This window comes from Amblyomma americanum, chromosome 3, assembly GCF_052857255.1.
Source record: "Amblyomma americanum isolate KBUSLIRL-KWMA chromosome 3, ASM5285725v1, whole genome shotgun sequence".
NCBI lineage: Eukaryota > Metazoa > Arthropoda > Arachnida > Ixodida > Ixodidae > Amblyomma > Amblyomma americanum.
In genome coordinates, this window is record NC_135499.1 from 127,826,768 (window position 1) to 127,970,946 (window position 144,179).

Here is a 144,179-nt window from a genome sequence, read left to right on the forward strand (position 1 = left end):
CCTCCCCAAAACTATGGATCCATATTTACACGCAGCTAGGCGAAACGCCTGAGCGAAATATTGTTGCAAATGGGTTGCAAGCCACGAGGGTAGCGTTGGCCTGGCGGCCTGGGGCACAGCTGGAAACATCCGAAGGTCCCGGCAAAGGATGAGTCGACTGGCAACAGAACAACTTGTTTATTCTGGCATCGCAAAAGAGCAGCCGGTCAGGGCGACCACGTTACTCGAAGGAAGAAATCGAAGTCTCTCTTTGGCGTCCGGGGCAGCGGCTTTTATACCCTCGGAGTCGAGGGCAAGAAGGAACGGCTCTGGATGAGGCGCCCGATACGGCGACGCTCGGACATGTTCAGGCGTGACGTGCGCGTCCGCCGGGCCGGCGCCGGTCAGACCTCCTCGCCTCCCAGTTGGGGAGCTCCTCTCCCCGGCTGCCGCGCTTTGACAAGCGTGGGCACCAACATGCACACACACACACGCACACACGACGACACGTGGCATTGAAACCTGCCTGGACGCGCTTGGCGGGAGGCGTTACGGCAGCACTGAACGGGCCCAAAATGACCGCCACTTTGAACGAAGCCCCGGCGTCCGTTGCATCCGCGCCGGCTATACCGCGCGTTGTAGGCGAAACGTAACAATATGTAGAAAAATACTATGCAGTCAAGGCGAACACGGTCTACACGGACGCCGCGATGTACCCGCGGAGACGAAGAACAGCGGAGCCAAAAGTCGTCGCGTCAGTAATAGGCTCAGACTATAAGGAGATCACTTGCGCGTCGGCACGGGTCTGCACGGTAACCGAGGGAGAGGAAGCGGCTGTTGCCCTAGCGGCCGCGGAGGGTTATCGCGCGAATAAGTCCTTAACAATCCTTACAGATTCGAAAGAGGCATGCTGTAACTACATTAACGCAGGATAAGTCATAAAGCGCTCCAAAACTTCCTCCGCGCAGGCCTACCCAAAGATCACATTAGACACACCATTTTCTGAATACCGGGACACACCGAGATAGAAGGCAACGAAAGGGTCGAGAGAGTCGCTCGCGAGTACACTAACCGAGCACTCTTGAACGAAGACCCGGAGGACTTCTTGAGGGTAATCCCGACGTACTCCGACATTCTAAATTATTACAGCGGGACGAGACTAAAGTATCCTCCTCCCCACAAGAAATTAAATTAACAAGAAGCAGTTTACTGGAGGAAGCTGCAAACCGAAACCTTCCCCAATTTACACATCCTTAGCAAAATGTTCCCGAACCAATACAGGAACATCTGCCCATGGTGCGGTGCAACACACACCTTATACCATATTACTTGGGAATGTGACAGAAATAAAGCATTCCATGGCTCCGAAAATCCGAGTGTGGAGCGGTGGGAGGGTATGCGCTCCAGCGGCCCATGCCCATGCCCAGCCAGCGGCCAAACTCAGCGGTGCCCTGAAATAGGGGCGCCGACCTCTGCAAGACGGAGGGAGACATCATCTTGAAGATGAAGACCTCTGTCTGATCGAAAGACCTTGTTAGAGCTATAAAGTGTATCCTATCCTATTCCGGAGCCCTCCACAAGGGCACCTCTTCTTTTCTTCTCTCAGTCCCTCCTTTACCCCTTCCCTTACGGGGTGGTTCGGGTGTCGCCGAGATGTGGGTCAGTCACTGTGCCATTTCCTTTCCCCAACAACCAATTTAATTTAAATTTCCTCTTCCTCTCTTCTTTCTCTTTCTCCTTTATTTCTTCCCTTACGGCGTGGTTCGGGTGTCCACTGAGATATGTGAGATAGTTACTGCGCCATTTCCTTCCCCAAAAACCTAACAAAAGAGACGCCGGCGTTCATTGGGTTCTTTGGCGTTGGCAACGTTGTAGAGGCCGTTCAATTTCACGAAATGGAAGGCGCACAACTAGCTCCCTGGGTCAGTGGACACCTCAATCTCGCTTTCATGTACGTGGCTTTGGTGTCCAACTACTTTGATTGCGTTTCGCACACTGGATCGGCATCGCGCCCACCCTGCCTTCTCTTTCTTACCACCACCACGTACCTCAAAGCGCGATTGAGGCGTCCACTTGCCTAGAGACCCAGTTATGTGCCCTTTCTTTCCTCAAAATCATCGGCGTCTAAAACTTTGTCAACGCCAACGCCAATAAACGCCGACAACTTTCGCTTTGTATATCCTGGATTAGCTGAGCTAGCCGCCGCGGTGGCTCAGTGGTTAGGGCGCTCGGCTACTCATCCAGAGTACCCGGATTCGAACCTGACCGCGGCGGCCGCGTTTCGATGCAGTCGAAACGCAAAAGCCCGTGTGCTGCGCGGTGTCACTGCACGTTAACCCTTTCAGCATATATTTCTTTTCTTTGCATATTTTACACCACAAGGACTCCAGAAACATGCCTGAGCAAAAATAAGTCATTTGTGTTATTATTTGCCGATTTATAATAATGTCGTCAATACCGCACATCAGGGCTCAGTGGTTGCGAAACGCAGTGAAAAGAATTTATTCAGAAGCGGAAAACACAATCATTGCAAACACAAACTTTACTGTTCTTGTGGAAGCCTCTGAAGCAGTTTCGAGCCTTGGCAAGACACAAGGTTGACGTTGAATTTTTCGGAAATGATACTGGTTTGTCCTGTACATCCCTCGAGCTTACAACACTGTTCCCTGCTGTCGGTACGAAGAGGCCAGTGTCCCACCTTATCAAACATGACGTCTGGTACTGGCCTATTTTCAGCACATCTTGCTTTTTTCGGAGTCACCATAGCGGAGAGTGACGGCCTTCCTCGCTTTTGCATCTTTGGCAGGCTGTCGGCTTGTGCAATGAAGCAATTCATCAATGAAGCAATTCTTCGATGAAGCAAACTCTTCGCACTCAAAAGTTGTGTCCGGTTTTATGATCTTCTTCCTTGCCCATGCAGCTGTCGATGGTTGGCAATCCTCGTCTGAGCTTTCATCCTCGCTTTCCACCTGTTCTGGCTCAGGCTGCTCAAACACGTCACCGCTATCGGAAGATCCGCTGATTTCTCCCTCCACATCAGACAAGTTTACATTATCAAGTTCACAGAAAACTGCATGCGTGAATTCCTCCAGATGCCTAGAATGCAAGTTCTGGCGGGAATGGATTGAATCTGTCGGTATGCACGGTATAGGCGAGCCTGAAAAAAGAAAAAGACGCACTGAAATCGGACGCAATGGCAAGCTGACGGCACGCCATATACGACCACAAAGCCCTGCTGTCGTCAAAAACCGCACACGGAAAGAACATCTTCTTGCAATTATTTATACTATGTAATGATTCTTATACAACTACATGCGTTCTCTGCAATCTGTTTCGACACTATAAAAAAAATCGCAACGTAAACTACGCAGGGGTTGGTTGGTTGGCCTCAAACAATGCTGGCGCATACCCACTGCGGGGGAGTGGCCAAGGCACCGGAGGTTACTTGCTGGAGACAGGAACGTTTTGACAAGAGGAGTAGTAATAGTCTGTAGGCTGATAGATTGGAAGACTCAAGGACAGGGGTCCGGTTAACTTGAAGTTCGAAGATGGGACAATGGCTTAATGTGCATAATAGTGTACAATGTATGTAATGTTTCAATTTCGTACTGACTTAGAGCAGGAAAAATAAATTAGAATACACCGGCTTGACGGCCCGTCTGTTCTCCGTTAGGTAGTTACACGCAGTGACCGAACGCTCCGCGAGTTCTACCTTGAACGATTAATAACTGGACGCCCCACTTCAGTTGTAGCCAACACAGTGCTGTGCGCGTGTGTGATTTAATTCCTCTAAAATGAACTAATCACGCGCACAACTGGGACACATTTCTTATTGTGTAAATAGTTTGTACATATTACCTCTCCCCCTATCCTCTCTTCCTGTCCCCTCACCTCTTTCATTTCATTTCTGCATTCTGCCTGCTATCCTTTATTTCCGCTGCCCCAGCTCAGGTGCTTCAGTATCGATGGCAGATGCCGGGGCTAGCAAAAATCTTTTCCTTCCTTTTTACTATTATTTTAATAAACAGCCACTACCACCACCAACGGGAGTCGCTGCGTTCCTTGAAAAAAAAACATTTGCACAGCAGAGCGCACACTCGTGTCGCTTCGTCTAAGCAAACAGGCGCGAATGGAAAGAACAACCGTAGAGGACACAGACAAACCCAGTTGGTGGAACGAAATTTGCGCAAGACGCTTCCTCAAATGAGAAGAGCGGCGGCAGAACAGCAGGAAGTGATCTATTGTCTCAGGTTCGGCGCAAGAAGGGCACAATAGGGAAACCGCCTGGCCAGATCTGTGAAGGTGTAAATTTAGAAGGGGAACCCGGCAAGGCAAACGCGTGAAAGAGACCTCTAGTCTGCGCGAGCGCCAGTCTTTGCTACTCCAAGGATGAAGAAAATTCTGATATTCGGGAGATTATGTCAGATGCAGGGGTTATTCAACTATAAAAAAAGCGCACGTACCGTACGGCGTGTTTGCCGTATTGTCATTTATTCTTCCTCCTTCGACACGGCTCAATAGAGTCACGTGACTAACCATGGCGATGGCACTAGTACTTTCAATACTACGATAGGGGAAAATACAAGCAGTTTCGATTATTATTTCATGCTTAAAATTGCTATTGTAAGTCCTGTCATCCTTTGAATACGCCAGGACTGAAAGGGTTAAAGATCCCCAGGTGGTCGAAATTATTCCGGAGCCTTCCACTACGGCACCTCTTTATTGAGTTCTTCTCTCTGTCCCTCCTTTATCCCTTACGCCGCGGTTCAGTTATCCACCGAGATGTAAGGAAGATACTGCGCCATTTCCTTTCCCCAACAACCAATTTTAATTTCTTTAGCCGCCTCGTTGCCAAACCACTACCCAAGAACATGCTCACTGACCGACACGACGAGCGCCGTAAACACAAAGCTCGAGCACCGGATGATTTGTATCGTGCCGGCGAACACGCAGCATACGTGGACGCGGAAAGCCAAGATTCAACAACCTACGTGGTCTGTGCAACCACGCCGCAATCTACCCTTATATCCGCTGCCACGGTGCGAGCCCCTCCCCCACCACAGCGTAAGAGACAGCGACAGCACTGGCCATCGCTGACCGCCGGACACGCACAGACCTCAACGACTCAAAACGAGAAATCCTAAATTACTCGGCCAGCTGCATCTGTTTTCCTGCCGAACGCATCCAGCGTGGCTGCAATCCCTACCGCAAAATTAACCTAAGATGGTTACCCGCCCACGAGGGCAACTCTGGAAACGAAGGGGCCGACCGACTTGCTCGAGAATTAATGATCCTGGCGGCCAGCCCCACGGATCCAGGCGCCCTCGGTGAAGCCCCCAGATATTTGCCGACATCACCAATTTTCATAGAGAATTCCTGATCAGTACCAGAGCGCCCTAACCACTGAGCCACAGCGGCTGGTTCCAAATTGCACTGATTTCGTGGGCCCAGGACGTCGGCCCCCGCCTGGGGCCACACAGGACCCACCTGCCATAATTCCCGACACCTGCGGTTACAAAGTTGTCTCTCTTTCTGTGTCGTTTTTACGCGAAATCGTATGCAGCTCGTTCCGTCGAGAAGCCGTCGGCGTCGTAATAGTAGTAGCAGTAGGCACCGCGCGTCGGAAGTATTCGTTTCGGGTGTCCACCGAGGTATGAGAGAGAGAGGCGTCATTTCCTTCCCTTAAATTGTCCAACGGACAAGGCGTCCTGTGGACACCTGGGCAACGCTGCAACACGCTGTCACGTCCCACTCTTCAGAAGAAGTTTCAGCGTCCTCCAGTTCTTTTTATTCCCGTCACTGCGTAATTCTTACCACAGACCATAATCAGCGTCTTGCTCTGCGTCCAATGTTATTTCTCAAAACTGTCTATTTATAGATCGTTTCATACATCAGGTGCGACGCTGCGAAATATACGGAAGTAGTCCGCACGAGAAAATAAAGGGAGGTGTGTTATTCCGCGCTTGTTCTGCTGTCTAGTAGTCAAAGGCACGCGAAAGTGAGAGTGTGTCGTCAGCAATATTTATGCATTTAATCAAGCTGATGACAAATGTCTCATGCAGTAAGCCTGCAAGCTAAGCGTTTACTATGTTTCGTTCACCACAAGGAGCGCACTACTTTTGGTCGCGGATGCCGGCAGCGCCAAGAATAAAAAGTGAGGTATTCCCCGTGCGTTTTGCGGTAGCGACACAGAAGTGTCTTTAGCGGTGAGTTCGAAGCGGACGCAGCGGAGCATGGCTCAGGCAACCACGGTCTACACGCTGGTCGGCTTCGGTGATGAAGTGGACTGGAGGCCCCTGCACTTTGTGAGGCCGATTCCGAGGAATTGGTGGTGCAGTGCTTGCGGACTGGTGCGCAGGAAAACCGCCTGGCTGCCCTGCATGCACGTGCTGTGCGAATCGTGCTATGACCAGTGCGGTGACAAAGCTTTTCGCGTATGTCCTTTGGACGGCGCTGATTGTTTGGAAGACATCACGTGGATGGAGTTTCCCGCAGAAGACGTACTGAAAAGACAGGTAAGCGAACTAAGGCGCAACTAGGATTGATTTTATGCGCTATGTTTGTCTTGAAACCTGACGTGGTCTTTACGGTGCAACGTTTTCATTACATTGCTGCTTCATGCTGGTTTTTTTATGCTAGGGAAGCCTTGCATGGCTTAAAAATTTTCCAAATGTTTCCCCAAAGTTTGTCCTTAATCATCGCTAAGTAGCACTTCTTTTAGATAACGAACTAATGGACGCATTGCGGGTTGTTTTTTTTTTTTGCAGGCTAATGTTAGTTCCACCCGGGCGCGTCTGTCGAAGTTCGCATTGTACACTTCGCATTGTCCTCGTAAGGGAAGGGGCCCCGAGGCCTGCGCACATGGCTGTGAGAGCCACCCACAAATACGGTTCGGTGACTGGAGCTAGCGTTTTATCAGCAATTCTGTGATAAAACCGTCTAAATCCGGCAGTGAACACGATCACTAACGCTGAGCTAGCACGGACGCGACGCGAACAAAGCAGTCCTGGTGTCGCCTCTAACCTCGCCAAATTTTGCTGGTGGCCCCTGCGGGAGGATTTTTTTGTGGAGGGGCCTCAAGCTCAACATATAAAATGGTGCCCCTTTCGGAAGCACGGACGCATCAAGACAAGGCGCCCGAGGTGACCCGGGCAGGCAAATCAATTAAGTAAACTTATGCCGAAAAAACTGTTCTGGAAGCGAAAGGTTTTGTTATGCTTGCTTGTGCTGTGGTTTAAGCCAGGTTAGGCTCATCAAGACGAACAGGTTTGCATTGTTTAACATGATTTGTTTTTTATTCCTGATTGTTCAGTCTTACAAACGCGGCATCGCATGCACAGTGCATAACAGTGGGCTCTGCATAGAACCCAAGTGCACTTTGGTGCGTTCAACGGAACGCTGGTTGTGTTCGATGCAACGCCCGTTCGGGTGTCCAACGATATATGAAACAGATACTGCGCCATTTCCTTTCCCCAAAAATCAATAATAATATGTAACGCCCGCCGTGGAGAGCTTACTATCTGCACGTGGTAGCGATTGTGGCTCGGCTTGAGCCAGTGAGCAGGCCTGTGCACTTTCCTATTCTTTCTTCCTGGCAACAACAACAGACAACAGAGAGCTGCGGCAGATGTGCGCTCCTTCGTCGCTTTGCGGAGAGGAGGCATCCCAGATGTGCTGCCTACTCCCTCCACGATGTTGCACACCTTGACCGAGCTGAGCGGTAAAGCGTCTGCCGGCATCGCACGCGAAGGCCATGAAATTAGGAAAGGGATTTGGTCAGCTAATCCAGGGTATACTAAGCAGAACCTGTCAGCGTTCATTGTGTTCATTGGCGTTGGCAACGTTCTAGACTCCGACGATTTTGAGGAAACGAAGGGCGCATAACTGTTTCCATGGATCAGTGGACGCCTCAATTGCGCTTTGTGGTTCGTGGCCGTGGTGAGAGAGACTGGCTTATGGGGGTTTGACGTCCCAAAGCGGCTCAGGCTATGAGAGACGCCGTAGTGAAGGACTCCGGAAATTTCGACCACCTGGGGTTCTTTGACGTGCACTGACATTGCACAGTACACGGGCCTCTAGAATTTCGAATTCATCGAAATTCGACCGCTGCGGCCGGGATCGAACACGCGTCTTTCGGGCCAGCAGCCGAGCGCCGAAACCCCTCAGCCACCGCGGCGGCGGTGGTGAGAGAGAGAGAGATGTGGGCTGCATGCATTACAGCTGACAACGTTGTGGCAGACGTGCAACACTGCAAATATAGGCCGCAGCGTTCATTGGGTGTCCAACCACTCGGCTGAGACTCGGCTAGATCACGTTGTCAGGCAGCAGCCGGTCCGCGGCTGTGGAGCCCAGGCGCAGCGACGTCGGAGTCGGTGGCGCAACGAAGTCACGTGATGCGTTGCTATGGCAGCGGCGCCATGTAACTTGGAGTCACGTGGCCGTGACGACATGCTCCGGCTGTTTCAAGACTGGTTTCTCGGGGCAGAGTGCTCGCTCCCGCTAGGCCAGTAAAGCTTTCGCTTTAAAAAGCAGACCACTGAGCCGACAACGAAGGGCGAGCAAGCAACATGCAAGCACATTTCTGAACGCGCTACTATATACGCACTTTCTAGTGGCAAAACCCCAGATATGTCCAGAGACAACGCGTAACTACCTCTGTATATTTACAGGGTTTAAGATATCTCTCAAGGCTCTTGCCGGAACGCAGAATTTCTAATTTAACTAGTTCACTATTCAATTGCATGCTGATGCCAACGCCATTGACTTGTTGCTCTGTGGGAAAATTCCTTCTATGGCTTTTTTTTTGGCAAGTTAACGTTTGTACGGTAGCATTAGGCGCATTTATGGTTGGCAAGAAAGAAGTTACATTTTTGTCCCCACTCGATTCAAAATGCTACGACTGCACTACGAAGTACTGGGTTTCGCCGTCTTCAAGTGAATGGCGCTGCGGCATTGCTTCTATAGTATCGCCGAAAAATTAATGTCGACGGACGCAGTTCACTGGCAACATTGGCCGTCAGCGGTGACACCAGTACTTTTGTTTTGCTTTTGTACCCTATACATGATATGTTTTGGTGAGTGGTCTGTCATTATACCGTGCTAATGTATCGATGCTGCTTAACTTCAGTTAGTCTTCAGTGTATAAAAACAAAGACTATTATTAGCTCTTTTATTTCGTCGCGCTACTTTTGTTAGCCCTTGTTAGAATGGGTCCTTAATAGGATCAGTCAAAAGACTGGCATAAGTATATGACACTGTACAGGCTATCACGTCCCTATTGAATGTACGAAGCGCCTGAAACGCAAAACGTGTTTGGCAATCTTTGTCCTTAGGCGCCCTTGCACCATAAAAACCTAGCATCATCATCATGAAGCGCAAAGCGTCGAATAATGACGTGGTTTATATCAACTTTGTTGGGCTCTGAAAAAAAAAAAGCGCTCCCGCTAACAAATATAGAATGATTTTTGTTGCTGGTTTCTCACCATGTCAGAAAACAAGACAGCCTGAGACAGCGTACAAAGGACAAAAGACCTTTATACGAACCGAGCATTTATTTTCCGTCGCGCTGACACATATCCAACGCTGGATAACTTTTTAAGGAAAGATATAATAATATTGATGGTAATATTACATTTGTAATTAGATTATGCATGAAAAAGGTTACGACTGATAAAAAGTCATTACATGAATTCAGTTGACATCAGAATATTGTCTCAGCATCAAAGCGTGCGTTCCATGTTGTTTATTAATCGCAGGTGAAGTGCTGGAATGAGGAGCATGGCTGCCAGACTGTGATGGCTGCGTCAGCGATCTCCAAGCATTTCCAGCGAGATTGTGAACACCACACCGTTCCGTGTCCGCAGTGCTCGGCTCCTGTTCTTTGCAGCAGCATGTGCGCTCACCTGCGATCAGCCTGTACAGCACATGTGGTGACTCCTGCAATCGATACTGACCCTGAGCCCAGCATCGTGAAAGATGGAGCATTTCTAGAACCCTTCGTACAAGCCTTGGAGGGCCTGAAGAAGCAGGCAGGGGAGATGAGCGCGTCCCTGGAACAGCTGGTTACCGATGTTGGATCACAGGGGAATAGACTGAATGAAATATCCCACGGGGTAAACACTTTCGGTGATCAGCTGAAACTAGCAATGACAAACATCCAGCAGAGCGTAACGCCAAATCTGCGCGAAACCGTCAGTGAAATTGCAACAAATGTGTCTTTGACCCGCCTCGACGCATTAGAAAGCACGTTTAAAGATGAGTTGTATAATGCGACTCGACAAAGCAATGAGAACAGTTCACGCATTGCAGCCACCATTGATGAGGTCAAAGAAAATAGCCAGAAAGCCTTGGACTGCATCGGCACGATGCTTCGACGAGATGAACGACGTGTCGCACATACGGTCTTCTACGTAAATGGCATAAAATTTCTGCAAGAGAAAGCCCTGCGGGAAGGCTACGCCGTGTACGAGAGCGAGCAGGTACACCTGCGTGGCTACTGCATGGCACCTGGAGTTACACTGGAGAGCGTCGGTGATTCTGTGCGCCTGCGTGGAAAGCTCTGTCTCAAAAGATGCGACACGGACGACGACGTTCAGTGGCCGTTCGAGCACGGAATTAAACTGAGCCTGACACATCCCACAGCGGAATCTGAAATCTATATCAAAGTCGATCCATGGCGTGATTTCGGCTGGTACCGAAAGCCTTCAGAAAGTAATAACATGTCAGTTTCTTTTTCTCTTCGCTCACTTAGTCTCGACGAGCTCACGCGCGCCGGCTTCGTGTTCGAGGACCAGCTTCGGATTAAGTGCGAGGTGCTTGAGTGAGTTGCACTTGCAGGAAACATTTGATGAGGCGGCTTCTCTGACCTGAAGTATCTCTGATACAAGCCGCGTTTCTTTTTAGCTTCCGACGCATGTCGATTATTTCTTCCAGGTACGGCGTTCGCTACGTCCCTCCTGATTTATGAGAGTCAAGAAGGCAACCTCATTGCAGAATAAGGGCTTGATGCGAGGCTCTGTGTGCGAGGTTCATATAGAGCAGTATTTACGTCCAGTGTCTTTATTGCTTTGTGTGTTCAACCAATGTTGTCTTGTGTAGATGCCTCCTCAGCCATTCACACCGGTTCAAAAGCAGGAAGAGCAATGCTGAGGCTGAATATGACAATTAGCTTTGTTTCTGTTCGATTTTTTGTAAACTTGTAAAGGGTGAGACAGAAAGTATCTGATGAAATAAATGGTTTCTATGTTTCTTGAAATGTCCACCAACCTGGGCCAAGAAGTGTATAAAAAAAGCTGCTAATAAAAAGCAAAACCTCCTCGCTATCTTTCTTTGTGTCATTGACATGCCCCGGAACGTCAAAGCGCGTATCGGAAAATGAGCCCTTCCAACACGATACGGAAGATGCACGGCATTTGCAACGAATCGTTCCGCTGGTAACCGTGCACCTGCATGGTTCGTTGCCAAGACGGAAACCAAATTATAAGTCGCAAAGCATCTGGTCGATTTACTGCTAAGCAAATGTGGGTGCATTAACTTGATCCAGTGACGTAATAACCGCGGCACTTTTGTGTCTTTTTGCGAAAGAGAAATTTGAAGAGCGTTCTCTCCAACTTTACATATTTCACCACACATTAGGTTGTGCTTCGGTGAAAAAAACCTTCACAACAGGAGCCTACCGCGTTGCCCTTATAAACCCTGGTTGGTTGCAACCTGCTTGAGGGTTTTTAGGGGCTCACAATTGCAATTTTTTGAACATTTGTTTCTTTCACATTCAGAATGAGTGTTTTATTGTTATTCCTGGGTTTAACAAACTGCGCTTCATAGACAAAAGACCCCAAGACTCAGCAAAAAAAAAAAGTTCCCCTGTTGGACGGGCATGCGGTAGAACTGGTCAAGGAAAGAAACGTTTAGTAACATGCTCACTCTTGGTGTGCTCCTCAACAACGCCTCGCGGTAAGGGAACGAAATATGTGAAAGGGAGGTGGAGAAAGGAGCGCTGGCACCTGCACCGTTGAATGAAATGCGAAGGCAACGTAGACCACAAAAGGTTTAAAAAAATCAGGATTCGCGACCTGGAAGGGCAAATCAAGGGCACCAATAATCAGCCTCAATCAGCCAAGATCACGTAAGTTTGCGTTTTAATGTGGGCTTCTTCGCGTTTAGTTTGGCACTTTCTTTTTCATTCTTCCTTCACTCGCAACAGCAACAGGAGAGTCCGAGAACGATCAGAATCTGAGTGAACAACAGTGCTGATGGCCAGCAGACCTGCTCCGAGTGCAGTTGTCACGTGTTCTCTTGAGGCTAAACGACCTCCAGATGATGTCACCGCATACACAAACGAAGACCATTGCTACGTGAGGAGCACGAATCCGCCTTCAATTTCACGCAACCCATCACGCCGAAACGACATGGGTACAGGTCCTTGCACCTTTTATGGCGCGAGACAGCAACAACGTCGAAAGCGAAGCTACTGTGCATGGTCGGGGATCGATTAACGGCAGCGATTTGAAAAGTTGGGATGCCTTGTTGGCCACGTGGTATGCAATGCCTGCACAGTCGGCTTCATATTCTGCGCAGCTACGTGCAGGCGGAGCCAGACAGCAGACAGAGCAGCTGAAACACTATGTTGCGCACGTGCTCTTAGCTGCTTTCGCCGCTGTATGGGCCCATGAACGATAGTCGACGTGGTCTAGGACACGTGATCAGACGCGTGTAATTTGTGGCAACTAGTCGTTGATGCGTAGTTGGCCGGATGCGGCCTCGGATGACTACGTCCGTGCGTACGATAACATCGAATAGCCGTGCTCTGACGAAGCCGTTGTACGCAAACTACGAGCACTCCTCTACCGCTAGGTATCTGATAAATGTGGCCGGGCTGCCACCCGCCGCCGTGCGCATTTCAACTATGACTAATTTCGTTCCATCCCCAAATCAGATTGTTGGCAGCAAGGATCTCGACGAGGAGGACATGACTGTCCTGGAGAGCCTGAATAGCACAGCAGTGAGGTCTTCCACAGAGCCCCACAATCCCACATCCTCTACAGATGCAGGTTGGGGGGGGGGGGGGGGGGGGGGGGCTCAGGACGTTATCCTGTGCCAATGGCTGGACCACGCCGGCGCGGCCGTCCCGGCGCATGAGGGCTAGAGCATTCGAAACCGTTGACTGATATAAAGTTGTTCCTCTCGTCCTACTTTTGAGGCATGAGACGCTCATGACGCAATTTTTAAGGAATAAGCGCCGCTTTTGGGGGACTTATATAGTATATTTGGCTGTAATACGGGGAGTGCAATTACTATGAGCATTGGATGCAACGAATGCAATCCACGTGACCATCAGGTTTGTTATAAGTGGTCCCGACTGTAAGCCAACTAGCCTCAATTGCCGCCTTGGTCCGAAGAGGCTGTTGTGAAGGGATTTACAATCACTCCACACACTGCATTACTTCGCCGCAGGGCAAATTTATAGTTGTGAGTGTCGGCATCTAGAGGGGCACGCTATTGGAAAAAGGCGCATTAAAGAGGTGCCGCAGTGGAGTGCTTCGGAATTAATTCGAACACTAGGGGATCTTATCGCGCACTGTCATCGCACAGCATCTGGGCGAGAGGAATGAGGAGAGGTTAACCGTGACCGATATATCGTCGTCCTGTGTCCGCGCTGAGCCTACACACACTGGCTGAAAGCAAACAAAGTTTGGTTATCAGATAATGAAAAGCACGGTAATTGTTTCACACTCGGTGCACACCTCAGTCCCTCCGTTAGGGAAGGAAGGAAGGCTGGAGTGAACGAAAGAAAGAAAGAAACAAAAAGAAAGAAAGGAAGAAAAAGGAAGGAAGAAAGAAAGAGAGAAGGAAAGAAGGAAAGAGAGGCGGTGCCGTAATGGAGGGCTCCCGAATAATTTCGACCACCTGGGGATCTTTGGGATGCACTGACATCGCACAACACCCGGGCGCCTTTTACGTTTCGCCTCCATCGAATCGCGGTGTGAAACCAGCATTCACGTCGCCATAAGCGTCATTTTTTGCAGCGATAGCTACGTTACGGTAGCATTTCGAGCCTTCCGCGTGGCGGCGCGCAACCCTGTGGCTGCGCCGGCACGCTGTCACGTGGTTGGTCACGTGGTGCGGAACAACTGCCGGCGGCGCGGCGCCGTGGCTGATCACATGGTCGGTCACGTGACCAAGTACGACTGGTCCAGCTGTTGCTGTCGCGTCACTCCAGGTTTAACCAGAGCTAAACCACCGCCAATTTTTTTCCTCTTTATTACGACTAGGATGTCATTAACCCGCGGCTGTTCCTTCACTCACTCTCCCCGCTTCCGGTCCCTTAATGTTACACCTATCATTTTTCTTTCCATGGCTCATTACGTTGTCATTAACTTAAGCTGAACCCTTTTCGTTAGCCTCCACGTTTCTGTCCCGTAGGGGAGTACCGGTAACATACAGCTGTTGTACACTTTTCTCTTGAGGGATATTGGTAAATTGCCATTCATGATCTCAGAAAACCTGCCATACGCGCTCCACCTCATTCTTATTCTTCTAGTCATTTCCCTCTGATGATCCGGATCAGCTGCCATTACTTGCCCTGAGTAGAAGTATTCCTTCACCACTTCTAGCACCTCGCTGCCAATTGTGAACTCCTGTTCCCTTGCTGGACTGTTGAACATCACTTTGGTTTTCTGCATATTATTTTTGTAGCGATAGCTACATTACGGTAGCATTTCGAGCCTTCAGTGTGGCGGCACGCAAGCCTGTGGCTGCGCCGCCACGCTGTCACGTGGTGCGGAGCAGCTGCCGGCGGCGCGGCGCCGTGGCTGATCACGTGGTTGGTCACGTGATCAAGTTCCACTCAGCGAGCCGTAGCTATCGTGTCACTCCAGGTTTAACCAGAGATAAAGCACCGCAAACTTTTTTATAAAGCTGTAAAGAATCGATCTAGATATCTCACCTGACTGTCAACTGTTTTCGAGGAGTGTGTGCTAGGCACTGTGTCGTCCATTGATCAGAGCTCAGACGTTATTTTTGCCAAGCAAAAAGAAAAGGAACAAACTAGACTAAAGAATGTGGAATCGCCAGCTATCACTCTAAACACGAATACGCCTATATGGGAGTAAAGAGATTAAGCTGTCCTTTAGCGCACTCCGTTGTATAAACGGGAGTGCGCAGGGGACAGCTTACTCCCCTTTTTAATCCTTTCTGTTGAGAGTACAACAACAACACAGATGATTTGTGGCGGCGACAAAATAGAAATAGAAGTTCTTTTAGCTCAGCATGGGTCATCCATCACAAAAAATGCGAGCATTTCAAATAATATAGTTTAAAAGGAATACAGTCGAGCTTTGCGGCCGAATGGGAGCGCACCTATAGAACCATGAAAAATAGCAGGACGATAATCAATGACCACGCCTTTTCTTTGGTTCTGCGGCATTGTGTAATATGGGGCCTTCATAACAGAGAATGTGAGCGTGCTACGTTAAGGCTCCAGATCACGGAAATTGTTTACAGCACCAATGGGCGCCTCCGAGTAAGAATTAAAATGTCGGAGAAGCACCTGGCTGCTTCTCGAGACGAATGGCGAAGCCAGTCGTGTAACGTGTGTCTATAATACAAATGACCGATGTGCGCAAAACCGAAGACAATCCACGTACACGAGCGAAACACAAGGACAGGCGGATTGATCGAAGTAAGGACGTTGCGCCTATCCTTGTGTTTCTCTCGTGTACGTGGATTGTCTACTATTTTGAGCGCATGGATCATCTGTAGTATTACCATGCTCTAATTAGGCCCAACACAACTGTTATTGAAGTAGTGTGTCACAAAGATCAAAACATCGAGAAATGCACGTTTTTTTTTTTTTTTAGCGGCAGCAAAAATGCGCTTCAGCTAGGTTGTTTGGCCTTGGTATAGCTTGGCTGTTTGGATTTGAGTACTGCGCATTTTTGCGGTTGTGGCAAAGCGTCACTCGGACACGCAGCGGCCCGAGACCCTTTACTCCGCGGAACCACGTATTGCAAACACATTATGAAATTAGGTGTCCGTATGGCGCGACAAAAGAAACGAGTATTAGCGCTGATTTCACGCACCCAAATTTTCAGTCTACGTCGAATTACGGGAGTAACTTCTCTCTTCGTGCTTGTGTCATTTTTAATTGTTTTTTTTTTCATTTTTTTATTTTGGAAATTAGGAGCGAGAACTGATAATGTAAACTTAGTCCTCTCCCTTTTTTAGCAATGTTTTTCCCTCAGGGCATAAAAAGTACATGCTTATGTGAATGAAACAAGGGGGATGTTTATGTAAATGAAACAAGGAGGAGGTTTATGTAAATTAAAGGAGGCTGGTTGATCTAATGCAGTCTAGGAGAGACCCACGATACGGTTCTTGCGTCCAAATATCATAGGACGCAGAACTGTCCGGCGAAAGGCCCGCTGCGGCCGGGAGCCGGGCTCTTGTAGCTTTTAACTGTTTCGGCTCTGGATCTTTTATTATGGTCGAATTTATTTTGCTCTTCGTTATTACAGTGTCTAAGGAACCATAACCAGGCAGTAAAAGTTTAAAGCTCGCGGTGGAAGTAATATTGCGTTTAGAGGCATGGAGCCAAAATAGGACATCAAGGTTCAGTTGGTGAAAAAATGGAAAAGGACCGCTTACCGCAATTCACAATAAAGTGAACAAAATAGCGCATTATTTTGCACTGTGGAAGACTATAAAGTAGTTTATTTTTACTTGTAAGGGATAGATGGATTGTGCACTTGCCAACGATGCCGCGCTCTCCTGTCCAACTTGCGTTATGCATATTTTCTCCTCGTTCTTGACAAAGGCACGTGACTGTTCCAGCTGGTACACACACGCCAACAACACACATGTTCAAAACTTGCATAGCCACAGACAAGATGAAGGCTTTCCTTATATATGTAACGCCCTCTTCTGTAGAGCTTCATAAAGCGCTTCAGTAACACTTGGAGCAGAGCCTGGCACATCGAAGTGCTCAGCAAATAGGATGCCCAATGCATCTGACTCGCGCCTGTTTTCAAAACAGGCGTTCACAATCACAATAGACGAGTAAATTAAATGGAAGATAACCTGTAGTGTCTGCATCTGTACCAAATGCTGTTGTGTACGGGTAGGAAAAAATCCCATCCCATGAATAGCCCTATGCGGTGGTAGAAACTTTAATTGCCAGGGATATAAATGGTGGGGGCCAAGACCCCGACATGGCACTTGGGTGCTCCCTCACTATTAGGAGGCACCCTTGCAAAGCAAAGGATAGCCCTTGGAGCGCAATCCTTCCCATAGCACTGGAGGTGATCCTGCACTGGTCTTTTGACCGGACATGTGCTGGTCAGAAGAGCCTCCCGGTAAGACTCCGCCGCGGTCGGTGATGGGGGATGAGGGACGGTGGGGCATGTGAGAAGGGTGCGTAATTGGTTGTTTTTTTTTTGGGGGGGGGGAGGAAATGGCGCAGTATCTGTCTCACATATCGGCCGACGCCTGAACCGCACCGTAAGAGAAGGGATAAAGGAGGTAGTGAAAGAAAAAAAGAAGAGGTGCCGTAGTGGAGGGCTCCGGAATAATTTCGACCACCTGGGGATCTTTAACGTGCACTGACATCGCACAGCACACGGGAGCCTTAGCGTTTTGCCTTAGCGTTTTGGGGGATTCTCCATGATTACATAATTGCAACTGGTAGGTTAATTTGCTAATTCTTTTAAAATTCCTCGAGCTCTTCTTTTTTCACCAAAGTGCTGTCTGTTATTTTACTTTAAATATTTTTCCTGCCGTTTTCATTGATACATTTTTCAAAATTCACGCTTGGTGCTAAAATTTTGTCGTAATCTATGGAAATTTCCTTGTTTATGCCACCACACCTTGGCCAGTCCCCCCGCGTGGGTATGTGCCATATTTACTGAGGCAAAGAAAATGGAGAAGGAGAAGAAGAAGTAGTTCCTCCCTTGGCTGATGCGTCTTGTTTCCTAAGCCTTGCGACCTGTCGTGGACTTCTCTGATCTACCTTTCAGAAGCTGCGGCGTGCTGACATGGATAAAGCAAGCACTGTAAGAAATGCGTTTGCCATATCTGCGCGCTTGTTTGTGAGGTACAAGAAAGAGTGCCAGCGGTTGTATTCTCGTCGTGTTGCTGTACCTTCTTAGTGACATCTAACCTTTAAAATTGAAAGGCTGCGACCAGTCCAAACGTAGGTGCCTCGTGGGCGCCACTTAATAAGTATTTTTCGGTGCAGGTCCCCAAGAATGGAATGATTGCTCTGCATTTTGAGTTATCTATAAGGTGTGCCAAGTAGTATCTGCCATGGTGTGTCATGTAGTACGTAGTACCACTCAGCCAAGAGAACGGGAAGAAAACCTACACGAAAAACCTCTTCGCATCTTTCGATGGAGTGGTTCAGACTTGAGGATGCAGAATATTGTTTCGCACTTCGTGGTAGTTAATACTTAATTACGCTTTTAAAAGATTTTCCCCTTGTCCCCTGACTTCAGCACATGTGGTATCGCACCCCGTATGACGATCTGTCACGGAGAGTATAGTGCCACAGTCAACAATAAAGCATCCGCTGCGCGTGATCATTGTGCAACAAGAGGCCGCCATTCGGAGTAGGTAGGTGTGTAAGTTAGCCGACTTTTGATATTGATGCCAACATAATCTCTTCTAGCAGCAACGCTTTACAGCCGGCCAAATATTCAGCTCGCGTGCGCGACGGCCGCTTTTTCTGCGCTCCTGCGCTTTGCGACGAAGCAGACTTGCGTAGAGCTCAATATTAAGCGCGGACTTAGTACGCCTGTGCTCAGATTTGATATTTTCTCAAGTTTCTTCCGTCATAAGCTGCATGAGCACGGAAAACGCGGCCGTCGCGCACGGCAGCTAAAGATTTGGCCGGCTGTTTGACCAAATTTGTCTTGAGGTTTTTCTCTGATTCCTCTAGCTTCCCGTTTTTCTTTCCGTGTTTTTCAGGAGGAAATTTCCCAGACCGACCTAGAAGTGGTGCGGTGGCTGGAGGCCGTCGCTATCGCAGTCTGCGTGCTCGTGTTTGTCCTGGCGATCGCGCTGGTCCTTCAGCACTACTACCCGGACATTGCGCCGCGCTTCGTACGCAGGCGCCCTGTGAACATCAGCGAAGGCAACGCGAGCAACACGACGAGAGCGTCGATGCCGAGGGCTCTGCTGAGGTCGTGTGGCACGGTCGCGTGCCACCGCTACGCGAGCTTCTTCCTCGGCCAGCTCAACCGGAGCGTGGACCCGTGCGACGACCTGCGCGCCTTCTCGTGTGCTTCGAGGCCGAAGTGGCGACACTCGTTGAAGGACGAACTGGTCGAGAACGCGTCGCGCGCAGCTCTGGCCAACTTCGCTGCGACCAGACACGGCAAGCATTCGGCGGTGGCCAAGACGTCCACATTCTACCGGACGTGCGTCTCGAGCAAGACACCGCTGGATTTGCAGTCCCTGCGTGCATTTCTCGCTGATGCCGCCGCAGATGCAGAGCCGGCGGGGCCGGATAGTTCCACACCTTTCCAGGTTGGTGCCCAGCTGCTAAGAACGGCCTTATATCGTGTAGTAGCACAGCTACTACGATATAAGTAGCTGCCATCTAATAGCTGTTCTGGTGGGTGGGTATAAATACCTTGTTCCCATTATCATGTAGCAATGCCACATAATGACACAATTTTTAATTTTTTTGTTTAATTGGTTTTTGGGGAAGGAAATGGCGCAGTATCTGTCTCATATATCGTTGGACACCTGAACCGCTCCGTAAGGGAAGGGATAAAGGAGGAAGTGAAAGAAGAAAGGAAGAGAGAGGTGCCTTAGTGGAGGGCTCTGGAATAATTTCGACCACCTGGGGACCTTTAATGGGCACTGACATCGCACAGCACACGGGCGCCTTAGCGTTTTTCCTCCATAAAAACGCAGCCGCCGCGGTCGGGTTCGACCCCGGGAACTCCGGATCAGTAGACGAGCGCCCTAACCACTGAGCCAACGTGGCAGGCCCAACAGAATGACACAAAAAAGCAAGAATATCGGACTACGCGACATATCTCGCAAGCACTGCTTATGAGCGCAGACTGAATGGTAAGGTGTGTTCTTACAGATAATGTGCAGCATCAAGGTTGTTTTAATGCTAGATTTCAGGAAACGCAATTGGATCTAGTTACTATTTTATGCTCTACGACAGAGAAAACAACCGTCGCCGACAGCCATATGTCACTAAAGATGGGCTCTTACTCAATTCCTCAGTTTTACCTTAAACCATGCGGGACTTTCTCAAGCATGAAGATCCAACAAATGTCGTTTTTCTCATTCTTTTCTGATCTGAAGTTTTCTGCTCAACTCTAACCGATTCAATAAACCTGTCTCATTACGGCGCTCAAGACGTACACTTCCCTCCTACAGGAGGGACCGTCCACGCCAGTTGCTGAAGCATCTAAGCAAGTGCAAAATTATAGGCCTGCGTGACGTCGTGGCTATTATAGAGAGACTTGAGAACTTGGAAGAAGTAAAAATAGCATTAAAAACGCAGGTTTTTGCTGCCTGAGTCATCCATAAAATAGATACAAGAAGTATTCGCTATATTCACGCCAGTAACAGGCCGCACGGTTTGTCTGCTACGCATTGTGACCAATATGAGTTCCATGTCTTGCGTGCTCTTTCCTCAGGTGATGTCGAAGATGGCGGCGCGTTACGGAAATGGCATCCTGTTCCGACTGGGCACAGGATTTGTGCCAGAGAGCGGCTCCCGAATAGAAAGATCAGCTCTTGTACTTGGCCTGAATCGCGACTTCAGGGGCTGGATGCAGAAAGTGAGCCACAACACTGGAAACGACTCTGACCTAAGGAACATAAAACGCGTTCTTAGCTTGAGCATGTCTCGAGACGATTTTGTTTGGCGCAACGTGTCGGCGGACATCATGGAAGTGCTGCAGACTCTCAAGGACATCTGGAGGAGTCGCACTATTGGCAGCAGCCAAGCACCGGCTCTTACTACCGTCTCAGAAATGGGTGCAGGACTCCTGAACATCAAGCCAGCCATTCTGTTCACGCAGCTGCAGCTGAGAGGGGCAAGCTATTCCAAGGAGCACCTGGTAATGCTGGAGCAAGGTGGCCTCTTGTTCTTCCTGGACAGCGTATTGGAGCGCGTGGAGCAACGCCAGTTGGTGGAATATTTGATCTGGGAGACAGCTCGGCAGATGTCCACCTTCTTTCTGCGCACGCACGCTGCTCGCCTGGAGCACGCGTGCTACACCAGGGTCGTCAAACTCTTCGGTTCTGCAGCCGTGCTCATGCCCGTCATCTGGCACCAGGTGAGCGCCGAAGCCGTGGTCAGTGCCGAAGCTACATTCGCCAGCGTACTCAAGGCTTCCGAAGACGCCGTCCACGCTGTCGAAGCGCGCACTATCGACGAATCGAGGCGCCTAACGGCGCTAGGACATCGGCTCAGACAAGTTCGCCTCGTTATTTCGTACCCGGAGGACGTGCGGGAGCAGCAAGCATTGAACGAGAAGCTCGCGCATGTACCAGCCATGGGCGACGTCTTCTTTGACAACTTCCTGACTGCACTGGAGTCTTCGTGGAACCATAAGAAGGAACGTCCGGCCTTGCCCGCACCACTGCGGCCGAGACCCCGCTACGATGCGCTGCGAAACGAGCTGGTGCTTCCCATCGACTTCCTGGTGCCTCCGTGGTTCTCGCTCGACTCGCCCCCGTACACACGACTAGCCACAGTTGGCTTGTCTCTGTCACTAACCCTATGGCAGGCGGTGTCTTCGCGGAACGTGTACGACGTCGGCGAGTCCTCCTGGCGATTCCTGTCCCAGTTGCATGGATCCAAACTGGCATGCCTGCCTGGTACAGAGATGAACGGCCTGGAAGACGCCTTTCGTAGGGTTGCCGTCGTAGTAGTTGCAAACGCCTTGAGGCAGATTCTTACGTCAGGCAACAGCAGCAGTAATGACAGTGCCGGTTTTTCTGACCGTCCCACGGAAGATGTCAGAGAAGACCTGGAACTGCTCCTTGTTGCTTGTTGCGTGTCGACGTGCGGCCCTCGTAACCACGGAATCTGCACAGCCATCATGAAAGCGCCGCAGTTTCAGTACGTTTTTCGTTGTACACAGAAGGAAGACGTTGATCGTGAAAAGTGTTCCTCGCGCTGACGCAAGTTCTTTTTTTTTTCCTAAAGTACCATTTACACCAAGACCAATGTACTTTTTGATCACTCGGCATATGAATAGCGCGTATCGTTATTTCGAACTTAATATTTTCTTCCCACAAGAGCTGTCGCATAATCTCTGCGAATCTTAGCTGTAAATCGCCAATCCAGGTGTGAAACTCGCTTCCACCAGTGTTTAGTTATATCTACTGAATTATGACACTGTTAGACTTTGACAAGCTATCATCGTGCGCGTGACATGGTTCGCGCCGTGTTTCTTTCCTGTTATTAGGGCGTTTGTACAATAGTGATGTACAGAGTATCAACAGTGTGCTTAACTAGCAACTCACAGTGTAATGGTAACATTTTTATTACAGTTCAGCTATGAACTCGAATATTGCATTATTGCAGCATTGCTCTTAGTCACTCTGCTTATTCGCTGTCATAATATAAAGCCCATAGCAATGCCTTTAAAATCCCAATGCCTCCCAGTTTTATAACAATGTTTAATTTCTTCAACATTAAAGACGTGCGCTTGAAGAAGCGACCCACTTTTTTATTTTGATTGCGTGGACGCTGCTTCAACCTCTTGCAGCAGACTTTCGTAAAGTTTTTGCCACACTAAGTACTGAGCAAGCCTTCCAGTTTAGTGAATGTGCAACTGGTTCACATGTGTCGTCAGTTAAGCAGTATTGCTCATCACAAATATGCCGAGCTATATAGTGTGTGCGTGCGTGCGTGCGTGCGTGTGTGTGTGTGTGTGTGTGTGTGTGTGTGTGTGTGTGTGTGCGTGCGTGTGTGTGTGTGTGTGTGTGTGTGTGTGTGTGTGTGTGTGTGTGTGTGTGTGTGTGTGTGTGTGTGTGTGTGTGTGTGTGTGTGTGCGTGTGTGCGTGTGTGTGTGTGTGTGTGTGTGTGTGTGTGTGTGTGTGTGTGTGTGTGTGTGTGTGTGTGTGTGTGTGTGTGTGTGTGTGTGTGTGTGTGTGTGTGTGTCGGTTAAATTAATGATTGGTCGCGCGAGGTTGCTTGGGACAACCTGAATCAAGCAAATGCAACCAGTGTCGGCACCTGCCATCTCAGGGAAATGGCACGCCGCTTAACCGCTGCATCACTAAGCTAGGAGTGGTATAAGGATTCCCAGGGACCTGTGATTGTTAAGCAGAGAAAGACCAATTCCGCATATATGGGCGTTCCGCACATGTGGGCATCACGTCATACCGTTAAGGCGGAGCGCGGACCGTGGTACGGCGGCGACTGCCTTCACGAAGTACAGCGCGCAGATCAGAACGGGTGCGGCGGCGTCGCGGTGGCGGCAGCGTAGAGCCATGCAGAGGTAGAATTGCGAGCTGCGTGGCATCGGCTTACATCACGCCGCAGACCGCGGCGACTATGTTCACAAAGTGAGCGGGCGGGCTTACGCTTTCTCATACGTAAGCAGTCGTAAGTGCTTCTGCCGACTTTTGTAGCGACAGCAGTCTCGCCGTTTCGTTGTGGCTCTAGCTTCGCCAGTTCTGCGCATGCGCGAGGAGCCGAGTGACGTCAGAGCCACGTCGACCGCGGAGTAGACGCCGCTCGTCCCCGACTGAGGAGTTTCGCGGTCTACTGCGCATGTGCGAGGAGCCGAGGAGTCTCGCGTGCGCAAGGGGGAGGTTTCGCGGCGTCGTATAGAGCGGACCCATTCTTCAGACCCAGAAGTCGTCGCCTGGCACTTGGCCGCTCTGCAGAGAAAGAATGAACATCAGAAGGCTAAACGAGTGGCGGAGACGCCTGAGCAAAGAGAAGAACGTCTTGCCAAGCGGAGATGCCAAGAGGCGGAGCGTAACAAGCTGCGCATAGCAGCTCGCATGGTTCCTTCGCAAGAAAATCAAGATGAAGCAATGGCAACAACATCATCGTCAATCGTCAACAACAATTGAAGAGGAGGATGTAAATGCTAGTCGTATAACTGACCACGCGATCAGACCACTGGGCAACTGCAGCGCTCGCTGCCCTGGCATAGCTGAGCTAAGCCACTGCCAGTTTGTTTTTCATCGTCATTGCCAATTTATCCAAAGAACGCCGGCGGGCTATTGCTCAAGTGCTGCGTTTCTGCAACATGTTGTCAACTGCAACTCGTTTCACTCCACTGCCACGCGCATCTGCCAGCGCATGCAGCGCACATCTCTCTCACTACCGCCGCGTAATAATAATAAGCTAAAAGCGCGAATGAAGTGTCCACTGACCCAGGGGGCAAGTTTTTTTTTTTTTTTACTCAAAGTAGTGAGTGTCTCAGAGTGAGTGTCCCAAAGTGAAGTAGTGCTTTCGCACCAATAGTTCCCTACCCCGAGACCTCATAGATCCCGAATATGCTCTTTCACTTCGTTCAGCCTCCGTCACTCTCAGTTAGATCCCCGGCCATTCGAGGATTGTCGGCAATGAGCTGCCTAATCGGTTAGCCCAGCGACATTCAGAACCTGGCGCCGGCGCTCGAGGCCAGCCCACCTACCAGCGTTGTTAGCACTCCCGTTTCTTACAAGCCACGCGGACGCAACACGCCTGCGCAGCGATAACGAAGCGCTTTACACAGAGGCCGGGCAGTTTTCGCCGTCATGGCTATCCTCTTATTTCTTTCGCATTAGAAAATCACCGAACGTTTACCCTTGTCGTTATCCAGATTTCAGTGACGGCTGGGGTGGTGCGAAATTTAGATGCCTGTCGGAGTGTACGGTAACTCTGGGTAAGCAAGGGCGAGGGTTTGTATGCTCCGTTTATTCCGCTTCACTCGCATTAACGCCGTGGGTAAACTGTATAGTGAATGCCTTTAGATGAGTGTGTTGGAGTAGTCGGGTGCAGTAACCAGTCATCTGGTGTAGGGTAACCCTACACCCCTACCGCAGATGCATTGCCTCCGGCGCACGCGTGCCGGCCAAGCCAGCGCGCACAAGCGAATACTGCCGTGGCGGTCACATTTCCATTGCGTAGAAATGCAAACACGTCCGTGTGCCATGCGCTGTGGCAGGTTATTGAACCCAAAGTGACCGGTCGAAGTGCCTTCGAGTCACACACTATCCGGTATTGCAGATACGCATGAGCTCTCACATGAAACAAAATCGTTAAAGCACTAGCAAAACTCGCGGACTAAAACGAAATGGAATGTCCGGACCCCGTAGGGTATCTGTTACGGGTCCAATTGGACTTAATTTTGGAAATGTGGCGGAAGGTTTGAAGTTTGCTTCACTCCCGCCACCGGTTGGCCCGGTATTGCAGTACCTCCGGGATCGGCCTTGTCTTTAGCGCTGCTGTACTATCCTGTCTGCCTATCCCATCTTTCAACTCCTCTACTATCTGCACGTGGTAGCGATTGTGGCTCGGGTAGAGCCAGTGAGCAGGCCTGTACACTTTCCTTTTCTTTCTTCCTGGCAACAACAGACAGACAGACTAAAACGAAGTTGCCAAAGAAAGTCTTTTCTCTCTCTCTCTCTTTTTCGCTCTTGTAAAAGAAACTATGTGCGCATCGGGTAGCGCTTCCTTTTTTGACACTTTAGAAAATTGAAGATTGAAAATTGGTTTTGGGGGAAAGGAAATGGCGCTGGATCTGTCTCACATATCGGCGGACGCCTGAACCACACCGTAGGGGAAGGGATAAAGGAGGGAGTGAAACGATAAAGGAAGAAAGAGGTGCCGTAGTGGAGAGCTCCGGAATAATTTCGACCACCTGGGGATCTTTAACGTGCACTGACATCGCACAGCACACGGGTTCCTTAGCGTTTCGCCTCCGTCGAAACGCAGCCGCCGCGGTCGGAATCGAACCCGGGAAGTACGGATCAGTAGCCGAGCGCCCTAACCACTGAGCCACCGTGGCGGGCGACATATTAAGCTGCTTCGAAATTTTGTAAGATACGCGAAGGCGCACAAAAACATCAGTACGCCAAAGTACAGCGGTGAACAGACTAGCCTAAAGCTCTCGAGCCCTGCTGTGCAGAGGAAATGAAGCGCAATTATTATCAGGTATACTGACTCCCACGGAGAACACTTGCGCTCGGGCGCGGCCGAATAGACATGCAAAACGCACTTGCACAAGCGCTTTGCCCCAAGCAAAGCAGCTCTCTCCTTTTTTCATTCTTCTGCTCCACAACACACCGCTCGAGCGCTCTATAGACAAGTGCGAGTCAGTCTGGGAATTTGCACTATGAGGCTCACATATTTTACGTTTCTACATCACGACTAAACTACCGTGAACTATAAACAAAGAATACCAAGCAACGCATTTCTGGCGATGTGTCGCCCAGTGCAAGAAGTCCAGCCTGGAGACTCCAATATACGAACAAATATCCTATACGTTTCGCCGTCATTTTACTCGAGGAGTAAATTTACTCTGCCAGTAACCTCATTTCAGCAGAGGGGCTCGGGATAGCAATGCCGCAACTTTTGCGAATACTGCTCAAACTCCTTCATTCATTTGTTCGTTCGTTGGGTCATCCACGCATATGGTGTGAACAAATGTGATCTTTACAGCTGTGTCATGTGACCGTGCTCTTTTTTTTTGTGCGCGTATAGCTCTTGCCGCCGGCTTGCATGAGACGTTATCACCTTCCTCCGTTCTCTCGCAACTTGCACTACATGCCTGCGACAGCTTCAGGAACGGCCGCAATAACAGATTATCTTAATGTGCGATGGCGCCCAATAAACACGAGCAGGTTGCCAGACGGGGCTTTCACTCGACAACCACCGCCGATCATTCCTGCCGCAAGTTTGTCTCCAAGATACAGCTAAACATGTGTATTGTGTCTAGAAGTGCCCCAGTAAAGTTTACTTCGGCTTCGCGCGCATATGTTGAAGCCAAAGTTATGAACGCTTGATTATGACACCATATATACTGCACATTACTGAACTTAAGAATAATAAAACATTTCTCTCGTCCATGAAACTTATTCTGAACGTTCTTTGCAGAGGGAATGAGAGACAGTAAACTCCTGAAAAATGAATATATTAAGAAACACTGAAATTTCTGCGATGCTCCTTACAAGAATGACATTTTTTTCCGCGGTAAACATGCAAAGTCGGCGAACTCATTTCATAAACATGCTTACCCTTGCTTTTTGTTTCTGCTTTAGTTTTGCCTCCGTCGTCTCTGGGAAGCTTTTAGCCCAGAAGTAGGTGTACGCCCGACAGCAACGAAAACTGCCTTAATTAAAATAAAGTACTTGCAAGCAACGCTATAGTACCGTCTGCATCCCATCGAGTACGCGCCGTAGTTTATGTTTCATTTCGTTTTCGTTTCATTTGTTCGTGACGTCAATCGTGACAAGGCATGTCAATTTTGACGTTACAGAGGGAGGCGTCTCCATTGATTCAATATGGCGGTGTTACTGAGGGCATGCTTCCGTGGTCATTCCAGGAAGAACAGCGCTTTGTGCTAAAAATTCACAATAACTTTGCGCTTGTTTACCAATTGTGACAACCTCGTGTGAGCCAAACAGTTTTCTATGTTTTTTGTTGCTAGTACGAAACAAAACCACTTTTTTGCGTTTTTATGGAGGAAAAACGCTAAGGCGCCCGTGTGCTGTGCGATGTCAGTGCACGTTAAAGATCCCCAGGTGGTCGAAATTATTCCGGAGCCCTCCACAACGGCGCCTCTTTCCTTTCTTCTTTTGCTCCCTCCTTTATCCCTTCCCTTACGGTGCGGTTCAGGTGTCCAACGATATATGAGACAGATACTGCGCCATTTCATTTTCCCAAAAGCCAATTATGGGAAAGATGTTGACTCCCCCACATGGTCGGACGAGGCACGGGAGCGGAGAGTGAGATAATCAAACCCCTCCCCCGGCTTCTAAGTACCAAGAGAGAAATTTTCTACACTTTTTCGATGAGGGTATGCGTTAAATACATGAGATCCCTTCACCATTGAGGCTTAGTAGGCAGTCCGGCCTGCTCCTATTTGCTCAACGCATTTCTTGGACTTCCTCTGACGAGGAATCTGTAATTTTCATGGTTCGCAGCTGTCGCTGAGGGGTGCCCGTCTTGCCAACATTTAAATTTGCCGTTGTGTATGAAAGATATCTATAGTCAAATCGCTGCTTTAAAATGTGCGCTCACCAAACCAGCTTCAAGAAAATTATGGGAAGATATTCGTCAGTATAATAGGCTGCGCAATAACTTTAGCATAAAATGTGCTCATATCTGATCGGCGTTCTCAGCTTCTCTACCAGTTTCCGCGATAACATCTATCTCGGGCTTCAGCCGACTCCAAACGAATGTGCCGCGGCTAGCGCGGTGGCGTTTGGGTTTTACGCTGGCAACATGTGCTCTAGTCACATGGAGTTTTGTTATTAATTTGGACTGCCTGGCACGGATTCAGCATTCGAAGGGGATGTGTTTGCCTTCGCAGCTGCAGGTTGGAAATGATTAATGGTTGCCTGCTCAACTCCTCGCCGTTGCAAGTGAACCATCACAGCCCTCTACTGTACCATGGATTCAAAGGAAAGCATCAAGACTATTGTAGGAGATTTGGCGCTCGTCTTCACCATCGTGAACTACGCTAGCGGAGTGTAAGTGCCGGCTAGATGCGCTCTAACTTGTCATCGAAATATGTGCTGCGATCGGCATTTCGCCGCGTAGACGTGGCGCGAAACTCGCGTGCACAACGAAACTGATCGCTGTACTGTGCTGCGCGGAGGTTGCTGGCATGTGCATGACATTAATACATTTGCATTGCTCATTCCAGGCAAATGTGTAGAAAAGTGCGCGAGAAGGGTGGAACCCGTGACTTATTCCCGTAATACATTTCTATTTCTGATTCCAGGCAAATATGTAGAAAAGTGCGTGAGAAGGGTGGAACCCATGACTTATCCCCATTGCCATTTTTGGCCGGAATACTTGCGTAAGTGCATGAACATGACACTTGAAATGGTGGCTGACTGTTTACATTTTCATTTTTGTTTCGGAACGCCTCCAGCACTTTCCTCTGGCTCGAGTACGGTTTAATGAAAGAGGACCGCATACTTATATGGGTGAATGCCATTGGCCTCCTGCTGCAGGCGAGCTTCCTAGGGTATTTCTATTCGTACACGAAAATCAAAGTAAGTATATTACTCCAGCCTGCGAATGCGTTTCTTCCGTATTTTGTCAGCAATGCGACGTAGCGTTTTCTTCACCCTGCGATGGTTCTTATCTCAGCGCGATTATCTCTACGCTGGTTAATGATAGGATGTACTGCGCAGCACTGGTGGCACACATCCATCTTGTGGTTTACACACTGCTTAATTTATTTCATATCGTTTCATATATTTGTCCCTCAAAAGGCTCCTCTTATCATATCTCCACTTATTTCCACTAAATGTAGTGCCTCATGCGAATAGTTGCCAATTATAGCATAGAGTACTTACCTCCCTACCTTGCTTTTTTTCTTTGTGGGAAAAAAGGCCTTATTCTCAGTTGTATAGGACGTACACAAGACAGAGGCATGGAGGAGTAAAGTATTCCTTGTTTGTCATACATGTCACTTTAGATCTATGCGACTTGATTTTGTCATAGCTTCTCGGCCAGCATGCTAGAATTCTGCTTGGCTTCAACATTACTACATTGGTAGTGTCTTGGTGGAATTACAGTATATGCAATAAGACATTTGAATCTGACAAACATGTACAGGGTCAATCACACTTAGCTGGAACACTGCTCCGCGTGGCCGCGCACATGCAGAATGCCATTGCATCTAACGTAGTCACGAATCAATGCAGAATGGCGCACGAGAAAAGAGACCTCGACATGGTGTATCGTGTCATCTGCCCCTTTGCACGAGTTTGCTACAGGCTTGGTCGTAATGGTGCTCCGCACGCACGCAGCCACACGGGGCCGTGTTCACGCTCAGTGTGATTGACCCTGCATATGTGCTTTTTTTGCTCACTTAGTTTTAATATGCAGGAACCTTGGGCAGGGACCCCGGAACATGGGGAACAGCAAGGGGGCGGTTGCCCCCTCAATATTTCTAACGAATGCTTCAATTCTAGGTGTTGCGAATGTAAAGCATAGTGGGGCTGATCTAGTTTGCTTTGTAGCCAGTTGTAAAGCATTTCATTTCAGTAACTTAAAACAATTATGTCCCAATAGAAGTCGATTGCCTGACCCCTGTTCATGGGCATGATTAGAAGAATTGAAACAGACTATGTGCAAACTTTCTCAGTGCAGCTGATCATTGCCTGACCCCTGTTCATGGGCATGATTAGAAGAATCGAAACAGACTATGTGCAAACTTTCTCAGTGCAGCTGATCACTTCTCGTTTGTACATCTTTATAAAGCTGCCCATTTCAATTCAAGTTTTATATGCATTCACAAATAGACCTTTGAACAGTGAAAAATAAGGAAAAATATAAGCAATATAAAATTTGACATGTAAATTAAACTTGGAATAAATAATTAAATAAATAATGAAAAAAACTCAGTTTTGCTCAAAAAAATTTGAGTCCCTGACCTTTAGGTATGTTGGTGTGGCTTTTGGCATGTGCTTCACACTGTAAACTATTATGCCTTGCCGTAGTGGTTTCACATCATTATTTTGCAGCCACGGCCAGGAATCAAGGCTGTCACCAGCTTGTATAATCCAGAGTAAAGTTGAAACCTGAGAATTCAGGCAGACCAGATGCGTTCATCTTGCTCAGTCTTTTCACTGTATGCTTGTGGTTTGCTATTGTGATGAATGGCAGTTTACCTATATTCCTCAAGAGAAAAGTGCACAACAGCTATATCTTACTGGTACTCACGTACGTGTTCAGCTTAAGTTAAGGACAACGCAGCGGGCCATGGAAAGAAAAATGGTAGGTGTAACGTTAAGAGACCAGAAGTGGGCAGAGTGGGTGGGGGAACAAACACGGGTTAATGACATCCTAGTCGGAATCAAGAGGAAGAAATGGGCTTGGGCAGGGCATGTAATGCGAAGGCAAGATAACAGCTGGTCATTAAGGATAACGGAGTGGATTCCAAGAGAAAGTAAGCGTAGCAGGGGGCGGCAGAAGGTTAGGTGGGCTGATGAGATTAAGAATTTTGCAGGCAAAGCGTGGATGTAGCTGGCAAAGGACAGGGTTAATTGGAGAGACATGGGAGAGGCCTTTGCACTGCAGTGGGTGTAGTCAGGCTGATGATGATGGTGATGATGTGATTTGCATCAGAGTCAAATGAAAGAAGCCATAAAGCCTGAGTTGGAGCTTTAATTTTTTTTCTTTACCACTATGCATTGTTTCAACAGTACTTTCATTCTGCTAAAAACCACAGGAGGCAAACAATGGCTGCTGTTTATATTATCGAAGTTGTACACAGCATGTGGTTTGCTGGCCACATGCAACCTGGAAGCAGTTATCTAGACCCCTGTTGCATTGGGCATGGCTGAAGGTGCACTTATGCTTCAATTGATTTGAGAAAGAAATAAAGACGGAAGGAAACTGAATTAGGCATGAAGCTGAAAACATTCCCTTCAAGCTGGCTTTGATCTTGGAGGTCACCAGATTGTTTTTCAAGCAATAGGCTCAAGGACACTTTGCTTCAGAAGTAGTAGCAAAGCACATATTTGTTAAGAGTACCTAATGTAATACGGTTTTTTCTGTATTCACTAGAGATGCCTGCTTCTGTGTGTACAAATATTGCTGTTGTTAGTGTGGCCAGTCTTCTAAAAAATTTGCAGTTTACCTGAACGATACTCTTGTTTCACTTCAGACGTGCAGTTCAGTGGCGGAACATTATCTCTTTAGGCTGCTTTAGGAAGTGCTTTGTACTCAAATGATGGAGTTCAACATGCAGCATAGACAATCAGTTTTACAAACGATAAGTCATCAACCGCAGGGGCTGAGGCTTATAAAGCTTCAAGGGCATAAAAAAAAAATTGAGAAGAAAAAGAATGGGCAAACGTACCTCTCATAGCATGTTTAAATGCATTAAATGAACTGTGGGAATTTCGTGCTCAAAGGCATCACTGTCTTTGAGAAAAAACAGATACAAAAGCTGTAAGGCACAAGTGGTCATGGAAATTGGCTTTGTACCTTATATTAGGTCACCTGATCACTTCAAACAGATTTCTCGAAAAAAGAAGGCCATCTTGATATCTTGATTTGTGTACAGGGAGTGCCATCTTCATGTTTCAATCAAACTGTGCTTCTTTGCAACACACCTTAACTCTTGGACCATTGTGCACTCCCAAGCATTAGGAACTATTGCTGCAAGTGGAAGGCAGAGGTTGCAATGTGGGACTGATGTGAAGTGTGCTGTAAACATTGAGGCAGAGTTCTAAACAGAGGCACAAGGCACCTTAAACTGAGAAGGTTGATTGCAACTTATTGGTCATTCTCTTTGCTGTGGCAATAAGAAATGGCAATCTGATGTTGCAGTTGGAGCTAATCGACCTTTGTGTGTGCAGCAGCCTTGATAAGCACTGGAACCTTGTGGACAGTGCCTGGAAGCAGTGCCACATTTTAAGAGCAGTAGATATTCTCTTCAATGTTTCTCAGAAAGGGCGATCACCTGTCTTGCACGACATGTATGACTGAGATATGATTTAAGGCCACGTCAAGAGATAGCACCACACTCTTAGCTCGGTTATGTGCCTACTTACTGCAGGTGACAGCTAGTGGTAAAAGATGAAGGCTGACACACGCCAGCACATACGCTCGAGGATGCTGACAGGGCATAGGTTAGTCCTGTGTCATTAAGAAAGTTAGTAGTACCTTTGCACACAATGCAAATGTGATGTTGCCCTGAGGTGCAAGTCTGTATGTAGTGCCAGCATGATCTTTGGGAACCTTCATTACGATGCAAGCAAGTGTACATGCAAATAGCATGCATTAGGTCCTCTCGCACTTTGTGTGCTACCAGCTGCAGTGCTGGAGTTGCCCAAGGCTGCAGTATTGAATCACAGCCATGGTGGCTACATTTCAATGGTGTCAAAGTGCAAAAATATCCTTCTACTGTGCGATGTCAGTGCATGTTAAGCAACCCCAGGTGGTCAAAATTAGACCACAGCCGTCCCCTGTGACGTCTGTCATAGCTGATGTACACCAACTTGTGAACCTCTAGTGTACAGTTTCTCACAGCTTAGTTATTGCTCGATGTTATTGTTCGTCCTGTGGACAGCTGTGTAGTGGTTAGTAGTTAGCATGTTATGTGCACAAAAATGCTGAAGCTCCTTTGCCTTTTATATTACAGCCTTTTTGTGAATGGAGGAAGCTTCTCTATCAGAGAGTAAATGCTTGCAGAGTTGGAAGTGAGATGCTTGCTATGCAGCCTGTATAGAATTGGATGTGAACCTTGGAAAGCCTCCATTTACTAGTTTTATTTCTGTAACCGGTGCATTTTTCTAACCATAAGGGATGTGCAGTAGCCTTTACATTGGTGGCACTTACTACCTTTCTTGCTTGTAAATCTGTTTAACTTCTTTTGAAAGCATAGTACATGCGAGCATTAATTTCTCAACTTCTTTTAAGATGAGTTGGTGCATAATCAGTACATGCTGTGATTTGAAACTGTTGTCTGCACTTCTAATATTTTGGCAAAGTTGCTCATGTGCTCACAGATATATTTCTAGGCACTTACCAAGCTTGAGTTACAAGATGAATGACAAGTTTGTCATGCTGAAGTGATGTCTTGAAACAAACATTTTACTTGCTTACATAAACTCTCTTCTCACCATAAAAGAAATGCTAATTGTTTTTAGACAGTGCTCAAGTATTAAACACTTCCAGTACTTGGTGTGCCATGCAAGCATTTATGTGTGTAGTCTTCACATGGCACAAGAAGACAAGGCTGTAACACGTCTGTGCAGCCTTGCAAGTTTTTTCAATATGCATAAACTTTCTTCCAATGTACAGCCACAATTGCATGCACATTTTATGTAAGTAAGTTCATTGACGTTCACCCGAGTGCAGCCATACGGCTACAAAGAAAAGCTTTACAGCTTTCTCAGAAACTTCGTAGTTAAAGAAAAATTCGTCCTGGTCGGGGGTTCGAACCCGGGACCACCGCTTCACTGGAGCAGTCACTCTACCAACTGAGCTAACCGGGATGGCAAGCTTAAGGTAGGGCGAGAGCGAATTGATCAATAATTTCAAGTGGGAACAGTGTTAGTCAAATTTTTAGGGGAATCCCCCACGGTGGAGCAGATTTGTAATAAGTCTACCCGAGCGCAGCCATACGGCTACAAAGGAAAGCTATACAGCTTTCTCAGAAAGTTTGTAGCTAAGAAAGATTCGTCCTGGTCCGCGGTTCGAACCCGGGACCACCGCTTCAACAGAGCAGTCGCTCTACTGACGTCAGTGAGTAATTACTCCCTCATTACAAATCTACTCCACCTTGGGGTTTCCCCTAAAAATTTGACCACTATGTAAGTTAGAGTTAGGAAAATTGGTGCGCTATATTGCTAACGGCCGTGCTTATTTTTTCCCTCTACTGAAAGGGCTCCTTGAACTGGAAGATCTTTGTCCTCCTTATTGTACTGGCTGGCGTCTACTATGAAGTCACTTACTTCATCAACAACAAGGATGTTGCACTCTCTATTGTTGGCCTTATGGGCTGCATTGCAGCTTTCTTGTTCTTTGCTTCACCTCTGTCAAGCCTGGTGAGTAGACCTTGAGAAGCATTCGTCATTAAGGGAATTCGAACTATTTCTGAAATATGCTTTTGGTGCTGCAGCTTCATGTCGTCCGGACACAAAGTGTTGAAACTCTTCCATTTCCGCTGATCGTGTCCGCCTTCATTGTGTCAAGCCTGTGGACACTGTATGGTTTCATCTGTGAAGATGCATTCATTTACGTAAGTATGCTTAATTTTTCTCTTGAAGGCTCGTGTTATTGTTGCTTCTTCAGGCTTCCACTGAAGTAGCAGACACAAATATTTGAGGTTATGCCTTGACATGGTCACAGCCAAACAAAAATTCCTTGATGCGCGTCAGCCTTTCAAGCTTTAATTGCTGGTAACATAATTTCTGCACTGTATAGCGAGATCGTGAATGGCTATATCACACGTACTTGTGCATTAGTGGTGAAGGCTCCTGCTTAATTGCCAGCTTGCCTCCAGCTCTTTAGATGTACCCATCCACTCATGCAAGCTAGTGCGTCAACTACTGTGGCTCCAATAGCAGCGTGCTAACACGCTTGTATGATAAGGGCCAGAGTTTTGGCACTTCAAAAGGAAAATTAGCGTATTTGCACGAAGGTAATGTGAGCATTCCTTATATTGTCTGCTTCAGAAAGCACCTTGCACTGTGTATGGAACCAAGCTACGAATACTATGGCTAGCCTACCTCAAGAGCCAGAGTCACAATGAGTGATGATGCAGCAATTAGTTTGCAGTTTCCTTCTTGCCTGTTATGGGCTATAATGTGCCATACTCCATATCAAGAATAGTTTGCGGCTCTGTGGCGATCTGAGCCAATCAGAACGGCATGCGCTGCAAGATGCGTTCCTCTGTGCCCCTCAACCCGCAACTGGCCGGCTCTATCACTGCGAAGGAAAGAGCATCAGTGTCCAGCTGTTACATGGAGTGACCCGGCCGACTCAGCGTATTTTTAAGGCGGCATATTTAAAAATGGCGGCACACCACTTTGCAGTAGGCCTCTGCAGTGGTGTTCATGTGGACATTCTTTGCTAATTTAACCTGTGAATGAAATGCTCGCTATTCTTTCAAAACGCCATCCTGAACTACCTTTTCAGTTACTGCAATAATTGTATGAAAAAAATTGGAGGGGACACTTAAGCTTCACCTTAAAGGTATGATGCTATAGCGTTGACGGGTTAATACCCATATATGTGAAATTGGTCATTCTCTAATTTACATTCATAGATCCCTGGGAGTCCTCATACCACTCCTGGTGCAATGGTGCAACGGTTATTAAGCGATGCGATGCCCTGCGATGGCAGGTGCTGCCAACGGTGGGGCTTGTGTGACCCAGGTTACTCTTCCTGAGCAACCTTTCGCAACTAGTAATTAATTTGACTGCCACCTGCCATGGTGGGCAGTAATCCAGTGGGCTGGTTGTGATGACACCTCAAGGTCACGTGACCTAGGAGGCCTGCCTGCCACCTTGGTTGTTTCTTTGGGGATTTTTCGTAGATTTTTCGCTCACGGCCAACGACACTCACTCCGGCTTTTCTGCGACACAGGCTCCTTAACGCTGTTGCATTAAAATTTAAGGGTGATCAGTTGGAGTGATGCAGAGGAAATGCGAGAGCATTGTTCTTTCACTCGCCAATGTATTCCATTATGTTCCAGTTCCGAGTCCGTTGTCTTTCACTCCCTAGTCATTCCAATACTGATTCTGTTCCAATTCCGACTATGCAGCAATGCAAAATGTGTCGCATTGCTGTATCGTGTTGAATCCTCACACCATTACCGGCGCAGTGGTTAAGCAATGCGCCGCTGCAATGGCAGGTGGCTGTTTTGAACACAGCCACTGGTGGGGCTTGCGAGACCCAGATTGCTCTTTCTGAGTAATGTGACAGGAAATAGCTCCCACAAACCTCATTTCTGCATGGCAAGCTCTTCGGGAATCCGTATAATTTTCATGCAAGCCTGCCATTGTCCGAGTCATTATCTGATCAGTGTCCTCCTCTCCCCTACTAGTCTAGAGGGGGACGATTGACAGGTGGAAAGAGGCAAATCTCTCTAAACACTACCTGGCAAGTGGAGGCTTGATGCAGAGCTGCCTATGCCAGACAGTTTTGTCCTTCACAGCCCCACTAATGCTATCGCATTAAAATATTTACAGCACTGCTGAAATATCTGAGGCACTATTTGTTGTATTCCTTGGCCTTGATTGGACAAAAGAGATCTATCTTTCACAGTGCTGCTGCAAATGACTTGCAAGATTAAGTATAGTTAGCCCATTTACACGGCTTAGAAGCAGACGCTTGGGCTGTGTATTTTGGAAAAAGATTGTAAATATGTGTATGCATAGGAGGAACCATTATTGCATAAGGGCTGGGCATGTGAATGTGTACTATGGGGCCACGCATAAAATAGTCATATCTCAGAAACCGAAAGAACTGTAGGAAGTATTGTTTTTTGCTCAGGGAAGGAAAGTAAGCAATTATTTAATATAGGAGATAATTTCACAAGAAGATATACCACCAGTGGGAGATCAAACCTTTGCACATTGCATGTGGTGGTTTACCAAATGAACTATGGCAGCAGCTGTCTCTTCTGCTTTCCTAAACACTTATGTCCAATCAAGCAGTATTCACATGGGCAGCTGGGAATCAAAAGGGAAAATCACTGTTATTACCAGAACTGCCCTCTGAAACAGGATGTTGCCACAGGTATCACTAAGCAGTGGTGCTCCAATTGCGCCATTCTGATACATTTACATTTTGCTGCCTCAGTCTGCTCCAAAAGCGGCAAATTGATCAATATTGCGCCTTAGCTGCGCCAAAAAGAAGACGCGGTCATGGGAAAACAACTATTTTTGTAGCCGTTCAGGCTTTCAGTTGGCAACCTACTAAAACATTTCTGCAGTTGGCAACCCAGGGCGCTGGTGGGCTGGCTTGTGGTAGAATTTAGCAGCCAGCTCATTCGCGTACATGGAGGAAGGAAAGAACTCTGGAGGGGCGGTTAAAGTCTCATTGTTTGAAGCCGTCTCCCCCTACTTGATCGCCGTCTCAGCGCACTGGCACGTGCGCAGCAGGCATTGCAGTAGATGACTCCGCTGCGCCTAGTGTTACGTTGGCTGCACATTCGGCCAAAGACTCGCAGTAGTCCTTGCAAAGGCGCGTGACTTCCGGCACATTTTTTTGGCGTGCAGCTCGGATAGCGAGGGCCTTTCCCGGGTTTTCCTTCCTCCATGTTTGCGCATCATGTTGGTCAACCCTGAAGAGGGCCGAAGAAGTATTATCTGGGTTGAAGAACAAAAGATTGGAGCAGGTCCAACGAGGTCAAGCTGTGTTGGAACAAGGAAATTCTGGCATTGGTGATTTGCTTCGTGAGCTTGATGAATTTGTGAATGATTCCAAGAAGCATTGGGATAGTGCCAACACAAAAAAAAAATGGTTCTATGGTCGAATACAACTTATGTCTGCAGTGAAGCTGCGCCCACATTCAGGACTGGTGCACAGAATTCCTCCACACAAAAAATAGTCCGTTGTTAAAACTGCTCTTGTCACCTAAACTAGAAGCTAATCATGAGAAAAAAAAAGTTATGAGCTCTAGAATTTTGATACCTGGCTTGTTTAATAATGTCAAACATTAAACATCTGATTTCATTTACTTTTGTGACTGGCTAGCGGAGTGATACAGTACGCCGCGGACCGTGGCCCAGTGCTAACAACTGCCGTTTTTTTAAGTTGTATCATACTGTAGTGAACGTGTCCTTTAGACATTTAGTGAAGTACACTTGGCTGAACTTGCGTGCAGGATAGTGCCAGCACTAATAAAATGTTGACTCTGTTTTTTTGTGAACACATTTCTTCTGTTTTTTTTTCTTGCGAGCTACACATGGCTGAACCTGATCTTATTAGTAACAAACTCTTCTGGGTGACTTCTTTATTCCGTTCGTGCTGGTCCACTATTACTGTTCTGATATAAAGGTACTCCAAAATGAATATTTTTCTGCTCCAAAAAGTGCTCCAGAACTCAAGTGGCTGGACCACCACTGCCACAGTGCACGAGCTGCAAACTTGCCAGACACACAAAAGAAACAGTGCTTGATCCCTTGCGTAGGCGGGTGGGGAGACGGGACTGTTTGTACCAGCTGAGCAACAGGTTCTCTCCCTGCCACGTCTTGAAGGCGCGACGTTTCAGTTATGTGGTAAGCAGTCACACTCATCTGGGGCACGATACATTGCCCGTGTGAATTAACTGTAGCCTAACCTTGAGAACTCAACAGCGCCACAGCCAACCCTGGCGGTAGACATGGCACATGGTAGATGTTTATTGCCGTAGCTAAATTGATAGAGCACGACACACAACATGCGGCGGTCTTTTCTTCTGCCTTGTAAAATTAACTGCTATCTGTTATGATTACTCAAACACTTTCTCTCTCTAAACAAACTAATAACATTTTTGGTGCTTTCCAAAACTGCCAGGTTCTTTTGTGCACATCTTACCAAGCCTTTCGTTTCCTCTATTCTAGTCTTCTGTGGGCCATTAGGTTTAGAGCTCCCAATGAACTAAGCTGCCAGGCATGCTGTAGTGTAATTAGTGTAGAAGCTTCTGAAAAGCTCTTTATTTGCAGTCTCCCTATTATGCAACTATGCCTCACGGAAACAAATGACATCAGACACCAAATGCCTTTAATTACACCATTTCCATGGTTCTACAAGGACAAACTTAATGGAATTCATAGTTACCGTATTTACTAGCGTAATTTATACTTTTTTCTTCAAATTACAGCTTCAAAAGGGGGTGCACGAATAACGCGAAAGTTTTCCGAACACGTCCTAAAAAATCTCTACAAAGGTCATAACACGCAATATATACTTAATATTGCCACCCCAGGTGGTGGCAATTTCCAGACCCCTTCACTACAGCATCCCTCATAGCCTGAGTCGCTTTGGTACATTAAACCCCCATAAACCAAGCCTATGCGTAGAACCCCATCTTGCACCCCTCACTGGCTAAATACCCCCCCCCCCCCCCTCTTCCCCAAGCTATGTAGTAACCCACGGGATGGCATGAGGCACGTGCGCAGCTCAAAGCAATAAAGGCGCAATGATGCAATCGCGAAGCCATCAGTGGGAGGCAAAGTATATAACGGTCGATAAAACGGCGCCCTCGTGCGCATGTGGCGTGGCTGACAAGCAGCGAAACGAACAGTAAACGGTTCGGTAGTTTCGGATTCGGGCGTGCACACAACTGTTCGTCCGGGAAAGCAGCCGCCAGCACAAGCGAGCTGGGTAAACGGCGCACCTTTCGCAACAGCAAACGTTGACGCAGCCACGCCAATCTTCCCAAGCCTGCATTTAGCACACCCGTGCAGATGCGCAAATTATGCAAGTAAAGGTATCTTTTTCTACCAGAAATTGGAAGTCTGTTTAAATAGCATGAACATTCTGAGCTTGCTAGCAAACTTTGTGCTGTTGGCATTGTGGGTGTGCATTTGTGCCTGTGCATATGGCAGTATCGCCCTTCTTTTTTTGGAGGGTGAAACATGGTGTAATAATGAACTTGCCCCCCTTTTACCCCCTCTTCCACGCACAAGGTCTGCATTATTTCTTGGCAGTTATGGTTAAGGAACTGAGAGAAATGTATATTTAAATGTCATTGATTTATGCCAAGGTGGCATAGATATTACTGTTTGGTATGCTGCGAAGTCTTTCAGCGGAGCATATCATTGCACAATTTTTCACGAATAGTGCTGTGGGATACAGCATATGCATAACACCATGACCTTTGACTCAACTGCATGTGGTGTTGAGAGACAGTGTGCAGTGTGGTGTTGAGACAAAGGAAAGACCTTTTCTGTCTGCAGGCATGACAGTCTGCTCGTTTCGGTCCATCATTCTCCTGCTTATCAAAAACACTGAAAACTATCGCAGCAGTGGCAAGCATATCACCACCACCCCTTCTGTGCATTCATGGTAGGATAGCATAGATGAGGAAAGTGAAGAAGGATGGAAGGCTTGCTTTTGCAGTGCCTTTTGGCGTTTGAAGCAGAAACGAATCAAGTCATAACATTAGCAGACTGACGTGCTTGTATATAGCAAAGTTCTCCCTTTCAGCTGTCTCTAATTGCACCGGTATTACAAGTCTGAAAGTCCACTTTGGATCGCATTGGTAGTGCCACAAATGCAATTTTGTAATGCAGAAAGTTTAATAATGCATTTTTGTATTTTTGCAGACACCAAATATCATGGGCGCCCTAATCACAGCTTGCCAGCTGGCTCTCTTTGTGATCTACCCTTCAGGGAAGCATGCATGAAAAAGCAGAAAAGCAGACCACTGTGTTCAGAAGAGTACCATTGTTGCACAAGAGGAAAATATATTGTTTATTTACATTTGCATCTTGCATGTGTGGTTGCAATGGCCTTGCAGAAAAGCTGTGCATATACCTTTGCACATCATAAATGCAGTTTTAATCAACTTCATATCACAGTGCAATTTTGCCATTAAAAAGTCACGAATTTATCTGATGAATTCCTGATAATGCAGTCCAAACCAGTTGTCTTGCCAAAATTGAAGTTCTAAAAAAATTATATTCAGTATCAAAATGTGAAGGCAGTGATTCGAAAAAAAAATGGAGTAAATAGCTTTCGAACTGCATACAAGCCACAAATGGCTCAATACAGGAAATCTAATATGCTAGCATAGTCTTCATTTTCAACAATACAGCAATGTGACCTTTGTGTCAGAAAACTGACTTAAATCTTTGTACAGTACAAAAAAATCCTTCTTGCTTATTTCGCACCACTGCAGAACGACTCGTCACTGCTTGATCGCGACTTTCTTGGAGGTGTTGGCGGCACAAAGTCCATAGCTTCGTCAGCCTCGTCACTGTCGTCCCAGTCCCAGTTGTCGTCCTTTCCTGAGGTGCGAGAACATACACGACACAAATGAAAACGTGAATTTCGTTACCTTGTGAAAAAAGAAAATTTACTTGAGCCAAAACAGATTGAAAGGACACTAAGAAAAACTCCGTCCAATTTTTTCAGTTAAAATCACTTGTTTGGCCCTTTCCAGCTAAGTTAATGTTTGTTCGGCAACAAAAGACATTTATTACAGAGAAAATTAGATTTAAAAATGGAACACTGTATTTCCATTCATGCCATCCATACTCTTATCAGTAATGAAAAGGACTTCATGGTCACCATTTTGAAGTGATGTAGCTTAGCCTACGTGATGTTTTAACACCACTGCAGGTTTGCCTGTGAAAATGGCCGAAGGTGATAATGCCCATGTTTGATTTTTTTTTTAGTCTATTCAGGCTTATAACGGCACCATTACCAGTGAAAGTAACCTCTCTGCCATTAAAACATTATGGCCTACCGATATAGAACACATTCAATTTGTGCTCAGTGCTCCTTCAAGTTTAAGCATTTGTGAACAATGGTACTTTATGTACGGGCACTGTAATCCTTACTTTACTTTAGGAAACCATTACAGGGAGATTAGAGCAGACAGTTGGGTGAATTCGTTAATATGCGTGAAGATGACGACAGGACAAAGCACCACAAGGACGAGCGCTAACTGAGGAATTGTGAAAAAACTAGATACAAAAATGTGAGGCATTATTAACAAAAAACCACGATGACACATTAGTTTTTTTTCACTTTCCCAGTCTGTAATACGATTCCAGTAAGCATTCATTTAGCAAGGCCATTCCACAGATGAAGACAAGAAGAATGAAGGCCTGGAAATCATTCAGGTAAGTTCTAAAGTAGTAGAGACACCAAATTTTTGGAGGCATATTTTTTTCTTTGCAGTGATGCGCTGGACAGCGGTATACACTAATCATGACCCACAGTTCACCTATGACAGCTGAATAATTTATAACTGGATTTTTTACTCTCGTCGTTTCGGCTTCATAGGCCGAACAGTAGCTGTGACGTACAAGATGTGTTTAGGTCATATGATGTGAGGCACGCAAAAAAAAAACTACAGTTGTCACAAACGAGGTGGCTCCTGCCTTCCCTGAATTCACTTCCCGTCCCGCACAACCCGATATTGTCCACATCTCGCGCCTGAAGCTCTATCACCTGCCCTGCTCTGACAGTCTGTAATCAGCACTGCGGCAGTGCTTCTGCACCTGGGGGCTGTGCTACGAACCCAGCGAATGGCAACAAAGCAGACGAAGTTGTGTGTGCTTGCAGCGTGCTTGCTGGCTGAATCCATCATGGCGGCCTGTGCCTTGTGCTTGTGTTGTGTGGTTCTATGTGCTGCGACTGCCTTCTACCCCGTAACAATATTATCGCGGCTTGTTAAGTTTTTTGTCATTTTAACTCTTAAGCAGGCTTGCATAATAGTTGATATGAATTAAAACAAAGAAAGCAACAACCGTACCAGAGTTTAAATGCGAGAGCATTTAGGCCGTCGTCTTGAAAAACATTTCCAGCTTCTCTGTTATGAAATTCCCTGATTGGTCTAGAGGGTCATGTCGTCATCAGTAGTAGTAGTGGTTTTATTAAATAATAATAAAAATAAAAAAGGAAGGAAAAGGTTTTTGCTAGCCCTGGCATCTGCCATCGATACCGAAGCACCTGAGCTGGGGCAGCGGAAGTAAAGAATAGCAGGCAGGATGGAGAAATGAAATGAAAGAGGCGAGGGACAGAGAGAGAGGATAGGGGGAGAGGTTATATACACAAATTACGTACACAAAAAGAAATGTGTACAGGTTGTGCGCGTGGTTAGTTCATGATAGAGCAATAAAAACGTGCTCAGCACTATGTTGACTGCAACTGGAGTTGAGCGTCCAGTTGTTCATAGTCCAAGGTAGCACTCGCGGAGCGTTCGGTCGCTGCGTGTTACTACCTGGCGGAGAACAGACGGGACGTCAAGCCTGTCTGTTCAAGTCATCAGCACCGCAAAATTTGAAAATCTGAGTACTACCAAAGTTTGCAAGTTGACCCAACCCCGAGAATTTCCAAAGGACCTCCAAAATTTTGAGAGAAGGGCCACCCTAGAAAATGGATTAAGGTGGATTAATGGGGATTAGTGGGCCCAATTAGTATAGTTCCATATGATTATCCAATGGCAGGTACTGGAACATTCTAGAAAGTGATGATTCATGCATACCATATATGGGCAATGAAACTTTTTTCAGCCTGAATTTTGACAGGAAAATCTGAAGAACATCAGGCACTCATTGTAGACTCCATAGCAAGCAACCTAAATGCTATTGCATTTCCTTCTTTAACAATGTGATCAAGAAGGCCTGCAAGTCTTTTGTATGCCTCATGTGACCTGAATGCATCTTGGATGTCACAGCCATTGTTTGTCTGCTGAAACCAAAACAGCATGAAATAAAAAAATTCAATGATAAATTATTTACTGCCCGTTAGCCCAATCCACGTGGCTTTCTATGCTTTCTAATAAAACTCAAATAAAATTCAGTGCCTACTCCTTTAAAATGAGTTGACCCACCACCGAAAATTTTCAAAGGACCCCCTAAAATTTTGAGAGAAGGCCCACCCCAGAAAATGGACTGTGGAACCGTTTCATGAGGGGCTTGGAAAATGGGCGAGGAAGAGATGCAAAAAGGAACTCTGAAAATGCTGTTGCAAGGAAGCAACAAATCCCGTACACAGCCTAAAGTACAGCACTAATCCTGTGAGCACGGCATAGCAATGTATTTCATGATGTGCATTACTACGGTCCTTTACTTTTCGTGTTGTTCCTTTCGAAATTTGGAGGCACACATTCAGAATTAATGGCCCACTTAACGGGACACATCAGGACAAATAGAAATTAGCCTGTATCAACAGATTACCGCATTTCAACGACAAAAGATGCTACTTTCACTGAAAATGGAGCTTTTATAAGCTTGAGAAGGGCAAAAAATACAAGGCAGCTGTTGCCACCCCCGGCTGGTTTCACAAGTAAACTGAACATGTCAACACAGTCTTTTGGGTGCTGATTCTAAAGGCTAGGATACGCCACCATTCACTTAGAACAATGACCACGGAGTCATTTTTGGCGTGGATGTCGCAAGTTTGAATCAAGTGGCGGGAAGATTTTTTAAATGAAATTTTCTCGGCAATAAATGCAGCTTTTGCTGCCAGAAAAACATCAACATACCAAACAGCAAAAGCCACAGAAGTGAAATTTCAATAAGAACAAAAATTGGAAGAAGCTGTCCTCGCTCTTCCTTTAAAATTCAAGTACAATTCAGGTTTCTACAGAAATCATATTGTAATTGAGACTCCTTGGAGCGAGGACTTTTTAAGTGTTCAAATTGCCATGCGTGCTCGTTTTTACAGGGCATTAAGGGGAGAAGAGGGTCTTAGAAAAATTTTTGTTAATAAGTCACAATTATGAAATCTTCAGTAAACATGTATTTGTGCATGCTGATTCCAAATATTTAATTAGTTTTTTGTAACTTTTTGTGGAGAGCTTTAACGAAATTCTGCTATAGGAACCTTAATAGATTGCATTCCATTGGTTTCTCTTGACATCAAGCTGTGCAATAAAGGTAAAATTATCATACTGCCAGTCACAGAAGTTGAGTTACAGGATTTTGAAGCTGTCACTTCAGGAACAAGAATATAAATTTTTCTTCCCATTTGTGTAGTGGCAACTTCAAAACCCTGTAACTCAACTTCTATGATAGGCAGGATAACCATTTTACACCTACAGCATATGACCCTTACTTGTACATAAAATTAAATGAATATTTGGAATCAGCATGCAAAAATACTTGTTCTCTGAAGATTTTATAACTTTGCCTTCATTAATAAAATTTTGTTTTCGAAGACCAGCTTCCCCTTAAAAAAAAAAAAACTGCGTTTTCTTTCTTTCTAACAATTATCCTGCCATGTATGACATTTGAATTCATAGCAATTCTTGATTCGTGATAGACCCGCCTGTATTTGTATACACTCTGTGATACACAACACATGCATCAATATGCTTCGTAAAGACGGACAACCACTTTTTGGCGGGTTGGAAGCGCTAGAGCACTAAAGTGGGAATCAGCATGGGACAATGCTTGATAAGGTGACTGAACCTTTAGGTTGCCATCTGTGTGCTGAATACTTGGTTTATTTAGCATGGGTCCAAAAGAGGTTTACAATCATGAACACAAAGCGCCTTTCCGGAGTGGATAACTTTCCATACTGTTATGTGACAACTCTCCCCTTAACAACTTCCCTCTGCTTTCACTCGGTTATCTGTTTAAGCACATTGCATGTAAGTAAAAAAACAAAACAAAATGGCCCAAATACATACCCCACTGCATTTGCAGTTTCTTTTGAATATTACCCGTAACGCAACTGAAACAGCCTTTCCAGTCTATCTTAATCTTTGAGAAAACTTCACCTGCCATCAACAACTGACGGTCAGGCTCAAACACTGATTAACTACATGGCTATAAAATACAAGCACATAATTCTCTGAATACTGACTACAATCCAAACATAACTACCATCGATGTGTTGTTCATAAAGAAATTCATGGTGCAATCCTCTATGAACAGAGTCCTGCAAAACTTTTCGGTTCTTGGAGTGCTTTTCAGGCTCCCTGAGCACCTAAATCCATGCATGCCTAAAGTTCACCGTTTCTTTACATGCCTTTCGTAACTGTAACTGTAACTGTGTATAGCAGACTATTTCACTGTACAGCCAGTCATTATCAACTGAAATTCGCCGATTTTTGATGGGCCATGGTTGTGCATGCTCTTTTCTTTGCATGCATGTTGGCCAGAAAGAGACGGAAACCAAGAGAGGCTTTTGAAGGCCATTAGCATTCCCTAAGGCTAAAAGGATCGAGAACTCCTAAATACCAAAATGACCATATTTATCACACGTTAGATCCACACAAACCGTAATAATTTCTATGACCTCTGGTCTATGACCACTTCTATGACCTCTGGACAGTAGGAAAATCGAACATACACTGGCTAAACATGAAATAATAATAGTATAACTCTTTCATGCATAAGTATGCAACAGAAAACAGTGCAACATTTTCTCATACAAATCAAGTACTATATCTCTTTTTAAAAAATCTAACTTTGCAACCTTTGCCAGCAGACAAGCAACAATAGCTGTGAAAAAATATTAGGTTTGCATAAGAAAAATTGTCAACGATGTTACTAGCATTCATAGGCTGGACACTAATGAGTTCCAAATGGCTTACAGTCGCATGGATAGAAAATAATCCTTGCTATTTTACTAGCACACAAAAACTTCAAACCAGTTTTCTGTATCCATCACGATGGTCATGACATTTGCAAGACCATTGGACCTACATTTAGGTATTTCTCATTTCGGCTTCTGCTCTGCTCTGACCTTTCAAGTCTTCATGCAAAAACTAAGTGCAACGAAAACCTGCATGTAACGAAAAATTGCAGACTGTCTTCAATTTCGTTATATCCAGGTTTAATTAAGATTTTGCAAATACACCACTACTAGTACTCTAGCAAGGTTTGCTACTGTTTTCGGTTATCCTGAATAAGACAGCAAGTGAGGTCACTACTCAATCATTGCTTTGTGGCCCATCCAGTTTACAATTATTTGCACAGTATGAGACAATGCAGGCCCTTGAACCATGCTACGATTCATAGCATGCACCGCAGCTAGCAAATGCAGCAACAAACATCATGCTTGCGCTATTTCCACTTATTGTTCGAATTCACTTTCTAAGGCCTGCACATGTAGTCTTTGCTTATGATTCAGCACCCGAGATCAACAACTGCTACACTCGCTTCATGCTCACCTCGACATTTCACAGACTGGTTAAGAAAATTTCACTTTTATTCAGAGCGTTCACGCTGACAGAAAACTTCATCTCTTTGCACTTGTACAAGTTTCTGCTCCAAACACTGTCCAATCCGCCTTGCTAATACATGCTCTGCTAACACAAATGCATGCACGCTTTAACATTGCCTTTGTCCGTGTGCACATACACACTTAAAAGCCAAATCAAAAGCTTCAGGAGGGGATATCGTCAGCCCATTTTATCACAAACTGCCACCATTCATCAACTGTCAGGCTTCTTTCCATTCCTTTCCAAGCTTGCAACTTAGAAACCAATGAACTCTACAGCACTGCTTTCTTACTGAGTTTTGGTGCGGTCAAGACCACACCAAAGCTGCCCAGATTTGGTTTGGTTTATGGGGGTTTAACGTTTCAAAGCGACTCTGGCTATGGGGGACGCCATAGTGAAGGGCTCTGGAAATTCTGACCACCTGGGGTTCTTTAATGTGCACTGACATCGTAAAGTACACAGGCCTTTAGAATTTCGCCTCAATCGATATTCGAGTGCAGCGGCCAGGATCGAACCCGTGTCTTTCGGGTCAGCAGCCGAGCGCCGTAACCACTGAGCCAACGCGGCGGCCCAAAGCTGACCAGAGTGAGACAAAATTGTAAATTGGATGGGTTTATTGTTCCAAAGCGACACATTAGCTATGAGAGGCACCATAGTGTGGGGCTCCAGATTAATTTTGACCACCTGGAGTTCCTTAATATGCGTTGACATCGTACAGCACCTGGGACAGCACCGCACTGCACCAGAGTGAGCCAGTTACCGCATCTTTCCTTACTTTACAATTACCACCACCACCAAATGTTTAGAATTTTCAGCTGAGGGTGGCTCAAGTCATGGGAGTAAAAGCCACTCTTTAAGCTTAAACATTAAGCAAAGCTACCATAGTTTGACTAGGCTCACCGTGTGTAGCCGCGGCGACGGTGCTGTTGGAGGCTATGCAGTCCTTCTGCAGGTAAGCATCAGTTGCTTTCTTGACAGCTGTTTTTTGAAGCTCATTCTCCAACATCAGCATCTCCTTCTTCATCTCTTCAATGTCCTGCTCCAGCAGCTTCTCCTTCTGAAAAGTGAATGTTGCACTGTATTAACATGCCTTATAGGCTGCCAAAGCACGTCAATGTTGCAAAATTTGAAACAAAGAACCTAAAATATGACCTTAGGTTTTATTTCCACAGGCGAGTCCTAAATTTTGAGAAATTAGCCAACCAGGTTTTCCTATCTCTAGCCAAAATTTCTTGAAAAAAGAAAAGCCCAGCCAATGTGGTTATGCACTGCATAATGCACGTGTCAGCAATCATTAGTTTTAAAACGTCAAAGCAAACGTTGACACACTTACTGTTTCAGGATCATAACTAGGCCCCTAATTTTATGGGGTGCAAAATTTAAAATTCCACGAATTCATGACGAAAAATCTAATATTACGCTGATAATATAACTCATGTAAAATAAATATATAACTTTACTTTTGAAACAAGCTATACATGCTCCAAATATACCTTCATCAAAATTAAATATGGTTGTTGCTTGTTGTTGCTGGAGGCTGTTATTGGTTATTGGTTCACTTGAAAATGATTGTTAGACACAATGCCTCCCAAACAACTTAATCATCTCTCTGACGATGCCCTGGTGCATGATCCCACACCTGCTGTTGTGACCATGCCTGCAAGCGGGATGCAGTCCCATGAAAGTCTGGCACCGACTGCTGCTCACTTTCAAATGACTGGTACCACAATGCCCCCAGAATGGATGCTTAGCGTTATTCGAAAGTAGAAACATTTTTTGCCACTACTATTAAAATCCCTTTCAATGAATGCCAGTATCGTGGCTCTTCCCATAGAAAAGTGTAAACTTGTCGCCAGAGCACTCGAAGCACTAACTTGCATGAGTGGCTGGGGGAACAAGCATGTCAAGGCATCAGCAGAGCTTCATTCCTTACCAGATTCTAAATCAGAGAGTTCAGATGATTAAACTACTCACTTTATAAATGAAATGGCTTTGCCTGTATAGTCTCGTTTTGTGGCGAATTTAAAAACATCATCATCATCACCAGCCTGACTACACCCACTGCAGGGAAAAAGGCCTCTCCCATGTCTCTCCAATTAACCCTGTCGTTTGCCAGCTGCGCCCAGCGTATGCCCGCAAACTTCTTAATCTCATCCACCCACTTAACTTTCTGGCGGCCCCTGCTACGCTTGCCTTCTCTTGAAATCCATACTTTATTCACCTACGACCATTAAATAATTTATTTTTGAATTTCTTCTGATGTTGAGGTTGTTGCTGGATACAGATGGGTCAGCCTTGCATTATATCTGCGAGCAACTGCTCCATTGTAGCGACACATTCGGTTTCACTGACCGCACAATGCTTGATGTCAAAGGTGGCTTTAGGTCCCGTGAGGCACGAAAAAAAAATGCAATATAATTGCTGATAAGTCCTTTGTTGTCATTTCAGCTCTTGAAGCAGGCTGCCTTAAGTGTTGTGGTGAATTAAAACTACATATCAACGATTATATTGCACCTTTTTCATACCTCACGTGACCAAAAGTCACCTTTGACATCACAGCCATCGTGTGGCTGTTGAAACTGAGATAAAAAAATTCAATTATAAATTATTTAGCAATCTTAGGGGAATGCCACAAGGTGATCCATGTATACTAATGTCTAATGCATCATTTCAACGAACAAGCAAGCAAAAGTTATCTGTATATGTTTCTTTGACCCTCTAATCAACGCTTGTTTTTTTTAATGATACCAAAACAGTAATTTAGCATTGTTGCTGCCCTAAGTTGCCAAACTAAAAAAAAATACTTTGGACGAGTCCTACTCGCATTAAACCAAACACAAGAGTGCCAGAAAACGCATGACAAGCTGGACACAATATGAGCCAGAAATGATAGCTTATGGTGAGCCTGGCTTGTCCAAATCAGCTAGGGGGTTAACGAAAGGGGGCTTCTCACAATGCAGCTGAAAATCTTAGCTACCATTATTTCCTATTTCCCAATCCATACTTCTTTCACAATAGCTCAGAGATTTGCTCAGAAAGTTTGGGCCTACAGTAACCATAGTAACCATTATTTCCCATTCCATACTTTCCTCACAATAGCTCAGAGATTTGCTCAGACAGTTTGGGGCTATTGGATGTCAGGACGAGCCCTTCAGTTTGCTTTAAAATCTCACTGAGGCACGCACCTCCAGTAAAATAAAAACTTTACGCTATTCTAGTCCCTTCTCATGAGAACCAGATTTCCTGAGTAATCTGTGGCATGAAGCAGCCTTCAAGAAAACTTACCCTTTTCACATCAGAATGGCTAAGAGTGCCATATGCAACATAACCAGTTGCAACAAGATCGCTAAGTACCTTTGTTACCCTCCTAATTTAGTTCACAGAGAGTTTCACTCTCCACTGTAGCCTCACCGACTGGCCGCCCCGATGGAATGACGCGTCAACATTGGCTAAGCTTCTCATCACCATTTAAGTCTTCAAAAGCACGGCTTTGCTGTCCTAGAACATTTCCAACCGTGTGGTATACAGCCACCGTCAAAAGGTTATGAAACATGACTTTTGATTTCTTCGCACCCAGAATGCATTTCTTGAAATTTAAAAGCACCCGCCACGGTGGCTCAGTGGTTAGGACGCTCTTGATCCGGGTACCTGGGTTCAAACACGACTGCGGTGACAGCGTTTCAATGGAGGCAAAACGCAAAGGCGCCCGTGTGCTGTGCAATGTCGGTGCGCATTAAAGATCCCCAGATGGTCAAAATTATTCTGGAGCCCTCCACTACGGCACCTCTTTCCTTCTTCTTTCACTCCCTCCTTTATCCCTTCCCTTATGGCTGTGGTGCTGTTCAGGTGTCAGCCAAGATGTGAGACAGATACCGTGCCATTTCCTTTCCCCAAAAACCAACCAACCAACCAACCAAATTTAATAGCACACCGTGTGATCAGCATAGTCACAGTTGTGCTGCATATATATCTATTTCAGGCTGTGTGCAAAGGCAGGCAATGTAACACTATGTAATGTGAATTACTGCATACAGCAGCAATTGGCATGTTCTTTTCATTAGCATTTGTGCCTTCCTTCTTTTTTGTTCTCCTAATGAAAATAAAGGAAATATAGAAAGAATAAATGAATAATTTACCAGTGTTCTGTCCAACCCCTCTGAAAGTGTGCTCGACATGGTGGTGGCCATGCTGCGACCATCAGTATTATCAGAGTTGTCACCTTCGGGAGAGCGAGAAAGAGAATGTCAGTAAAAAGCTAACTTAGGGTGAACACAACAATCTGCTAAAGGGAAACGCGTTTACTTACCATCATTTATGGAGCTGTCATGCTTCTTCCAAACGCTGCTGTATTTACCTGAAAATAGAAAAAGCAACAACTACTGTGACACAGACTTAATTAGAAAAAAAAAAGTGAAACAAGTGTGAATGCAAATACAGGACCTTATGAAGAAGCATTATATGCAGATGGTTGCACTCAGTGGTCACTGGTCTTTATGGATACCACCGGCTATGTACCCATGCCATGGCAGTGAAAGCATTTTAACACTTAAAGTGCTTTATTAAACAATGTAACAAGGATGTTGAAATGCAACCTTCATTTACAAAGATCTGCTAGTTGCCAGCACAAGTTATCCATAAACCGGAAATGATAAACAAGAAATACACAAAAACGTGTTTCCATCAACATTCATTGCAGATGAATGATGCAGCACAGATTTACCGACAGTGCTAAGGAATGCAGAAGGGTCCACTGACAAGGCAACCTCACTCACCATTATATTACTAGGTAATTAAAAAAACTAACTGACCAATATGCATAATAATACATTTTACAGTGGCAGTGGAAAGATCTTGCTTCATATTTACACAATAAAGCACAACACTCCCACAACACGAAGGGAAATGTTTTTTTTTCTGAAAGATTGATAATAAATGTGCAGTTTTAACATGTTGCTATACACATGAGTACATAACTGTTGTCAAAAGCACCATGCAGTTCATTATAATAGTGACTTAGCTTTTCATGCCATTATGCTTTAGGACCTTAGATTTCCGCGAGTATGCAAAAAATTGCAGGTTTTAGCATTTTGTGCAAAATTGTGCATTAGAAGCCACATTCTTTTTTTATTACCGTGTTTGCTGACATCAGTAGAATAATAAAATAATGAGAATATGACTAATCTAATCGTCTAAATTATCTTGAAAGGTAGAACTTGGTAACAAACAAAGCTTGTTTGCTTGTCCCCCCAGTTACTCAAGCAAGCTAGCGTGTGAAATGTTGCTGCTCTGGGAGCAATGTGCTCACATGTTTAATGGGAAGACTTATGATACTGGCACCTGTCAAAAGCAGTACTGCTGTACTCGCACCAATATAACCCGAGTTACTTCTTTAAATCATATGCATCAAGTAGCGCCTCACAATATTTTTTGAAACCAAGCTACAAATATAGTGAGAATGTTTTTTTTTTTTTACTGTTTCTTGATATCCCTATATATATATTCGAAAAGGCGAGAAAAAGAAAGAAGAAGAAAATTGCCCTGCCCGCACCGCCAATATGCCTACAGTGAGCTCATCCACCAGGTTTGTGAGATGGACGAAAGAGCCAATTTCTTAACGACCTTGGGCCATTGGGGCAAAGCACGCAGCAAGCACTAGCGAGAAAGAGTAGCTACAAGCATGCAAGGAAGATGGTACGGGCCGCCGAGAAAGAAGAGATGTTAATGAAAGAACCGTGTGGAGTAGGGAAGGGAAAAAGAAAGGGCAAATGGGTACAGAACTGCGCAGCAACATCAAGTACCAAGTCAAGATGTGGCAGCACAGTGGCTGCCATGACAGGAAGGAATCCCCGCAGAATACTGTACACTTTTTGTTTTCAATTAGTGGAGTGTAATATTTTACGATGCAGAAAATTAGGGGCTTTAGGTATAGCCATTTCAAAGTGCTTTCTCATACAAAGAAAAATCATGTTGAAAAATAGTGCTGCCTTTGAATCAGTGAATGGTAGAGTGGGACAGATAGAGTAAACAGAAAAGTGACATTATGCATCATGCAGGCAATGCACTGTTTTGCAAAGGTGTTTGATAACTTTATTAAAATTAATGTGGCTGTCTCTTGGATTTTTAAGACACTGAACCAAATACCAATCATGTGGTTTAACAATAAAATTCTCATTTCGTCAGAACACAACCTTATTCATTTTTTCCATTTTGAAAGCTTTCACTAGCAAGCAAATTTTTCTCAAATATCAGTGTTTCCAATATAAACTACCTTTATGCAAGAGAGTGCAAATATCAGGATGTTCTCTTGAAAAAATATTCACGTCCCATTCAACGGAATTACAGTACAATCTTTAAATTTGGATGGTAAGCCTTCTGTTGAACTACAAAGAACAAGGTCCCCAGAAACTACCGACACCCAGCAGTCGCTACATGAAAGGCTCACCTCATTTACTGTGCAAAGACCTAATTCAAAAGGGCATTCTCTGAAATGCTGCAACAGGTGAAGATGCACAAGCACAATGACAGCAACTTCCAAGTGCACAAAGTTTAAGTGCATTATCAGACTCCTGCTCTACGACAGTCCAGCACTGCAGTCGAAAACAAAAAGCCTCAAAGGCCCACGCTATAGAGGCTGTTAAATTGTTTAGCTGTCCTGAAGTGAACTCCGAATTGTCTGCACCAGCTCGCCTGGCAGGCTTAGCCATTCCATGCTTGAAAGGGGCCCCGAAACACATTTTCAGTGCATTGTTTTGCATGCTGGTTGCATAGAATGAGTTATACTGATGCTATTAGCATCGCTCGTACCGCGTATACTGTGGTTTTTAATAATTTACTTAGCTCGCAAAAACAAATTCGTGGCGCTGACGGTGTCATCATACAGTGGTGGTTTTTAGCAGCAGATATGACATCACTTAGTGCGAGCTTGATGATTGGACAAAGAGTAAATATACTGCAAATTGTGTTAATAACTAGAGATACATTTTGTCAAGTTTTTGTGTTTTATATTACATTAACAAAACCAACTTGTTTGCCCTAGATAAAAGCACTGTAAATCAAGTAAAACAAAAACACGCCACCAGAGGCACTGGCTACTTTTTGCATCGAAGGACTTTGCGCCTCTCTGTAAACATCCTACGACCTAGCACTAAACACTCATGGCTACTCTCTATATATCTGAGAGCGGCTTTGCGGAATCGATCCAATCGAACCATTGGACTCTATAAGCGTTCGTTTCGGTCCCAAGGAAGGATGCTTTCGTTTAACATTTAGCAGGCAGTGCGGATTGTCAGCTCGTGGAGGATCACCGGGCGGCGGCGCCAGGTGGCGCCACGTTCCCGTCAACACCACGCGCTCCTTGCTCGCCGTGACCAACCAGCGCGCTAGGAGCGACGGGCGATGGTAGGCGGTAAGCATTAGCGGTACGTGCGATGCTAAATGTGTCTGATATCTTGCACAGGCTGTCACACCGTCGACGTGACAGTGAAGCATCGCTGGGTCAGCTGGACGTTCACATGGTTGTAACCATGCAAACGGCGCTGCCAGCCTTGGCATGAATGAGTTACAGAGAACAGGCAACCGTGGAATGCAACCTTCCGCCACGTGCTAAGATAGGCTGTTTTGATTGGTCGCACTGAATGTCGCCATTGGGAGAGTGAAATGGGAATGGGAAGCTGCGCGAAAATCGAGTTGAGGGCAGCATCTTGTTTGCTTGTATTTTGAAATTTCTTCATTGAATAACTCCCGTTCCTATGCATCCATTCTCGTAATTCTTTTTTAGTCAGCATCTGTGTGACATAAAGAACCCATCTGAAGCATAACCGGCATCCGTTCAAGCGGTGTTTTGTAGCCCCTTGAATAACCTGTACCACATTTCGAAAGCAAAAACTTTCCAAAGGCAGCAATGTGAGCTACAAAAAGTCTTCTAGTTTCCTACTGTGATCATATTATGAGATCTGCTTTTTCTCAATTTAAAGAATGCTTTCAGCGCCTACATAATGTAGGAGTCAAAATGTTGCTAGGGCTTTGGAGAGGAATACATTTTCTGCAGAATCTGTCACAGTATGTACTCATCTAAGTGATTTCCAAAGAGTTTTAGTCTACATACCTTGCGAAGGCATTCCTGGTTGCTGGACAGGTTGCTTGATGTTACCTATCTTTTCCGGGGCCAACCAACCAGTTGTCTTTGATGTCTGAAGCTCTGAGCCACAACGCTTTCTACTTGACTCGAGGGGTGCAACAGCTCGTTTGGCAAATATAACGGCAGGTTCTTCACTGTCGTTATCTTGTGCAGCCCGCCTCAGGAGCTCTTCGGCCTCCGATTCTGACACAGGGTCACTGTCACTGTCACTCTCGTCACGGATATTAAGCAGCCGTCTAGATGTTTTCAGCCCCGAACTAGCCTTGGACGTTGCCTTGATGACTTCACAAGATTCTGCAGCTTCTTCAGAAGCAGAGTCACTGGAACCCACAATTTTCTTAGCCCCATTTCTGGCGTGTGAAGACACCTTCCTGACCATAATAGGAGAGGACCAGGGTGAAAGCTCCCCAGAAGACAGGCCTCCATCATGATTTGAGCCATTAGCCTCAATATTGTTGACACCCGTCGGGGAGCACGCAATGTCCTCTGCAGGCGATGAACCCTCCCGTGCATCGGACTCTCGTGGTTGCTTGGCTGCCGCAAGTGAAGAAGCCTCTGAACTGTTAAAGTTGTGACCGTGACTTGCTTCCACCTCACTGGTGTTGCCAGCTGCATTCACAGGAGGAGCCCGTGAAAGCTGACAGCTGGAGTTTTCTTTTGACATGGCCTCAGCATTTCCACACTCCTCGTTATGACAGCGGCTCAGCTCATTTTCACGTGACGGCAAGTACGTCTCTTCGCTACAATTATCAATCAATGCTTCAATGCCACTACAATCAGAATTTGAGCTCATGTGCTCTTTACGTTCACGAAGCTTTCTTAGCTCATCCGAAGTCAAACTGGTCTCCGAACACTCACTTGCAAGCTTGGATTGCCCTTTTGAATTTTCACGCTTCAAAACAGCCGCATTTTGGCTTTTCAAGAGTGACTTTTCAGCTGAACACTGAAGTTCACTCAAAACATCTCTGTCTTCATCCATAACATGCTTGGACATCTTACCTAGGCTTTGGACGGGGCTAGCATTGCTCAGGTGTTGTTCAGTGTTAGTTTGCATTGCTGGTGTGGTGTCCATCTCTTCAGTGTCCTCAATTATTGTACCGAGCCCGAACTGTGATGCCCTTACATGGCTAGGTTTGTTTGTTGAAGCTGCCTGGTCCTCAGTATTTTCACACAATATTTCTGTGCCCTGAGTTTGTCTATCATCAAAGCCAAAGCCTGTGTGATTACGTATCAGTGGTCTCTTCACAAGACCACCACAGGGGGCACCTGGTGAAGAGCCCTCTATGTGAACAGTAGCCTTGGAAATGGCATCTTCCACTGCAAACTTCAGTGCTTTTCCCTCTGTGCCACTCTTATCCACTGTGGCATGTCCCTGCTTGGTGTTGGTTGCTGCCAAAAATTCCTGACATGGCAGCACGTCAGAATAGGCTTTGCCAGAACTCTCAGTGTCAGTGTCTGCGGTATCTAAGCTTTCAGTCTGTGTCACAGCCTCTCTGCAGATGATAACTTTTGTGCACGGCTTTTCAGTACACATTCCTATGTCCACAAGTACAGGCTTCTGTGGCTGGTCTTTCAGTGTTATTTTGATGACACCATTCACACAAGCCACGGAAAGATATGCTTTACATCCTGGACAAGCCACATGTGTGTTTGTAAGGTGACATGACGAACAAAGTGCATTGTTAACGCTAGGGTCGAGTGGAGGCATGGGCAATGATGAGGCAGAACTGCTAGAACTATAGGATGAGACTTCGCGGTTTTTGGTGGCGTTGCTCTTACCATCATTACAAGGACCTGCATCGCATTGATCCACAGTGTTGTTTTGGCCAGCAGCTGCCTCCGGCGCCAACAATGTAATCTGCTGCTGACTATTATCATGATGCCCTGCTATTAGCTCTTCTTCCTCATGTGATGGAACCATGTCTGGTTCACTAACCGAAACTGGCTGTTTTAGACTGTTACAAACATCAGTCATTAATTCGAGAGTGTCGACAGCTACACTGGTAAGTGATTCTAAGTCCTGTGTACTTGCGTTCAGGTCAAATGTTTTTCTGCTTGACTTCTTAAACATTCCTTCAAAATCTTTCAGAGACAGTGCGCGACCACTGCTGGATTCTTCGGACTCCTTTTCCTCTGGGAATGCTGGAGTGCGGCGACTGTTCTCGGTGCCTTTCTCCATTATGCTGCAAGGATTATTAATGACAGCAGTTTCAGTAGTGACAGCAGCAACACTCTGAATGTCACTCTGAGCGGCTGTCTCATCAGGTACTACCATAGCTGGTATGTCCTCTTCCAAAGAACCAACACAATTCTCCGCAGCTTCAACCTTGCTCTCTTCATCAGCAGAGCACAGATCAACAACATCCTTTTCTTCCATTGGTTCAACATGTGTTTCAGAGTGTAGAACTGCACTTCTTTTGCAAGAATGGCTAGCACGTTTGTCAAGTGCAGTAGGAATTTGCTGCATGCTGTTTTCTTCCTCTTGTGGAACTTTACGTGAGGATGGTGCAGTTGTGTTTTGGCCCTTACTGTCTTCCACGTGGGCCCTCAGGTTTGAGACATCTTTGAGGGCACCAGCAGTCTTAACTTGCTCACTGCGCTTGCCCTCCACGGTTTTAACAATCGTGAGCTCATGTTTTTCAGCTTCGGCAATTTTCCGCTGAAGCTCCTCAGCTTGCTTTTCTAATGGCTTCAACTGTAGGTTGGTCTTAATCCTCTTTGACCGCCTTCCTGCCCCTCTGCTGGTTCTTTTCTGAGTGACCGGTTTCTTTGAAACACAGGGCATGATGCCTGGCGTCACGAACAGCTCTATGTCAAGCTCTTCAGCATCATTTTTTTCTCTGGCCTCTTCTTGCGCACAGAGCTCTCTCAAGCTACCAAACTCGCAATCAGAGTAGTTCTGGCGGTCAGACTTCCTTCGTGATAAAGACTTTGCCGCCGCTGTCGTACGACTGTTGCCTCTCAAACGTTTCCTTCTGCCACGCCGTGCTGCATGCAGAGTGTGCTGGCTTGGAATGAACTTGTAAGGATCTGTGTCTGAGGCATCAAGCACTGCATTTCTATTTTTAGAAGCATGGGAAGATTGCTTGTCTGAGGTAAAGAAGCGGTTTGAACCAGTTGGCTTGCGCGCAGAATCACTACAATTCTGCTGGGCCGCAGAACTTTCATCAGGCCCCGAAGTTGAGTTTGCTTGTGGCATGCCATCACACTTTTCAAGCCAGTTTTGCACTTTCTCAACACGGTCCCCACTGCCGCCCGAGGTGCACAGCGGCTGCTCTTGAACTTCCACAGGGGCTTCCGAAACGTCTGAACGGACGGTACGTCTTTCCGAACACAATGAAGCTAGTGACGCGTTGTCGGCAGCAATGCTAGCTGAAGGTACTGTTGAAGACATAGCATGTCCAACGTCTTGCTTTCTTTTAGGCACAGCCTGCTCGCTTCCTTTTGCATTTCGTCGGCTGCTTTTCGAGTTCCTAGAACTGTTTCCGCCAAGAGACCCAGCATCCTCAGTCACTGGTGGCCCATCGGTCCTGTAAGAGATGGAATATCGTCTCGTGTCTTGTTGCGGCATCACAATAAAATGTATGCAGTCAATCCCAGATATATTTAACTCAAAGGGCACTGCAAAACAGTTCAATACATTGATAATTCAATAATAAAACGTAGCAACAGATAACCTAATCCGAAACCAAGAAGCAAGGATACAGTCCATCCAGAGTAGTGGCATGCAACCCGCTGGCTTACAGGCAGCATGCTGTTCTCATTGGGTGTTGCTAGGCCTAACCTGCTTCGCGATGAATCCGCAGCAGATAATGTTTTTCTTGGTGGGAACAGCCGAAAAAAACCAAAACGCAGACACAGAAAGGAACACACAGAACGTAGACGAGGCTCGTCTGCCTCGTCTACGTTCTGTGTGTTCTTTTCTGTGTCTGCGTTTTGGTTTTTTTCGGCTGTTCCCACCAAGAAGAATGAACCAACTAGCTCAGTTTTCTACTCTTTTAGCAGATAATGCTTTAGAGGTAGCCATTACCTATCATAAAAGGTCTAATCACAGTAGAAGTATACTATAAACATAACAATCTCTTTAAAAATTTGGAGGACACTTAAGCGTTGACTTTAAGGGTACGATGCAACAGCGTTAATGGGTCCCGTCAGCTGTTCCTGCAGCGACACCTTGACTCGCCCTTTTGGGAGCTTCATGCAAAATTCCACAAGTGGGCTTTCCAGCATATCATAGTTAACCTAAACGAGATGGCAGGGCTCATGCCAGGAGTGCTGTGAAGGTGACAGGACGAATTCCATGGGTGTGGGTGTTAAGAATGCAACACGCTACGGAAGAATAAAAAAAGAAAAAAAAAATGCTTTCTCACTGCAACTGTTCGAAGTGGACGGTCGGCTATCTTGTTATCATCAAGAGTTTTATGTGGGAAAGCTCACTTGCAGAATTTTGAATGACATCCAAGCCTAAGTCTTCACTTTATTGGCCCACACGATAAATGACGAAGAAGAGAGTGAAAAAGGATGCTTTTGTACTGTTTTACTGGCACTTAAAACTCAATCTTAGTATAATCTGCCCAGATACTGTGGTTTTGCCACAGTCACATTTATGAAAGTCTGCGCAGTATTCAATCAATGGCACTTATTAGGACATTCTCAAAATCAATTTTTTTAATCGAATAGAACCGAATATCAAACATATTCGATTCGTAGTTCAAATTTTGAATATCTGCACACCTCTAGTTATAACAGTAAACTTCAAGACTGAGTTGCATTAAAGTTGCAAAACTTGGCAGGACCTTGCAAATTTGCTCAGCTTACTAGAACTTCTGCTTGATGGTCTTGAAATAGCATGTTGCGTAACACCATAAAGGCATTTTTAGAAAAGCAATAATGAGAAGCACTGACATAAAGGACTTCACGAAGAAATAAGGATTAAGCACTTCGGAAAAACAAGAACACGTTCAGACAATGCATGCAGCACCTGCAGCAAACCCCTCAGACGTCTTGGTTCTAGCTTCTTTGGTGAAAACTGCTCTTTTGTTACACAGCTGGATGCCAGCCCAGTGTTTCTTAAAGGCTGTTCACAACCTTCACGTTCACGAAAAACATTTCTCAAGCTTAAAGAGCAGATTGTGCTTATAGCACTGCCAGGCATTAAACCTGCTGATGATGTTGAAGTGAAAACAGTAAAGCCTTGTTAATTCGACAGCTGTTAATTCGAAAGACTAGATAATTCAGGCACTCCGTCCGGTGCCATCAGACATACATACTATTCTGTGGCGTGAAACTCGTTAATTCGGACAAATTTGACCGCACTTCAGTTAACTAGAACAGGCAGCAGAGTTCACATGCGCATAGGGTGCTGGATGATGGCGGTGAGCAGAAGTGGCGCTCAAGTCCAATCGATATCTAAAGACACCATACTCATCACTACGATCATCAGTTAAAAAGGTGTGATGGGATGCGTTTTCTTTTGCGCTGCGCTTCACCATTTTCTTCGATTCGTTGTGTGTGCGTCATGGAACATGCTGTAAGCACTGTTCGTGTTCCCACGGAGCTGGTTGGCGTTTTACATTTGGCTGTATGCGCGTATGCAAGGTGTAGTACTTTTTTTTTCAGTTTGTGTGTGTGCGTGTTTGAGGGAGAGGATGTTGATGCCCTGAATGTCCTGCAGGACATATGTGTTGGTTTATCCGAGTGTGTGCCCAGACTGCATCATTTGGCAAATGTAAACTACATACCGTATATGCGGTGGCTAGATGAGTAGGTGTGCCGGATGGCAAGGGACAAAGCGCAGTCTGCACGTTTCCGCTTCATGACAACAAAACTGGCGCTGCTGTCCTCCGCCTGACGCTCAGGTGCGGGTCATCTGCTTCTTGTCGCAATTGAATCTGACTTTTCACTCACTTCAATTTTGGCTTACAATGTTACTTTTTGCATTGACTATCACTAGACATGAGAGCTGCAGAATATATTGGCTATTTGGCAGTGAAGCGCTAAAGGTACAAGATGGCAGCTACTTTATTTTCGTCCATTTCCATCAGCTCAAGCACAGTGCAGTTTGCAACAGACCCAATGATCTATAATAAAAATGAAGAAAATAATCTTATACCCGGCTTAAAACCGATGAGGAAGAGACCTAAATTTCCACTGCTTTTGTGCCGTGGTGTCCCGTATTATTTAGAAAATGCAATGTTGCCCACCATCGGGCTAACAAGAAGGTACTGCTTTCCGTCTGCCTTGTGTGTGAACGCCACTTCGAGAAGCCGTTCATTGAATGGGACTACACATTACTAAAGGTAATGCTTTTAGCCTATCAAAATCTTTTTTACCTAGCATATGCTATGCAGCGCAAACACTAAGGGGAGTGCTAGCGTTTTTTGGGGACCGACGCTCCCATTCCACTGTGGCCGAGGCCACATGCCAGCCTGCTTAAAAATGGGAAGCCTCCTATTCCTGCATGCTGCTTTAGAAAGCTTTGCGATTGCGTGCACCTTTGTTCGCTCGATCAGAGAGTGTGACAAAGCATAGTCGAGTCAGCCTGACTTCATTTAACTTTTTCCCGTGGCTCAAAGTGCAATGAGATCGGATATGAGCGGCAGATAAGATGAGCTAACAAATCGAAATCAGCAAGCTTCACTTGGCGCAAGCCTTCATTTCATTCATGGTCAAGCACCCTCCCTTTCTCAAAGGAAAAGTAAAAATGGTGCACGATTAAAACTTCTGGAAAAAGCGCACCACTGAGACGCCCGCTTGAATGCATGGACATGTCGTTTATTCCACTATAAGTGCTCGTAAACACTCCTATGTCTGTGATTTACTTTAGTTTGCTAATTTACTCATTCGCTTCACTTAGAGCATTGTTTTTAAGTATAAGCTCATATTCTATTGACTGATCATATTAGATCCGTGAGATCCCTAGCTGTTCATCTTGTAAATGCGCTAAGCATGCATTGTGTTAAAATACATGGCGTATGGTTATGTGATGATGCAGACATGCATCACATGCATCACAGTGGCTAAACGCGCATGTCCGTGATTCTGATATCTTTCTTAATGCACATCATTTTGCATTCTTTCATTTTTTCCATTTTTTTTTTACAATAACCACTACACTGTACAATGTCAGCGCAAGTTAGAGTCCTAGGTGGTCTAAATTATGTGTTGTGTTGTGTTGGGTTTAATGGTACATAAGCAGCTAAGGCTATCATGCGCCAGGCTCAAGGTATATGAACACTTTTCTGTAGGTGGGAGGGAACATGGTTGTGTAGAGGACTTAAATTGCTATTTCGTTCTGGTAGTAATAAGAGAAAAAAGAAATTTTATAAATGGCTAAAAATAAACGCTTTCAAGAAGGTCAGATAACCTCAGTAGCCATCCTTGGCTGGGCAAGGATCCTGGGGCTCCCAACCATTCAAATAACCACCTCAGCCCTCTTCTCATGGAATGAGAAAATGGGTGAAATGCATCATATTTTAAAGCAAAGCTGTGGATCAAAGTTTACAGTTTCTGAAGAACATCTGCTTCTTTTAAAAAGCTAAAAACGGAAGATATGTTAACAATGGCATTTTCGCCTAAAAGCAGCGCTGGGAGTAAAGGAATGTATTCATCATAAAACTTCGTAAAGTGCTTATTCCTTAGTTTTTCGAGTTTTGCACAAGAGAATAAAATATGGTTTATTGTTAGTTCGTCTCCACATCTTGCACAACGAGGTTTGTCTTGTTTCGTTAGTAAGAAATTATGTGTAATGTGTGTATGTCCAATGCGGAGACGACATAAAATTACTTCAATAAATCGTTCCTGGTGCCTACAGGTCTTCCATTCACCCAGGACAGGTTTTACAAAGTGCAGCTTGTTGTTAACCTCGTTGTCCCAAGAGGCCTGCCATTTTTCTCTCAATTTATTCTGGACTGACTTGATGCAGTCCTTATGCGGTATGTTTACTGGTTTTATTTTTGCGTTAAGGGCAAGTGCGGCGCTTTCATCAGCCCTCTCATTTCCACTGATGCCCACGTGACTGGGAACCCAGCAAAACTTTATTGTATGTCCTTGTGAATCAGCTCGTATTACATTATGTATTATGTTTCCTATTAAGGGTTCAGTTGCATTTCTGGGGTTTATTGCTGTAATTACGCTGAGGGAGTCACTGTAGATAACACTGTTCTGTATGTTTTTCTTCAATATTTGTTCTACAGATAGAGCAATGGCGTAGCATTCTGCTGTAAAGATTGAAGCGCACTGAGGCAGCCTGACTACTTTTTCCAATTTCCCTTGCACTATCGCGCTCCCTACATAGAGTGCTGTCTTAGATCCATCTGTGTAGAAATCTGTGCAATTCTTGTATTTTTCATTTACTCCAAGAAACTCTTGCTGTATATATTCCAGTGGGGTATGTCTTTTTTTAATGTGTGTCAGTGCGAAATCGCATACACATGGAAACAAGTACCAAGGTGGCAACCTATCGGGTCTCTGGGCAACATCAGGGAGTGCATCTAGTATGTTTATTTCTTGGCATATTTCTTCAAAGCGGAGGAGCAATGGTTTTACAGCTTGAGGTTTGTTGGTGAACAGTGTTCTGGATGGGCATTTTGTAACTATGGTGTAACAAAGATGTTTCGGTAGCAACCTTATTTTCAGTACGTATGCACAGGTAAGCATTGTTCTCCTGTTGGTGAGGGTCGGTTCATTTGCTTCTACGTGAAGGCTATTTATGGGTGATGTTCTGTAAGCACCAGTTGAAAGGCGCAACCCGAGGTTTTGTACTGGATCTAGCTTTTTAAGGTATGATGGCCTCGCAGACCCATACACTATGGATCCATAGTCTAACGAAGAGCGTACTAGAGAGCGATAGATGTGCAATAGGCACCTCCTATCGGATCCCCAACGCTTCCGTGAGAGTACTTTAAGTATATTCAGGGATTGGGTGGCTTTCTTTTTTAGGGTGTTTATATGTGGTAGAAACGTTAGCTTTTTGTCAAAAGTTAAGCCTAAAAATTTGTGTTCTTGTTTTACTGGAAGTGTGGTGTCGTTCAAGTGGAGGGTGGGATCAAACTGCAGTCCTCTCTGCAGCGAGAAAAGTACCGCAACAGTTTTCTGTGGAGAAAACCTAAATCCATTACTGTCTGCCCAAAGTGCTAATTTGTTTATTGTGAGTTGTAGTTGTCTCTCACAAGTTGCCAGGCTAGAAGATGTGCACGTAATTTGAAGGTCATCAACGTAGACCGAGTATATAATGGACTGTGGAATTATACTGGTTAAAGAATTCGTTTTTACTATGAACAATGTAGTACTTAAAATGCATCCCTGAGGAACGCCGTTCTCCTGAGTAAAATTATTTGAGAGGGTTGCGCCGAGACGAACTTGGAAAGAACGGTTGGATAAAAAGTCGCTCAAATATTTCAGCATCCTCCCGCGGATACCAAGCTGTGCCAGGTCGCGAAGAATCCCGAACCTCCAGGTCGTGTCATATGCCTTCTCCATATCGAAAAAAACTGAAAGGCAGTGTTGTCTGTGTATAAAGGCCTCTCGGATTGTGTTTTCCAGGCGGACTAAATGGTTGACTGTGGAACATGTTTTTTTAAAACCACATTGGTGGACATCAAGAAGCTCTCGGGATTCTAGAATAAACATTAATCTAATATTTATAACACTCTCAAAAGATTTGGCAAGACAGCTTGTAAGGGTTATAGGCCTGTAACTGTTAGGGGAGGTTGGTGGCTTTCCTGGTTTTAGAAATGGAACAATAATGGCTTTTTTCCAAGCAGCTGGTATTTTCCCTACAACCCATATTTTGTTAAAAAATTTTAACAGAACTTCTACAGATTGCTCAGATAGATGGGACAGCATTTCATAATGAATTTCGTCGGGGCCTGGTGCAGTTTGTTTACCTATAGACAGTACTCTCTGTATTTCTTGAAGTGTAATCAAATTATTGTAAGGATCGTTTGTGCTGCCTGCCGTAGGGAGTCTGTTTTTCGGTTGTGTTTTTGTATTTTAAGAATGACTGTGTATAGTGGAAAGAACTAGAAACTATAAAAAAATGTTGCCCCAAAATGTCTGCTTGTTCTTTAATACTTGTCTGAATTCCAGGATCCGTCAGCAGAGGAAGGGTGAATGGGGAATAGCTGCCATTTACTTTTCTGACCTGCTCCCACAGTTTTTTTGATGTTACCGAGCTGTTTATGGACGACTCGTAATTTTGCCAAGACATTTTTTCCGCGTTCCGCCGTATATATCGGGCTTTAGCTTTTGCCTTTTTGAAAGTTATTAGATTTTCGTGAGTACGAAATACACCCCAGGCCTTATTTTGTTGTTTTTTGGCTTCCCAACATTCTCGCGTCCACCATACCTTGTGGTTCTGGCGTACCACGCCTGTGGACAGGGGAATAGCTAGCCGTGCAGCATCGATGATACACTTTGTAAGAATTTCATTGATTTCATCTATGCTAAGTGTTTCTGAGTAAATGTCCTCTAATCTGGCCTTTTCTCTAAACAACGCCCAATCAGCTAGATGTAGCTTCCATCGCCGTGGTTTGGTTGGGATGACTGCAGGTGAGGATGATAGGCTTATAAAAACTGGTAGGTGATCACTCCCAAACGGGTTGTCTAAAACGTCCCACTTAAAATCGCTAAAAACAGAAGGTGAACAAAAGGACAGGTCTAAACTGCTCATTTTCCCAGACGTTGGGGAACAGTATGCGGCCTTTTTCGTATTTAAAAGACATACATTATTCGTCAGGATAAAATCTTCGATTATTTGACCTCTAGCGTCACAGCGTTCGCTTCCCCACAGGGAGGAGTGAGCATTAAAATCCCCAAGTAACAGATATGGCTCCGGAAGTTCTCTGATCAGTTGCTGTAGATCATGGAGTGTTAACGTAAAATGTGGAGGAATGTATACGGAACAGATTGTTAGTGTTTTGTAGCTTACAATACTGACTGCAACCGCCTCAAGTTTTGTTTTGAGTTTAATTTCTTGAGCAGGGACACCGCTTTGAACGACTATCGCGACGCCTCCCGATATCCGATTTGCCTGCTCTCGATCGCGTCTAAAAGTTTTATAATGTTTCAGGATATGTACATGTTGTGGACCAAGATTGGTCTCCTGAAGACATAAAGCTGTGGGTAACATTGACCCTAAAATATGTGTTATGTCGCTGTAATTCCGCATAAGTCCTCTACAATTCCAATGGATTAAAAAAGCCATGTTTATGTTTTTGAGAGGAAATGAAAGGGGATTTACTTAAGTAGTGGGCCCGTTATTAGGGGCCTGTCTTTTTTCCGCTCAAGAGAGCTGTTCCGCCTCTGTAGTGGAGGCGGAGTGGCAGTTATATCCATCGCCTCACGCGAGGCGCTGGAGGACCGCGGGGAAGCCGCGGGTTTGTGGGTTTCAGTCCTCCCCCGGTAGGGGGAAGTCCTGCGGGATGCCGACGCATGGACCGGCGCTCCCTGCTTTGACACTGGCAGGGCAGCTTTTGCTGACCCTGCCTGGGGCGTGAATGGTCCTGCCATTGGCTCGATGGAAGTGGCCTCGGCAGGCACCGGGGTGCTGTGTGGTGCACCGCCCCTGCGCACCACATCAGCAAAGCTGGATTTTGCTGTGAAGAAGAACTGGTTGGTAACGGCAAATCGCCTTCTTGCTTCTCTAAATGAAATGTTTTCCTTGGTTTTTATCGTGATAATCTCTTTTTCCTTCTTCCAGGACGGACAGGCCCTGGAGTATGCAGCATGTTCTCCTTCGCAGTTAGCGCAGCGCAGGGCTGCGTCACATTCCTCAGAAACGTGATCCTTGGAAGCACATTTTGCGCACGTTTTGCGGCCGCGGCAGCTCTGTGAGCCGTGGCCAAACCTTTGACAGTTGAAGCATCTTCGTGGGTTTGGAATGTAGTGCCTGACATTTACTTTTAAGTATCCTACATCGATGGTTTCTGGTAATGTACTTGCATTGAATGTTAAAACCAAGTGTTTTGTCTCTATTTCTTTATTGTCTTTCCGGATTTTGATTCTGTACACATCTGTGACATTTTGGTCAGACAGGCCTTCCAGCAATTCTTTCTCGGTTAGGTGTATGAAGTCGTTTTCAGAGATGACACCACGGACTGAGTTTAGGGATCGGTGCGCTGTTATGGAAACTGGTATTTCTCCGATGGATGCAATGTTTGCGATTTTCGAGTTCTGGGTGTTGTCAAGGAGTTCTAACAATAAGTCTCCGCTGGCCATTTTAGACACCTTGTAGCCAGGGCCCAGGGTATCTGTTAGGCATTTAGACACAAGGAACGGAGAAATTATTCTTGCTTGTTTTTCATTACTTTCGCTGTGGATAACATAGAACTTAGTGAACGTCAATGTCGGTTTCTTTTTTGAAAAAAAGTCTGCTGCTTCGTTCCGCCCCCTCTTGAGAGAGCGATCGGGTTTTGAAAGGGGGGGAGCCATAAAAAATGAAGTTTTTCAGTCGTGGTGCCAGCCACCCACCATGGAGTCCAACAAGGGGACGGGACAGGAACTTGAACGCAAGTCCTGCCCACGCCAGCTGTACACCTCAACTATAACCAAATCCGACACAACTCAGGGTGGTTGGCCACACGAGGTTAACCCTGGCCGCCTATGAAAAGTGAAAAAAACTAAGAAGTGAGTAGGAGATAGGAGAGTTGTGAGAAAGAGATAGGAAAGTGAAAGGCAGAGTGGAGGATAGGAAAAGGTGACTGCCGATTCCCCCGGTCAGGTCAGGCCGGAGGTGCCGTCTACGTGAAGCTGGGGCCAAAGTGGTGTGTTGCTTCCGCCGAGGGGCCTTAAAGGTCCAAACGCTCGGCATCGGCTCAACCACCAGGATCCCCTTTTCCCCGGACACGGCGATGCCGCGCACGGCGAAGCGTGGGTGCTCGGGTCCATGGTGATGCACAGTTCACCATCATCCCCTTGAGGGGATGTCCCTGCGGATGCTCGGGAACCCGCGGTGTCGCCAATCACCGTCGCGATGCCTGCATGCAAGCTGCAGGCGCCCCCCTGCGGGGGGTGGTCTAAATTAATCCAGAGCCCTTCAGTACAGCATCCCTCATAGCCCAATAGGTTGGGGCATTAAACCCTGCAATTATTTATTCATTGAAATGGTCAGTGTGGCATCGCAAAATGGTGCCCTCTGCCACATAGCCTGCAACTGCCGGCTGTGATCAGCTGCATTGTGAAGACACACTCCATGAACACCACATACTTCTGGCCAGATATGGGGCTTTGGATAACATCCATTGCAACTTCCGACGATTGCGTGGAATGTTTGTCAAAACGGCACAGCAATTGTTGTACAACGAAGGCCTTGTTCGTGCGCCAGATTTACCTTTGACTAGAGAGCTGGAAACTACAGCAAAGACAACAGCAGCACGGGTGAAACACAATGAAGGCCATACTGACATCAACACATTTTCGACATTCTGTGGAACTGCCTCCCATCCAAAAAGAATGCATGTGATGTCCTGCCACTTAACTTATACAATGGACTCTCATTTTGTGAACAAAATTTTTGGCCCCTTTCAAGTTCAAATTATCAAGAGCTGATGTATATTGCAACGGGTAAAACAAATGACAACGATGTGAATGAAGTGTCGCTGTGGTGTGTGTGCTCTTTGCCCTGTGTACTCTTGGCGGCCTGTGCGCTTTGCCCTAGTCATCCTTGTGTCTCCCTCGCCTTGGGCCACGCAACATACTTGGTGGAGGTGATAGGGCATAATCTTCAAACCATGGAGCTTTGGAGTGATTGTCAGGCAGGGACTACCACGATGGCTTAATCCGGTGAGTGATGGACCACTCCTGCTGTTCCTTTCTTGGTCATGGCTCCTCCTCATGACCTTGACGCCATTTGCGGCATCAACAGCACCAATGTCAACTGGCTAAGCCTATGTGAAAGAGTCAGCAGCTAGAACAGGTGGGACTCTACCCTGATGCTGGCGAATGTCATCTTTTATTTTTACGGCACGGCCAGGATGTGGCACAAAATTTAAAAAGATTAACTAACGAGCTGGGACAGTTTTTGTGACAGTGTTAAGTCTCCCATTCTGCATAAAATTCAGCGCCATCGACATTAATGTTGAGCGAAAATTCCCTAGAGAAGCAACCTAAATGGCCTACCTAGGTCACGTAACCTTGTGGCGTCATCACAACCTGCCCATCAGATGTGAGCAAACTAACCATGCTTTTCATGGCGATGCTTTTCATTTGCTTGTCTGCTACTACTATTACTGTGGACACTATCATCAAGGAATATCGTCGCTTCGAGCAAGTTCAAAACTGCCGCATTCCGCAGCAGTTTTCTCAGCTTCCTAACAAAGCAGCAACCTCGCCCTGTGGGGAACAGTGCCTAACATCATGTGCCCCCTCTGATACCCCTACCATTGCGGACACTGTCACACGGATTGTTCGTAGTGAACTGGAGGCCCTTGCACCTGTGACACACCTCCTCCGAACGCCTCTGATCACTTTCTGCCCATCGTGTCGATAAACTCGAAACAGGCTTGCCTTGCTTTCTTTTTATTCGTTATACAACCAAGACTTTTGAAGGATTCTGGTCCTGTGCCTTCGTTTATTGCATCTGATTACAGCCAGTTATGTTTGATCAGGACCAAGTCACTTACACTTGAACAAAGCCAACAAACTCACCTGCTCCTGGTAAACAAGACTCAAGGTATACTTTTAGGTGCTGGCATTTTGTAATCAGCTTGTCAGAGGTGTTGCATCAGGCAAAACAAAAACTTTGCAAAACAAAAACATTGCAAGAAAGCCTCTCTACATTGGCCACAGCATCTTTCTGCAAATCCAGTGTACACTATGATGGAGTGAGTAAACATGCCATTTTGCAGACCTAATTATTGAGACCTCAAATATCGTTGTGAGGTTATTTTTCTTTTCTACTACTTTTCTTGGTTTCTTTTTTTACAAAAGCCTTTGCTATCAGCTAAATCCTCACAATAATGGCTAATAAAGTAATATGTTAACGGGTTATGTCCTGCCAGTGGGCATATATTGTTTACAGAGAGTGTAATCTAATAATATGGTGTGGTGTGTAATGCCCTGAGGGATGCCGTAGTGGAAGGCTCAGTGTTGATTTTGAACAACCAGGATTCAGCACAAATGCTCACAGGAGGAAAGTAGGGATGCAGTCATTAGGCGAGGGAGAAAGCACAAAGGTCTTCACTTTGATAGCCAGAATAGTGAGTGAACACATTATGCAAGCATATCCATTACACAGGTAACTATGGTATTAGTTTTTCAATTACAAGATGCATGAATTACACATTAATTTCACTTGGTCTCCTAAATGTTGTATAACTAGGGTTTTATTGCAAGTTTCTAACTGTGCTTCACTGCAAAGTCTGGAAGGACGACTACTGAACCTGGCATGGCAGCGTCACAGCATAGTTTCATGAGTAGATGTTTTGCAAAAGGCTCAAGAACTGCAACCAAGGGTCTGAATGAGGGCATCACATGAATGAAGAGTGGCAGCCCCACACTGAGGAGATATTTACGACATAAGGTTACTAGGTGCAACATTCGGCACTACAGGGGAAGACTGTGCTGGGTAAAAAAGAAGTACTCACACACCACACAGAACATTATGCAGTCACTTTTGATCTGCGAAGCGATTATCAGACGAGCCCATCTGGCAAAATTAAAACAATAAAAAATACAAGCTTACACAGTGGTAGATCCGGACCTGGACCTTTTGCTAGGAACACCTGTGACGTCAGTACCTGCCGAACACAAGCACAAGCAATCAATGCAGCTATGCAACACAAAAATTTCTACAGAAATGCCATAAGAGATCAAGATAACATGCAACATCAACATGAGAGAAAGAGCAGCTCAACCACTACCCTTGGAAGAAAGAATTTTGAAGAAATTTTATTCACTGTAATGAGCCATGTTACCTCATTTGACATTACAGTCTGTACAAACAGAACTAAGCATTGCTGTAAAGTTATTATTATTCTGCATCTTGCTATCTACTTTCTAAAAATATTTGCCTCTCACTTTAACCATAGCATGTGGCCATGAAATGAGTGAAAGGCTACTTTCAGGACAAGGTGGCAGCAGAATGGGCTCAACCCAGGAACAGAACATTGAAAGTGTAGGTCATGCTTGAAAGATTAAATGCGAATGTTGCTGAATGCTAATCCTAACCTCATTTGTAGCCATGGCCTGCTGCTGCTGCATGGTGCTAGTTCAAGTACCATTTCTTTAATTAATACGAGGAAAGCAGTTGTTTGGGGTGCAAGTGCCATTTTCCTTGTCACAAAGAGTTGTTGAAACACTGTGCTTCCTTTCACTTTAGACAGCAGTGACTCGTAATTTCTAGTTCACACTTGATAGCCAACACGTTTAGTTTCGTCCGCGGCTTTCATCAGAAAGAGAACCCTCTTTATTAGGGGTGTACAAATACTGAAATTTTCAAACATCAAATGTATATTCAGTATGAAAAACAAAACATTTCAGGAAAGGATAAATAGCCAACTGTGCGTTATTCATACAGAAATTTTTCATTTGGCCTTAATACAGCCAAATTTTGTTATTATTTCAAAGTAAGGAATTTTTTTTGCAACTGAAATTGCAACTGAACAAAAAAAAAAACTAGGTGAACTCCGCATCATATAAAAAGCATAATGCACACAGAAATATATACTGCTTGATTAGTCTAGCATAACAGTATGTAACATGTAATGTGGTCATGCAGAATGGGAAACAAAATGAAATCCATAAACTGATATATATGACTGGCAACTGAAAACAACTTGATGGAAAACATTTAGTTTCCCGCGACTCCGCAGCAAATCGTGAACTTCAGCATTTTTTCGCAGCATTGTGTGTTAGCAGCCACATTCTCTTTTTTTTGATGTTATTGTTGTTGGAGCTATCAATAGGAAGAGTTGAACGATGAGAAATAGGAAAATAACCCATTTATCATGTTAGCACAAACATAACGCTAGGGGAAGATTTTAAAAGAAATATTATTATGATTATAACCCTATCTCAAAGTATTCATTCCAATCGCAGCAAGAACACAGATGGCACGCTAAAATAACAAAGCAACGAATACATCAGCGTTACTTAAGAGGCATTGCTTGCACATGCACAGCAGACAATGCAGCAGACAATGCCGCTGTGCCCAACGTTACTATTGGCTGCGTTGTCGGCCAAAGACTCTCAGTAGTCCTTGCGAAAACATATGACTTCCGGCACATTTTTTTGCCGTGCAGTTCGGATAGCGAGGGACTCTCCCAAGCTTCTCTTCCTCCATGGTGCCGCCCAATCCTGTGCCTGTTTGCCCTTCTTTCTTTCGTGCACTGCACTCAACTTTGTGCGTCAGCACTAAATCCCCCACTGAGCAAAACCTCTGGCGGGTGGCAACCTGCCCATTGGGTTGTGAGCAATCTCTAAGCAGGCTTTATGGCCAACTATGCAAAACACTTTATGGCAAAACACTCTATGGCCATGAGTGGGTTTTGAACCTGTGGCAGCGTGAACAATCAGATACAATGGCCACTGCATTAGACCATTACGTCATCACCACAGCCGAACATACCGCTTGTTTAACTGCCAGTCTCTCGCGGGGAGCTTTAAATGTCGTCATATTCATCAACTTGCATCTGTGCACAACAGATGCAGAACACGCTGCTATCGCATTGCCCTCCTAAACCAAGTCTCGAACCGAAACGGAAGTGACAACCGAAGTGCGAGCGCACCTCATTTTCATTTGGCCTAACCGTGCTAAATTGTCCATCATTTTTTTCGCTACATTCTCTTCCTGAATAACCTGCACCACACCACAGTCTTTCCACATCCATAGCCACCTCTTCTTTGTCCTTGCACACAGTGTGCTTTACCCAACAGGTTCAAAAACTTGCTCCTTCTTGCGGCTCATAAGCCTAGTGGTGAAGGTCGCTTTAGCCACCTTGAAGAGGTGGTGAAAAAATTCACACTATATATCCATGTCTTGATACCGAATGTGATGTGAAGTGCGTTCTCAAGAAGATCTGAGGAAAAATACTGCTTGGGCATCAAGCGTGCAGCTCCTGTAACATGATGACATCCTTGAATGAAACAGTACTAGCGTTTCGAAAGCAATGTTACCATACTTGCAGACAATTTTTTATAACAACACAGCTAAGGCTAGGCAGGAAAGGAAAGAAGGAGTGGGAGTGGGTTGTTCATTGTTCGAACTAGAGGTGCGGAGGGGTGAATGGGGGGGGAAGTTGGAAAGAGGATGCGGGGTCACTATACTCCATTTCATACAATAGGAGCAACGCTGTGAAAGATACGGAAGTAGTCAACATGAAAAATAAAGGAAAGCGGTGTTACTCCATGCTCGTTTTGTGGCCGAGTGGTATAAGACATGAGAAAGCGTGTAATGTAATAAGCCTGCAGAAAAAGTCTTTACTATTTTTCGCTCACCACAAGGAATGCACTATTTTCTGATCGTAGATGTAGGCAGCACAAACAAGAGTGCTAGTTTTGAAAGCATTGCACCTAATGTATGAAACGGAGCATAGTGCTGAGGAGCCCACTCCTCTCGGCATTGGGACAAATTGGTGAAACATACTATTGGTGACAATCACCAATAGTATGCGGCTCAGAACAGTCTGGAGTATTGCAGCCTGTGGTATGCGGTTCTTTACATGAAGTCAAGCATATAACAGCTCGATTCAAAGGAGTGAGAGTGTCCGAAGAGAGAAAGACGAATGCAGCTCAGGTGACTGGATAACAATGGGGAGGACGAGGCACTGCATGGCTAGACCAAAGTTTGAGTTGCTGCGGATCATGCCAATATCAGTAAGAAATTCTGTCCTAGCTTACTCAGTGATGTCAATCGTGAAGAGAATTTTGAAGCAGACTTTGTGGCCAGCAAAAATTGAATCTGGAACAGCTTCCAAGTGTCTTGTAGCAGAAACTCAACAGTAAGAGAGGTAAAAAGGGTGTTTCAACTAATCTATGCCACAGTTTGAAAAATGGCAACATGCACACGAAGATTTTAATGGTGCACGGTTGTAGGCAGTCGTCTTGACAGCATCTGCATATTTTTTAAAATCCGGCTGAACTTATTTAATTATAACAAAGAAAAATGAGTTAAATTTCCTACTGTTAACATTAGTTAAAATTTTCCAGTGCAAAATGCCTTTTCTTTTTTTTCTCTTTCTAATCCTTCCCCTGCGTTTTCTTTGGGTGTTTTCTTTCTCTCTGCAGCACGTGGTCCTCACATTTTTTCCTCTAAGTTTTTTCCCCCTTCTCACCTCTAATACTAACATCTCTGTCCCCTCCCCTTCCTTATCAGCTATTCTTTGTGTCTACCTCTTCTGGTTAAGTTCACTTAGTCATCACTTTCTCCCAGGTGCTTTCTTATTTCTTTGCTCCCCTCTTTCTTGTCTTTCCACATTCCTCCGAGTCATTCTTTACCCTTCTTCCTTGTTTATTGTTGCTTGCTGTATGGTCAATTTTGTATTCTCCCCTGTTGATTCTTCGACAAGAGAATGTTAAGAAATGTCCATTTCAGTTGTTTTTTTTCTTCAATATCACTTTAGCCTGCTTTTTTTTAAACTTCGACAAAGCCTGCAAGACCTAAAAATTGGCAGATGACTGCATTCCTACATCACTCACAATCAGGCTCCGATTGAAGGAACTTGGTTACAGAAAGCAAGGATGAGCAAAACAGCCTCCGGTCACAGCGATCGCTCTGGGTTGAGCACGGCCACTTTGCTTCAAGTTATTAAGTCCCCTAGTTTCCCGCAATTCCACGAAAAACTGCCAATACAAGCATTTTCCGCGGAATTTGGCAGCCAAATTCTCATTTTTTGATACAACTCTTGTTATGGACATCTTGTTACGTTTCGCCTACGACGCGCGGTATAGCCGGCGCGGATGCAACGGACGCCGGGGCTTCGTTCAAAGTGGCGGTCATTTTGGGCCCGTTCAGTGCTGCCGTAACGCCTCCCGCCAAGCGCGTCCAGGCAGGTTTCAATGCCACGTGTCGTCGTGTGTGCGTGTGTGTGTGTGCATGTTGGTGCCCACGCTTGTCAAAGCGCGGCAGCCGGGGAGAGAAGCTCCCCAACTGGGAGGCGAGGAGGTCTGACCGGCGCCGGCCCGGCGGACGCGCACGTCACGTCTGAACATGAACGAGCGTCGCCGTATCGGGCGACTCATCCCAAGCCGTTCCTTCTCGCCCTCGACTCCGAAGGTATAAAAGCCGCTGCCCCGGACGCCAGAGAGACTTCGATTTCTTCCTTCGAGTAACGTGGTCGCCCTGACCGGCTGCTCTTTTGCGATGCCAGAATAAACAAGTTGTTCTGTTGCCAGTCGACTCATCCTTTGCCGGGACCTTCGGATGTTCCCAGCTGTGCCCCAGGCCGCCAGGCCAACGCTACCCTTGGGGCTTGCAACCCATTTGCAACAACTGGTTGCCAGCGGTGGGATCCCGACAACGGAGGCCAGCAGCGAAGATATGCGGTCGACTGTATGCTGAGCAGCACAACGACCACCCGGGAGCAGTGCAACGAGCCCTGTGTGATGACTGGTTGCCTGCAGCGGAACGACTGCGCTGAATTCTTGGCTGCGAGGTTTGGTGAGTGCGGGACTTTCTTCTTCTGAGTTTTGCCAGGCTTTTGTTAGTGTCAGAAACAGAGCTGGTAATTGTGGTTGTCGTTGCTGCCGGGTTAGTTTGCGGCAAGACAATAGTAGGCAGTAGAGAAAGCAGCATTCGGAGCAGCCATGGATTTGAAGTCGTTGCGCAAACCGAAATTGCTGGAGCTTGCAAGAGAGTTGGGTCTGGATGTCTCAGACAAACTCAGAAAACCGGAACTGCTAAGGGCTATTCTTGAGTTGGAGGCTGAGGATGACGAGCTGTCGGAATGCCTTGAGACCATTGAGGAGAGGGAGCAAAAAGAGAAAGACGAGCGCGAACGTAAAGAGCAAAAAGAGAAAGACGAGCGCGAACATAAAGAAGAGCGCGACCGTCAACACGCTTTGGAAATGAAGCATCTCGAGGTAGAGATGGAACGCGCTCGTAATGGAAGTCAGGCACACGGTGCAGGAGAACGGGTATCGTTCAAAATGACTGACCTGATGCGGCCGTTTAAGCTTGGAGAGGACATTGGTTTGTTCCTGGTTAACTTTGAGCGAACGTGCGAGAAGCAGGGGTTCTCTCGGGAAACGTGGCCACAGCGCTTGCTCACTTTGTTACCCGGCGAGGCGGCCGACGTAGTCGCTCGCTTGAAGAGAGAGGAGGCAGAGGATTTCGACCAAGTGAAATCGAGTCTGCTAAAAAAGTACAGGCTGTCAGCGGAGGCGTTCCGTCGGAAGTTTCGGGAAAATGAAAAAGGCAGAAGTGAGTCACATACAGAGTTTGCCTACAGGCTTATGTCAAACATGCAGGAGTGGCTCAAAGAAGAGAAAGCGTTTGGTGACCACGAGAAAATTCTGCAGTGTTTCGGGCTGGAACAGTTTTATAGTCGGTTACCTGAGAACGTGCGGTACTGGGTCTTGGATAGGCCAGACGTTAGTACAGTGGCTAAAGCCGCCGAGCTAGCCGAGGAGTTTGTGACGCGTCGGGCTCGCGGTGCTAAGGACGGTCAAAAGGGTGAATTTGGCTCCAAGTCTGAGAGGCCGAAGTTCACACCCATGAGAGCAAGGGGGGACACACGTAGTGCGGATGCGAGTGAAAGCAGTCCGACCGAACGTAAGGAGACGGCGGCAGCCGAAGCCGAACGCAGAAAGCGGTTCGAGAGGAGGCAAGCGCGCGTGTTATACGTGCCAGAAGCCGGGTCACTTTTCGGCGCAGTGTCCAGAAACAAAAAGAGAAGTCGTGTGTTTGTCATTATGTAGCACTGACGAGAACATGAAGCTTCTCGAGCCTTACATGCGAGACTTCCTCGTGAACGGGAAAGAGTGCCGAGTGCTTCGTGATTCCGCAGCTACAATAGATGTAGTTCACCCCTCTTACGTAGAACCCGATATGTTCACGGGCGAGTGCGCATGGATCAAGCAAGCCGTGGAAGCTCATAGCGTGTGTCTACCCGTAGCAAAAGTGCTTATTGAAGGACCTTTCGGAGCACTTGAGACGGAGGCCGTAGTGTCATCTATGCTGCCCCCCCAGTACCCGTACCTATTTTCGAACAGGTCCGATCACCTCCTGCGCGAGAAGGGGCTTTTGTTTGGTGAGGCTAGCGTTCAGGCCTTAACCAGATCGAGAGTTCGGGAGCTCGCTGCAAAGGCGGTAGTTGCGGGGCCGACGTTGTCGAACAATGAAAAAGGGTCGGAGGCGCAGCAAGCTGATATTCCGAGCACGTCAGAACTGGATAAAATTGAGCCTGTAGCGTTGAAGGCACCAGGTACTGGAGAGGAAATGCCCGACACGGGAAAGTTAGAAGAGCTTCCGGTCGAGCTTCCGGGACTAGGCTCAGTGACGAACAGGGAAGACACTGATCAGGTCATTAGTGACTTAATCATTAAAGCACCGCTGTCAGCTGAGCAGAAAACCGAACTACACCAACTCTTACAAGAGTTTCAAGGTCAGTTCTCTGAGAGGCCTGGTAGGACTTCTGTCCTTACTCATGATATAGAACTTACCTCCCCAGAGCCAGTACGATCCAAGGCGTACCGGGTGTCACCCCGCCAGCGCGATATTATGGAGGCTGAGGTAAAGAAAATGCTACAGCTCGGTGTTATTGAGGCGGGTGAGAATGATTATACCTCCCCTTTGATTTTAGTTGAGGTACCGGGCAAGGAACCTCGTCCTTGCGTCGACTACCGCAGGCTTAATTCCATCACTAAGGATCAAATTTATCCGATCCCTAACATCGAGGAGCGCCTTGAGAAAGTTAGTAGCGCTCAGTTTATTTCCACCCTAGATCTTGTCAGGGGTTATTGGCAGGTTCCACTTACAGAAGAGGCTAGTAGGTATGCGGCGTTCATTTCACCAATGGGAACATTCCGTCCTAAAGTTTTGAGTTTTGGTTTGACGAACGCGCCATACTGCTTTTCAAGCCTCATGGACAAAGTGTTGCGGGGACAGGAAGAATTCGCTTTACCGTATTTAGACGACGTAGCGATATTCTCCGCATCCTGGTCTGAGCATATGGCACACTTGCGGGCAGTGCTAACCCGCCTGCGCGAAGCGGGTTTGACAGTCAAGGCTCCCAAGTGCCAATTAGCACAGGCCGAGGTTGTATACCTCGGTCACGTGATTGGACAGGGTCGTCGCCGCCCCTCTGAAATAAAGGTGGCCGCTGTGCGAGACTTCCCGCAACCGCGCACGAAGACCGATATTCGGTCGTTCTTAGGTGTCGCCGGCTACTATCAGAGGTACATCCCCAGGTACTCCGATATCGCGGCTCCCCTGACGGATGCTCTAAGAAAAACAGAGCCCCAAACAGTCGTTTGGGGCGAGACAAAGGAAAGAGCTTTTAGCGCCCTAAAGAGCGCCCTAACAAGCCAGCCTGTGCTACGATCGCCAGACTACACAAAGGGGTTCGTTGTTCAGTGCGATGCTAGTGAGCGAGGCATGGGCGTTGTACTGTGCCAAAGGGACAATGGAGAAGTGGAACACCCCGTCCTGTATGCTAGTCGTAAGCTGACCTGTCGTGAGCAGGCGTACAGCGCCACCGAGAAAGAGTGTGCGTGTCTCGTGTGGGCCGTTCAGAAATTGTCATGCTACCTAGCCGGCTCGAGGTTTATCATTGAGACGGATCACTGCCCTCTCCAATGGCTGCAGACCATCTCTCCCAAAAATGGCCGCCTCCTGCGCTGGAGCCTCGCTTTGCAACAATATTCCTTTGAGGTGCGTTACAAAAAGGGGAGTCTCAACGGTAACGCCGATGGCTTAAGTCGAAGCCCCTAACGTAGGAATCCGCCTCAAAGTTGTTTGTTACTGATGTTTTCTTCCTGAGGCAGGATTTTTAACATATTGCTTTTGTTTAGTGTTTCAAAGTGATTATGTGCTTTCTAGTGCAATTTTCCAATTTGTGGACGCGTTCTGAGTGCTGCTTGACTACTGTAAGGAACTAGGCAGTAGTATAAAAGGGGAAAGAGCCTGGCAGAGCTTAGTGAGGGTTGTCTCGTGCTTGCTGACTGAGCGGTTGCGTTTCGGCGTAGTTCTAACGCTTGCTGGGAACGAGCACAAAAATGGCAACTCTCCCGAAGTGACTTTGCAGTGTCCTGTGTGATCCTGAACCTGAGAACGAGGCCTTCTCTGTGCGCTGCGCTCAAGCAACGTCGAGGGACGGCCGGTCGGCCGGACAGCGGATGCAGTCCCCTGACCATCGGGATCTCCTTCTCCCGGCGGGGTGGTCTGTTACGTTTCGCCTACGACGCGCGGTATAGCCGGCGCGGATGCAACGGACGCCGGGGCTTCGTTCAAAGTGGCGGTCATTTTGGGCCCGTTCAGTGCTGCCGTAACGCCTCCCGCCAAGCGCGTCCAGGCAGGTTTCAATGCCACGTGTCGTCGTGTGTGCGTGTGTGTGTGTGCATGTTGGTGCCCACGCTTGTCAAAGCGCGGCAGCCGGGGAGAGAAGCTCCCCAACTGGGAGGCGAGGAGGTCTGACCGGCGCCGGCCCGGCGGACGCGCACGTCACGTCTGAACATGAACGAGCGTCGCCGTATCGGGCGACTCATCCCAAGCCGTTCCTTCTCACCCTCGACTCCGAAGGTATAAAAGCCGCTGCCCCGGACGCCAGAGAGACTTCGATTTCTTCCTTCGAGTAACGTGGTCGCCCTGACCGGCTGCTCTTTTGCGATGCCAGAATAAACAAGTTGTTCTGTTGCCAGTCGACTCATCCTTTGCCGGGACCTTCGGATGTTCCCAGCTGTGCCCCAGGCCGCCAGGCCAACGCTACCCTTGGGGCTTGCAACCCAGATGCAACAATCTGTAGGAATGGCAAAATGATAGGAAAATGACTCATTTACCTTATTTGAAAGAATACAAGACAAGGGGGAATTTGAGACCTCAGGAAAATTTGAAAAGTATTATTAATATTACAACGAAATCCCAAACCATTCAGGCCAACCTTAGCGAACGAGGATACGCTGCAGGTCACGTTTCTACCAGAAAAAAGGTTGGAGTTTGCAAGCGTGCCTGGACTTAGTCAAGAATCACCAGTCCTAGCTGCTAGGTTGCAAGTGTATCTGACAACTGCTTGAGAACTGAAATCCAGTTACAGAGACCTCACACTATCTCTTTCTAAACAAAATGAGCAAGGTGATGTTTTCGACGCCCTGTCTATCTGGGCTGGAATGAAAGAAGTGACCCTAAAACTCTCTTCCATTGCAGTCATTATCAATACTTTATATCAAAGTAAACACCATTCTTTGAGTGAAGATAACACAAAACATTACTTGATGCTGAGCTACAACAGCCACCTTCAATTTTAGAAGCTGGACCTTTGCAGCATGCAAGGCACGTGCTCAAAAAACAAACTAGCATGTTTCTTCCATGCATCTTATGCTTCCAGCCAAATTTTGCAAATTCTTTATTCTGCTTCTGTGAAATGTGCAATTTTCCACCGCAAAAACTTAGGGAGGGGCCTTGGTTATGGTTTATGGGGGTTTAACTCTTTCGCTAACGCGCCATAGGCGTTCGGGCATATATGGCCGACGTTTTGAAAAAGCCGCCGAAAATTGATTTTGGCGCTTGCGGACACGCTGCGCCTTCTAGGTTGTTTCTATGGAACCAAGTTCATAATTTCAGCTTTTGCTTTTAGTTTCAGAACATGAGGGGCCGCCGTGAAAAATGAAACTCTGAACAGCCGCAGCAGAGTCAGCCAGCTAACATGGCGTCCGCGTTGCCGCCTGCTCTTCGAAATCGAAATCTGACACCGAGCGCTTCGGCTGATGTCTGTTCCGGTTTTTGTGATGAAAGCAGCGGTGATAAGTCAGACAACGATGTACAAAAGTCAAATTTCGGTTTCGACAGCTAGACTTCGTCTCAGGGGCCTGAAACGTCAGCTTGTATTCGCTCGTAAGTTTTGTTTTCGTCTGCTCTGTGTTTTCTGCAGTGCATGCGGTTTGTAACTGATGAGAGTGGTTTATTTTTGTGCTTCAGAGCCTTCACAACATATGGCCAAGACAGTTTGCCAAACGCTCAAGGTCGCATCGCATTTTTTTCAACCGAGACGACGGCCAGGTGCCCATGTTGGCGCATCGCTGCGGAGCGGCGTTCGGAGATTCGCTCGACCTCTCGGCTTCTTGATGTTCTTCACGGTGAAGGTGATGAATACTCTGTACGAAAACACTAATAAGTATGCTTGGATAAAGTTTTTGGACAGGCAAACACACGCTCGGTGTGACAGCTCATGGGAAGAGGTGAATCCGTTGGACAAGCTCGTTGGAATCATCATACACATGGGAATTGCTGACCTGCCGCGACTATACCTCTAAATGAATACAGGAATAATCTATTCTGGGCTTCAGCCATTAAATAACATTTGCCGAAATCAGTTTTTTGCTTTGCTTGTTTTTTTGCACGTAGTGGACACCGAGGATTCAGTGGCAGCTGCATCTATTGGCAAGACTTGAAAGTGTCCTGGCTTTTGAACCACATCAATGAAAGTTCATCCTGATTCATCCTGATGTTTCAGAGCTTGCCCAAAACGCCAAATTTCGTCAGCTGGCTTTCAGGAAGCAGCTCATTCAACAAATCTTAGGGCATCGATGAAGTAGAAGTTCACACCCCCAATCCTCCCATAGAATCCATTTGTCACCAACCGAAAAAAATAAAATAAAATAAAAAGTAACTGCAAACTCTGCTATCAGAAAACAAAACATGAACAAAGATCAAACGCTATGTGCAGCAACTGTCAAGTCTACCTCTGATCACATCTTCACGTGATTGCTTTGACACCACAGTCATGACCGCTGACTTGACCGGCTGTGGAAAGTGCAATAATTTTTCCTCAGAGCTGAAACTTGGAGGAATGACAGCTATAAACATGTGAACCAGTTTATAATCCAGTTTTCCTCTAATCCAGTTCGTGTTTAGTGCAGCCTGTAATCTTTGCTTTTTCTGTATACTTTTTCCGTGTTTTTGCCACATTTGACTAATAAATGTTCAAGTACTTTTGCACACACGACTCTGCTGTTTGCTTCATTCAGAAGTGTAACTAATAAGCTACAATTCCATGTGTTGCAATAGGCAGTGAGTTTGTTACTTCCTGTGAAAAAAAGTTTCTTTCAGTACACTCAAAATTGTCCATATTTCCGCGGTAGTGAAAGAGTTAACGTCCCAAAGCGACTCAGGCTATGAGGGACGTCGTTGTGGAGGGCTCCGGAAATTTCAACCACCAGGGGTTCTTTGCCGTGCACTGATATCGCACAGTACAAGGGCCTCTAGAATTTCGCCTCTACCGAAAATCGGCCGTCGCGGCCAGGATCAAACCCACGTCTTTCGGGTCAGCAGCCGAGCGCCATAACCACTGAGCCACCGCGGTGGCTTGGGCCTTAGTTATGATGCTGCAGTAGGAAAACAGCCACACCACTGCCGTATCACGGCATAGCACAGGTTTCTAGCAGTCTAACATGGCCACGCCTCTCACAGCAAAGCGTTTTGTTGCACATGCACGGTCCTTGTCTCAAGGAACACTGCTATTTTTCTTCGCTGATGGGTTCAGTACTGCCATGTGCTTCCCATGCACTTTGCTACTTTGTGATCTGGTCATCGCATGCCAACCCATGGAGAATACCACCACATCATTGAAAGTGACTAAATTAGATATCCTTTTATAAGAATGAACATTCTACGCTGAAAGTTCAAATTAACGTGGATTTACTACACAAACAAACTAGTAGCTGGGATGTTAGTGGAGCTGTCAAAGCGAGTGCAAATGAGGTCCATGAAATCTAGCTAACAGATGGAGCGTGTCCAAAACCTTCATCAAGCCCTTCATGACGATGCTGTGCAAAGCCCAATAAATTTAGCAGGATCCAAATTTAACACTATTTGAACCTTTTAAAAGCAATTTTTTTTTTCCATGTGCACTCAAAGTGTTCATTTGGGACAATGTTGGTGGCGCCACCGAAGCATATGTGCAAAACACACACACTTCATGTACGAATTGTAAGGGGTAAAGGGATCGAAAGCGAAACAGGACAGGGTTGGATTCTGTCGGTCATCTTTCCATCATACATGGAGAAGGAACCAGTCATAACAGTAAAGGTAACAAACCAACGTGACACAGCATATAAAAGGTAAAGTTTTGTTACAAAGGACTTACCAACGTGGGCAGAGAATGCTCTTTTGCTTGCAAGACAGGAGCCCTGAATGAAAAATGAAGAAAAAAAATTACAGGGTAATCAGACATCTTATGCGACAATATTGTTAAAGCAGTTGGATTTACCCTTGTCAATTACTTTGAAATTGATGCTTCTACACTAAGCCGAGGCTTCACACATAAGGCAGAATCTTTTTGGAGGTTGACAGTGAGCAGAGGTGGATTGAGTATGGCAGTGGGTGGGCGGGCTCACATAAGCAATCCAACACTACATAACCAGCTGAACTAGCATGTTCTTGCACAGCACCCTAACCTAACAAATTAATTAACCAAGCCAGTGCATGCTGCCAGCTGGAATTATCCAGCACAGTTTACATTACAAACTATGGAACCGCAGAAATTCTACGAATTAGAATTTTGAATGAACTCAGATCGAATTATTCAGGCTGTATTAGCAGATAAATGTGGAGCAGAGTTCAAAAACCATGGCAGGAAAGTAACAAGTGCCGACCAATCTTGTTAAAATAAAACAAGAACATGAACATTCCTGACCGGACAGGTTGCTGCCAGACCCTGCATCTCAGTTAAAAAATCTGAGTTCAGGTTTCAACATACTTGACTGAAAAAACTGGGTAAGCTATAACACTGTCTATTCTGCAGCTGTCTTGAGCTGTAGTCAGACTACTAGCACGTTCAAGAATCAAACACTAGACATTGTAAACTGTGCAGAAATGAGACGTGATAATGTAAAGAACTGGGAAAAGCCATTAGAATGAGAATAAGCAATACATATAGCTGTAGAATTTTTTGCTTTCCCTTCTACATACAAATGCAGCCTTTCAACACCAAGTTCAGGGGTGAACCCATAATGTGAACTGAGCCCCTGATTAGGAGACACAAGGTATAACGTCCCACCAATACGTCGTTTCTGAGAGACAGGAAAGATGTAGTCGTGGGGATGTTATACCGTGTGTCTGCTAATTGTGACTGCAACAACGATGAAGCTGCCCGAAAAAAGTGCTTTCAAAGGCATGGGGAAGAGAATCCTAACCAGCTATAACGGTTCACATTGATATTATCGCATTATGTGAACAGTTTCCAATTTCAAGCGTGACCAGCGATTACCATCACAAAGCGTTCAGATTAAATACAGCTAAACTCCCTGCAAATTTTTGTGTATCCGTTCATTCGAATGACTTCTACATTTCTAACTAGGCTGAATTAATAAAAGTCCAATGTACTGTATTAAGAACGTAAAAATTTACCGAAAAGCCTAAGAACTAGGTGTTTTGAAATATTTTGTGAATACCACATCAGCTGCACAAATTATCCAAACATCTAGTTTAAAGTGGCTTGGCCCTCAAGCAAAATTCAGCCAAAAGGTTTCCCACAAATCACACATGATAAGAAGATAAACGATCAACCACATCAAACAATCGTAACTTGAAAGAGCAGTTTTTTGTTTGATCCTTCCATAATGTGTTATGCACCTAATGCCCACACCTATGCCACTCATCTTGTAGTTTTCAGAACATTTAACGCAACCGTAATTCTTGAAATTTATTGAAATTTCAGCAGACAGTTTTTTTTGCCTTGGAACCGAGGCAAAAAGGTAACACACATGTCACCTGACCAGGCCTTCGGCACCAGAGAAGATACGAGCAGTCAAGAGCAAAGGCGTGCCACAAAATTTGCTGACTGGTTGAGAGGTCACACGGCCCTGTGACGTCATCACAACCTGCCCACTGGACTGAGATGTCCCGTGACCTTATAACGTCACCACAACCTGCCCGCCAGGGCAGGTGGCAACTGGACATCCCAATTCTGAGCAAACTGCCTGCTGTGGCAGGTGGGAATTAAATTAATAATTTATAGAGAAAGGTCCCATGACCTTGTGACGTCATCACAACCTGCCCATCAAAGAAAGAAGGAACAGAAGCAAGAAAGGGCAAGAAAGAAAAAATAGCAGGAAAATCCAATTAGAACAGTTATTGGCTTCAGCTAGCAAAGGATGCCCTTTTTCACAATTATTTAAGCAGTGAAGCCTCCGCACAAGGCTTCACTGCATTTTCACATTTTTGGCAGTTTTTTCTTTTCCCCACAGAAAGGAAGCCATTTAACAATTTGACCTTTCCAACAATTCGTTCTTTCCTCCTTTCTTCTTTCACTCCCTCCTTTATCCCTTCCCTTATGGCCCCATTCAGGTGTCCAACAATATATGAGACAGATACTGTGCGATTTCCTTTCCCCAAAAACCAATTATTATTATTATTACCTTTAGTACTGTGGGCATTTCTTCCGGTCCCTTGAAATCCAATTTAATAAGTTTTTGCCTGCCACCCTGCTACTATATAAACACGTGTAAGGGCCGCACTGTTTTCCAGAAGGAAATATTAGAAAAATATAATATTCCTGCAAGGGCCGCACCCAAACTTTCCACATGACCCACACAGGAATAGCCTTCGAAATGCATGTGCCGTTGCCTTAGAGATCAGCTCTGGCTGCGAGCAACGGCGCGCTTGATCGCGGAGGCAACGCATGCGCACAGGATCTTTCAGGAGCTGCCCACGGATGGCGCCAGAGGCCGCGGCTCATTGTCATCGTCAACTTTTTCCTCCGCCGCGAGTTCCAGCCAGCTCCCACTATCCATGTCGGCATCAGCACCACCAGCTAGTGTTTTGTGGCTGTTGTGGTTCACCATAGTTGTGGCTTTCGCGTGCTGCTGCCGAGCGTTGCAGTTTTAGCATTTTTAGCACAATGGGCAAGCACCTTAATAGCTACACGGCTGGGAGTTTGCTGTAAAACACGGCAATTGTGCGGCGGGCAGGAAATTTTACGTGGCCGAGAAGTGCGTCTGACGATGGCGGAACCAAAAGGATGCATTGAGGAACACAAGCTGCAAAAAGCACGCTTTTCGAAGCAAGCCGTGCAAGTTTCCCCAAACTGGAAGAAGAGCTGCTCAACGGCTACGCATTGACAGCGGACGCGCTGCGCGACTTCTTGTGGAATGAGCGTGCACAAGAGCAACCAGAGCACAGCTGGGATGGCTAGAACTTTTTTAGCACAGCACCAGCTCGGAGTCGGAATACACCGCGATTGGCGACTGAACGTAGAATAAATGCCATGATTTCCTGATTGGTGCGTTCTTATTTAAAAAATTTTTTTTTTTTCGAAATTCGCGTGTATGAGCTGCACCCCGAAAATTGGCCCTCAAATCTGGAAAAAAAAAGTGCGGCCCTTACACGCATTTATATGCTATATTTAATTGCCCGTCATATGTCAATTTATGAATTTCATTTTGTCACTCATTTAGCAAAACCATAATTCAGATTGAATGCTGTTGTGCTGTCTAATAAAGTACCGTATAAACACATGTAAGGGCCGCATCCTGTTTTCCCGAAGGAAATGTATAAAAAAAAAAGATCCGTGTAAGGGCCGCACCTTAACTTTCCACGACCCATGCGGGAATAGCTTTCTAAATGCATGCGCCATGGCCTCCCCGCATGTGCACAAGAGCTTCCAGGTGCCGCCCACGGGTGGCTGCGGCTCATCATCTTGTAAATTTTATCCTCTGCCGCGAGCTCCCGCTACCTATATCAACATCAGTATCACCAGCTCCAGCTTTTTGTGGCTGTCAAAGGCACGGGTGTTGTGTTAGCATGTTAGTTCGCCGCAGTTGTGGCTTTCGTGTGCTGCTGCCGAGCGTTGCAATTTTAACACGATGGGCAAGCACCTTAATCGCTACATGGCTGGGAGTTTGCTCTCGAACACAGCAAGCGTGCGGTGGGCAGGATATTCGACATGGCCCAGAAGTACCGCATTCGCACGAGTGTAAGTCGGTTCGAATGTAAGTCGACCCCCCCCCCCCCCCCCCCACATCACATTCCTGAAAAAAATTAAAAACTTGGATGTCCTTTACGTTGGCCTTTACCATATTTACATGATTTTAAGTCGATCTATTTTTCAAAATTTGAAAATCCGAAGTGGGGGGTCGATTTCAAATCAAAACCAAAGGCGAGACAAACGAGATGTCAGGCATGCTACAGCGTGGTTACATTTTTGTTGTGCGGCTCCTTCGCATACCTCTTGGTGCTGACCTTGAGGAGCTACTATGTCAACGCACAGAACCAGCAACCTCACCCCGCAGGAGGCCGCCGATGGTGGCTGTCGATAAGCAGAAAACCAGCACCAGCCCACTCCCCACACGTGGTTGCAGATTAAGTCTGCTGATAAGAGCCTGCGGCCCGATAACGCATTCGCCTTCTACTCCTAAAAGGCGTTGTTCAAGATTTTTTTGTTTACTTTCAACCGCGCACTCGGCGCTCAAGGGAGCATTGATAGTTGATCGAAGGGCCGCTGTTCCAATCGAACGGCACCCCCACTCGGAACCGCAGCGGCGCCGGGGAGTGTCGGTAGCCGATGGAAGAGCCGACGCTGCTCACGGGTGGTTTCTTTTTGGCTCTGACGCGTTCACTACTGCCGGCCGCATTTCACAAGTTTTTAATGTAGTGCTTCGTCATTTGTGCTCCGGGCCCAGTAAGTGACCGGCGCTCATTCACGGCTGCGTTCAAGATGGCTGTCATTTTTTACACTGAAGAAACAAACTGCGCGCCGGGCTGCAAGTTTGACGTTCGCAACGGGTGATACAGGTGTGGCAGCTGCAGCGAGGCAAAATTTTCAGCTGTTCTATGTGATGTCGTGATGTGGCTGTTTGCGAAGTGCGGAATTTCGCTGCACGACGATGTTAGAACGACGAGCTCTGGGACCGCAGCAGCGATCACGACGGCAGCGCTAGTGAGAATGATAGCGCAAGTGTGGATGAGTAGTCCACTGACTAAAATACATTTTCGTTTTGGAATGTGCCCACGGGTGCTCCTGCGTGCGGCAACTGATAGCGGCTGGCGATAAGTGGAGGCCGCAGGATAGTGCTATGGCGTTCTATTATTACCGTATTTACACGATTGTAAGTCAACTCAAATGTAAATCGACCCTCCCACTTCACATTTCTGAGAAAAAACAACTTGGAGGTCGTTTACACTTGGCCTTTAAAAATAGAATGCGACAGCACTATCCTGCGGCCTCCACTTATCACCAGCCGCTATCAACTGCCGCGCACGGGAGCGCGCGTGGGCGCGTTTTGAAACGAAAATGTATTAGTCACTGGACTATTCGTCCACACTTGCGCCATCGTCCTCACTAGCGCTGCCGTCATGATTGCTGCTGCGGTCCCACAACACGTCATTCTAACGTCGCTGTCCAGCGAAATCCCGCACTTTGCAAGCAGCCACATCACGAAATCACATGGAACAGCTCAAATTTTTCCTCACTGCAGCTGCCACACCTGTATCACCCGTTGCGAACGTCGAACTTGTGGCCCGGCACGCAGCTGTTCGTTTCTTCGGCGTAAAGAATGACAAGCACCTTGAATGTAGCCGTGAACGAGGGCCGGTCGCTTACCGGATACGAAGTACAAATGACGACTGACGAAGCACTACATCAATGCGGCTGGCAGTAGTCAAATGCGCCAGAGCCAAAGAGGAACTACACGTGAATAGCGTCGGGTCTTGCGTCAGCTACCGACCCTCCCTGGTGCTGCTGCTGTTTTGAGTGGGGGGCACTACCTAGATTAGAACAGCGGCCATTCCATCAACTATCAACGCTCCCTTGAGTGCCTTGCGCGCATTTGAAAGTAAAAAGAAAACGAGTTGGATGCTTGAGCTTCCCGTAGAACGCAATTGCGTTATCGGGCCGCCGCTTATCAGCAGCCGCAGTCTGCAGTCACGTGTGGGGTGCCAGTTTGCAGCTTATCGATAGCCGCCATCGGCCACCGTCCATGGGGGGAGGGCATGCGAGTTCTGCGTGTTGACAAGCAGCTGCTCAAGGCCAGCATCAAGAGCGATGCGACGGAGCCGTGCAGCAAAAATACGAGCACGCTGTAGCATGCCCGATATCTCATTTGTCTCGCCTTTACTTATAGTGCCATGTTTTCGTTTCGATTGTAAGTCAACCCCCCCTTCAATTTGGATTTTCAAATTTTGAAAAATAGGTCGACTTACAATTGTGTAAATAAGTTTATTCAAGGAAACCCTTCGTTGCTTTCGCTCTGGCAGCTACTTGAAGAGCTCATCTCATGGACGCCTTTCCAGAGGTGCCGTCGGTGCCATCCCAGAGGTCTTAGGTGCCGTCCATCTGGTTCAATATTCCAGTCACCTTGGTTCGAATTGCAGTCTGCGCCGAATGGAGAGCGTGTTCTGGTTGATGAAGCGTTGAACCCATCGCTGCTTGCTTTAAAATTTGGAAGCGGAATGCCCATGTGGCGAGCAATGGCAACGGCTTTCACGCGGATCATCTCCGTCGACACTGCATAGCCGTTTTTTCTTGTCGTCGTTATGTACTCCACAAGTTCCTTTTGAGGCTTTGGAAACTTGCACTGCTTCCTGTGGAATGCTTTCCTGTTTTGGTCCGTACTAGCGAGCTGTTCTTTCTGGTTGCTCCACCGACGCACACACTTCTCATTGACGTTGAACTTGCATCCAGCCGCCCACTTGCCATGTTCTTCGACGTAAGCAACGACTTTCAGCTTGGAAGGCCGCGGTGTACAAAATCAAATCTCTGCCTATCGTCACCAAGTGGTAAACATAGGCCCCGATCCACTGAACAACGCTGCACACAGTAACCGCAATGGACCAATACACTGCCCAAGACCACAGTACCACACAAGAAAAAAATGGCTCCCAGAACAAAACGGTTGCAAAAACAAGACTGCGCCCCCATGTGATCTCAAAGCACTGATGATGATAGGGGGGGTTAAAAGCAGCTAGCGCCATCTAGTAGCGACTTGTGAAATTTAACTTTTGCGGGTGCACGAATTTTCATGCTTGGATAAGAAAATAATTTTTTTTTTTAAATTTCAGCTCCAAAGTTAGGGGTGCGGCCCTTACATGAGTATATACGGTATGTGTGATTATCATTCTGTGCTCCATACAAAGGCAACGACTTTTTTTTTTTGCTCATGTCTGTGTGCTTCTGAGTGCAGTTGGTGGCATTGTCAATAATATAAAGTTAAGTATGAATCTTTAAATAAATTTGCAAAGATGCAGTGTAATGCAAAAAAAAAAAAGACGTTTTCGTGACAACTTCGGCATCTTAGTGACATTTTTGTGGCCCCCATGGCGGCCATGAAGGTGTCACTGCCAAGGGCAAACCGAGCCGAACGAATACCTGATATGTGCGAGGCGTGAACATGACGCATTTTTGGGAGAGAGTGCGAGACTAGGGCGCTGGAACCAGCATGCCTTGATCGCCTTGATAGGGCCCCCCGCCTTCCTTCCCTCCCTTCCAGAGACCAACCAACATGCAATACACAGGAGTCAGCACCAGCTAATTAGCTGGTGCTCACTCCTGTGTGAAATTCTGTGAAATTTTATTTTCAGGTGGCGCTGAATATGTTGACCTGTCTTTTTTTTTTTTTTAGAATAGTGTGTGGTCTTTACAACTGAAATAAACAAAACTAGACTGATTCAGCATTGTATCATAAAACATGATGTGCACAGAAGTAGATACTACCATATAAACACGTTTAAGGGCTATTTTTTTTTTTCCAGATTCTAGGGCCAATTTTTGGTGTGCGGCCCATAGGTGCGATGTGCGAAAAAAAAAAAATTTTAAGTGAAAACACCAATCAGGGAATGAGCAGCATCTATTCTAAGTTCAATTGTCACTCGCGGAGTATTCTGACTCCAAGCTCGTGCTGTGCTCTGATGCACCCTCATCCCACAAGAAGTCACGCAGCATGTCCGCTGTTAACGTGTAGCAGTTTTTCCGCACTTCCATCACATAGCATAGCAGCTCTTCTTCCAGTTCGGGAAACTTGCACAGCTTGCCAAGGAAACCGTGCTTTTTGTAGCTTGTATTCCTCAATGCATCCTTTTGGTTGCATTGTTGTCAGAAGTAGTGGTCATTTAGCAATGTTTAGATTATACTTTAGAACAGTCACAGCAACAGTGCGACGTTTCTGCAGATAGATATAACCCTGACTCATGTGAGAGCCGCACCCCATCACAATCTCGGAAAGAAACTGCAGCCCTCACAGTACATATGGTACTTCACAAGTGATTGTGAAAAAATCTTGCACCATCCTGGACAGCGAACTGCTATGGGGATATGTTATCCGCAGACGACTCCGCAATGTCTGTTCAAGACCGTCATTACGGGATTTAAAGGCACAGGCTCCTTTTCTAAGCTATGCAACCCTAGGAAGCCAAGCACCAAGCCGGGCCATAGCATGTACCTATTTTCAGAATAATGGTGGGTACCCAGATGGCAGTGGAAGTCAAACCCACCACCTGATACCGAGGCAGGTACTCTGCCATAAAGCCACTCATTTTTCGCACTTGCATACAGCAACGTGGCCGCGCCTATCTTCCCAAGTGTGCATTGCGAGCTCCCACACGCATACTGGTGGTCTGGCACAGCCGGGAGCGTAAAATATCCGAGTAAAAGTTTATTTTTATAAACCAGGGTAAGCAAGGGTGAAAATTACACGAGGGCGCAAATTATGTGAGTAAATATGGTACATACACCAGCGTGCAAACCTGGGCGAGTTGTACACATTTGTGCTGGCTACAGCAGTGCAAATAGGACAGGAGGACAAGAAGGAAGCGGATGGGACAAGCGTGCCCAAATCCCAGCTGCTTTTTGTGGTCTTGTACTGTATGCGCTGCCATTGTCAGAATGCACACACATACACAGAGAGAGAGAAAACTTACACAGATGCACACAGAAAACCAGAAGCATGTCCACAGTAATAACAAAACTAAACTTTCTTGACCTGGATCAGATGTCATTTAGAGGAGACTAAAGCAATGTGCATGCCGTGTAAATTAACCAACCATGTACAAAAATTGAAATATTAAAACTCACAGAAGAGAGTGAACTTTTAGGTGTCGTCACCTCCACAGGAGCATGTGAGTGGACCGAACGCTCCTCCCGTGATGAGGCTCCGGGACAATGCTGGTTCCTCGGTGACACGACTGCAGACAGAGAAACAGAGAAAGTGTGGCACAATGGCTAGAATCACTCCGTACTTTAAGTTTCTAAATTTTATGCCTTAACAGTTCAGCACATATACAAAAGACGGGTGCAAGAGGCGCAAACGGGTACTGTCTGCCTGGCTACCAGCTTTCCTAGCCGCTATATTTTCTGTGGCGCTGTTGGCAAAGCGAGATAAAGCGTGAACCGTGGCACGAATGCTTGCCACTGCACCACCAGTCACTTGTGTAGTGAGGCAAAGCGTGCCGCCTGCCATCGTCGGCAGATTTAAGGGCAAACCGTGTTCGATATATAGAGTAAGAAATGCATGTGTTTGTTAAATATTTAGGAACAGTTTGATATAGCCAATAATTCATAATATCCGTGATCGTAGTAACGAGGTTCAACTTATATTGGTTAGTCCTTGCAAAGTAGGAGGCCAAGGTATAATTATACTTATGTCTGGTTTTCTACAACCAAAGCCAAACTTTACACATTAACTTAGAGGAAATCAAATAGGTTGTTCAGACCTAATTTACAAAAGCGTCCTTAGAGAAATTGGTTTGGTTTATAAGGTTTAACGTCTCAAAAGAGACTCAGGCTACGAGGGACGCCATAGTGAAGGGCTCTGAAAATTTCGACCACCGGGGGTTCTTTTAACTTGCATTGACATTGCACAGTGCACGGGCCTCTAGAATTTCGCCTCCACCGAAATGCGACCGTTGCGGCCCCTTAGAGAAATTGGTGAACGAATAGGTCACCAGAATGCTGTGTTGCTCAAAACAACATGAAATTAATTCCTGCAGCACATGACAACACATACACTAAGATAAAATTACGAAGCCACACTCCACAACGTGTTAGCACCAGGGTTTCAGGCCATGTGTAGTTCTTGAGAACATTTCCAGAACATGAAAGCAGTGCCAGCAGGCACAAGCATGAGCAGCTCTGCAAGTTGCTGACAAAGCGCTAACACTATGGGTGCATTCCATGAAGAAGAAATTGTGAATTTTTCAACAAGCACTCAGAAGACAAGGGTGCAAATGCTGCTGAACTTTGTACACCAACGTAAAGCCAAGTGCTCGATGCCAACGGTGTGCCCCACAATAAGTATTTTGCTCCCATGGGTTTTTTTAAGTGCTTTTTAATCTCAGGAATTTCAACAAACTAGCTCTCAGAATCCATTAATTTTATTAAAGTTCACCTGTATATGATGAAGTTAAATCAAAAGCAACCTTGCTGCCCTACTGTGGCTCTCTGAACAGCATCGACAAATCACCGTTCTTCTCACCAGTATGGCTGACAGCCTTGCCTGTGGAAACCAAATCACTGAGCATATACTTTATGTGTAACACCTTAGAGTGGAAAGACAAGTGGAATTTACATTCATAGATCGCTGGGAGACCTCATGCCACTTCTGGCGCCGTGGTACAGCATTTAAGCCGTGCGCTACTGCCCTGGCAGGTGGCTGCTCCAAACACAACCACCGGTGGAGCTGTTCCAAACACAACCACCTAGCCACCTCTAGCAACCAATCATTTAATTTAACTGCCACCTGCCATGGTGGCCAGTTTGCTCACAATCCGGTAAGCAGGTTGAGATGACGTCGCAAAGTTATGTGACCTAGGTAGCTGCTGGTGGCCCACCTCCTTCTCTGGGGGATTTTTCACTCACAGCGTTAGCAACGACAACGATGCTGGATTTTCCACTGAACAGGACCCTTAACGCTATTGCACTAAAATAATTCAATGAGGTAAAATTTACCTGAATTACAATAGAGACCTGCTAACAATTTGTATGGAAGGTAACATGGACCAACATATGCACTGCTCAAAGGTGCCTGGTCATACTGCAGCCCTAAAGTACTCCACTTTTTACACAATTCTATTAATAAAGCAAAAGAAAAAGAATCTCAAAATTCAATAAAGGTGTTCTTCCATCTTTCACTTCGTTTATTCCTTCCCTTAGGCACATGTCCACTGAGATATGTCAGACAGTTACTGCATCATTTCCTTAATTTTCAATTTTTTCATGTTCCCTTAATCCTTCATGCAGATACACCAACACTGCTGCTTTAACATATTTGTTATAGTAATGTTATCAGTAGGCAGCCAAAAAACAAAAAAAAAGAGAAAAGCACACAGTCTCTCACCATCCAGGCCGAAGTCACTCTTGATGGCACCTGCCAACTCCTTGATCTTTTCAACCAACTTGACAATGAGGTCACTCTGAGTGAGGCTCCTGCAATGACAGTGGGGCAAACGCTTCATCGCAACAGCAAATGACTGTCACCCACAAATAGCAGCGAACAAGAGGAAAAGGTAGCCACAACCATTTTATTTTTTTTTTTGTTTTAAGCAAATCCAAATTAGTGCACCAGCTCAGTTTCCTCATACGCCAAGATTACTAAACAGATGTGTAAAATGTAACAAATTTTACCCATGCTACGTAAATGCAGCATGGAACAGTTGTACAATCTTCAGTTGCTCACTGTTTCGTAAAAAAAAAAAAAGCGGGTATCACAAATATGTTTCATAGGGATGAAGCTTTAATGCTTAGAGAAACAAAAATTGAACATTGGCTTTTGGGGATAGGAAAAGGCGCAGTATCTGTCACATATGGATGGACATCTGAACTGCTCTGCATAAGGAAAGGGATAAAGGAGGGACTAAGAGCTGAAAGGAAGAAAGAGGTGATCTTTAATCTGCACTGACATCTCACAGCACAGGGCACCTTTGGGTTTCCTTTCGCTTACATCGAAACGCGGCCACCGCGATTGGGTTTGAACCCGGGTCCTCTGGATCAGCAGCCAAGCGCCCTAACCACCGAGCCACTGCAACGGGTAACTTACAGAAAGTGCCAAACATGCATTTTGCAACATGCGCCCCCAGTCACAGAAGCCTGAGTGAAGTCGTCCACTATAGGAGGTATGCACTACCAGACAGCGCAAGCGTCGTTGCGTCTAGCGCAACATGTTGACAGTCGTTTCACGCCAGCCTGCGCAGTGTTCAATACGCCGTGAGGTACCCAGCCTATGTTGCTAGTGATCCGTAATATCTTGGCACGTTGTTAGATGCGTCAACGTCCACTTTTCTTTGTGCAACACTTTGTCTTCATGAAGTTTGCTGCAGAATCATGTGCTGTGATATAAAACCGAGCTGCCTGTCCAGTGGCCACCCTATCCACAATTTGGCAGCAAAACTGGCCGGCTACACTGCACGCAAGATTTTACGCGACTTGCAGCTTTTAAAATCAGTTGATAACTGTCTGCTACTCATGCAGTACACACCGTGGATACAAAGCACACTATTAATTACCAAAATTCTAAAACTGGCATCACAGGACCTCATATTTCCAGTGGCTGTAGTCCGCGATCTGCTGAAGCTTCAGAGATGGTGTTTCAGCAGAAAGGCAAAGCATCATAGCTGCCTCATTTACATGACAGAACGATCAAGCAAATACTCTCATGCACTCGCAGCACTCGCAGCAGACACAGCAAGAATGCTTTGCAGTTTTGATAGTAGCAACGTATCACTGCTTCGAATGCACGAGACCCAGAATCTAGGCCGGTTCGTAGCAATGCTGTGTGTAGCGATTCCTCTAGATTGAGTAGTAACACGCCACTTTCAGCAGATAAAGATGACAAAATGAGCTAGCTAAGCAAACAGACACGTCGAATTAGGTTTCCAAAAACGGCACTTCGGCCTTCAGCACCCTCAGTACAGCTCAAGGCTAGCCTGCTTCTCATGCAATTGCACACTCTCACAGATTTGTACGCTTTTATCTCTTTGCCTGTCGGCAAACTAAAGCCGTGCACAAGGCAGGCCTCAATATCAGTGAATTCAACACCCGGCAGCAGTCCTGTACGTCTCACACTAGGCTGCCGCCTCCGCATTCCTACGTGTCTATGTTTTCACAAAGCGGAACCTTTTCAGTGTGCCCGCTCTTTTCTGTTTCACGCAGGCGTATTAACTCCGTCGCACAGTTCTGCGGGTCGGACAAAAGTCATCTATTACGAGATGCGAAATACACGCACATTTCACAGATCACCAGCGAGTTAAATGCTGCGGCTGGAAGTGGCGGCTGCGTGCAACCACCAACACGGCGAATGTCATGCCTGCCGCTAGCGCCCTTGCAGATGACATCACGTGAGTACCTCCTATACAGGCTGTTGTGCCAAATGCAGTAGGAAGCAACAAATGTAACTAGCAAAAGAACTGACTACATTATCAAATGGTTGCCAGAGTAATGTGCAGTTCTGACGAGCTTTGCACTTCTAAAAAAAATCTGCACCCTCCACAAGCAACAATGAATGCTGAAAAACGGTAAGTGGTAAGCATACACTAGAATACATATGTGCGGTTGGAACGAATGCACAAAAGAAGACAAATGACAAAAATTATCACTAGATTGTGCTGATCTTCACTGTTCGTCGCCTTCTGTGTTTTAGTCCAAAATATAAGATTTCTAGTTATGGATCACCAACACAAAATAATTCTGCTAATGCAAACAAAGAGAGGGTGAAAAAACTCCTTTATGCTAAATGATTAGTTTGCAAAAAAATTAAAACAATTAAAATGACATAACAGGCACTATTACCAGAACAGGGCAGCAAGAGATGACATAGTAAAACAGGCAACTGACATACCTCTTCGTGACAACAGCTTTGCAGAGGGGACACGGAATCTTGTACTTGTCCTGAAGGGTTTTTTCTAAGCACAATCTAAGAAGGAAGAAGCAACAGTAGGAGGTCACAATAAACTATTATTATTGTTGTAGTTGTTATTATTATTATTAAAATCAGTTCTGCACTTCCTTTCAGCACTGCTGGGCTCCATTTGCTTTGTGACACGTACCTGCAGAATCGATGATGACAGCTTGTTGACAGTGGGTCATGGAGCAGCTCCAAGCTGGAAAGCAAAGGAACATCACCGAATTTGAGAATCAAAGCTAGCATGAAAGCAGCCCTTCAGCATTATAAATTATAAGCGCAAAGTGTTGTAGCCATGTTTCTTAGGCAAACAGAAATCTGAAATACATTGCTGGAAAATGAATAGGCCAAATTTGTAACTCACTAGACAATTTAATTAAAGGGCAAGATGCAAGTTAAGCATGTTTACTTTCTTGTTTGTAGCTCTGCATCCACTAGGAAGGTACCTAATACAATAAGTACCTCCCATTTCCCAAAAAAGTGGAACTGTATGCCAACTTTTGTGTGCTTTATGAAGGCTGGCGCTGCTCCGCCTGTTGCCAAACTCATGAACTGTAGGAGGCCATGTTTGGAACTCTTTCCATCATTTCTAAGTGTTAGCAGTACTGTTTTAATGCTTACACAGTGTGGACTATAGATTAATCACAGATATGTGCTGACGTAAGCCTTCAGTGATGCAAGGGAAAAGCTGATGAGTAGCTGACCGACCAAAATGATAAAACCTCCCCTAAGAAAGCACTCCTACAAGTTTTCCGCCCTCTCTCAGAACAGTGATGACGGTGTGAGTGTATCATGGCTATTTGGTAAGCATCTCCACCAAATTTACTTTTAATGTGGGATTTCTTTTTTTTCATTTTGGGTATATGCCACTTTGAGCCCGGAGTGACTGTTTCAGTGTTTGAGTTTGGTATTCCCATTTATGGCATGCAAGATACAGAACACAGCAAAGTGCTATTTGGACATGGAAAAGGATACCCACTTTCGATAGAAACTGAACCTTAAAAGAAGAAGCTGATGTAAAAAAAGAAGGTTTGAAGAATGCAGAGCAAAGTAGCAAGTGACTCCAAGCACATGGGCACTTCGGTCAATGGGCTGACTATAAGGAAGCAGATGTCTGACTTCAAAAAGGAAACATCACATAAACCTTTTTTTCCCCTAAATGCTTGAACCTTGAACACAAATGCTTCCTGTCTCCAGTATGTGTGCACATAAAATTTGCACAGCTGGCCATTGAGTTGAATGCAGTCATATATACAAGCACTCTAGGCTGCAAACATGATATTATGTCACTTGTGAGTCCAGTCATCATCGTCACAGAATTGTCTGCAATGGGCACAAACAAAAAATGCAGGCAGGTACCTTTGCCATGCTTGAAGTTGTAGTTGAAAGCTAGGGAGAGCAGCCCACCTAAGATTCCAATGGCTGTTCCTAAGGGGCTTTAAGTAGCACCCCTAAAGGCAGCAGAACACAAGGCGTAAAATATTTACATGTAAACTATTTTTAAATACCTCTTTCAAAGCCATTCCAGACAGAACTCTATGCCAGGTGTCCATGCTTGTTGGAGGAGGTGCGTTATTGCAGCAAAGAACTGACATGACTTACGAGGAAACAGTTCCTAAACTTAAAAAAAGAACTCATCCAGTGCTGGCATAATTACAAGCAGAAAGCAATGATCTAGAATGATCAACAGGCTCAATAAAAAACACCGCTGTTAATTCAAATTTAGACACTAGAACATGATCAACAGGCTCAATAAAAAACACCGCTGTTAATTCAAATTTAGACACTAGAACATTAAAATTTTGTAACAGGAGACTGCCAACTCTAATAACAAATGTTTCACCATAATGCTCAAAATACATCAGCACCGGTGCTCACAGCTTTAAGAGTACTTTATGTAATAAAAAAGAGGAAGATGGCTCTTGAAGCACCCATTTGAACAAGAGGAGTGAGCAAGCCCGCAGTCTGCTGACCAACATTCGAACGAGAGGACTTGCCTTCATTCCAGATAGAGACAAGCCTTCTTGATGAAACATTTCCCAATTATTATTTATCCTGTTTTGCAATCACATCGACCTGTCAGCTGTCTAAAAAACACCACTGTCATAATGAACGAAAAACTGAAGGTAACAAAAATGCACTCATGGATCGTAGCACTGTTACAGGAACAAATGCCACAAACCACTATGACTTATCTAATTTAAGTTAGAAATCAAAGCCAACCAAAAACTGAAAAAACGTGACATTTCAGAACTTACTCGGTTCCTTCATCAGGTCTGAATGTGGCCGAGTTGCAGCTTGCCTTTTTAAGCCCTCGTTCCGTCAGGAATGTTAACCGCTCCCTAGGAACCGTTCCCACCTCTTACACCCACAGACTATGGCCAGTGAGCCAACGGCTGACTAAACAAGGGCTCAAAAAGGCAAGCTGTAATCTGCCCGCAGTCACACCCGATGGAGGAACTGAGTAGGTCCTGAAATGTCGTGTTTTTTAGTTAACAGCGATAGCTGTTAGGAACCCATCCCTGGCTTTCTCGTTGCCGTCGTTGGCGTAACCAGTGGGTGCTAGTGCATCAACCGGTTGCACCGGTCAACCTGGGTCGCATAAGCCTACGGGTGGCTCTGTTTGGAACAGCCGCATGCCAGTGCACGGGTGCATCACATGACCACTACACCAGTGCACCAGGACTATATGTACCCAAAACTAAACGCCTAAGCAGTTATCGCTGAATCTCACGGTACACAGTCGTAACCGTCCTGCGAGTTTATTGTTTTGCATTCTTTTCTACCTTAAGTTTCTTTTTCCTAACCAGATGGAAATCTGTCAAGCCTTTTCTTTTAAACACTAAGACATCTTTTTTTTTTTTAGTGCAATTCAGCTTTGGTTCTCAGAGAACATTCCTAATCATTTTGTGACTGCCAGAAAAAGTGCTTGCAGCAAGTCTGCCCTCATTCATCCACTTAATATGGCTTTCAGGGTCACTTCAGATGGACAGCCTGGTTGCCTAAGCAAAAAGTAGTAACACTGTTTAAGTGAATGCACCATTGAAATATACAGTCGAGATACGAAATTGCTAAGCCCCACAAGCATAAAATTCATCAAGTGAAGGTTGAGAAAGGAATGCACAGAAGCTTGGTCTAAGCTTGGGTTAAGTGCAAACCGGAATGTGATCTGTCCAACAATGTTTGTTCAAGTTGCTACTTCAGTGAGAGCGAAGAAGTATGCTTAGAATTCAAACAGTTATCATACCTCAAAAAGATGTGACCGCTTAACTGAATGTGGAGCACCTCGTGCGAATATTTCACAATTCCTCGCCCTTTTAATATGATAGAGGTGTGGATTGCGAAGCATTTCTAAAATGAAATTTCAGCATTTATTATTGATGCTGAATCAAAACAGAAAACCTCGTAACCTCTCAAACTAACAAGAACATGTCCCAACTGTGCAAGCAAGCAGAAACAAAGCTACGCGTCAGGCACGCCGCATAAATCGCCGGTAACATTTTACGGCCTTACGGCTGTTCTGAACTGCTTTTCTGCCCCGCTAACTCAATAAGCATCCCGCATTACGGACACTAATATTGTAGTTCTTATGCGTCTAGTTATATGACCCAGTCGGTAAGCAGTGCGCTTCACTGGCAGAGGTCACTGGCAACCGATATTCAGTCATAGAACTCTACTGCTGAAACCAAGCCCTAACCGAAACCCTGACGACATTTTCTCTTTATCTCGTAGGTCCGCTGCTGTTTCAAAGGCACTTCCAGCATGTAGCTTTCGCACAACAACGCGTTCCCAACAAACATAAAGGCATCTTGCTTACCATATCGGGCATTCGAGGTTTTTCACGAGCTGCAGCGCTGTGGCTTTGACTTCATTTCGAAAAGCATGCATATCTGTAGTCGTCATTTCGGACGGAACTTCTACGGTAAGGTTCAAAGAAGAGACAGATATGTCACTGTTTACAACAACAGCGTAATTAGTGTCCCAGTCGCCTATCCACTCAACTGAATAACCGGCATTCAACAGCGAAGTAGAGGCGGTACACCGGTCACGGAACACCGCACAACATGAGACAAGAAGGATATGTGCAATAAGTAAGCATCTTCAGTTGGGAAATGCGGAAATGCAGACCCTCAAAGCTTTCACTACTTTCACCGCGCGTTCAGCCGCCAAATCCATTTCCACTTCCCACACTTTCCGCGCGAAAAAGCCCGGCGTTGCCAGCCTAGTTCTGAATGTCGGTGATCTTTAAAAATATGTCCATGTACTTTTGGTTACGTGTTTGCTGCATTAAAATAACGCTTCAAATTTTAAGATGCATTGATCACCTTGTAATATTTGCTTACTATTGCTAAATAATTTAGCAATAATTTTTCTTCTGGATTTTCGGTTTTTGTTTCAGTTTTATTAACTGAACGATGGCTGTGGATAGTTGTGGCGTGGTAGGCGTGGCGCAAAAACAACTGCAATAGGTGGTGCCGATAAGTAGTGACCCATCTTCAACATTTAATGACGAGCAGCCACCGAAAGACTGAACTCCTGGAAGGCAATTAAAAAGGGGCTTTAATGCGTGTGCCCTAAACAAGTAGAAGTCCAAAACATCCCAACGCGTGTTTCCCGGCGCCCTCCCACTTACTCCCACTGGGCTTCTTCTTCTTCGCTGCCTTGGCAGCGAAGACGATGAAGACGATTTAACACCAATAAACGTTAGTTCATCAGTTATTCTCTATGGGGAGAAGTCTGCTATCTATCGTAAAATCAACAATGAATGTGGCGTCTCTATATTGCCGCAATTGGCTGCCTAGAAGGAACTTCTCACTAAAACTTTTAGTTGCAAAATCGTGGTTTGAACAGAATATGTCGACTCACTCATTCCCAAACTAGAAACAGGGCAAAATAGTGTCTCTCTTTATATTGTCTAGCTATCATCACGCCTTTACCGTAACTGGCATGAAAGCATTTCGATCTATAACTGTCCCTAGCTCTTTCGCAAAGTAAAAAAATTGTTTCGTCTATGTTTACTTGATAACTTTTTCGCCATAGTCAACACCTCAGGCAAAAGCTTCAAACTCGTCTATCCTAAATTTCATCACGCGTTTATTATAGCCATAAGCAATTTCTATCATGTCGGACTGAACATTTTTTATTCTTATTCATACCAACCACCTTTCTGCCAGTTGGTACCAGTTCCTTGTTTCATTATACGTTGCTTTCCTCACAGCCGTCATTAATTTTTTTTGTATAACAATATTTGAGGTAAGTACGGTGGGTGGTGCTTGTGAAGGGAAGAGTTGGTGGATGGGCAGCTCCGTAGCTAGGGGGGAGCGGTGGGGAGGTATGGCTGGTGGGTGATGCTCTGCATGGAAGGTGGAGGCTTCTCTCTTCGAGGCTTCAGACAGAAGCCGCCATTTTAGCATTGTGACATTCAAAGCCTGCCTTATATATACCTCCTGCAAACTCCTGCCAATGCGCTTTCTAACGCTTTCAGTTTTCTAACGCATGTAACATGCTACACCTAGAGTACCTTGTACATATATGACTGGTCCGGTGAACAGTATGCCACGAGGCCTCTGGCTCAATGAAAAGAGGGAGGATTTATTGACTTGAAAGGCAGAGAAGTTGCCCTGAAAAATATCTGGCCTGCTACTCTGCTACTCTGCAAAACAAAAAAAAACGCTGCAGCAAAGGTGATTAAGACGAGCAAGATTGCAACATCAAATCGGACACCAGTAAGAAAAAAACAATTGGAATCAACCTGGTTTCCAACTGGTTTCACTTGGAAGGGTGTTCCTACTGGATTCAAATGGACTGCCAAATGAACCAATTGAGTTTCCAATTGGTTCCATTTCGAATGGTGTTCCAATTGGACAGTCGAAATGGACTCCTAATTGGACCAACTGATTTTCAACTGGTGCTAACTGAAATTGTTGCTGTAGCCTGATTGGTAATTCACGTTCCCATTGGATATTCAGTTGAATCAGTATCTGCCAAATGGTGAGCGCAATCAGTATAACCAACTGCATCCAACTGGTTTGACTAATTGCACCCAATTTATTTTATTTTGTTCAGTACTGCCAGCCGCCGTTTGGTAGCCAAGGCAGGAGTGGAACAAGCGTGCATATCTGTACAACGCGATGAAACAAAGCAAACACACACACACACACACACACACACACACACACACACACACACACACACACACACACACACACACACACACACACACACACACACACACACACACACACACACACACACACACACACACACACACACACACACACACACACACGCACGCACGCACGCACGCACGCACGCACGCACACACACACACACACACACACACACACACACACACACACACACACACACACACACACACACACACACACACACACACACACACACACACACACACACACACACACAAAATAAAAAGCGAGCATAGAAGCAAGAAAAAAACATACTCTGCGTTTCTCAACAATACAAAAACGCAAAAAATAAGAGCATGAACGAACACACTGCGTCTATAACAGAGACACGACAGCAGATAAGAAAGAATCTGGGTTTGTCAAGCTCACCATATCACGCGGAAGCCCGTTCCATTCTGATATTGTTATTGGAAATAAAGAAAACTGGTAAGGTTTAGTTCGGCATCGTGGCACTACTATTGTCGATTTGTGTTCGCCGCGTGTTGTACGAGAAGTATTATATTCCATGTAAGAGTCAAAATTAATCTTTGTTAAATTATTAATAATGCCATGCAGCAGTTTTAAACGGTGTAACTTGCGGCAGGATTGAATTGTCTTGAGTTCAGATTGCCTTAGTAGATTAGAGACAGACACGTGTCTTCTAATGCGTTGTAGATGAATCTTAGTGCTTTCTTTTGCACGCTTTCGATTCGATTTATATCTACTTGGGTGTGCGGATCCCAAAGAACGCCTGCATATTCTAGCAATGAGCGTACTAACTCAGTGTAGGCTGTTAATTATGTTTTAGTTGTGCAGTGCTTTAGGCAACTTCTTAACAGCCAAAGTCTGTTGGACGCCTTTGAAACCAAGTGCACGATATGCGAGCTCAAGCTTAAGTTACTGCTAAATACAACCCCTAGGTATTTGTATTCATTTACGTGAGAAATGGCTGCGCCGTTAATTTTGTATGTGTAATTATGAATATGGTTCTTGCGTGTAATTGTCATTTTTGTACACTTTGAGGTGTTTTAATACATTTCGCAGGACCGACACCACTTAGAAACCAATTCATGTGAACACCTGCGTATTTGAGAAACACGGCAAAGGTTATAATAAGAACTATCTGCAGCTTAATCTGCCAAATTGTATACATCTGTGATGACCCCATAATGCGCAGGTCCACACGGGACGGAGAGGCAAAGAGACACCGTATGGCTCAGTTTAAACAAACAGGTATATTCAATAATTACACATGATTAAGATTATACATCAGAGGCTGGGGCGTCCGAGCTTACGTGCCGACGACTTCATGGGGGCGATGGAGTGGCTCCGGAGTTGGGCTCGAGCGGTTGCTGGCAGAAGCTGCACGCCGTCGGGCTTCGGCGCTGAAAGCCCTCTTGGCGAACGATGTCGTCCTGAGCGTGCTTCTTCCGTACTGCTTCTCGATTTTTATATCCTCTTCTCCACACTCCCTAGGGTGAGGACGCCCACGCCGGAGGGGAAGGAGGGGGGGGGGCTAGGGCTTTCACTTGGGCGTACAAACATACCACCGCACTTATTGTCTCGCCCCCCTCACGTGTTGAGTCCGAGGGAAAGAATGTTGTCTTCGCGGTAGCGCATAGCGTCGGCTGTGGTACGGCGCGCTCTGGCCCGCTGACAGTTCCCTTGTCCTGGAATGTGCCCGGGAGGGCCGCCCCTGAAACCGCCACGCCAATTGGGGAGGATAAAGCCTGTTTCCCCGCGGCGGCGGCGGCGGGTCCGGTTGGGTCCGGTTGGGCTTAAACCCCTTCGTTCTGGTTGTCACTCTCAACGAGCATGGCTGGGTAATTGATGATGCCTGTCATCTGGGTCTCCGTCTACGCCGCGCCGTCGAACGTGGAACCTCGTAGCCCACACAAGGAATGTACCTCGTAGCACACACAAGGAATGTACCTCGTAGCACACACAAGGAATGTACCTCGTAGCACACAAGGAATGTCACACTCGCTCACCCTCCAGAAGAATGTTCTCCGAACATTTGAGTCCCGGCAGCTCCCCTTGTCTTTCTGAATCGCCTCGCACAGTGCGTCCGACAAAACACTTTTCGCTGCACTCAACACCACTGCACAACACCATATGCCTCCGCTGTCATAACTGGCGTCTCCAGGGGCAGCACTGATCTTCTTTTACAGATAAACATGAAACTCAGCACCCAAGCCTCTCCTTTCTAGTCCAAACTGGACGAAATAAATTTACCGCAGTTACAAAGGAGCTCCCACTTCTAGCACGATCACGGCACAGACAAAAATATAGATAACGAAAGGAAGTAGGGCAGGTTCTGCATGCGCTCCGCATGCTCTCCTGTGAAGGTGTTACTTAATGACAGAAAGGTTTAACTACCAACTCCGATAACTTAACACATAAGCACATAGCAATGTTATGAGCTGTGGCATTACACAATTCTAACCAGTTCAAAACTCCGCTCTGTTTACACCATTAGCCCGACTTAGCTTTCCGATTTCGCAGCGGATATCGGCCTTCATGAGTCATACTAAGTAAGTCTGTGACCCTTTGTCTGCTTTGGGACTCGCGAGGGCTCGTGGCAGGAGCCTCTCCTGGCGTTATCTGCGCGGCAACCTCGCGCGCTTCTTCTTCTAGCAATGCATGAAGTAAATCCGGTGGCATTCCGGCCGTCACCTCTGGCGCCTGCCGAACAAATGCAGGAGAGGGCGTTTCTTGCGAACTATCTGCGCGCTCCGCTTCACTTCTGTCCCCATCAAAATCCGCGCTTTCCCTTTCCTCATTTCGTGAATACTGAACCGGTGCCGACTTGAGGCGATTTGCGTGTATCCTTATCAAGCACCGGTTCACGTCTCGGACTCTGAAGTTTACCGGAGAAAGCTTCTCGACAACCTCGCACGGTCCTCTCCACTTCGTCTGGAACTTACGAGCTAGCCCAATCTGCCTTTGGCAGTTTTCAATGTACACGCTGTCCCCCACATTAAACGGCGCGTCTCTAGCACTGCGATCGTGCACCTCCTTCCTGCGCTTCGCGGCTTTCTTTAAGGCCTCCTTTGCGATGTCCCTCGCCACTTGCAAGCGCGATCCTAGCTCCACCTTATAGTCGTCCAGTGAAGCGTATGGGACACGACGGGGGCCCTCTGGCACTTCACTAGGCTGGTCCGGGTCTCGGCCGTAGAGAAGAAAGAATGGCGATTCGCCCGTGCTCTCGTGTGCTGCGGAATTGTAGGCAAACATTGCATACGGGAGCCACAAGTCCCAGTCCCGCTGGTCGCGCGAAACAAAATGCGACAGGAACCCGGCCACGGTTTGGTTCAGTCGCTCCACCGCGCCGTTGCAAGCCGGATGGTACGGTGTTGTCTGCTTCTTAGCGATATTAAGCAGCTCGCAAACTCTCCTCATTAGCTGCGACACGAAGTTCGTTCCCCGATCTGTCAAGAGTTGCCTCGGGGGTCCATGTCGGAGCACGATCTGTTCGACAAATGCTCTTGCAACCGTGTCTGCCTTCTGATCTGGGAGTGCTACCGCTTCCGCGTATTTTGAAAGGTGGTCGACAAATACTAAAATGTACTTGTTTCCGGAAGTGGTCGTGGGCAATGGGTCCATTATGTCCATACCTGTCCGCTCGAAGGGAGCCGAAACCTCAGGGAACGGCTGAATTGGAGCTGGTCTTCGTCCCTTGGGTGTTTTTCTTTCGAGACAGGAATGACACTTCGCACAGTAGTCTCTAACATCCTGTCGCATGCCACTCCAAAAGTACAAACGCTCCACACGCCTGCGTGTCTTCGCTACGCCAAAATGACCGGCGCATGGCGCATCGTGAAACGCGCGAAGAACCCTTTCTGTCCACGACCGAGGTATGACGACTCTCTCCCAAGCGGTTTTCTCTGGTCTCCCTTTCCTGGTTGGCCTCGTGCGCCGACACAGGGTGCCGTCTTTGCCAATGAAATAACCTAGCTGTTCGGGGTGAGACGGTGCGCCCTCTAAGCTTTGGATTATTCGCTTCAGGTCAGGATCTTTGCACTGCTCTGTGCGTAATTCGGCGGGGTCGACTACGGGGACAAACTCATCTATAGCTGCCACGGCAGCTGTGCGGCTGAGTGCATCAGCATTCAGATGTGTCTTTCCTGACTTGTGCTCAACTTCAAAGCAGTATTCCTGCAGGTGTAGATTCCATCTAGCGAGTCGCGAGCTAGGGTCCCTGACACTCATCACCCATTTCAGAGGATGGCAGTCTGTGACTAGCTTGAATTTGCGGCTGTAAAGGTAGCATCTGAAGTGCTTTACTGCCCAGACAACGGCGAGGCACTCTCTTTCCGTAGCTCCGTACTTTTGCTCTGTGGGGCTCAGCTGTCGGCTAGCAAAAGCAATGGGATGTTCTTTGCCCTCGATAACCTGAGATAGCACGGCACCAACTGCGAACTTTGACGCATCTGTGGCCATAACGAAGGGCAAATTAAAATCCGGGTGGCGCAACAGCGGTGCACTCATTAGCTTCCTTTTCAGGGCCCCAAAAGCATCCTCCGCGTTTTCGTCCCAGCGAAAGGCGACATTTTTGGCTGTTAAGGCGGTGAGCGGCTTAGCGAGCTTGGCGAACTCCTCTATGTGCCTTCGGTAGTAACCGATCAGGCCGAGAAACTGCCGGACCTGGCGGACGCTAGTCGGGGATGGAAAATCCGAGACACACCTTAGTTTCTCAGGGTCCGGTCGCACGCCGTCAGCTGAAACAACGTGCCCGAGGTATTTCACCTCGTTTTTGAGGAATTGGCACTTAGAGGGCTTCAGCTTGAGACCCGCTCCTCTTAGTCGCACCAAAACCTGCTCAATATCGCGCAAATGGTTCTCAAAACTGTCACTGTATATGGTAATGTCATCCATATACACGAAGCACAGCCTCCCCAGAAGACCTGCCAGGATAACATCAGCGGTTCTCTGCCAGACAGCAGGGCTGTTGGCCAGACCCATTGGCATTCTTTTCCATTCATAGTGCCCTGAGGGCGTGTTGAATGCCGTTTTCTCGGCATCTGCCGGATCCATTGCTATCTGCCAGAATCCCGCCGCCATGTCCACTACCGTGAAGTACCTGGCAGAGCCCAGCTGAGAAAGCGTCTCCTGTATATTGGGGATGGGGTATGGATCTATGCGAGTTACGGCATTTAGTTTGCGGTAGTCCACTACCAATCGATACGAGCCATCTGGCTTTTCCACCAATAGTGCTGGTGCTCCCCAGGGTGACTTTGAGTGTTCGACAATGCCGCGATCAATCGGGTCCTGCACCTGCCACTCCATCTCCTCACGTTGGGAGTAAGGAATCCTGTACGCACGCTGGTAAACGGGCGATGAAGTGCCGGTTTCTATCCTGTGCTTTATAACGCCACAGCAGCCCAAATCCAGGTTGGACGCGGCGAATACCTCCGAGTAGTCGTTCAGCAAACCAGCCAGAGCCTCCCTCTCCCTGGATTTTACGTGAGAAAGATCGAACGACACCTTTGGAGCAGCCGAAGGACTAGCATGCTCTACAGTTGCGAGTACCGTGTCGGTGGGCTCACGTTGCTCTATCGCAGAGGTGAAGAAAGCCAATGTTTTGTTCTTGGGAAGGCTCAGTGGCTGCTGGCTACAGTTAACCACCCGTAGGGGCACTCTGTGGGCGTCATTAACTGTCACGAGGCACGCGGCTGCCTTCAGGCCATTGCTGAGAGAGTCGACCGGCTCAAGCACTCCCACGGCGCCGCTCTCTACATCTGAAGGCACAAACGCGTACAAAATGTGCTCCGACCAAGGAAGGACGACCGCCTCCTCGACCAGCCGGACGGCAACCCGCGAATATACCTTCTCCAATGATCCCACTGTTTGACGGGTGTCAATATCGGTAATGCGAATCTCAGCCCCTCTCCTGTTCAAAAACGGAACTTTTGAGCCGCCCGCATTAACCTCTTCCTCAGAGAATGAGACTACTACCTTCCCTTTTCTCAAAAAATCCTGCCCTAATATACCTGACACTCCGTTTGGCAGAGACACCGTGTCCGGGCATACGTAGCAGGGGTGCTCCAATGCAATTCCGCCGAGAGAGAAGTGTAACCGGTAGAGTCCACTTATGCCAAGAGGATCCCCCGTTATGCCTACAAATTTGGTTGCCATACCACCAGACGCTTCCAACACCTCGCGGTCCCCCTTCCTTCGAAGCGTGTTAAAACTGCTCTCCTTAAGCAATGTCACCTTTGACCCCGTATCTATCAACAATTCCATACAACAACCATTTAACTTGCAACGCACAACAGGGCATGCCTCGTCGGCCACACAAACTACCACCACCTCATCATCTACTGCTCCCTCCCCACGCTCCTCAGGCTGGGGAGGACTAACTAGTTTTTTGTCTCGGTATCTGGAGCCCCGCTGTAGGCTTGCTTAGGGCGTGTCTCGCCTGCTTCTCTTTGTGGCTCCCCACGGCGCACGTTTTGGCAGAACCTGGCGATGTGTCCGCGACCCTGGCAAGCGAAGCATACGATTTCTTCAAAATCTCGCATACCGCGCCTGTAGCTTTGTGGCGGTCTCCGGTTTCCACCGAATGGGCGCTGTTGAGCGCGCGCTTCAACCTGGCATTCTACCTGCTGAGATAGCAGCTGTTCTAAGCGATCTAACCGCTCTGTCAAGAGAGCAACCTCAGGGTTGAGCACCGCTCTCTCTATGACGCGTACTCTCGCTGCGGCTGTCGTTAACGCCTCATTTTGTTCCTCATCCAATGCGGCCTCCACGGCTTGGTCGAAATTGCTCGGCTTGCGCGAGAGCACGAACCGGCGCACGGGGTCTTGCAGACCAGCCACGAACAAAGCGGTCATTTCCTCTTTAAGTATATCCTCCGCGTATTTCTTCTTAAGCTGGTCTCCTTCCTCTTCCCTGCTTAACGTATCGCGCGCTAAGCGCTGAAGCCGCGACGCAAACGTTCGCACGTCCTCCCCTACCATCTGTCCGGCGTCACGGAACCTCTGTACTCGCACGTGACGTGGTTCAGTGTCAAAATGCTCAAACGCGAGCTTCTTAAATTCCGCAAATGATTTTGTGGATTTTACTTTTTCGTCTCGCCATGCAAAATCATGAGCAGCTCCTGCCATCTTACACCTCGCCATTCCCAGCATTTGAGCATCGGACCATCCCCCCATTTTCCCAATCTCTTCTAGCATGGAAAAGAAATCGCAGATTGGAAACCCTGTCTGATCTCCCGTAAACGTCGGAATGACGCTTCCTAATGCCAGCATGCTTGCTCCGAGCGACGGCTGTGGAGTGGGAGCTCCCTCAGATAAAGACATTTTTTTTTTCAAGCCCTCCGGTGCCTCAAGCCTCTCAAATGGGGGTAAAAGTCCCACAATCAGTCCCGTGATTACCTTTTGATTACAATTTTGAAGTCATGAATGTCGCAGCATTCAGAGGACATTTGCTTTTGAGACCCCACTTCTGACACCAGTGTGATGACCCCCATAATGCGCAGGTCCACACGGGACGGAGAGGCAAAGAGACACCGTATGGCTCAGTTTAAACAAACAGGTATATTCAATAATTACACATGATTAAGATTATACATCAGAGGCTGGGGCGTCCGAGCTTACGTGCCGACGACTTCATGGGGGCGATGGAGTGGCTCCGGAGTTGGGCTCGAGCGGTTGCTGGCAGAAGCTGCACGCCGTCGGGCTTCGGCGCTGAAGGCCCTCTTGGCGAACGATGTCGTCCTGAGCGTGCTTCTTCCGTACTGCTTCTCGATTTTTATACCCTCTTCTCCACACTCCCTAGGGTGAGGACGCCCACGCCGGAGGGGAAGGAGGGGGGGGGGGGCTAGGGCTTTCACTTGGGCGCACAAACATACCACCGCACTTATTGTCTCGCCCCCCTCACGTGTTGAGTCCGAGGGAAAGAATGTTGTCTTCGCGGTAGCGCATAGCGTCGGCTGTGGTACGGCGCGCTCTGGCCCGCTGACAGTTCCCTTGTCCTGGAATGTGCCCGGGAGGGCCGCCCCTGAAACCGCCACGCCAATTGGGGAGGATAAAGCCTGTTTCCCCGCGGCGGCGGCGGCGGGTCCGGTTTGGTCCGGTTGGGCTTAAACCCCTTCGTTCTGGTTGTCACTCTCAACGAGCATGGCTGGGTAATTGATGATGCCTGTCATCTGGGTCTCCGTCTACGCCGCGCCGTCGAACGTGGAACCTCGTAGCCCACACAAGGAATGTACCTCGTAGCACACACAAGGAAAGTACCTCGTAGCACACAAGGAATGTCACACATCATTTGTGCTATCTCTGCAGTCGAAAATAAAATATGCTTAACTGGTAAGCGCGACTAGCCCCATTATGGGAGTCCTACATACGGGATATATAAGCGGAAGCAAAAGTGTATTGTGCACGTGGATATGTGTTGGGCTAATGTTAGGTGTGTGACTGCCCTATAGCCGTTTTTTGAGTGTAATGTATGATTCGTTTGAGCTCCGAAAAAAAATTAACTTCCTTTAGAAACTTGTTATGAGCATGCAGTCCTCACAGATCAGTTTTTCTTTTGCAGCTTAATATCTCTCACATTGTGTACATTGCGAAGCTTAATTAATTGGGTGGTAGATTTTGTGAAAGTTTTCTGGGTGCAATAATTGCCTGCGTTATACCTAGGTGGGGCTATTATTCGAGTTGGCACAATTGGTCGAACTGGTCCAATTGTGTACTAATTTACGATTGGAAATTGCAATTGGTACCAATTGAAAGTTTCCCAATTGGAGTACAATTTTTTTTTTGACGGGGACTCAAGAAATGTACGCTTGTCGGATCCTATTGCGTTGAATGTTGCAGTACTGTCTCCATTTAGCTTAAAAGTATCCGACGCTAGTTAACGTGAAACAAACATTTGTTGAAGAATCTTATACAACAAAAGGCCCAGCGGCCACTTTAAAGACATAAAAACAACAATGCTAGCCCACACTAGTATACAACAGGCGCCACGCAAAGGGAAAGAAAGACGAAATGTTTATTCAGAACATAACGCTTCAGAAAAGCTTGAACGTCACAAATAAAGGCAAAGGTTCAACACGCTCTGTACACTGCCTCCAGAAGTATATCCCAGACTGGAATATGCGCAAAGTTTCATGACGTGGAGTAATCTTTGAGGAACCCACTGGAATAATTCAACATTACAGTTCGTACGCAGGTATATCCAATATCATCACTTCGAGGTGCAGTGACTTGCTATAGGTTGAGGTCAATAGAAGAAGACCTCGCCCGCACCACTCATGTATCGCGGGTACAAAAATAGCGTCAAAGTTAAAGGCCTAGAGGCAGTCCATGGACCCCACCGCACACGAAACTACCAATAAGGCGGCGGGAATTCTGGACGCTCCAAGATTTCCCCAGAGCCGACAAGCGTAGGTACGTTGCTGTCCGGGACGTTGACTTCCGCCCCAGCGAGCCTAGCATGATCGAAGAGTGGTACGGCGCGGCTGCGTTGCCCGTACCGGCGTCGTGAGCTATGCACCAGGCTCATGTTCCAACGAACCACGTCGCAACGCGACTTCTCGGGCGCCGCCATAGGTTGGTCGTCCACATCCGCCGACGATGAGCCGTCGGAGACGCCGCATCGGAAAGCGCGCGCGAACTGAGGTAGGTGGCGCAGCGGTAAGTTGACGCGGTGCTCAGGGGCCAGGCGACGCCAGGCCCGGAACTGGCGCGCCTGGTATTGCCCGTCGCTGCGCTCGCAATTGTCCAGCGCGTAGTAAAGAAAAAAGAGCTGCTCGGAAGAAACGGCGCTGAGAGACTGCAGCCTGAAGTCCGACTGCCGGTTATGGTCAGCATTCAGCAGCTCCTGCGCGCAGAGGGCAATCATGGCGGAACAGTAAACTCCAGGCATAATGAGCATGTGCTCAAATTCTACGTATTTCCCACGCATAGAGAAATCGAAGCGGGATTTTGATGACGAGTTAAAAGAGACACTAGCCGAATTAACTACAAGTTCTATAAAACTGATTTTCTATCTAACTACGCGGTTCGTACGACCAGCAAGTCTTCTCACAATTCCAAGGAATTTTTGTCCAGAGTTGTTTTCAACTTAAATCGACTAGTGAAGTACCTCAAAATCTGGCCATCAAATTTCTGGACCTGAAACTCACTTTTAAGCAGAACCACACTTGCTGGTCGTACGTACCGCGTAGCAATAAGCCATTGCTTCCTTACACTTCGTGTCACGCAAAACTGGTAAAACGTGCCGTAGCTAAGTCGTGCTTCACCAGTGCTCTATATTAAGTCTTGCTTTCATTCATTACAATACAGTTTCAACTACCAAACTCAACGTCTATTGAGGGCTGGTTATCCCAAGCAACTGCTTGTCTCTATATCAGAATCCATCCTTCGAAGTTGATTGAAAAAGAAAAGCCGCCGGCTAATCCCGTTAACAAGGAAAAAGAAAAGACCACCGTGCCCCCCCCCCCCCCCCCCCCCCATTCACCATTTTGCACACAGGCTGAAAAAGATTGGCAAGCGTGCCGAAGTTAGAGTTGTCTTCTCGGCTCCCGGAAAGCTAGGTAAGATTTGTAAAAAAATTAACTAACCATAAGTCGCGCAAGAATGTACCACTAATCACGAGAACCGTTTCGTAGCTTGCCAAGAAGGTGTTGTCGATGTCATCCCACTATCATGCGGGAAACAATATATTGGTCAGACGGGCGGATGCCTTAACGAACGCCTTAAAGAACATAATAACAACGTGTATAACACCGTGAAAGGGCATCTAGGCACTCATTGCAGAGATTGTGACAGGAAAGATTGCCAGACGGACTTCAACAAGACCAAGGTGATAAACAAGCACAAGAATCAGCTAACGCGTGAAATCATCGAAGGCGAAAAAATCGCCAGGTCAGCAGACACATGCGTTAGCACCAACTTTGGCAATTTCATCTAAGGAATTGGACTTTTTAGCCGCACGCAAGTGACATAGCGATGGCTCCTTCTGTGTCATGAATGAATGCGTGTGTTATTTTTCTTTTTGTTGTTTAGGGCACCTATTTACTTCCACGCTCCAAGCAATAAAATTTCTGTTGCAAGTCAATGCCCGTCTGTGTGTTTTCCTTCTGTCCGTGTCCAAGTTCGTGCTATTCTTCAGGAATATGCTACATCGCCATTCACTTCCAAACGGCTGCAACCAGCCTTTCTCAGTGTGGACTTCACGAATGTAAAAAGAGGGGAGGGAAAATTTTTAATTTGTCTTTCTCAGCCGTGAATTTGTTTTCCACTGCCGGATGAACGTTAACATAGCAAGAAATAGCAGATAATCACTTTTCACTGAGAACAGTAATTGGATGGGTCTTCCTAAGCGTACCTTAAAGTTGAAGTGGGGAAAGTCACAAACTGGGTGGTTCCGCCGTTTCTTCGCAACTGCGGCCGTCGGGTGCTGCAGGTCGCCCATTCTCTTGCCCTTTCTTTCATTCCCTCCCTCCTTCTTTCGTTCATATTGTTCTCCTTTTGAGAGGAGTACTTACAGGGTTCAGGGGTCAACCATTATCGTAAGAGAAGAGCACAAACAAACCACCCGTAAGGCGTATTAAGCTGAAATGAAAGGGCGTACTGTATCCTATTCCTTCTAATCATTCTGTGAAAATAGAGCAAAAAGGAAGAGTTAATTTGGGCTGATAAGAACATTTTTTTGGAGAGGGGGGTGCAAGAAGGTGCTATAAAGAAAGAGAACCAACTCTCATCACAATTTACGCATCGAATGCATTCGCAAAATTTCTTAAATGCGCGCTACGTGATTGGCAGTTATGCGGGTGCTGGCCAGTCATGAGTGCATTTGACAGGGCAGTCAAGTGGCTCAAAATCACAAGAATGGTGTTGGCTATCACGATCCACTCTTGGGTGAAACAGGTATTATGAAAACGATCCTTGAATTCTGAAAAATAAAACAAAGAAAGCCCACACTTTTATGGTCGCTCGCTTCAGTAAAAGCCAAATTTTGACATCACTTTCTTCCCAAGCGCCTCATGTCAATGGCACGCGGTCAGCACACATTCCCACCTTGAAAGCGGCGAAGGCGAGTGCCAGGGCAGCAGTCTGTGCCAGCATAGGATAGCGGACCTCAGAAGCGTCTCGTACCAGTCCGGGGAAAGTAGGCTGCAGTGAGCGCGGAAGGGCAGCGAAGTCTCTCTCCAGGCAGTCAAGCAGGCTGTCCAGGCGGCGACGCGAGACAGCGTCCAACAGCCACTGCGATTCCGCATCCTCGTTGCTGTCCCACTGCTCGTACGCTACGGGAAGAAGCCCTTTGTAGAGCCTCACCGCCGTGCGAGAAGCGTGGAAGGCGAGCAGAGAGCTGTCGGCTATCCACGAACTGTTCACTAGGCCTACCGGAACGTACACAGCCTGTTCTGCCTCGCTGTACCTGCGCAGAATACGTGGATGGCACTGGCAAGCATATAAGGAGTTGGCGCACAGCGTAGTACAGCCACTGGTATACAGCCCGACCGAATCCAACAGAGATGGGGAGTCGTTTCAAAGTGGCAGAAGTTCGCGCCACTTATTGGAGTTCTCTTCAATCCACCTAGTGCTACAGGGCAGAAAGTTGAGCTAGTTGGTACACGTTCATTATGAAAAAACCTGGCGCTATCAAACGACGACACAGAGGGGACACAGCGCTGTGTCCCCTCTGTGTCGTCGTTTGATAGCGCCAGGTTTTTTCACCTAGTGCTGTTTAGTTTATAATATGTGTAATGTGAATCTGTATGATAATGTATGCTATGATTGTGTGTGCTTGCTGCATACTTCCATGTACACAGGGGCCGCGGACTTTCTCAAGCCCATCTTGAGGCTTTTTTTCGGCGATCCACAACACCACTGATGTTGAAACAAGCTGGTTTGAGGTTGCAGTTCGAAATTTCTTAGCTGCTTTTTATTAATGTTTTGACATGATTAACATGGAGATATTTTATGCTTGACGTTAACTGCGCAAACACCTGCCTTCTACCTGTACATGGCAGACAAGCGCCGTTTTGGACGCACAGGTGTGGACGCAAGTAAACGGAGCTCGCTATTCTGCCCTAAATGCAATCGCGTCTGATCTGGCAGAAATGAGAAGATGCTGTGTGGCCATGAAAAATCGTAGCAGTGAGCGCTACCAGCATTCACACGCTATGCCTCCTAATAATAAATAGGTAACTGGTAAATTGGGTTAGAAGGCTACAACATGCTCCGTTTACTTCTGTCTTCACACGTACAGTTCCAATGGCAAATTAGAAGTGGGCCGCTCACCTGCTATCCGTATTGAAGGCAAAACCTGGACTGAGAGGCCTTGTCTTTTTGCTAATTTGGCGCAGCCGTTCTCGGTGATACCTTCCTAGGGTACGAGCAAACATTTGCAACGAACCACCCTCGTTCATTTTGTCGGAAGGATTGAGAGCGCAGAAGTCTGCCCCCAATGACGACGACGGCTCATAGAAGCGCACTATATGTAATCTTGGCAGTCTGTGACTGAGCATCTTGAGACTCTTGTCAGTCAACCAGGAGATAAAAGGAAGGTTGCGGTACAACTGGCCCTCCAGACGAGCCAGCCACAGGCGACTCGCGGTGGTTGCCCCAGCGGCGGCTTGATGCATGGCCTGAGCCTTCATTAGACAGGATGGTTGTACGGTCTCTACCGCACGGAGGCACAGAAGCCAGCCCATTTTAGGAGGAAGTACTCGACCCGCAAGCTCGACGCTGAGAATTCTTCGGAGGTTTTTGGCGCGATCGGGGTCAAATAGGGCCGCGAAGTAGACCAGAATGCGGAAGCCGAGATAATTTGCAAAAGCAGCAACACTCGCTGATGATATGAGCGCTTGCAGTTGATCGATGAGCAGGCGCGGATTTCTTATCACCACAGCCGTGCCCTCACTCACGCCGTCCTCAAATATCGACCTGAGAAACAAGCTGACGTTGTCGTCGATGTCCTCGAACTTGGCGAATAACACTTGCCAAACGGTCTTGTTTCCCTTAAGGTTTGCCAGGCTCCTGACCACCGTGGTAATCTGAGAGGCCAAGTTATCCAAACTCGGAGCGACTTCGGCGCTTCCCAGCTCCTTAGCTGCCTCAGAAACCGCAGAGCGCAAGGTGTCGGTGACTTCGCTGAGCGAGTAGTCTTCCAAATGCAGGTACCTCGGGTAGCTCAGTTCCACTGTCGGCTTCATTCCGTTACGATGCGCACCTACGGCGACCTCCATAATCGACGCGATACCGTACCTGCGAATGAGCATGCCTGCCATACGCCATATTTCACTCCTTTGAAAAGAGCTGCCTTTGTAAGGCCATCTTCTGATGGGCAGTGTCGCGAAGACTTCTTTTTGCAGGAAAGCAACGGTGTTTCCGGAAGGTCGTACGCAAGCCTTGTACAAAGCCCTTACCAGAGTGACCTCCCTGTGGCGCTCATTCAAAATGAACTCGCGCAAGCCAGCCGCTATAGATTCTTCCATTAGCGTGTCCACAGAACTGGAGGCTCCGCCAGCAAGCGGTCGCACCGTAGACATTTCCTCCTTCTTGCAAACATAACGGTAAAAGTTGCTGCATGGCGACCGCTCTCTAGTGATGTATCGTTTGAGGCGATGTCCTTCTTGAACGCACAGTGGTGTAGTGCAGAGGCTGATTTTGACTGGGGGTTCGGTAGCCACGTTTCTTGTGGTCCGTATGATTAGTTCAGCAGCCGGGATGGACTGAACAGTTGGAAAAGGTTCGCGAACCGCTTCAGCCTTCTGCGCTAATTTGCCTGTGTAAACTTTTCGAAACAGCAAGTAAACAGCGAACATCCACATGAGGCATAATATGCTCACAATCATCGCAAAACGGATCTCTGGGTAAAATGATGCCGTTTGATAGATAGGAGGCTGCCTGCGGGTCTCGGAATCTAATGTCGACGGTGGGGCCATAGTCATTCGAACATCCACGGCGTCGTCATTGTCACTCCGTGGGGAAGCTAAGCCTGGCCCCTTTGGCGATCTAAGGCCCAAGCTTTCTTTGGCGTTCTCTTGCTCCTTGAGGGCAGAGAAGTATTCGCAGGAAAGGGCGCTCAACGGATCACCTCCTTTGTTTGATTCGCAACCCTGCAACGGAGTAGCGAACGGCGTGTGTGGAGTTAGTTCCATACTGATTTCTTTATTTTTTGGGGGAAAAACACTGTCAGGCGACGCTCCACTAATGCATTCCTTGGCCTGCTGGGCTGTCTTTTCGGGAGGTGGAGGCAAGCATTTCGAAGCTCGTGGTGACTCGGACGTACCAATAGAATCCTTGTGGTAGTTTGATTCAGTCTTGTCATTCAGTGCTGGTACTGTGGATAGCGGCTTTAATGATTGCGTGTCACGCCCAGACGTCTTAGTGAACTCTTGGTCAGCATCAGTAAGAGAAGTGCCAATTTCTGCAGCTGTGTGACCTATTGCATCTCGTTCCGTTGTTTCAGAGAGGCGTTGTGAACGAAGTCGTTTCGAAGCTTTCACTGTATTGGCGGCAGCACTCTGCGGTTTGACTGACGCGACCGAAGCCACAGATGGCCGCGCAGACTTTCGCACGTAGGTCAGTTCTCGCTGGTCGACCGCATCATCTATCGTCGCTTGCGAGAGTCGTTTTAAGTGAAGTCGTTCTTGCTTAAGCGTTGAATCCAACTGCTCTCCATCCGTCGCCTCTTCGGGGAGGGTATCCTGTAGCCTAGCTGACGAAAATGAGCCTGGTCCAACGTAAGCCATAGAGGGTCGCACGGAGTACGTTTCTGTCTGGTAGGTCGCACCACGTCCTGTTGTTCCAGAGAGGCGTTTGGACTGAAGTAGTTCATTAGATGTTGAACGCAACGGCGGTTTAGCTTTCACAGTTTTGGCCGGACCTTCTTGGATTGACATTTCTTGGTTGAGTCCGACGTAAGCGGTGGACGGCCGCACAGGCTGTGGCACGGGGTACGGCTCTGGTTGGTTGATTGCATTTCGTCCCGTCGCGTCAGAGAGGCGTTTCAAGTGAAGTCCTTGCTGTGGCATGGACGGCATCTCCTGTTTCCTTTCCATCCCTTCGGTGAGACAATCCTGATGCCTAGCTGACGTAACTGAGTCAAGTTCGCCATAAGCCATAGACAGCTGCGCAGGCGGTCTCACGGAGTGCAACTCTGGCTCACCATTCTCGTCTTGTTTCGTTGCTTCAGAAACTCGCCCTAAAGGAAGTGCTTGCTCATTCAGGGATGTAACCTGTTCTTCAGTTTGCAATACTTTGGCTGGAACTTTCTGCAGTCTAGCTGGCGCACTTGCGTCAAGTGCGGCAGCGGCCCGAGATGATCGCGTCGAGCACGCTTCGGGCTGGTGGATCTCCTGTAGTTCCGTTTGCTGAGAGAGGCGTTTTAAAGAAACTCCTTGCGTCTTAGATGCCATGAGCTCCTCTTCATCTTCGATTAAGTTGGCGGCATCGACATGCAACATGTTTAATGTAGCTGGGTCAAGTGCTGCAGACGTCACAGAAGGCCGAACAGAGGACAAATTAGGAGGTGGCTGCTTCCGCGTGGGCATCATGTTTGGTTCTCCAATCTCGGCTGCCTTCGCAGAACTTGTTCTTGGGAGGGAAATTCGTAGTGAGCCGCGATGTTCTGAGAGGATGGTCTCCTGGTGCTTTCCTTCACCACCGAGTGCACTTTGTTGTTTCGGTCGAGTGAATGTTAATCCGGACGACGCCGATGAGCCTACGGAGCACCTTCCAGAAGGCCGCCGCCACTCGCTTGGATTCTTCGTCATCGGAGCGCTTCCCACCTCTGGTTTTCTAGTGTGAGCTTTACTGGCCGCACCCCTCTCAACCGATGCCCCACTGTGTGGATGCTTGCTGGCAGTTTCTAGCTTGGTGGGGCCTTTCTGAAGACGGAGAACGGGAGAAACGCGCCAAGCCCGGTAGAGTTCTTCTTGGCCATCTACATTCGGAAGAAGGAGATACAAGTCAGCGTTCGACACTTGCTGCTGAAACACTTGCGGCTCGGAGGCGATCTCCCTAGCAGTTGACGTATTAGCAATCGACCTTGTCATGGGCGATTGCAGTGCGGGTAGGATGGAAGAGTCATAAGCTCCTCCGACTTGCAAGGTAACCGGGATTTGTTCGTGAGAACAGGCCGCAATGGCTCGCGGTGACTTGCAATAGTGTGGTGCCGCCGGACCTGTGACGTATCCCTCGTCGAATTTTGTGTTCAAGGCGGTGCCATGTACTTGGTCCGTTGGCCGCATTGCAGAGGAACAAGAGGCATGAGGCGCGTCTGTATCCATGTTGATGCACCTGTGGTGACATACATGGTGCGACACACATGCACGTTTGGGCATGCATGGTCGGAAGGGCGGAGCACTTTGGCAACGCGAATGGGCCTCAGAACCTACTGTAGATGTATGTTCGTGATGCTGTCGGTGGACGAAGGTCGAGTGGCAGGGATGGTGATGCTTCGAAGTGCACGTATTCATAGCGATGGGATGTGATGACGAGGCTGGTTCGCGGAGAGAATAGGCTCCTGGCCACTTATCGGTTGACATATCAATAGACAACCTGTCTTCTCTGTCGGTTACGGACTTGCGCCTACTCGCGTTCGATACTCGACGACTATAGTTGATTTGTTCGGGAGCTTCACCATGCAGAGATGATCTGCGCCGCGTTTTGTGCCGATGGCTGACAGACACTCGCCTGCTGTGCTCCTTGATGCCCATGGAGCTCCTGGAGGCTCGTCTGCCTTTGTCTCTGGATTTGTCGCAAGGGCGTGCGAAAGTTTCCCTGGCTTGGACTGTATGCCTGCTGGATTCCTGTGGTAATGGTATGACCTCGCCAGATTCAGTAATAGTTCTTCCCCATTTCGGCATGCTCTCCGTATTGCTCGGAACGCTGGGAAGTTTCGTCAAAGGGTGAGGACTCCGAGATTCCGACGACTTTCTGTACACGCCAGCGGTCAATGCGTGGGTCGGCTGTGGGCGACAAAAAAAAAAAAGTGTTTACCAGACAAGCTTGTGCAGAGGCATTTGAAAAGTCATTGAAATGCTTAACGAATTAAAACAACAAAGCTGCGGTTACGTCGTAGTTTTTTATGCCTCATGTGACCTGTACTGAACTTTAAAGCCACAGCCACACTTCATCTTTTGAAACCGATACACCATAAGAGAAGAAATTAATTAATGCGTAAGCATTGTATGGCTGTGTTTGCGGTTTCGAGTCATCGCGAGCTTGTCATCACGATAACGTTCGAACGAATTGAGTTATAAGAACAAGAATGGTTGCATTAGATAGAGCATCAAAAAATCTCTCAGGGAAAATCATGAAATGCATGTGGGGTAGTTAGCTAATTAATTAGAGCCAAAATGTACAAAAGTGGGCGGGGCCGGCGCAAATTTGAAAATACCGGAAGTGGGCGGAGCTAAAGCGTGGTACCGAATTTGAAGTTGAGTAAAGAGAGGCAAAGAGGGACAAAGAGGAGCGAGGAGGCGTCAATGCTTACGCATTTCTCCAATGCGGGGGCCGCAGTGATCTCCAAATTTTTTCATAAATGATTTACCGAACGCAAGTGAATTACACGCGGTGATGAATGTAAACTAATGTCTTATGCATCAATACAAAAAGAAAACACGCAACCAAAAACTTCTTGTTTGTGCCCTTTTAACAATTCATCATTTTTTCCCTTCTCTGTAAACCTGAAGCGTTCGAGTGATTTGAGATTTTAGTTTCACTGGTTAGTGCAAATTTTGAGCGCGCATTTTTCTCCCGCCTTTCGCGGTTCACTAGAGTGGTCGTCGGCACGGATGGCGTTTTAGAGGCGTGCTTTCACACCAGGGGCATACTGCGCTAGTTTGAGAAACTTCCTGAAATATTTTGCTGAGGATGCTGAGGGCGACCGATAGTTTTCCGCGGTTGCTGATGCGGTCGCGCTAAGAAAAGATCGCGCAAATTGAAAGTGTATGAACACAACTACGCCGCAACACAGCGCAGGCTCTGCTGTAAAAGATGCTGTTCCGTGGACTCACGTGGGTTCTAGCGGTTTTTGTTCGTATTAAGGCGAAAACCTTTAATGGCTCATACTCGCGGTGACCGCCCATTCGGTCACGTGACATCGCGGTGTCCGTTCGTTACATCCTAGGTTACGTGACCGGGTCTGTCCGTTACGTTCGTGACATTGTCACGTGATCACAACCTGCCAACTGGACTGTGAGCAAACTTCCCACTGTGGCGGATGGTGTGATCCGCCGCCAAGCAACTGCGCATGCGCAGCGTGACGTCACCGCTCAAATTTAAATCAGTGCAATGAGTCAATGAGTCGCAAACGGCTTTCGCCTTCCCGCAGTTAAGAGATATGTAAGTGCTTCCAACGAATTTTTTTGCTTTTTTTTTGTTTCCGGTTACTTGTGGCATGAAGGAAAAAGTTTTATATTATGATAAATGAAATTCGTTCCGAGTGAAAGCGGTTGCTGTAAAAGCACCGCGGGAATTCATGGTTTTGCACGCATGCAGCGGCGACGCGCTCTACGTAATAACTCAACTCGATCGTTCGCGTGGGGCCGTTGGTTCCTAGCCTGGTGAATAGGAAGTGTTTCAATAGGCGATCCAAAGCATCGGTATGAATCCCCGAGGGAGCACAAAGTTCGCCGCATAGAACGCAAGACACATGTGCTGTGGGCTGTATGTGTCAAGGCGGGTCGATCCACTGCGGAGTGAGTTGCTCCAGCAGATACGCTATTGGAAGCCACGATCTCAGTTCAAATCCCTTATTGAAACTCTATAGTTCTAGTTTGTGGAACAAAAAAAAAAACGTGGTACGGATCGTGGAATAGAATTCGCCAGACTTTAATAGCAGCAGTTGCATTCATTCGCTTTGTAGGCTGACGCGCTCAGAAAGTTATCTGCGACACTCCCCTGCCGACCGCGAGTGAGACGTGCCGTATGCTGTGCGGTCCTTCGTTTCTGAGCCTAAAGAACTGTAGCTCGCGATTTCAGTGCGAAATCATTATGTGACTAATCGACAACGACACCTAGCGTTTGCAATGACCTGTAGCAGTGGTCCTAAAAATCACCCATGACGTCACCGTGGTATCAAAGAAAAATTACGACTGCAGCGGTAGCCGAGTGGTGAGCATCCGCCTCGCATGCGGGAGGTGCAGGGTTCGATCCCCGGTGCCGCCGGGTACCCACCGGTGATACAATAGGTACAAGCTTTCCCCAGACTGGTGCTCGGCTTATTTAGGGGGAAATGCTTGGGAAATGAGTTTTGACTCCACCTCGAGTAGTTGAAAAACACCTTGTGCCATGGCGCTCTTTGGCCACAGATGCCCTTGCACCATATAAACTCATAATCATCATCATGAAACCCATAATCATCCAAGAAAAATTAAGTGCCTTCCGAGGGTGCGATGGATTGATTCCAGAAATTTGACTGCGAGGCGAGCACGCAAACCACAGGTCGCAAAACCGCGTTGCTTGAACGCGAACAAAGGTGCACCTATAGTATACAGGTTGCTTTAAGAGTGTATGCTAATAAGTTTGTGCGTAATTAGAAGAGAAGAAATAAAAAGTAAATGGAAATAAAGACAATGCTTTCGCATTCAAAGGACGGAAGTGGTCCTTTGCCCCTCGGTAATTTTTCATCAATTCATTTGTTTTGACTAATACAATGTCACGCGCATAGCACTCTGCAGATGCAACATTTTGCACTTTCATGCACTGATTTTATTCGCGTACCGAAAACTCGAACCGATAAAGAAAACAAGTTCATTGATGTCACCATAGCTAGACTGCGGCGGCCAGAAACGCAGCGAAGTCTGACCACCCCGAGCTCACATGAAGATTCTGGAGAAGTTCAGAATAATTTTCAAATTTGAAACACAAGAACAGTAAAAGTGCGACGTGAATCGAATCGACTGGTGGTATTAAGGAAATTATCGCAATCTTCAGTATTTTCCCACCAATAATATTTTTCCATAGAGTTTGCGACACCTTCTCATTGTCGCCAAAGGAACGCCCGACAAAATCCGTGCTCGTAAAAGGAAAGCATACTGGATATGACTGTTACGTAGAGTTTCCAAACAGCTCTCTTGTCAGCATAAAAGAGAGAAACTACTTCTTGAGAGCCCCTTTTCTAAATAGTATGACAGAGTACCAAGCCCGCAGCCCCGATAGGGTGTCTGAGGCTAGGTTTTAGCACTAAGTTTTGGTCTTCAGTTTTGCTGTCACTTTTTCTGTCGACGACCGGCTACAGGGGCATCAGGCGGAGAGGAGTCATCATTAGAAGCGGTGCAATTAGAAGATGAAGCGCGAAGTTGCATCCGCGCATTAGTAGGTTTTGAAGAAAGGAAAAGGCGTAGTAAGTGTCTTACTTTTAGTTGGACGCCTCAACTTCGTCGTGAGGGAAGGGAGGAAGGTGCGAGCGAAAGAATACAGAGAGGAAAAGGTGCCGTAGTGGAGGGCTCCGCAATAATTTAGACCATTTGGGTGTCTTTAACGTGCACTGACATCGCCCACCAAAGGCGCGCCTTTTAATGCGAAGGCATTACATATCCCATTAGCACAAAGGCCATCGTTCTCTGTCCGCCGTCTATGGCACGAAATTTGGAGGATGTTAACGCCGGTGTATGATGTCACAGCACATGTAAGCGAACATGTATAGTTAGGACTAGTGATGAGTTGTAAAGTCATGATTGGTTGTCATAGTCATGACTCAGTCTATCTGTAACGTGGCATGACTCAGAACTTAAATGCTTTAGCATTATCACACGTAAGCAGTCTTAAGTGTTTCTGCCGAGTTTTTTTTTGCGTTTATCCCCCATCGGAACGCGGCTGCCGTGGCCGGGTTCGAATCCGTGTACTCAGGCTCAGTAGCCGAGCCCTCTAACCACTGAGCCACCACGGCGGATAGCACAGTTGCAGCTGCGTATTCGACCTCACTAGCGCTTAGAATTAAGGGAACGAGGAAGAGGTGGAGGCAGCGGCAAAGTGAAAAGCAAAGACGCAGTATGTGCCACGCGAACTGCTGGCTGAACACTCCAGCACTCCACATCGGTCGCATACGGACGCCTGCCTTTCGCCTCCATCGAAACGCGGCTGCCGCGGTTGGGTTCGAAGCCGGGTACTCAGGCTAATTAACGATGTCAGTGCGCGTTAGAGATCCCCCGGTGGTCGATGCTATTCGAGAGCCCGCTACTACGGCCCCTCCTTCTGTCTTAATTCTTTCACTCCCACCGTCCCCCCTTCCTTCATGACACGGTTGAGGTGTCCATCGATAAGCGAGACAGTTACTGCGCCATTTCCTTTCATCAATAAACTCCACATCTGTGACGCTTATCGCTGCGAGGAGAAGGGCGCGGGGCTATGAAGAAAGGAAAGACGCATGCATATCTGCAGTAGTCTCGCCCAGTGTAGACACTTGACCACCAGGGTATAGAGGGGAACGAGTTGGAACAAAACTCAGCCCGAGCTGTTCTCCCGCGGTACCCCGACAGATGCACCTCGGAATCGGACCAGTTCTATCTAGGGACAATACCTCAGATTAGAGCGGCAGTCAAATCCCCCTCCGGTCAAAAAAACCTGACTCAAACACGGCGAGATTTTCCTCCACAGACTACACACTGAGAGATTCCACAGCCCTTATAGACTACGAGCCATAAACCCGGATTTCAACGAAAGAAAATGTAAATTTTGAGGGGAGAAGGCAGGCCGGTACCATATAGTGTTGACCTGCCCCCCCCCCCCCCCCCCATCCCCCCCCCCCAAAAAAAAACCAGGTCATTGATATAACTCTTCCAAAGAGGGAATGATGGGAGGCGGCACTATCTAGCTCGGACGAAGGACGTCAGCGCCAGCTTACTGAAGGAACAAAGGAAGCAACTTACGCCACTGGATCCCCGAACTAAGGACACCACCCTCCTGCTCGCCACCCCTTACCTGTATACTACCATAAATATATTCACCATCGCTCAAAAGTGCAAAATGCTGTCATACTTACTGTTATATTCGATTAATACATATGCAAAGAATTTACTTTTGATAAATAACGACATCAAAACGTCTTGGTAAGCTATGATCAGGGCATTTCTTTGCGAGTTGGACATGGAATTCATTTTTTTTCTCTCTTTGCATACTGTGTGTGCACTACCGGATGGCTTGTTTGTTTATGAAGTTTTAACGTACCAAAGCGACTCAGGCTATGAGAGACGGCGTAGTGAAGGGCTCCGGAAATTTCGACCACCTGGGGTTCTTTAACGTGCACCGACAACGCACAGTACACGGGCCTCTATAATTGTGCCTCCATCGAAATTTGACCGCCGCGGCCGGGATCGAATCCGCGTCTTTCGGGCCAGCAGCCGAGAGCCATAACCACTCAGCCACCGCGTCGGCTTACTACCGGATGGGAAAAAGAAAACAATAAACTGGGAAGACGTAATGCCCTTATGACGCAGGGGGCCTCACCGCTCCACTATAGCGTTTCAGTTTTCAACAGCCCCACTTCGCATCGTAAAATGGAGTTTAATGGGATATCTAGAACGCCCCAATATTTATCCCTAGAATTTCACGCGTTAATAACGCTAGCATCAAAGCACATGCGTGATGCCACTAACTTGCTGCATGAGGTCCTGTGAGGGCTGTTGGAAGGCAAGGCTCGTGTCTGCTTGCTGACTAATAGGCTCTGGGAAGAGCATCTCTGTCTGTGTGGTCCAGTAAGCTCCTAGACGTGGGTCCGCTAAAGCAGGCGGGGCGATAGGCTGCGGAGACCGCCACAGGTTCCCAGGCGTGCCTACGCCGCCCCAGGCTTGAGGCCCTGGGTCAGTGGAGTAGGGTGTCGAAGGTTGCCACCCAGCGTACCACAGGCCTTCCGGAACACTCCCTCCTGTAAGTACATCCATGTTAACGGACAGTGCCTCATGGTGCCTTCGGCGGCGAGCAGGCGCAGGCGGCTTTCAGTTCGTGGATTTCAGCGCAGACGATTACGGGTTTGCACCATGCACGGCTGAACCAGGTAATTACTATTGTCAAAATTAATACGAGATGAAAGTTACCGCAATACTCAAGCTCTGTGCGCTGTTTCACTGCAAATGAGCCAGCGATTGAAGCGAGAAGTCTCTTAAAAGTCTTCATATAAAGATGCACAACACAGTAGGTATAGACTCAAAGTGACCCGAACCATGCAGTGAAAAACTGAAAAACCGACAAAACCTCACGCTGGAACTCGTACGAGCTGGATTGTCGAATACTGTTTACGTCTATGCCCATGTATTTGCCCTGCAAAGAGCCCGCAAGCAATCTTTTCATTAAACCGTTGAAAGCTATATACAGCTCTCCGATTTGTTAGTAACATCACGGGGGCATCTACAAGATGGTCGTTCACCGTCCCATGCAGGGCGGCAGGGGGAAACGGACGAGAGTACGCGCATGCGCACAAACAGCTTGCAAGTTGCAGCTTCGTATACTCGGCTGTTCTGCTGATGTCACACAACCCCCCGCTGCTATATTCTGCTCGCGTCGCAGCGGGACTTTTGTGAAAGCTGTGGAATCTTCTTTCTGGCTTCCGCTCGACAGCGTATATCTTGTACCTCGCAAATTGTTCCAGCCTTCGTTTTCTTTCCTGCTATTGTTCCTGTTGCTTGTTTTTAATTTTCATGACTCATTTTTGTTCGAAACTGTATGCTGCCAGTTTCGACCAAATTACGATTTCAAGTTAAGTTTGATACATATTGTTCACACGCTACACAGTGTCAGTGCGCGTGCTTCATCTGATTCTCTGGGTGACTCGCATTCTAACGTAGAAGACTAGCCATATGCACTGTAATAAGATGCTTCCCCATAGCAAGTTACACGAACCGTAATGTCCAGGGTGAAAGCCAACCCCTGAAGGAGGGTCCGAAACTCCTTCGCACTGCTGCTCTGGTGTCCAGGGACGGCTGTGGTCGCTCGAAGCGTAACATGGAGATTCCGGTGGAGTCGGCTCCAGAGAAGGCGAGCCTAGCACTCTGCACGAGTGGCGGAGCTGGCTCATTTACATGCGTACGAGGCCGCAGGCGTGACAGACGTAATCTGGCAGCCCCCCTCCCTTGGCTTCATAGCCCGGCGTCCTTTTTGAAGCAAAAAAACGCATGTTAAAATGCATCGCGCCTGAGAAATTACCACCATTTCATCGGCAAGCAATCATAAGGAGCATCCTCCATCATTGCTGTACTGACGATAGGCATACGGGGAATGCCCCAAGCCAATGTTTTCGAATGCCACAATAGAGAATAAGCAAAGTTTCACATTCAGCTTTGTTTTGAGAAATATGTTACGCTGCCCTCCACTTATGAATAGACTCTAGAGAACTAAGTGTCACAACAAAACGAAGGTTCTTGCTTCAACTCCGTGTTGACGAACAGGGCGTGCAACGCACTGCGTTAGTGTTGCGTCTGTTTGAGTACGTTTTGATTGGGTGGATAGGCCTTGTCAGAAAAATAATCGGTCTTGGTAAGAGCTGATATGTCCTATTTCTGCGTTAAGGTGCATTCCATCGCAGCGCCATATGTTCGACCTGGAAGGATAGCAACTTTACTTAGTGTGGAATTACCAGGAAATAACGCCCAGTTATTTTAGCAGCAGTGTCGCCTTTCATTTCTGTTTGTCCCTTCCATCGTCTCTGGTACTTGTGCATTTTTTTTGAAAGAGCAGGATCATTTCTCCCTGTATCATTTGTTTCTATGAACACAGCACAGTGTTTGCAGACACTGTGTAGCTTGGCTAGTTGCGGCCGATTTGAGCACACGATAAGAAAACAGCGGTCTGGCACAGGACGTATACAACGAAAGCCACAGTGGCACGCACTGTAAGCATTATTTACACAATAAGTATTTCCAACTTGCAGTGCAGACTATCTTGAAACAAAAGCTATGTAACGATACTTATTGGCTGTAATGTCTTACCCAGTGAAGTAGCAGCTTAGACGTTTAAAAAGGTCGGAAATATTCACCCGTTCAGAAGCACTCCTCGGTGTCGGTGTTGCGGAGAGTGTACCGGGCAGAGCGGGTGAGGATACCACGGTCCCAAAAATTGTGGCCACGGCTCTTGCACTGGAAGGTCTGACGCTTGGCTCATTGCCTCCGAATACATGTATTCGGGAGCGGACAGCTGCTGTTCGACCATGGCGAAAGCGGTGACTGTCGGCGGCGAGTGGTGGCCGAAAGGCGAGAACGGCTTGTCGGTCGCCGGCCCGGTCACCTCCTGCCAGGGAGTTTCGCCGATCTGTGTAGACATTGGTCTTTCGCCGTCGACCGTGAAACATTCCATTTGATAGGCCTTCTTGCACGCATCCTTCGTCGGCGTTGGCGTTATCACCATGGGGCCTTGACCATCTCCGGGCATCAATGGCGTCACCGTCATATTAAAGACTTGCGTGTGGTTAAGGCTGGCCCGCGAGTCTCCTTGCATGGTGTCCTTCCTAACGGGAGCAAACGTTATATTGTCCTTACTAGTGCTGTCTTCTGAAAGCCTGCACACAGGAGATGCCTTTACATACGCAGGTTGCGACAGTGACGACGGTGCAAGCTGTTTCGGCAGCAACTCCCCGGGGGTTGCGTCTTCATCACCGCCATTTTTCTCCTTGTCGCAATATCTTTTTGACGCGCGCGTTTCCGCCTGGTTCTTGGGCGCGCCGGGCCCAAAGTCCTCCCTAGTAGTGTACACCTTCGTGAGCATTCCATCGACGTCATTCGCAATGGCATCCCAGTCAACCACCGCAGGCGCCGTAAACGACTCCGACGGGATCTCTTCAAGCTTCAGCACTCGCTCAGTTGCATCGTTGTCGCTGTCTTTGTCCAGGCTGACGTCACTGAGCGGTTTATTGAAGATGTACTCTTCGATGATGGGCGGTGCTCCCATCGAGCTCTCGGCCCAAGCGGCGGCGTCCTCATCTTTATCAGGAAACAGAGCCATATGGCTATGCAGGAGGATGAGCTGCAATCGTGCTGGGCGGATTGATAGGACGATATATGTGAGGACACCCCATGTCCCCGACGACGTTTGAACACGGTCTTTAGCGAAGCGAATACGATGTTGTGATGAATGAGCCGGGGACTAATGGCGTTCCAGCTCCGTGCCTTAATGTCAGGTCAGTGGTGTGGAAAGATTTAGTGAAGCGCTTACCACTGTTTATGCTGGCTTGACCCTAGATCGTTACTCGAATGTGAGAAAGGGGACTTGCTGCACTACACCATTGTTGTTGCCTATGAATCCTGCCCAACGCACGCCCCTCTTCTTCTACCTCATGCTGACGCGTGGGGAGCATGCATGATCCATGTCCTTGGCCATTACATCATGATGAATAAAACTGGAATACTGAAGGCCTACGAAAATTTTGCAATACGATAACCAGCCGGCTGGCATTCTTTCTAGTAACAATTATTCGTTGCTGCAATGGTTTGTGCTACAGTAGTCGTTTGAGTGATGCGTGAATTGCGTGCCAGCGAGTGTAAATGAAACTTAATTTTGTATCTTTTGTTCGCTTCTAAAGAAAGAAAATAGGAAGCGCAAATGACATGCTATAGGTGGCAGGGCCAATAAATTTTCTACTAATGGTACATACTATTGGCACCTATCCACACTAGGGGATCGGCCAAGAAGCAGAAGACACTTGTTGCTGTTGTTGTTAACCTTTCAAAAGATGGTACATACCCACACTGTGGGATCGGCCAAGAATTGTTCCTTCCTTCGTCTCCTTGTACTACCTCTTCTTCAAGCACGCAGCCGATAGTATTTAAGGAAGCATTAATGACGCAGAGATGCATAAATGGTAACAGCCGTCCTCTTTGAAACGGGGCAGTAGTGGGGGCCAACAGGCTATAAAAAGTATTTTAGGCCACCGCGGTGGCTGAGAGGTTATGGCGCTTGGCTGCTGACTCGAAACACACGGGTTCGATCCCGTCCGCGGCGGCCGATTTTTGATGGGGGTGAAATTCTAGAGGCCCTTGTACTGTGCGATGTCAGTGCGCGTAAAGAACCTCAGATGGTCGAAATTTCCGAAGTCCTTCACTACGGCGTCCCTCATAGCTTGAACCGCTTTGGTACGATAGCTGCCTCTTCTGCCTCCAGAGTGCTGGTAGTGTGTGCGGTGGCGGTGGTTCCTTCCTGCAGTGTATGGTTAACCCCACTGGACGTCGACACCGATAGCGTTGCGTAGAGTGCCGCTTCGGTATATCTAACACATGGTAAGTGTCCGTACCGTCATTGTAGGTATCATGCTCGCGCACGTCGTACGGCTCGCGTGGAGTTCAGGGTGCATGCTTCGATGCACATGGCTTGCGATGTGCGGCAGATTGCGCTTGCGGCGAACGACGGACTGCTCCATTGTTGTTGCGGTTGTTGTTTGCCTCTTCTTACATGATACGTACGTACGAGAGGGATTGTCCAGGATTTTGTGAGGAACGAAAGAGAGAATGATTGAAGTGACTGCAGTGTGTGTAAGAACGAGAGTGAGAAGAAATAAAAAAAGAAAGGAATAGAAAATATCGGAGAATTGATTGCGAATATTAAAACAAAGACACTGAAAATTTGGAACATTTCTGAGTATAGCTAACAAGGAAATCTGCCGGTTGCAGTTACGAAGTCGTATACCTCTACCTGAATGTATAATACGGGTCTTGCATCGTTTTCAAAGTGTTCCACATGTGGTGTGTGCGGTGATGTAGAACATTATCTTATGTGCTGTCCAGTGTACAATGCGGAAAGGTGTGTGTTGTTCGCTTCCCAATGTCCTTAAGAAGGACATTGCCTACCCGCGCGGGAAACAGTCATGCAGAAAGGAGGATTCATGCCTTCTTTTAAAGTTCCTCCAGAACTCGGATTTGGACTACAGATGGCGACAGCAGGAGCTGAATATTGACTGTCATAGGGGATTGTGTTTAGAGCTATGCAGATCAGTCATGTCTTAGGTTTGTGCGTGATTTGTGGACCTTATTCAACATTTAAGCGTAGCTACGGTGGAGCAATTGCTGGCAGTATTCACAAGGCTAACCCCACCAGTGGCTTGCAACAACCTCAACTTCACCTCGTGAAGATATTAAAAAACTGGACTCAGCGCATAACCCGTTGCGCTCGCATCGATTCGCAAAGAAGTGTCGGAGTGAACCCACATCTACATAGAAACAAATTTAGGCTGGGGATTCTGCACCGCAGGAGTGTCATCGACATCTCACATTGCCGAGACCTGCGTGAGCGTACATTCCAAGGGCACATTAAATGCTGGTAATCAGTGGTAGAATAAGTTCGAGAACCTAGGGACCAGCTCAAGACAGCGTACCCTGAGGTTTCGAGATGTAATAAAATAGAGAGGCAATCTGCGAGAACACTGACCTGTGACACGTTATAAAGATTTTCGCGAATATCCAAACCAAGTGACAAAACTTAAGCAGAAAATATCGGCGTGCGATCAGGGAGACGAACGAAAGAACTCGAATATAGTGTCTACGAATAAATCTTGATCGCCATAATGCACGAAACTTTGAAACATGCTTTGAGAGGCTGCTGTGCACTATTCTTTCAATTAACTTTACCAAAGTAAAGGTTAAAGAAATCTGCCGCATATCATCAATATCGATTCCTTTCTATGAGAACTTCAAGAGCAATATAATTTTCGCCATCTTCCAGTCATCGGAACTCTCATAATGATGATGATGACGATAAAGATGGTGATGATTCCTTCAGACTTAGCGGCACATACCCACGGCGGGGGATTGGCCAGGGTGCATTGCGGAAACAAACGCACTCATAATCCAGGACTGGAGGATTTGGATAATTTTGCCCCTTTGACTAAAATTTGTACAAAAAAACTGAAATACAAGAGGGAAACTAAAAAGCAATGAATTACTATTCTAGCAGAGGAATCTACCTGATATAATTATATAGTCGTGAGTATAATCGCACACTGGTTTCAGGGCATATCCCTTGGCGAAGAAGTACTTGCAACTGGGCTTGTTGGTGCGTATTCGTGAAAGACACGAGAACGCAAAAATGGCAACACGGACGAGTAAGGGAACAGGACGAGCGCTGCAATTTCAACAGGATTTATTCAAGGAACAGCGTTTATATAGCTTATGCTCTTAGCCATGCTCTTAATCGCAGTTGACAATGTTTTTCAACGTCTTAGCGCTGCAACAAACATTCTGCTGAAAAACTATTGTAAAAATAGGAACGACAGTCTTTTGCAAGCAAAAGTTGCTCAAAAACGGAACACTTTGAAATCTTGACGATTCTGACTCCTTGTGTTGCACACCTCTGAAATTTTTCTGAATGCCTGTACTCTGTAATAAACATATCCGTGAAAGACACGAGAACGCAAAAATGGCATCACGGACGAATAAGGGAACAGGACGAGCGCTGCACTTTCAATAGGATTTATTCAAGGAAGAGCGTTTATATAGCCCCTGCCCTTATCCATGCTCTTCATCGCAGTTGACAAACAATCGCCTCTCACAGATGTGCATCAAGAAATAGCATTTCACTCGCCCTGTTCCCTTAATCGTCCGTGTTGCCATTTTTGGGCTCTCATGTCTTTCACGAATATCCCTTGGCGCTTGCCTCGAAGTAGTGGAGAATCGGAATAGATAGTGGAAGCCCTAGTCGATCGAAGGGGATCTCCAAGTAAATTCTACTAAGAGAAGTTAACCGCCGGCAGAAGAGGAAAAAGTTATCTATGGACTCAATTTCAAAAGGCCAATGCGACTATCGTCTTCTTCGTCTACTAATTATTCCGATTATTCATCTTCCTGTTGTTTCATGCTCATCCCGCTTATATGAATACCCTTTCTTCATAATTACTCGTCTATCATATAGAGATGCATGGATGGCGTGTTGGCATCCAAGCGAGAATAGTGCAGCGAACATATATAACCTACCCGCCTACCTGTGCAGCCTTGGATAAGTGTACGCTACGCGTGGCCGTGCGTACTAGACCACACGCCACATAGAATGCGCTGAAGACTCAAAGGCGGTGAGTAGAAATTATTTATTTATCTGTGCGTCGAGCATTGACAATCCATTTATTTCAATAGCACTGGAGGATCGATGGGGACAAAATGCGTCGTCGGTCATAAAGTTCGCCTATTGTATGGAGGGAAGTGACTTCAACTGACCAGACTCTACGTCCCCCCCCCCCCCCCCCTCAGTAAAGACGTCAACAGCTGCTAATCTTATCGCATTGCCAAGTCGTAATAGAATTAGGTGTCCCTGTGAATAATCTCCTCGCGCAATCCTCGCTGTCCTCAAGCAGCTTTGTCTGTTATTTCCTGTTTATGATTTAAAGGAAACAATCTATTCCATGAGAAATTCGAGGTAATACTCGAAGCATTATATCCTGTCATTTGGCTGCTGCATGCCTAATTGTACCAACTTATTGACCAGCCATGACCAGATTTAAGCATAAAATAGGGACGTTCCACGGAGGATCATTTTTGAGTTCCCGTAAAATAGTTTAAGCCTCCCTTTGCCTGTTAAATCTACACTCCCCTGTTAATTGCCTTTTTACGCGTTTTTGCTACGGATGGCAATTTTGAACGTGTACTTTGTAATGCGGAAATGCATCGTAGGGCTGCATGCCAGATTCTTCACAGATCCAGTTTTGCATTCACGCTGCACAGCTCATCTGCATATTAATAGAGCTCGCCCATGTTCCGGCCTAATTCACGGGGCATGATGTAACATTCCATGAATGTTGCCTGGCAGGCTGAGCGGAAGAGCCGTACAAAAGTGCACTAAGCAGTTTCACTGGTATGCTTAACCGACGAGCGATGCACAGCCTCCACCAGCAACTGCCAGAAGAGGAAGGGAGCCTTTATACCATCGCCTAAACTCGTGACGATTGTATAAATGAGAAAGCGGAACAAGCTTCTTGCGAGCGATGCAACCAGACTCGCGCGGTCTTAATTTTTTCTTTCTTTTCAGTTCATTAGTTCATTTTGAACCTGGAGTAGTGCAGGGCTGAAAAAAAAGAAAGGAAGATGAATGGGACGCACGCGCCAGTACCACCGCGCATCACGAGCCACACGAGCTCCGAAAAAGGACCTATTCTCATCTCTGGGCCACCGTCTCCAGCTTTCAGGACAAAATCGACTTCCTCGGCGAGAATACTGCAGCCTTCATCAAACGTCGGTGGGTACGAGTATCGAAGCTTGCTCGAAGAAGGGTCTTCGTTCCAAGGTTACGCACGCGTTCCTCCAGAAGACAATGTCGCAGAGCCGTGAAGCATCTGAAGCGTCCGTCTCGGGCGCTGCGGGAGGCTGCACGCCTTGCTCGGGCATGATCATGTCTTTATTCTCGAAGGAGGATTCCGACCACGCTCCTCGCAGCGAGATCTCAATCGGCTCTCCGCCCGTCATCGATGACCCGGTCATCAAGCAGCTCTTCGGAGACACGAACCTGGACAACAAGAGCGACTACGACATGATCGAGCGCATGCTGAGGGGCGAGAAATTGATCAGTCCCGAAGCCCTCACGGCGCTTTCGCCAATCGACGTGCAGGCTATAACGAAGGATGCGGACCGGATTATGAAGAACGTGCAAAGCAGGCGCCGTTCGGATGTGGGTAACGTCATGGTGCCCGTTCACCGTGGAAGCAGTGGCTCCGTGAGCTCGCCGTCGCAGCGCGGCCCGCGAAGTCGCCGCGGGTCGACGGCAGCCAGGGATTCCAGCGGCACATCGTCCTCCGCGTCTCTGCCCGCTAGAAGCCGTAGTTCATCGCTGCCGAACATCACGAGGCCCAGCGTCGTCAAAAAGGGCGCCGGCAAAGGGAAGAAGGGCAAAGAGAAAGCGCTCGACAAGAAGAAGCACCGCAAAGTCGAGAATAAGTGTGTCGGAACGGAAACGACGCCGCCAAAGCCGCCGCCAAAGCCGCCCGTGAAGTTATTGCCCGCGTGCAGCCTTTGCGAGCACAACGCATACACTGAAAACATAGGTTTCTCACCTTCTGCAGCGTACGGAGACTTTATGGTCAACTATTGCCACAGTGATGTGTCTAAGGTCAAGAAGACGTCGTCGGCGCCTTGGAATGGTCAAGACGGCGGGCCGACGGGCGACTCACCTTCGTCGAAGTCGTTGCCCACCAAGAACGTGGTGAAGAGGAGCTACCGTAAAAAGAGCGGAAGGGAAGGTGAGAAGCGACGCACTTCGGTCTGCGTCGAAGAAACAGCCACGTCGGAAGCGGTCGAGTTGCTCGGAGGCAATTCGTCCCGGCCGGCCGACACCGGCTTACCGCAGTCGACGCCGGCCGCCTATGCACCGACGGGCCCGCGGGCGTCGGTGCGTCAGTACCGGTACACGGAGACCAGGAGGCCTGTGCCAGTTCCTCCGGGCCAGCAGCCGTGGCCGCAGTTCTCGCCGCCATCCTCTCCGCACCCGCTCTGTCCCGTACACTCACCTCAGTCATATTATGGGCAAGCACCCTTCATGTCGTTAGTATTTGACTTTAATCGCATACTGCTTTTTTCAAAATCGCGACGAAAGCCGAACTTGTAGCGAAGCTAGTTAGATGCCTGAAATACTGCCATCATCTGATAAGCAGCCTGAAAAAAGAATGATTATAAATAAGACAAATAGTAGCATGCAGAAGCGCGCCGTTCTATACAAAGAACCGTTAAGAAGACTAAATATAAATAGAATAGCCTCACGTTTTTTCACCAGTATACTAAGATGAATATATAGCGATCCCACCGGAACTGTGCACATGTAACAAAATTCTGTGACAACGAATTCGATTTCGCCTGTAAGACTGCTTTTGCCAATGGCTGCAACTTACCCATGGGTAACTCTTCGACGAATCGGTCGAAGACCAAGGCACTTGCTGCAGAGGAAAAGTTTCGCTTTCCCAACATTGGAAGCAGAATTGCAAAGGGTGTGCCTTTGGCAGGATACTCACTTGATGTACAGATACACTGAGTAAATTAAAAAAAAGCTATATTTGTTACGCTCTGAAGGGATGGCAGGGTCATACGAGCTTTTATTGAAATTAATTTGCACTGTTTGTTGTTTGTGCCCGCCGCTGGAGGTCGTTTTTTGTTCCATTAATTTCAGCAGCACCTGTTAGTTGTGCTTCCATATTTTATCTCACAAGCCAGGCTTGAAACCTCTTGGTGTGACCCCTTGCAGCCTTTCTTGCTCATTGTAACGTTGCCAGCAAGTACAACGGCATATCGAATTCAAGGTCTTGCAGTCGATTAAAACACCCGAAAGAGGTGATTGAAATGGAAAGCTTTTGCGGTAATTAGACGAGGAAGCAGGTCAACGTACATGTCAGCTACTTCTGTTCTTCTCTTTCTAAAGTTAACCATGCTCTGCGTCCAGCAGACCGTACGGTTCGCCACCGGCAACGATCCAGGACCCATACGACGCACCGCCTCACTCCTGGTGGCAGGGCACACCGATGCCGAGTCAGCCGCAGTTTCTGTCCACAGGGAACGAGGGACCCGGAGAACCAGTGCCGATGCCGGCACCTGAATCCTTTACAGACGTTCGGCCGTTCGACCCATGGAACAACGGAGCGCAGGTTAGAGTCCTATACCATGCTCACAGTCGCTGAAATGTGGGGAAACATGGATGGAACATGCTCGTGCGCACATGCACGCGCTTTCAGACAATTATTTTTGCCATGTGAGAGTGAGCTGCCTTTTCTTCATGGGCATTAAACGCGAGGCGCTGTTGGCCTCCTGATGAAAAAGTAACTTATTTCGTGTTTGCACCGCGACATGGCGCCTCCTCCATTCCGCATATCCTCTTTTTGAAGTGTTGTTTGTGCTTAGACGGTGGCGCAGACTTCAATAGGCTGCGCTTTCGGCGCGCCATCTCTCGAACTGGTGCAGCAGCAGATGTGCACCGGGCCCGTGTTGGGACAGGCTTCTTCGTTGTACGCACCGCAATTGCAGCAGCAACCAGAGGGGGGCCCGTTTCCGCCGGTAGGCGCTCAGCAAAGCTTTCCCACTGCGGGAGTCGCACCACCTGCCGACTATTACGGATACTGTGAGTAATTCTTTCAAGCAAATGTATTTTATCGTCAACCTTTACCAAATTTTCGAAAAAAAATAATCTATAAAATGTCGCACTTAGGCTTTTTATAGGCTATAACTTTTTTGTAAGTGAACCGACTCGTATTCTTGTCAGAACACGCGTGTACATTATGATGCGCATTTATTTCAAGATTCTGTGTACTCTGGGGATGCCCAATGCCATGAAAAAAAAAACGCACGTATATGTGGTTAGAAATGACGTCATTGGCCGTGCTTTTGTCTAGCTACCCTGGGAGAAAGGCGCATTAAGACAAGCGTTTTCGTTAATTTATGGGGCTTAACGTCCCAAAGAAACTTAGGCTGGAGGGTTGCGGATAATTTCAACCACCTGGGATTCTTTAACGTGCACTGACATTGCACAGTACACGGTTCTCTAGCATTTCTACTACATGGAAATGCGACCGTCACGGCCGGTATGGAAGGCGCGTCTTTCGGGTCAGGAGCCGAGCATCACAACCACTGAGCCACCACGGCGGCTTATAGGGGCGCTTTGAGTAGTCTCCCAAGATTTCTCGGCTTTCCTACACTACCTGCCTCCTCATGTCGGCCGAATAAGTGGTCAAGTGACTTGTAAGTATACATATTATGCTCCGCATCTATACATTTACGCGTGCAAAAATGATGAACGGAAGTTATCCAAGGCTTGCGAACCTGTAGTACAGAGTGTGGAGAAGAATTATGTGCGGCAACTCTTTCACTAGAGTTGATTATAAGGACAGTGCAAAAAAGAACGGGACAAAGAAGGCATAGGAAAGCAAGAGTACAGATGGCAAATCACGCTAAATCAACTCTTGTTGTGAACCAACTCACCCAAACCATAGTATTACTTGGTCTCTGACGTACGACAGAATACTCTGCATACGCGCACACCCAGGTTCCGAAAAAAAAAAGAATTACTTGATGCTCCTCCTTTGCTCAGCTCAGAGGATATGATTCATCACGACTTTTAAAAAGCAATCCTGAAATATCTCCGCAGGCTTACGTTGAAGTGTGAAAGCAAAGTGTAGGCACTCGCGATCTTACCATGCGAGGCGATCTATACACGAAGCCGTAGTGAGCTGCGGTTCGTCGTAAAGGCGAGTAATGTTGGACAGCCCACGCTTTGTGTTCAGGCTTCGAAACTGGATGCCAACGAAGTGAGGTAGGCGTGCTACCCGCGTTACTGTTGAAACAGCCACACTCCGCCTATTTTACAAAGCACTTTGTTGCGTGTATCCTGGTAGGCGGTGCGCCGCAAGCATCTAGTAGTTTGATAGAAGAATGCACCAGGACAGGCGCTGAAAACAATTGCCCGCGTGGGGATCAAATCATCATGCTACGATATTACAGGTCGTGAAGCCCCACAGTTGCGTATGCTTTGAGTTTGATAGCGCATACTATTACGAGCCATCGCCAATATTGGGCGTGGTTGGATGCATCATATCACTGCTAGTTGCACACTGCATTACCGTGGTTAGGCGAAAGTGGTTTATATCGTTTTTGAAGTGAAGACGGCCCTCGACGCTTCCAAAAAAAATTTGGAAAGTCGCGTGCACAGTCGTAGAGACGCGGTGCCGCAAAGAGCTATTTTAATTCGTGCACTACGAAAGCGGCATCGATCTGAGATAAAACGGCTTGCAGAGGCGGCAAGTATCGTTAGAGCAGTGGAACACGCCAGTGACGAGCGACATCTACCAAGGGGTCGCGAACTACAGAAGCCAGCAACGCTGAAATGCCTCGGTTTTAAGGGAGCAGTTTTCAAACACTTCAGCTTCAGTTTAGCTACGTATAAACTATGCACTTCAGCTACAGTTCAGTGGATAATTTATCTTGCATGTTCTGGGCTACGTAAGAATGCGAGTTAGCTGATACAGCTGCGCTGACTGAGCCTAGGAAGTAGCAAAAGAATCTTGTGCCAGAAGTTGCAGTGCAGGAACCAGAAATGAGACTGCTCGATTTGTTGTGGCGCTGCCGGTGGCACTGTGGCCTTGAAAAAAAATTCTTTATGTTGTGTATAGACTGTTCAAAGACTTCTGTCAATAAAGTTCATAAACTTTGTATAGACAAATTTTATAGACTAGTGTATAGATAATACAAATCCTACAGACAGTTCATAAAAAATCTATAGATTTATATGACACACTTTTAGTATACTTTTTCTGTAGAAAATCTATAGATTATCAATAGACAAAAGTAAACATCTATAGGAAGGCAATAAAGTTCATAAGAAGTCTGTAGAAAGTTTATGGACCATTTTTATAAGGGTACGCTCCAGTCAGCTCAACGCTTCACGCTGAAAAATTGAGGAGGGCTCAAATAATGCGTGCTGCTCGCAAAGCGTTTCTTTTTACCAACACACACACGGCAAACGGGACGGTCATACTAAGTCACTATAAGAAATTATTCTGGAAATAAATTCGGGATAGTGCAGCTCGATTGTGACGATCGAAGAGGCGAGAGCACGTAGCATATGAGCTCATCTTTTGTTGGCCCTCAGTGTGGTGACGGTAGTTTGGGATGACTTGGTCATTACGGTTCACTACATGTGAGGGTTATTACAAAGCAGCTCGATGTGCCTTCCGCAGCTCCTGGAAAGTTGCCCATGACGCAAGGGGAGTGGCTGCCACCGCACTACGTTCCCGAAGGCCCCACTCTTCAAACCATGCGAGATGGCAAGCAAGAGGTTAGTGGCACCACACACTTACTGGCAAGATAAATAGGAAGGAGGATATTTCATCTGCGCACGACAAAAGCAGCACAAGGCATGCAACACAACAAAGTAGAAAGGCAAAGGTCAACGCAGAACTTCTAACGCTTGTCCTGTTAAGCGTTCTTCTAAACTACTTGATTGCCTCTCTCTCTCTCTCTCTCCACCCATCTTATTAATTCGTGCTCTATTAACAAATTGTTTTATTTACGCAACAATGCTGAAGAGCCGTTTCGGAGATAGAGTTTAAACAAAAACTAACTAGAAAACAAAGTGGTAGGGTTTATTTACGCAACAATGCTGAAGAGCCGTTTCGGAGATAGAGTTTAAACAAAAACTAACTAGAAAACAAAGTGGTAGGGTTTCAATGTAGTTAAGCCGAGTAGACATGCGAAAGCATGTGTCTAGCCTGGTTGCTCATGGTTCTGCTTTGTTGGGTCATCGGCACTTCTGGCGAGGTTATTAGTTTTATACTGGTAATGGTTGATGGAGACAACGATGTGCAATGCACAGCGTCAGGGTGTGTTGCAGTTTAACACGAGGCGTGATCGGCTGCGGCGAAAGGATAGTGCCCTCGTGCAGTGCCCAGCGAAGCTGACGTGTTCGCCCGGCCGTGGTTTCGAAACCGAGCTGCGCCAATATTTATTTTATTTCTGCATAGGCTGCTGCTATGCTAGGTTTGGCCAAGGTCACCCCCAATGCCACCCTCCCATTGGCTACAGTTGGGGCGATTTCTCCTCCAAATAAACCCAAGCTTGCTCCCATTGGCTGCTGCCTGTGCGACGCTCCTCCGAACTAACCCGTGCTTACTTGAGTTTCTCAGAGGAGGCGTCACACAAGATTCTTGCTTGGGAAAGCGTTAAGTAGTGCTTCCGATCTAAACATTTTGTGCTTCATTTATACCTGGGTCGTAATTATTAACTGCGCGCTAATAGAGTGTCCCCCTTCATAATTCTCAGACTTGGGCTTAACTTTTTTGGTATCCTTTCGACATGTTTTGTAGCTTTTTTTATCTCGCTACGCAGCGACGCCGTCCAAGACGTGTTAGCCTTGCTTGCAAGCGCGATAATCGACAATCTGCACTGCTATAGAAGGTTCTGTGCTTGTTCAACTTTTCCCCACAGAGCAGAGGACAATAACTGCTTCGGTCGCGACGAATATGAATAACTAAGTTACTGAAATGCAGAGGCACAGCGCGTTCTGCAGACATAGATCCACGAAAAGGGACTAGCACCCCACTGAGGACGTTCGTCAACATAGTACGTTTAGCCAACAGCCACCAGAACCAAGGAGCCTAGGGTATGTTTTTTATATTTTATTTGTGGTGTTTATTAATGTGAGATTAACAGGGTTACAATTTAAAGATAATTGATTAGAAAGTAGAAGTAAAAACAACCACCTGCCACCGGTGGAATCCGAACCGACGACCTCCAATTCGTATGCGGTGCTCTACCAACTAAACTATGGCGACGGCTGTCCACTATTCTGATTCGGGTATATTTATGTGTTGTGTAACCGAACCTTGAGTGTGTTACCAGCGAAATTCTTAGGTCGTAGGTTCGGATCCCATCGGCGACGTGTGGTTGTTTTTCTTCTGCTTTCTAATCGCTTATTTTTAAATTATAACCCTAATAATCTTCCGTTTATGAACACCACAAATAGAAAAGTCCCCTATGCTCCTTTGTTCAGGCATCTGTTGGCTTCCGTCATGTTGTGTCATAACGAGACCCTCTTTTCAATTCCTTCCCTTGCCGGCTCAATTCTACGGTCAGAGCAGTCCAGAGTCCTATCAATCACGGTTGTGTGTGTGGCATGGGGTTTCGGCACAACGCGGACACTCGTGCTTCTGTTGTCGTGCACTCAGATTACGTGAACTCCAACTGGCTTGTGCTTGCCGTTCTGTAGGCACTGCGTTATGTCATCGCTTCCACAGCGAAGAGATGCAGCGCAGGTTTCCTATAAACTTCATAGCATCCCAGGGTGACTGTACCACGGCGACGCTATAGCTTGTGGCGATAAGAACGCAAGGCACATGACGCTGCCGTGCTCATTACAGCGTCAGCCATTGTGACAAATGTTGTTTCGGCCTATGCCCGTCGAATTTGTTTGCGGTCGCTTCATAAACAAAATTACTTGAAGATGCATGGTAGAATAGTTAGCTTCTAATGAATAGAACGCATCATATTAAATCACACTGAGATCGCGTAACGCATTAGGTAATAACCCTCGGGAGAATGGTTAGTTTTTATCGGTGATGTAGGGCAGCTACGGCACACCTGAGTTGAAAAATCTTCGAACAAGAAGGAAGACGCTTATTATCAACCCTCCAGACTCATTGAGCTTCAGGGATTCCAAAGTACCCGCCCATATTGCTCAAAGGCATTACCCACGGCCTTAGGACTCACCAAGACAGTATATGCAATAGACAGTAGGATCGAGCCACATTCTCACACACCTTTTAACGGGAAATCATTTTATGGCTCATCGGCAACGGAACTCGGCGTTGTCGTCGTTGGCTGAAAAAGTACTCGCGAAAAATTCCTGATGACGTCACTGTGGTATCAAAGGAAAATATTTTTTCCGAAGGGGCGGCGAATCTAACCCAGAACTTTCAGATTGCGAGGCGAGCACACAACCCACAAGTCACAAAACCGGGTTGCTTCCAGGCGAACAAAGGTGACCTGGTATATGCGTTGCC

The 144,179-nt window shown here is 46.8% G+C and overlaps 3 protein-coding genes and 1 pseudogene across 3 annotated transcripts; 2 read left to right on the plus strand and 2 right to left on the minus strand.

Annotated features, from left to right (window-relative positions):
• Positions 1 to 25,255: 25,255 nt before the first annotated feature.
• Positions 25,256 to 25,394, plus strand: LOC144126397 (U2 spliceosomal RNA; annotated as a pseudogene).
• A 3,036-nt stretch (positions 25,395 to 28,430) lies between these two features.
• Positions 28,431 to 41,065, plus strand: LOC144124900 (sugar transporter SWEET1-like). The gene is made up of 6 exons (XM_077657847.1): positions 28,431 to 28,650; positions 28,905 to 28,982; positions 29,058 to 29,181; positions 34,534 to 34,695; positions 34,770 to 34,889; positions 40,909 to 41,065. Exons 1-6 carry the CDS (start codon positions 28,571 to 28,573, stop codon positions 40,987 to 40,989), a joined length of 645 nt encoding a protein of 214 aa, XP_077513973.1. The 5' UTR covers positions 28,431 to 28,570; the 3' UTR covers positions 40,990 to 41,065.
• A 47-nt stretch (positions 41,066 to 41,112) lies between these two features.
• LOC144124899 (uncharacterized) lies at positions 41,113 to 101,809 on the minus strand. The gene is made up of 12 exons (XM_077657846.1): positions 101,417 to 101,809; positions 97,745 to 97,798; positions 97,537 to 97,611; positions 95,041 to 95,129; positions 92,781 to 92,890; positions 83,862 to 83,904; positions 71,309 to 71,363; positions 55,594 to 59,156; positions 51,796 to 51,843; positions 51,626 to 51,708; positions 48,390 to 48,546; positions 41,113 to 41,592 (listed from the first exon to the last, which is right to left on the minus strand). The coding sequence occupies exons 1-12, from the start codon at positions 101,500 to 101,502 to the stop codon at positions 41,465 to 41,467; spliced, it is 4,491 nt and encodes a 1,496-aa protein (XP_077513972.1). The 5' UTR covers positions 101,503 to 101,809; the 3' UTR covers positions 41,113 to 41,464.
• Positions 101,810 to 112,964: 11,155 nt separating this feature from the next.
• On the minus strand, positions 112,965 to 117,206 carry LOC144123296 (uncharacterized). Its single transcript, XM_077656150.1, has 3 exons — positions 117,041 to 117,206; positions 115,814 to 116,174; positions 112,965 to 113,612 (listed from the first exon to the last, which is right to left on the minus strand). Exons 1-3 carry the CDS (start codon positions 117,166 to 117,168, stop codon positions 113,118 to 113,120), a joined length of 984 nt encoding a protein of 327 aa, XP_077512276.1. The 5' UTR covers positions 117,169 to 117,206; the 3' UTR covers positions 112,965 to 113,117.
• Positions 117,207 to 144,179: the final 26,973 nt, after the last annotated feature.

Coding starts and splice junctions, on each gene's coding strand:
- LOC144124900 (XM_077657847.1), top strand. CDS start 28,571: ATGGATTCAAAGGAAAGCATCAAGACTATTGTAGGAGATTTGGCGCTC. Junction 34,696..34,769: donor CTTCACCTCTGTCAAGCCTG/GTGAGTAGACCT, acceptor TTGGTGCTGCAG/CTTCATGTCGTCCGGACACA. Junction 34,890..40,908: donor GTGAAGATGCATTCATTTAC/GTAAGTATGCTT, acceptor GTATTTTTGCAG/ACACCAAATATCATGGGCGC.
- LOC144124899 (XM_077657846.1), bottom strand. CDS start 101,502: ATGACGACTACAGATATGCATGCTTTTCGAAATGAAGTCAAAGCCACA. Junction 97,612..97,744: donor TGTCATCATCGATTCTGCAG/GTACGTGTCACA, acceptor CTTCCTTCTTAG/ATTGTGCTTAGAAAAAACCC. Junction 59,157..71,308: donor AGGTCCGGATCTACCACTGT/GTAAGCTTGTAT, acceptor CATCTCTTACAG/GACCGATGGGCCACCAGTGA.
- LOC144123296 (XM_077656150.1), bottom strand. CDS start 117,168: ATGAACGAGGGTGGTTCGTTGCAAATGTTTGCTCGTACCCTAGGAAGG. Junction 116,175..117,040: donor GCCTTCAATACGGATAGCAG/GTGAGCGGCCCA, acceptor TATTCTGCGCAG/GTACAGCGAGGCAGAACAGG. Junction 113,613..115,813: donor TCGCCTTCGCCGCTTTCAAG/GTGGGAATGTGT, acceptor CTCTGCGCGCAG/GAGCTGCTGAATGCTGACCA.